At 36.7% G+C, this 144,179-nt stretch overlaps 1 protein-coding gene across 1 annotated transcript; it reads right to left on the reverse strand.

Annotated features, from left to right (window-relative positions):
- Positions 1 to 47,546: 47,546 nt before the first annotated feature.
- On the reverse strand, positions 47,547 to 112,903 carry MTX2 (metaxin 2). The gene is made up of 10 exons (XM_019460399.2): positions 112,690 to 112,903; positions 90,626 to 90,673; positions 89,586 to 89,632; positions 67,345 to 67,417; positions 62,550 to 62,626; positions 61,195 to 61,287; positions 60,649 to 60,687; positions 60,138 to 60,263; positions 58,960 to 59,036; positions 47,547 to 47,991 (listed from the first exon to the last, which is right to left on the reverse strand). The coding sequence occupies exons 1-10, from the start codon at positions 112,727 to 112,729 to the stop codon at positions 47,808 to 47,810; spliced, it is 804 nt and encodes a 267-aa protein (XP_019315944.1). The 5' UTR covers positions 112,730 to 112,903; the 3' UTR covers positions 47,547 to 47,807.
- Between the last annotated feature and the right edge of the window lie 31,276 nt (positions 112,904 to 144,179).

Genomic DNA, 144,179 nt, shown 5'->3' on the forward strand with positions numbered 1-144,179 from the left:
ACATCTTGGGTATCATGATTGCTTAAGGAAACAGAAGAACAAATGGTGACCATCTTGTAAGCTACTTCCCTGAGATTAGTCTAGGGCCGTATCTACTGACAATGTATTTTGATTAAACATCCAAATAAACTTTACCAGGGATGAGTCTTGGAATATGCTTTGTCTGAGCTTGCCCTCAAACACACCAATATCATAACGTAAGGGTTGTCCAAGGTGTTAACTCGCATACTTCCAACCAAGCAACTTAGACCTATTTTTAATAGATCTGCTTTTTAGCTAAACCCGTACCATGTCGATCAACAGCAACAGTACCAGTTCTGGAAAAGAAAAAAAAAATCAACTCAATACTGGTAGGCTTTCTCACTGTGATTATGGAAATCACTACTTATTAGCCCACAAAGCCCTACCATTCAACAGTAGTTTCCAGATAAAGCTACAAGACTGACTTACGCCTGCCGAAATCTAACCCTACTATCCCAGAAAGAAGACATAAAGGCCCAAAGTTATATTAGGCTGTAATTCAACTCTACAACCCTGGGGTCAGCTGGCACATGTGCTGGGTGTGGGGTTGAACAACCAGCCCTGCACTGGGGAAGCTCACGGCTAGAGGGAGAGGTGCTAGTAAGGCCAAGGGGAACTGCATGACTCGTGCAGAACCAGCACTGTTTGCTGCAGAAGATGCTAAGATGCTAAGGCCAGAGCTGGACCGGTTGGAGTTGACTCAGCTCCTCCATGTATTGTGGAGGATGAACGTGGGAAGTCTACTTAACCCATCTGTATCTCAGTTTCATGACTGATGTGTTTCCTTCCAGTACTCTGAGTGTGTAAGTGTGTGCAATCTGACACACACACACACACAAAGTTGAAATCTTATCTTCTGTGTATTTATATCTTATTTTATATACTTAAGAGTCTAACAGAAGTATTTTTCCATGCCAATATTATTTCTCATGACTGTATAAGAATATAACATACAGGGGCGCCTGGGTGGCTCAGTCAGTTAAGCATCCGACTTCGGCTCAGGTCATGATCACATGGTTCTTGAGTTCGAGCCCCACATTGGGCTCTGTGTTCCAGAGCCTAGAGCCGGCTTCAGATTCTGTGTCTCCCTCTCTCCCTGCCCCTTCCCAGCTTGTGCTCTGTCTCTCTGTCTCACTCTCAAAAATAAATAAAAGCTAAAAAAAAATTTTAAAGAATATAACATACAAATATGCATTAGCTTAGTAAGCAACTCCTTATTGTTGGACACCTGGAAATTGTTTCCATGTTCCACTATAATAAATTGTGATAATTATTTTTTCCTATCTTCCAAAAGAACTTAATAGTACTGGATTGAAATGTTCCATGAAAGATTTTAATAACTCAATAAAACTGTCTAAAGTCCAATAGTTTAGAAGGTAATTATGCCGTAACTACTCTATTCTTCCTTAGTCATGTTCTATTCCGTTTTTAATAATAATGCAAATTTTACAAATACCGTACAATAGAATCTAATTCAATAGTGAACAGCGAATGTTGATTTGACCTCCTGGTGTATTTCCAGACATTGATCTAGGTGCTGAGGATATAGCAGTGAACAAGAGAGACCAACCTCAGACAGTAATTACACTTGGGGTGAGCACACCATAACATATACACTTGCTTAATCACTATGTTGTACACCTGAAACTAATATCATATCGTGTGTCAACTATACCTTGGTTTAAAAAAAAAAAAAGACAACCTCAGTCTTTCATGGAGTTTACCTCCTAACAGGGAGGACAGAAAAACAAATGCACAAGTAAACATAAGGTACATCAGAAGCTGATAAGTGCTATTAAGGAAACCTTGAGAGGGAGATAGGTAGTATGTACAGGAAGTAGGCACTACCAGAAAGTACCCATGGAAGCACTGTTTGTTTGTTTTTTTTATAGAATAGCCAAAGAATAACTCACTAAAAGATGATATTTGAGCAGAGATTGAAGGAAAAGAGGTGAGAAAGTGGTCCAGGCTGAGTAAACAAGAAAGAGCTCGAAGGCCATTGGCTGGAACTAAGTGGATGAAGGGAAGATGTGACAGGAGATGTGTTTGAAGAGGCCACAGGGGCCAAATCATGTCTGGCCTAATAGGCCTTTGTAAAGACTTCGAGTTGAGTTGAGTTGAGACATGAGTTCCTAAAAGATCCTTCCATACACGTTCTGAAAGTATCCACTCCTTTCTAAGGAATGGTTCCCAAAATAACATTATTTGCTGTAAGTTCTAGTTGATGTATTTTTAGAGGCCTTTTTCCCATATCTGCCAATACATGTCCTTTTGGATTCATTCTTATCCTTATGGCTTCATGAGCTTAAGATCTTTATTCTTGAAAGCTTTGTTGTTTCGTCAAGAAGAGAGAAGTACAGACGTCCCCAACCCTCCTTACCTGCAACTTAGTTTTCCTGTTTCAGATACTCAGTCAACCAGCCTGGAAGAAAAAAATCCTCCTTCTGACAAAAGGTCAGAAGGTCAGTAGTAGCCTATCGCTGTCTCATGACTTCCCTCCACTTCATCTCATCACACAGGCATTTTATCATCTCGCATCAGCACGTGAAGAAGGGTGAGTAGAGCACAATAAGATATTTTGAGAGAGAGATACCACATTTGCATTTACAGTATATTGTTAGAACTGTTCTATTTTATTATTGCTGTTAATACCTTACTGTGCCTCATTTATAAATTAAATTTTATCATAAGTATGTATATATTAAAAAATAGCATATATAGAGTTTAGTACTATCCATGGTTTCAGGTATCCACTGAGAACGTCTTGGAAAGTATCTTCTGTGGATAAGGGGGAAGCACTTCTATATAAAGGCTAAAAACAAAAGCAAGTAAAAGTAAACATTTTTCTGACTACAAAATTGGTTTCCATAGAGATCAGAATTGGGACCATCTGATGTTTTAGAAGTGTTCTGCAAGAGAGCACAAGAGAAAGCTCCCAGAGTATAGACAGTACTAAGACAGCTCAAATGTGAAATGCTCCAAAACAAAACAAAATGAAGTGAAATGCTGATAGGAGCAAAATACTAAAAGGATCTCTCAAAAGTCTGTGATTTGCTATAAAATTGAAACATGAGTGTCAGTTTCTATGAAACTCCACGATCTGGGCTTTCAGTCTTGCCAAAGAGTTTAAGGGCTTTCTCTACAAACGCTGCCCCCTGCCATTACCTGCAAGCAAAGAGGTGAATAAATGTGGATGGTATCAGAAACCATATAACAAATATATGGTATAACAAATAAACACTATATCTTTCAATAAACATGTTCTGAACATACATTATATGCAAGGCATTATGCTTGCTATTGGATATGCAAAGCATCTGGTCTTACAGGGTAACAAACTGATGGAATGTGATGGATTCTCTCATAAATGCACCACACAACGCAATATGGAAAAAGAACACAAAGCCTAGATGGTTGGGGTCAAGTAAGGTAAAAGAAGTGGTGGGAGTTAGCTGGAGGTAGATGGGTTCAAAGGATTCGGTGTCCCAGAAAGAAAAAACTACAAGAGATAAAGCCCATGCGGATAAAGCTATGGGGATGTTGATGAAGCTATTCTTAGTGGCTGGAATATAGAGATGGAGAGATGGGGGTTGGAAGCGAAGAGGGGCAAGACGTAAATACTTGCTTGCTCTTACCCTCTTGGGAACAATGGTACATGCACAACTGGAAAAGTGTATACAATTCTGCCCCTCATATTCAATATCCACGCATGGCCAGAGGCTTGGATAAAAGGCAACTAAAATAATCATGTGGGTGAAACAGTTCTCATAGAAAGAAATACTAAAAAAGTTGACTCTGTCCAATAAAGGCTAAAAGGAAAAATGTACCAAAGTCTATGAAATTAAGATAAATAATGAGTAGGGTAACACGATGTGCTGGCTCATCAAATCCCAGAGATCAGATTCTAGATAAAATCTAGTCAACCAGGGCATTTCATACATAAATCCAGCTAAAGTCAATGTCTCCTAAACTTGTTGATCATAAGTATTACCTGAGGAGCTTGTTAGAAATACACACCCCAGGGGTGCCTGGGTGGCTCAGTTGGTGAAGCAGCCAACTCTTGGTTTCAGCTCAGGTCACAATCTCATGGTTTGTGGATTTGAGCCCCACGTCAGGCTCTGTGCTGGCAGTGTGGAGCCTGCTTGGGATTCTCAATCTCTGTCTCTGTCTCTCTGTCTCTGTCTCTCTCTCTCTCTCTCAAAATAAATAAATAAATAAGCATTTAAAAAAATACATATCCCAGACCTCATTCCAGTGATCACCACCCCACCTCACCCTCCTACCAACCTCCTGAAACAGAATCTCCAAAAGATGTGCCTTGAGATTTGTATTTTAACAAATGTCTTAGATGGTTCTTATGCTATAGCAAATTTGAGAAACTCTATTCTAAAAGTATAGGTTGGAAATTCCTAGGATCAATAACATTAATTGCAAAAATTCTCTCACCTGGCCAGTGGTTCATCTCAAATATAACAATTAGCACTACATCAGATAGCTTGGATCCCCTTGAGTGGTGGTACTGATGAAAAGTAAAGAAGGTTCTCAGTGATATGGGATATTCCATGATGATTGGGGCTATTTGTGGATAACTCAACTGACCTGAGATCTCACCAGCCTCACCAGCCTCTGGAGTCCAAGTAACAAAGTTTGACTGTATCACAAGGGCTTATGTAAAACTTTTGCCTCCTTCAAGATGTTCTTTGTGGTTTCCTCAAGTTCTGTCCCAGAAGCAAGTCCATTCAAAGTCTGCCTCTCAAGAATCATCATGGAAGCTAAAAATTCAGAGGCCATTCAAGGGAGGCTCTACCTGGAAGCTGTCCTCCTGTGTTCCCCTCCAGTCTCCCTCCAGATGCCCTTCTCTACAGCCCTGTTCCTTCAACCTTCATGACCATATATGGCTGAGGAAGCAATGGGGATTTGCACGGCATTTCCACTCTGGCTTTAACTTACCCAGCACTGTGCAGCTACAAGGCAATCTGCCTTAAAAGGCATGATAATCACCTGCTGTGGATTTTAACTTTCATGACTATCATTTAAAATTTTTTTTAACGTTTATTTATTTTTGAGACAGAGAGAGACAGAGCATGAACAGGGGAGGGGCAGAGAGAGAGGGAGACACAGAATCGGAAGCAGGCTCCAGGCTCTGAGCCATCAGCCCAGAGCCTGACACGGGGCTCGAACTCACGGACCGTGAGACCGTGACCTGAGCTGAAGTCGGACGCTTAACCGACTGAGCCACCCAGGCGCCCCAGTATCATTTTAAATAGTATCCCAAATTTTAAAAAAATTTACAATAGAAATTGTTTTGCCAAATTTCAGCTTGATAGCATTTGAAATACGAGTCCAAATCAATAAAATTATGGGACTTCTGCATCCTGTGAACCACTAGGAAAGGATAATGCTTATCTTGGATTTGCATAAGCCACCAGCAGGTGGAAGACATATGAAGCTTACTTAGTAAATATGGTGCGTGGGTGCTTCTTGAAAATTCTGGTAGGACCTCTTCTTGGGTAACGTAGAGGGCCAAGAGAAGTTTCTTCTGGGCAAAAATTTCTCACATGGTAAGCAAACACAACCGTTGTAAAAATTCTGTTTACAACTTAATCTAGTGTGCCAGCCAAGATCAGAATCAGCCTGCTACAGCCAAGTGACTTCTTAAAAGAATTACATGAATGTCATAGGGACTGGAATCCATCATCAAGCGAGGCACTCCTATGCATGACCTGTTATTTTTAAAACACGTATTGCCTTCATGTGACAATGTACATGCCTTTGATAATGGTAACTCTCCTGTTCAGATGCTTGCCCAGAAATGGGATGTGCTCACTCTGTCACTTTTGTTTCTCCATATAATTAAGGACTGGCCACTTGTGATGTGGACTTAGCTAGAAAAGGGGATAGTCGTCTAAAGATGTCAGCCTTAGTCATAGGCACCTATCAACCACTTTTCATTATTCAACATTTTGTATTACAAGACCCTTTTCAAAATAAATTATGAGCCAATATATTTGTTCATCTGGTATGTCTGTGGACCCCAGACATATATCAATGCTATTTTTTTATTTCCCCTTCAATTTACTGAATAATAGATCTTATGCTGAAATGTTTCTTTCAACTAAACTTGTCGTAGATCTAAAGATTCAGGATTGTAAGCTCATTACAATGGGAGTAACATAGGAGAACAATACCATTGCTGGTGGCCCCAGATACCCAGATGCAAGGGGAGGGCGGGGGGAATTCCTTATAACAAGTTTCAAATTGAATCTTTGTGTGAACAGATTCAATTCCTATGGAGACAGAATCAGACATCAAAATCCAATAAAAGGAACACCGGCATGCAACATCAGTAGTTGTGAAATGTGTAACAAAAGGCAAATATTGAACTTGGACTTGAGGAAGAAGACTTTGTTCCTACTGTGACCTGTTGGAAATGAAATGGAAACGCCCAGTCTCGTGTTGAGCTAGACAACAGAAAGTGGCCGTGTAATCCAGCTGAGAGTAACTCCCTATGGACTGGGGGTGAGAGAAAGGCAAGCATCCCAGGGGCGTTTTCATTCCCAGAATATTTTACATTATTATTTAATCATTCTAAAAGTTCTAACTGTGGAACAGGTGAGTTGTGCCAGGACCTCTGGACAGGGTTTACAGACGGTTGTCGGTAAAAACAAAATAAACAAATATTTTGGGCTTATTTTAGACATATTTCTGTGCTAAACTTCAGAGATATATAAATATGCATCTTTTAAGAATGGTCTCTTTCCAAAAAGCCCAACAACTAGGATTGCCAGATTTAGCAAATCAAAATCCTGGACACCTATTAAATTTGGATTTCAGAAAAATGATAAATAATTTTTTTTAGTATAAGTATATATACTTATATAGTATAAGGTCCCATGTACTACCTGGGCCATACTTATACTAAAAATATATTCATTCCAGTGAGGCATGAATTTCCAGTTTTAAATTTCCAATTTGTAAATCTCCAAATTTCCAAATTTAACTGGACACCCTACGTTTTACTGATACTCTACGAGCTCACTGTCACAAAAGGACACCACACTTGAGTCTGCAGGTAAGAAACCAAAATTTGCACTAATTTACCTCGTTCCATATTACCTGAACACCATGAGTACTTGGCAGAAAGCAGGAGATTTGATACAAAGGAAATCCTCACTGATAATCTTGTTCTTGCCTAAAGTAGAAGGACATTGCATACTATCATAATGCTTTTATTCTTGTTAAATTCCCTTAATACAACACAAAGCCATAACACTTTGCATTTTGTAGGAGCTGTGCGACACAGGAAGATCGCCATCTCTACGGGAGTCTACATGCATTGCCAACAAGACCACAGTGACAAGGGGCTAAGTACACACCTCAGTTATATTTAAATTAGAGAAAGAAGGGATTGTCAATGTGGCACTCATGCTTTGAGATGGGCAAACCTGGGGTGGGTTTATTTATTGTTCGGGGTTTGGTGTGTCTGTGTATATGTGTGTGTTTGAGGGTTTTCTCCTTACAATCAGAAAAGCACTGATTGCATTGATAGAAACAGATGACTTGTTAAAGTCAGCATTAAAAATTATAAAATTATAAATAGTTTGGACAATGTAGAACATGTATATCTCTTTTAATAAACATGTACCTATAAAAGGCATAGAACACCTCTGATTAAACATTTGTTTAAATTAGGAAGTTAATCGCTTCTCGGCCTTTTGGCTAAGATCAAGTGTAAATTAGGAAGTTAATTGTAGTAAAAATACCAAGGTGACTCAAAGATCAAAGATTACCATACATAATTCATTTCCAAATACAAAGGACGTCTTAGAGAATAAGAAAATTATTCAGCTGTCTCCTATATTCTTTGGTATTCTGTTGTTTTTTTAGTATATATAGAATCCCGTTACTTCCCATTACGCATCAGGAAATCAGACACTGATTTCAAAATAAAACTGAAATTGAACTTCTTTATTACACACATTAGTTTCCCTCTATTTATCTAGAAATCACTTTAGCATAAGAACATCACCTAGCAGGGACTGACTCACCATAGGTGCTCAGGAAGTTGTGTTAAATGAATGAGTCAATGATTCCAGAAAGATTTGTTTGGAAAATAGTTCAGATGGTACATACAATATTTAAAAGTGTCGAATGCCCTTTAGCATAGGTTTCGTTGAGTAAGATTTGAAATGAGTTTTTTGAAAACTCTGTATAGTTGGAGTCTAAGAAAACTGACGTCAAGCCCTAGTTTGCCTTTAGATTCTCTCCAAAATTGTGTACTGGTTTTTTCTGCATCCAGGGAAGATTCCATTTGTGTCTGTGGAAAAAGAACAGCAGATATTCCTGGATCTATTCACATCTTCAAGGAGACTGCCCAGAAGGCTTACCTACTATTCTCTACTTTGCCAGCTTTTGTCTCAAACACTATTCCAGCAAAGAGAAACACATTCTTTATTTGTTCTAACATTCTAACTCCAAATGAAATGAAATATAAATTTCAAGTTTCTGCACCAATGCAGTGATCAGAAAGCCAAAACTTTCCAAAACTAAAGCCAAAACTAAAGCTTTGATTCCTGGATATGTCAATCAGCAGACTACAGAGAAAGACCAGGATATGAAAATAAATCCTAGCCCTTCCTACTCACCTGCATTAGTGATACCTTAATAAAAGACAGGAGAGAAAGGAGACTACTATGCATTTCACATTTAACCAGCTCAGCACCTATAACATAAGTATTATGTGCTCGTTTTACAATTAGGGAAACTGACTTCCCAAGGTTACATGACTAAGAAGCAGAGGTGGTAAGATCTGAATCCAGGTCTGATTGATTCCAAAGGCTGTGCTTTTGCCAAGTATCATGATGCCCCCACTACCCCAAGGGCAGATGGCTCACGGCAGACCATCTCCGCTAGTAGCTAGTCAATTTGGTGCATATATGTGACTAAGACTGGATTGGCCGTGTCTTTTCCTATCTGAAAGGGCAATAGACAATTCTGTTCCTTTACAGGATGAAAAATGCCAAAGTTTGGCCAAATTAGCTGTCACTAAAAACTGCAATGGGACACATAAAATCAAATTAGTACCAAAAGAATAAGATACATCATTATTTGTTTCATTGTTATTTTTGGATTTCTGTTCTTTGGTTTTTTGTACTAGCTTGCTGAAACATCAAGGTTAATATCTCAGTCAGGTTCCAATTTCCCAAATGACCTTTATCTCAATTACCCATCCATGCAACACCTGCTTCTGAAAATCTGACCTTCAAAAAACATGCCCCTGAAGTGGAACTTAATCTACAGATCTGTACCTTCTGGGACAATAATTACCTTCCACATATCTTCCTCTCACTTCTGGGGTTAAGTAAGTTGATTACAGTTCATCTGACACAACAAACAAGTTAATAGAAGGGAACTTTCTCAGCCTGATAAAAAGAAGGTACGGAAAAAAAAAAACTGCAAATAATTTCAGGTAATGGTGAACATCTGAGATCCTAATATTGAGAATAAGATAATGATATTTGATCTCACCATTTTATTCAACAGAGTACTAGAAGTCGAAACCAGTACAATACGGCAAGAAAAAAGTAATAAGGGGCATACAGATAGAAAAGGAAGAAGTCAACTGTCTTTATTTGCAGATGTAACATGACCGTGTAAGTAAAAAACTCCTAACTAATCGACAAAAAGCTACTAGTATTTGTAAGTAAACTTAGCAAAGTTGTACGGTACAAGAGAAATACACAAAATTGAATGTCTATATATTAACAACAACGAATTCAAAAATGAAATTTAAAAGCAATAACGGTAACATTATCCAAAACGTGGAATACTTAGGGATAAAGTTAACAAAACATGAGTAAGAACTACACGCTAAAAACTGTAAAGTATTGCTGAGAAAAATTAAAGAAGACCTAAATAAATACTATGATAATTAGACGGAGGAAACAATATTGTTTAGGTGTAAATTCTCCCTTAATTTAAAGAAATCCCAGTAAAAATCACAGCAAGTTTGTGTGTATGGGTCAACATTGACAAATGGATTCTAAAATTTACATAGAAATTCAAAGGACCTACAATCACTTAAACTTTTTTGCTAAAGAAAAATAACATAGGAGGATGTACTCTGCCTGATTTCAAGACTTACTCCAAAGCTACAGTAATCACAACAGTGTGGTATTGGCATAAGAATAGACATATAGGTTAACGGAACAGAATAAAGCATTGAGAAACAGATACATATGTGGTCAACAGATTTATAATAAAAGTACCAAAGTAATTCAGTGTGGAAAAAAATGGTCTTCTCAACAGATGCTGCTACAACTGGATATCCATATGGGGAAAAAAATGGACTCTACCCCTCACACCACACACAGAAATAAATGTAAAAGCTAAGACTTTAGAAAATCTTTTGGGCTTGGGGTAGGGAAAGTTTTTTTGTTTTTTGGGTTTTTTTTTAAATGGGACACAGAAAGCACAAGTCTAGGAAGAAAATAATAATAAACTGTACTTCATCAAAACTTACAACTTTTGCTCTTCCAAAAATACTCTTTATAAAATTGAAAAAGCAAGCCACAGCCCGGGAAAATACATTAATAATATTGACAAAGGATTTATAGCCAGGATATTTTTTTTTAAATAAACTCTTAGAACTCAATTTACGTTGGGCAAAAGATTTAAACAGACCAAAGGCATATGACTGGCCAGTAAGCCTACAAAAGATGCCAACATCACTGTCATCAGGACAATGCAAAATAAAATCACAATGAGATACCACTACTCATGTAGTGAAATGGCTAAAATGTAACTAAGTGCCAATACCAAGTGACAGCAAAGATGTGGCACAACCAGAATTCTCAAATACTGCTGGTAGGAATGCCATATAGTACAACCACTTTGGAAAACATTTTGTAGTTACTTATAAAGTTAAATATATACTTACCATACTACTGAGCAATTCCACTCCTAGGGGTTTACCCAAATGAAAACACATGTCCTCACAAAAACTTATACATGATCATGATTATTCCCAAAAGCGTTTCTCAAAACAGCAAACACTTAACACAAATGTCTATCAAGAGGTGAATGGATAAACAAACTATACTCTAGCCATATATTTTTACAAAATGCATTTAAAAAATGAACTGCTCCATGCAACGACATGAATGAATCTCACATGAAATCTCAATTCATATTGGGGCGCCTAGGGTGTCTCAGGCAGGTAAGCGCCCAACTCTTGATTTTGGCTCAGGTCATGATCTCATGGTTCATGGATTTGAGCCTCATGTCGAGCTCTGTGCTGACAACGTGAAGATTGCTTGGGATTCTCTCTCTCCCCCTCTTCCTCTCTGCCTTTCCCCCACTCACATTCTCTCTCTCTCTCAAAATAAATAAACATTTAAAAAAAAGAACCTCAATTCATATTAAAGAAGTCAGACACAAAAGTACATGCATGTAATCCCATTTATATGACATTCTAGAATAGGAAAAATTAATCTATAGAGGTACAAAGCAAATTAGTGGTTGTCTGGGACCAGGAGTGGTGTAGGGAGTGAGGATTGACTACAAAGTGTCATGAAGGACTTGGGGGGATGACAGAAACGTTCTAGATGTTCATGTTGGTGGTAGTCACACAGAAATGTACATTTTTCTAAACCTAAATACTGTACACCTAACATTGACATTTACTATGTGTAAACTATACCTCAGTAAAGTTGATCTTAAAAACTAGATTGAAGGGCACCTGGGTGGCTCAGTCGGTTAAGCGACCAACTTCAGTTCAGGTCATGATCTCACTGTTGGTGAGTTTGAGCCCCGTGTCGGGCTTTGTGCTGACAACTCAGAGCCTGGACCCTACTTTGGATTCTGTCTCTCTCTCTCTCTCTCTCTCTCTCTCTCTTTCTCTCAAAAATAAATAAATATTTAAAAACATTTTTAAAAAACTAGATTGAGGGGCGCCTGGGTGGCTTGGTCGGTTAAGCGTCCGACTTCAGCTCAGGTCATGATCTCATGGTCTGTGAGTTCGAGCCCCACGTTGGGCTCTGTGCTGACAGCTCAGAGCCTGGAGCCTGCTTCGGATTCTGTGTCTCCCTCTCTCTCTGCTCCTCCCCTGTTCATGCTCTGTCTCTCTCTGTCTCAAAAATAAATAAACGTTAAAAAAAATTAAAAAAAAAACAAAACTAGATTAAGATATTATTTCTTACCTCTCAGATTAGTAAAAATCAAAGAGTTAGAAAACATACTTTGTTGATATAAAGGAAATAGAAACACATACATGGCTAGCAGCAATGCAAAATTAGATCATTCATAGGGAATTTGCCAGTAACGACCAAATGACCATATATCTGACTTCTAGGAATCAATTCCAAAGATATATTAACAAAAATATGGAAAAAAATATATACACAACTTTTCATTAAAGCACGGTTTGTTCTGCAATAGAAAATAGAATAGGAAAATACCTAAATACCTGGAGACTATGATATATTCAGGACAGAGATACAGGCCAGACTTCTCTGAATATGCCTTGTGTTTTATTTATATGTATGAATATGCTTATATTTTGTTTCCTACTTCCATTCACTGAAAATTCCTAAACTAATGATCAACCCAGTAGCCAGGAGTTTTTCAACTGTGTTCTCAAAATACCATTTCCCACTAAGAAAGAAAGAAAGAAAGAAAGAAAGAAAGAAAGAAAGAAAGAAAGAAGGAAAGAAAGAAGGAAAGAAAGAAAGAAGGAAAGAAAGAAAAAAGCCAGAGTTCTTAAGAGAGATAGCTAATCCTAGGCCCGGGAAAGGAAATGTATAAATGGATCACAATAAAAGCCAAACAAACATTGGATGCCACCAAATACTACCCCAGTCAAAAGGATTCAGAGTCAAATTTGAGACCCTCCCACTGGCCAAAGACGAGACCATCTGAGCATCAATAAAGCTGATAAATACACGGATTGGAAAAGCAAATCTTTAAAAGTCCATTTGTTCATAATGGTACTAACAAAAATACACTCATTGGTCATTGAAGAATGTTAGGGAACCAATTCATTCATTTGAAAACTGGTAAGTAAAGGGAAAGAAGATGCCATCAGCAAATCCAGACTGCAGGAAAGGCTGTAGGACAAATACCTAGTTTTTTCAACAACTAAATGCCAAGAAAAAATAAAGAGATGGAGATGTTCTCTACAGATTATACAAGATTAAGTGACTCAACAACCTGATAGCAATGTGTGTACCTTATTTAGATCTTTATTTGAACAAACATAATTTTTAAAATACATTTTATAAGCCAACCAAGGAACACGAACATTGACTACATATTAGATGATAGTAAGGTGTCACTGTCAATTTTGCTAAGTGTTATAATCGTGTTTAATAAGTTTTCAAGGGAGTCCTCATCATTTAAAAGATACCGTATGTTTAAAGGTGATACAGATCATCTAGGATCCGGCTCAGCACAATGACGTACAGAAACAATGGGAATGGATGTATAGACAAAAGAAAATGACCATGGGGTCATTACTCTTGAAGCTAGACAATGGGCAAAGGAGTTCATTATGTTATACTCTCTAGACTTTTGTATGTTTTTTTTTTCTTTTTTTTTTTAATTTTTTTTTTTTAACGTTTATTTTTGAGACAGAGAGAGACAGAGCATGAACAGGGGAGGGTCAGAGAGAGAGGGAGACACAGAATCTGAAACAGGCTTCAGGCTCTGAGCTGTCAGCACAGAGCCCGACGCGGGGCTCGAACTCACGGACCGCGAGATCGTGACCTGAGCCGAAGTCGGACGCTTAACCGACCGAGCCACCCAGGCGCCCCATGTATGTTTAAAATTTGTCAAAATAAAAAAGTTTTTTTTTAAGCACCAGTAAACAGTTGAAAGGAAAAGAGAAATCTAATCAGGGCATGTGAACTAAAAATACATGTCACAAAGAAGAGAGATCTGACTTGGTGAGTGTATAGAATTACATTATAAAAGTCAACTATGCAAAAATGTAACAGTCAGATAATATTGGAAAAGTCCTGATTGCTGAAACACAAATCCTATAATAAGGCCATGAATCCTTGGAGCAGCCAGAGCACTAGGAAACATGTACCCCACCTAGAGCAGGGGCAGAAATGGGGAACCTCAGCCTGGAGGGAATAGGTACCAAAAACTAATAGCAGAACAATGAGGATCTGAAACCAGGAACAAAGCAATGAAATGAAGATGGTGCCATAAATTCTAGAGACAGTTCACAGGAATAACCGATACTGAGAAGAGGAAGAAAGAGGAGCCAAAGAAGATTTGATTCGATTCAATAAATATTTCTCGAGCAGCTATGTGCCTGACACGGCTTCAAAGACCTGGCAGTCTAATTGGAGAGATTAATAATTAAAATAATTAACTATAGGGGCGCCTGGGTGGCTCAGTCGGTTAAGCGGCCGACTTCGGCTCAGGTCATGATCTCACGGTCCGTGAGTTCGAGCCCCGCATCGGGCTCTGTGCTGACGGCTCAGAGCCTGGAGCCCGTTTCAGATTCTGTGTCTCCCTCTCTCTCTGACCCTCCCCTGCTCATGCTCTGTCTCTCTCTGTCTCAAAAATAAATAAATGTTAAAAAAAATTTTTTTTAATAAAATAAAATAAATAACTATAATATATACACAACGTTTATGGCAGAAATGAGCGTGAACATTGTAAGAGAACATGGACTAAGGAGCAACTGAATAGATGGTGAGATTAACTGAGATGGTGGGAACACTGGAGGAAGAGCAGTTTAGAAAGGACTGGAGAATTTGAGGTGCTCATGGGACATCAGGGACAACAGGAGGTTAGATGGAGGTCACATCAGCATACAGGCAACGACTTCCAAAATAAATGATTAGTTAAGTTTGTTGGAACACAGCCAAAATTGCCATCTTTACACTTTGGTCCTACAAGTACCATATTTTCTTTTATCAGCATCTTCATCGAGTTTACATTTTTATGTCTTTAAACGTTTCCTGAATGCTAAGTAAAGAATATTCCAATTTAATGCTACCATAAAGACTCTGTGAAATCGTCTGGACCTAATGTCAAATTCCCTGATGCACTATTTAAGGGCATCATTTAAGATAGATTAAAGTAATTTATTTACAAATGCTCGCCTCACTGTGCTTACCAGGATAAATATAAAATGGTATAGTGATAATGGCTACCTTCGGTGAGAAAAAATGTTATCTCAGAGAGGGAAATGCAATAAATCTTTGTTTCAAGGGCTGCGTAATGAGAGAGCGAAGGGAGGTGCAGCTGTGCTGATGTAAGTAAATGGAGGTAACTTTTCCAAATGAAAACAAATCATATTTCTCTTTAGAAATCTTTGTACTCGATGTCTGTTTTGGAATTGATAGTTTTCTTGGAAACTCTGGGAAATAGAGAAACTGTCTCTAAGTTTCATTCATCAATTAGTCCAAACAGATACAAGAGAACAAGGACTTAGGAGTGCTTACAACATTTGCTATGTGTGGTTAAAGTGTCACACGCGGTTTTCAACATCAATTGGCATCGGGAACTCGGTAAACAAAATGTGTCATGTGGCATGACGTTCTTTCTATAGCAACCCAGACAACGCATCTATTTAATCACCATTGTTAGTCATTTTCTTGGGCTGAGCAAGAAATCCAATAATACCACATAAAAAAATGAAAGGTGACCATGAGATATCTTTGGACACTTGCATATTAACTTCTTCAATTTACTAGAAAACGTAACAAAAATCCTTCTGATGGGCCATTTTCATCTTCTACACACTCTAGATATCTTTATAGTGAGGAAACGGAAGTCCATAGTCTCAAAAATAACCCCGCCAACTTGAAAGATGAACGAAAGGTGACTAATGGTTGCAGATGGAGAGGTTTATTTAACTACCCCCTCACAGAGATAGGGACTGGAAGACTGCCTCCAGATCCCCATCCCATGGACCGCGCGTTTTTATTTTATCTAAGCAATGTGCATGATACAGTACATGACTAAACATAATCCAATTTGATTTGTGTTGCAGTGGCTCTCCAAAGAACAAATCTGTAAAATTACAACATGTGAAAGCTTAACACAGTGATATAAAATGGCAGTGGCACGGTTCATATCTTAAACTGACAGACTGATGGTGATTATTGCAAGGACAATGCCCTGCATATGTCAAACGATTTGCAAATAATTTATGTCACCTTCTCCCCCATTATTGTTTTTGCAGAGGACATAAACTGTGTCACCAATATTAAACTGTCTGCAAAAAGAGCCGAGCTCAGCTTTCTCCTCTCTGAGAACGCAGGGCCATCTGCACCCAGACAAACATGCATATGGCCATCATTTGTCCAACATCTTACACAGTGTGAAGGTTTTTTACTTGAAATGCCAACCTGTGTGGCAGATGATGTATGTGTTTCCCCAGCCCTGTGATTACCAGGCCCGCGCCGCTGTGCCGCGCTCTCACCTCATCAGTTCCACAAGCTGCGCTCCGAGGTGTGTGAGGCATTTGCGGCGATATGGCTTCTGACACGCGGGGAGGCGGGGCGCTCCGGCGTGAATATCTGCCTCCGGATTTTGTTGCAATCAGGGTCAAAGTCTGACCTGCAGAAATTAGTGCGGGGAGAGATTTAGGACGCCAAAACAGCGGTTTGAAAACTGGAATGAATATATTTTGATAAAGGGGAAAGCAGAGGGCGCTCCCGCTGTCCCCGGGTCCGCGGCGGTGCCAAAGGCCTTCGAAACGGCCTGTGTTTTGCCCCTCTGGAAGAGGATGTAGTGTGAGGTGTACTTGTTGTCATTAGCCATAAACAGAAAGGGTTACACCTACAAGCTGAAGGTGTAATTCGTTTTAGGGATTTGCCATTACTGTGGACCAGAAGCAGTGGGGGGGAATTGTCATCGGTGCAATGACATGATTCTGCAGATCTAAAATTTGAGGAACACTTCAGTAAGATTTTCTTTTATGTATATGTACGTCCACACATGTGCACACATGCACAGGGTAAAAGTGAGGTCCTAACACATAATTTCTAAACCTTTTTTTTTTTTTTTTTGCTTGCAAATGCTCTCCAGAATCCAGACATTTGATTCAAGGCAGAATACAGTATTTTTTTTTTTCTTACTATGATCCTCTGTTTTTATCAGGGAGGGTGAGGGAGCAACAGAGAAGAACTAAGAAGTGTAAAGATTGTCCCAAAGGGATCTGTTTAGACATCAAATAGTTTTTTTACCAAACCACACATTTTGATGAGTTAAGTGTAAATTCATCAGAAACATATGGATTTATTTTCCTATAAAATTCACATGGACATAAAATATCTCCCTGACCCCCCTCTTTCAATGGCGGGGGGGGGGGCACTAAACAAAGACATGTGATACTTAGTTCTTGTCCTCTATCATTTACCATATTTGGACATAAACAAAAAAACTGTCAAACATGGACTTTGAAAACTTGAGCAAAAGTACCTTTAAAAAGTACCATTTTTTTTAATAAAAAGAAATCATTCCTCAAATTTAATTTACAAATCAAATATCTATGTACTTACCAAAATGAAAAAACCCCACTTAGGACCAGTTATGCTTATGGGAGTAAGTGAAGTAGAAGCCATCGAGGCCATCTTCGTAGTGACTCAGTAGGATATGATTTTCAGAAAAATGAATACTCTCAATTGGAAATAACAGCCAGTTAACAGAATTTCCATCAATATTTGCCACTTTTGATTACCTGTAATTCTTTCAATTAATGACAAGAGGGAAGAAAATGGAAACATACATATGTTAATAATAAAATTATAGAAAAACAAGCAAGATGGATTTTGTGAATTTACATTTGGGAGTTTTTAAGATGTGGCCAGCAGCCCCCTAAGAACTTATTCTGACAAGTTTAATTTACATGTTTTAAAATGAGCATTGTCAAAGTTGGCAGAGCTAAATTACACCCAGTTTACCCCTCCTCCATCCCCCCCTCCCCCCCGGCTTTTTGTTCTCCTATATCCTACAAAATACCAAGGGCATGGATAGTAAAGTCTCTTTTATGTATGGAAGATTCTTCGGGTGATTTGTTCAATTAGAATTGTAGAAATCAACGTCTTTTTAAACTGCCCACTGGACATTTCCATTTGGATGTCCAGCTCCACACATCCCAAACTGGCTTCCAGACTGTCAGTGTGTCATGCGTGTACTTTTCTCTTTTTTTTTTTTTTTTTTTAACGTTTATTTATTTTTGAGACAGAGAGAGACAGCATGAACAGGGGAGGGGCAGAGAGAGAGGGAGACACAGAATCTGAAACAGGCTCCAGGCTCTGAGCTGTCGGCACAGAGCCCGATGCGGGGCTCGAACTCACAGACCGCGAGATCATGACCTGAGCCGAAGTCGGACGCTCAACCGACTGAGCCACCCAGGCGCCCCATGCGTGTACTTTTCTATCAACTATACTTCTTCTGCCATTGAGCCTCAAAATCTTTGCTACCACTTTTTCTTACACCCCATCTCATTAGCTATCAGCCCTGTAACCTTTTCCTTCCAAACTTTTCTCAGATCTGCCCCTCTATTTCCCTTTTCTTGGCAACCTTCCTAATCCAAGGACTCATTACCTCAACTTAAATGAATAAAATTTAAGTTTCATCCACAAAACACTTTCATGTGAATTAATTTGCTTGGTCTTCACACCAAGCCTGTGAGGTGGACAGAACAGGTATTAACATTTCCATTTCCGTTTTGTAGATGAGGAAGATAAAACTTGCAGAGGGTATAACTTGCCTGAGACCATTTACACGGTTACCAATTGGAGCCAGGAGTCCGAGGCAAGGTTTTTGACTCTAAGCCCAGAGCAGTTTCCATTACACCACACTGTCCAACGACGGCACGTTGCCTAAATGTCAAAACTGCTTAAGCATGCTCAGGGCCATTTGTCACCTAGTCCAAATTCATACTTGTAACTTCACCTTTCATGGTTATCCTGCAGAAACCTTTGATCCAACCACACTGATTTACCTACCATCCATGAATTGGCTGGGCACTTTTTACTCATACTGTGACCCTTTAATAAAAGTCTTCTCCCCTATTCAAAGTCTACCTTCCTACCTTTTAAAATGCAATTCAAGGCGTGCCTGGGTGGCTTAGTCAGCTGAGCATCCCACTTCGACTTCAGCTCGAGTCATGATCTTGCAGTTGATGAGTTGAGCCCCAGGTCTTCTGTCCCTCTCTCCCTGCCCCTTCCCTGCCCGTGCTCTCTCTCCCAAAAATAAATAAGCATCAATCAATCAATCAATCAATCAATCAAATACAATTCAGTCTGCCTTCTCCATGAAGCTTTCTACAACCATTCCATTAAATGTCAATAATTTTTCACATGCTCAAACTGTCATTTTTGGAATACTCCTTTATATATGACCTTCTGTCTCTTCTTAAATTCTTGCTTTTTTGCCATCTCATTTACCTTTGCACATATCTTTGCCTTATCTATCCCTATAGATTATAATTTGCTGGAGAGCATGGTCTGTGTCTGTCTTTGTATCTCCTTCAGAAGCTAACAAATGCAACATAAAAGACGTTCAGTAAATATTTGTATTAAACAAATATTTGAATTAAATATGAATTAAATATGAATTAATGAATTAATATGAATTAAATTCATTTTGATTGAGTCTTGTTAGATGGAATTTCCATTCTGGCTTTATAATAGGGTGCCATATCCAGGCATCTTGACTCCCCTCTCTTAGATACTTTCCATTTGACTTGATATATTTTTTAATTATAGTTACTTTAAATACTATATACATTACATTATTAATAATCACCAAATGAGGAGTTTAAAATAAAGTAACTTTTTTTCTTAGTCTCTTCTAGAAATCAAGTTTTCATGTGACACATTATTTTCTGATTAGTTTACACAGAGATGGTGTTCACTGACTCCTATTAGAAAACCACTTGAAATAACTTCTATAGCAGAAATGTCACTTATCAATACTATTAATTGTATAAATTGTAAAGCTTTGACAACATATCGAATGAAGTGGACATTTGCCTACACTTTATTCCTTTATGTATTATTAATCATCTTAAGTTAATTTCGACACAAGCATAAATATGATAAAGTTAAGCATTTCAATTTGCCATTAAGGATAACTTTCTTTTCCTATTGTTTGAAAATACAAATAACAAATTTTTTCAACGTTTTCTATATTATTGAAGTGTATCTTCTGTGAAGCCAATCATACGAATCCTGGCTTATCTGCACTTATTCGGTCCTTAGCAAACTTTCAACATCTTAATATCAACTATAAATGTAGAATAACATTTATTTTATATAGGGTTCTCTCATCTACCTTCCTGAACATATGGAGTATGTATACTAGCTGTTGTAACACTATTATGTGCTAGTTCTGTCAACTGTGTCATTTCTGGGTCTATTTCTACTGATTGATTTTTCTTCTCGTGTTACTTTGCATGCCTGGTAATTTTTTCTTGGATGTCAGACATTGTGAATTTCCCATTATTAGGTGCTACAGATTTTTATCCTTAAATGGTTTAAGGTTTTGCTCTGAAATAAAAGTAAGTTACTTGGAATTAATTAAATTCTTCTGAGGCTTGCTTTGAAGCTGTCTTACGAAGGTCCACACAGCCTTCAGTCTAGGTCTACTTTGGCCCTAATCCTCTTCTGAGCCAAAACCTTTCTAAAGACTCAATTAGATGTCACATGTATCAGGTGATTTTTCCATTCTTGTCTGGTTGGAACACAAACTATTTCCAACCCACCATGAGTCTTAAGGATCATTCTTCTTGCTCTTTTCCAGTAGTTCTTTCCTGAGTCTTGGTAGTTTTTTCGTATGCATGTGATGATCAACAGTCAAGACCAGAAGCAAAACTCTCTACAGACATGTAGAGCTCTCTATGCAGTTGTTCTCTCTCTGGTACTCTGCTTTGTGTATTCTGGCCACCTTGGCCTTCTTGAACTCTGAACTCTTGTCTTCTCAACCCAGGGAATCTAGTGGGCTTTGTTTGGGTTCCCCCTCAGTAAGCAGCCTAGATAGAAATGCTCACTAAGCAGAAGCTGGAGCAATGGGAGGGCTCACTTTGTTTCCCTCACGCAAAGATCACAGTCCTGAACTTACTACTGTTTTGTGTCTGAAAACCATTGTTTCCTATATTTTGTCTTGGTTTTTTTTTAAGCTGTTTAAGGCAGGAAAATAAATCCAGTGCCCATTACTCCTATCATGACTAAAAGTGAAGGTTCTTAGATAGCATTATGAAAGGTGAGGGTTAATCTAGGGTACAGAGTAAAAATGAGCTTTTTGGGGGGAATTTTCAAAAACAAAACAAAGAAAAAACCCAACAGAAATGGAAATTTACCCTTTCTAAAATAAACCCTTTAGCAACGATATTCAGTTCAGAACAGAAAAAGTAAAATGCACCAACTCTTTAGAGTAAAATCCTTGATTAATACATGTATGAGGAGGTAATGCAACATTTTAAAGGTGATGTACCTTTTGAAATCATTTTCATCTCTTAAAGGTCACAAAGAATATTGTATTGTTTCAGCGGCCAGAAATATTTTCTGATATACTATTAAAACATAAGGTATTTCTCCCTTTGTGTTATTTGGTAGAAAAATCAAAAAATAGCGTGACTGGCTATACAAATCTGTTCATAGTCACAGGGAAAAAAGAGAGAGAGAGAGCAAAGAAGAAAGAAGAAATAAACAGAAAAATTGGTCTGAGCAAGCTGGTACTTTTTTTTCCTTACATGCCCCACTTTGTATTGGTAAGACCAGATAATGAGTAGCACTTTTTCTTTGTAACAATTCATTAATCAGAGAAATGATCCTTGCTAGTGTTTAGATGTTTTACTTAATTTGGTACCTCTGGCCTGCTGCCCCACTAGTGCCAAAATTATTATTTCTCACCCAGCAGGTGATAAATAACAACTTCAGTCGTGATTAATACCATGAATCCTTCAACCTGACTAATGCAAAAAAACTTGAGACCTACAGAACAAGTGGGCGATAATTGTTGTGAGGACTGTTGGAGCTCTGCTCAGCCTGTGAGGAAAGAAATCCACAGGAAATGAAGCGTTTGCTAGCAGGCCAGCTGATCCTAAGAGGCTTCATTAAGCCCAACTCAGCGACATTCGCCATTTGAATACCAGTGCTCCATTTTCTCCCTCCCAACACTAAGTTTTAAGTATCTTCAGAGAAAAGAAACCACTAACTCATTTTTGCATGCATTTAAATATTTATTGAATGGAGGAATGAATGGATGAATGAATAATAAATGAGAAAACAGAATTTTTGCCCAAGTACTCGACATTGTGATATGGGTCATTTGAGAGCTACATATGGTTATCTCTTGTCATTTCTCTAATAATGCAATTGTGCACAAATGTAGTTTTGCTCAAACCCATAGCAAAATTAACATTCTCTGCTGCCAAAAAGAAAACTGTTAGCAATGGCCAGTAACTAAAGCCACATGGTGCCATCAACTTGATTATTGTCATTTAAGACTACATAGTAAGGTAGTGTACCAGTGGTTCTCAATTAGGCAAATGGTAAGGGGAATATATATTGTTTGAAAAGCTTCCCACAATATTCCGTGCTTCCTAATTGAGAAACTTTATTAAGTGGCACTATATAAGTCACAAGTCAATGGATTCATAATAGCGGTCAACCAGTTTAATATGGCCTACAGACATATTTGTTTGGCAGGCAAGTTGTTTTAACTTTTCTTATGTTATTTTAATGCTTTGGGTAGAGGGATGCATTCTCCAGTTTGGCACAGCCCCCACTATCCCCTATTGTCTTAATATCCAGTCTATCTCATTTTATTCATTACAAGCCTGGCTTCTGAATTGAAATTGTGATTCCTGGCTAAATGGAGAAGTATTAAATAACAAACAAGAAAAAAAAAAAAAACCTTAAAAAAGAAAAATCTGGGTTTGGGATATGTGGCTAAATATATCCAAAGATTTTCAAGATTCACAAGTTATATAAGCATCGATTTCTTCAGTTAAGAAATATTTTACTTCTGCCCTCATCATAAGAAGCAGGCTAAAGCCTGGCATGGTTATCAAAACCACTTGAAAAGTGTACAATGTTGTAAGTGATATGGAAACACAGAAGAAGAGGGGAGGGTAACCAAGTCTAGAACTCAGGGTAACTCGTAAGAATAGTCCTAACTAGAATCTGAAGTATGTGGAGACACAGGATGAAAGGAGAACCCTCTTCCCTCAATAATATCTCATAATTCTTAATAAAAAGTAAAGTATCTTAAATTGGAATCTAGAATACTGATCTATCACTGATTTTCTCTTAAAATTTAAAGAGGAAATTGAAAACCTAAACAAATTAATGACCAAAAATATAAATTGAACTGGTAGTCAAAACTCTACTCTCTACTCCTTCCCCAAATCCAGTAACTTTGAAGAATGGGAATCCCTATCTTATATAAGTTTCAGACAAGGAGAGAAAGTGTCACCCAATTCATCTCTTTAAGTCATCTTTATTGAAATATGGTATAATTTTCACAGAATAAAATATAGTTTGATGGGTTTTGCCAGAATTTGTTATACATCTTATAAACAACACCATAATCAAAACGTAGAACATTTCCATTACCCCAAAAAGTTCCCTCGTGCCCCTCTGTATTCAATTAACAAAATATATAAAATAAAAATTTTCAAAGCACTTTACCCCATGCAACCATTGATCTCTCATTACTATAAATTAAATTCGCCTACTCTAGAATTTCATATATATGTACATAGAGTATATACTTCCATTTCTGGCCTCTTACATTAATAAGGTTTTGAGATTCATCTAGGTTGTTGCAAGTAACAATAGTTCATCCCTTTTTATTACTGGGTAGTAGTCCACTGTTTGAACATACCATAACTTATCTATACATCTATAGATGGACTTTTGGATCTTTTTCAAAATTTAGGCTATTACCAATTAAATTGCAATGAACATTCAGGTACAAATCCTTATTTGGATATGGTTTCATTCCTCTAGGGCAAATACTTAGAAATGGACTTGCTCAGTCATATAGTAAATGCATGTTTAAGAAACTGCTAGTTAGAATGCCTGAGTGGCTCAGTCGGTTTAGCACTGACTTCGGCTCAGGTCATGATCTCACGGTTCGTGGGTTCAAGCTCCACGTTGGGCTCTGTGCTAACAGCTCAGAGCCTGGACTCTGCTTCGGATTCTGTGTTTCTCTCTCTCTGTCCCTCCCCTGCTCGCACTCTGTCTCTCAAAAATAAACAAACATTAAAAAAAATTTTTTAATTAAAAAAAAAAAAACAACTACTAGTTTTCCAAAGGGCTCACACCAATTTATATTTTCACTGGCAGTGTATTAGAATTCCAACTGTTACTACCCATCTTTGTCAACACTTGTTAATGTCAAACTTTTCAATTTTAGCTATTTTAATAAGTGCGTAATGGTATCTCATTGTGGTTAATTTACATTTATGTGATAACTGACATTAAGTTTGTTTTCACACATTTATTGGCTATATATATATGTATATATATATATATGATATATATATATACATATATATATGGGTGTATATATATATATATGATATATATATATACATATATATATGGGTGTATATATATATATATATATATATACATGGTATAATTTCTGTGTAAGTTTTTTGCTCAAGTTTTAACCTGGGTTGTCTTTTTACTGATTTCTAAGAGTTCTTTATGTGTTCTAGATAAAAGACGTTTATCAGATACATTATTGCAAATATTTTCTCCCATTCTGTGGCAACCCTTTGCATTTTTTAGTGTCTCCAGAAGAGCAGAGGCTTTTAATTTTGATGAAGTCCAACTTTTTAATATTTTCATTTTTTATAAGTGTTTGTGTCCTATCTACAAAATCTTTGCTTACCCCAAACTCATGAAGATTTTTCCCAGTATTTTCTTAAAAAAAAAATTTTTTTAATGTTTATTTATTTTTGAGAGACAGAGAGACAGAGTGTGAGTGGGGGAGGGGCTAGAGAGAGAAGGAGACACAGAATACGAAGCAGGTTCCAGACTCTGAACTGTCAGCACAGAGCCCAATGCAGGGCTCGAACCCATGAACTGTGAGATCATGACCTGAGCCAAAGTCAGATGCTTAACAAATTGAGCCACTGGGGCACCCCTCCTAGTATTTTCTTTTAGAAGTTTTAGAGTTTTAACTTTTACGTTTAGACCTACAATACATTTTGGGTTAATTTTTGTGTATGGTTGAGGAACTTGTTGTTGTTTTAATATGATATTGAGTTGCTCCAGAAACATCTGTCTAAAAGGCTATCCATTTCTCTTTTGGAATTATTTAGAGTTTTATAGATTATTCTCTATTCATTTCTGTTTTCTATGTCATTTTCACTGATTTTCTCTATTGTATGTCCATTTCATATTTTATTGATTTCCATTATTTATCATTTTCTTCATAGTACTTACTAAGGGTTAATTGCTCTTTTTCTACATTCTAAAGGTGGAAGCTAAGATCGTTGATCATAAACTTTTTCTCCTTTTCTAATATGAACATTTATTTTTTTTTTTAAGCTTATTTATTTATTTTGAGAGAGAGAGAGCATGAGCAGATTAGGGGCAGAGAGAGAGGGAGACACAGCATCTGAAGGAGGCTCCAGGCTCCCAGCTGTCAGCACAGAGCCCGACCCAGGAGGGCTCAAACCCAGGAAGCATGAGATCATGACCTGAGCTGAGGCTGAAGGCTTAACCGACTGAGCCACCCAGGCACCCCTGTGATTTTTGGTTTTGATTCTGGGTTATTTTGAAGTGTGTTGTTTCATTTCCAAACATCAGGGGTTATCCCTGACCTAAATTCACACATTAACTATTTGTTGAGTATCTACCATATGTTCAACAAGTAGGTACACTCTTGGAGATAAGGGGCAGTAAATTAGGCAGATCTTTATTCAGACAACTTACCTTGCACCGACCCTGAAGACTAAAGATTTTTACTAAATAAATGAAAATAAGCACTTTGGGGAATGTAAATATTAAATCTCATTGGAACTTAAGTCTCAAGAGTATTAGGCTAGTGATGCAATAAGAATATGATACCAAGAGAAAGACAACGTGGGTCTTCAAGAACTTGACGAATTGCTTCCTGTGCTGTCCAATGAGCAATTTAGCACCTCTAGATTCTCCGAGGGAACAGATAGATAACAGATGCCTAAAATGTTACTGCTTTTGGTTGGAAAAAAATTTTAACATCATGTAGTCAAATGACTGGCAATAAATGCTACTGTGAATCTACATTATATGAATGTGTTAAATTATTATTTACATAATTATGGCCTTATATCCAGTAATATATCATAGATTAAGTAATCTTCCAGTCTATTTAAAACATCAACTATTTATCATGATAAACAACTAGACAGTTAGGGAGTGATCTTTCCTCATTAGAAGCCTGGACATTTAAAAAATCATTAATAGACTTAATTTCATTATTAGCTTTGTCTTTTTACTGTGAGACTCCATGTATGGTTGTTAATGAGACTTGCTATTTGTTTTTCCTCACGGTGTTTGCTTCTTGGTTTTCAGTTTGTGTTTGTTGTACTAGTTCTAAACAATATTCCTTTGATGATACCTCGCTTATTCCAACAGAAAAAAATAAATAGGACCAGGAATTCAAACCAAATACATACAACAAAAACCTAAAAATACTAATATCCTTAATGTTTTATTCTTAATTCTCTCTGGTTTTATAGGCGTGAAACATTACACTGATGAAAGTATACTGAATTAAGCTCAGTAAGGCAACATCTCTGATTTAAAGAAAAAACAGCATAAAATTAAGAGTTTTATTTTATAGTTCTTTTACATATTATTATTTTTAAAAGAATTTTGTTAAGTTTAATTTGAAAACCTAGGCAGTGAAAAACAATAAGAAACTAATCCCCCAGAAACAACTTTGTGCCTATGAATGGTATTTCTTTAGAATATATTATTAAACCAAAATGAAATAATTACATGTTCAACATTAACAAAATATACATGTTATATGGGAGCAGAGAGTATGCTCTCCTCTCAAGAACACAATTTTAACTCAATAATCATTGAAAGTGCACATATTAAACACATATTGTGTGTAAAAACCACAACAATACTGAATAAATACCTAATAAACCAAACTTAGGACATTGATCTAACAGTCAGTATAATCACCTAAGTTCGTATTTCAGTAATTTGATATTTGGTAAAGTTTTCAAAATACTTAGTAAATAACAAAGTGTTTAGTTGTTTTTTTTTAAGGTATAGTCCTTGAGCATCTCACACTAATGGAAAAAAGTATGTCAGGAGGGAAAAACATCATTTCTCAAATTAAAATAATACTATTTCCTCCAACACAACCTCATCAGTAGGTAGGCAAGGATAAAATGAATGCTATATATCTTTAGTGTTTTAATGGGATATGAATGCTAGAGTGACATCACCACGATGATGACATAGGTTGTTCCTGATTTCACTCCCCCTCACAAGAACAATTGACCACTACTCAAGAACAAGACATCTTTTTGGACACTGGGCTGGCTCAGTGGTTAGAACATGCGACTCTTGATCTCAGTGTTGTGAGATCAAGCCCCATGTTGAGCATAGAGTTTACTTAAAAATTAAAAAAAGAGGGTGACTGGGTGGCTCAGTCAGTTAAGCATCTGACTCTTGATTTCTGCTCAAGTCATGATCTCATGGTTCGTGAGTTCAAGCCCTACATCGCTGCATCATGCTCTGTGTTGGGCATGGAGCCTGCTTGGGATTCTCTTTCTCTCTCTCTCTCTCTCATTCTCTCTCTTCTCCTCCCCTGCTTTCACAAGCATGCACATGTGTTCTCTCTCTAGGAAGGAAGGAAGGAAGGAAGGAAGGAAGGAAGGAAGGAAGGAAGGAAGGAAGGAAAGGAGAGAGGGAGGAAAGAAGGGAGGGAGGAGGAAGACAGAAGAAGGAAGAGAGAAGAAGGGAGGGAGGAAGAGAAGACACCATTGAGAGAATCCTAGAACATGGGGTGAGACTGAAGCACCCCAGCACTTCAGAGACCAAGAAAGACCACATTAGAAGGGTAAGAAAAGCTGTTACATGCTGACCACTTTGCCCCTCCCCAGGCCAGCATGGCACCACTCAGAGAGGTCTCCCCTGAGCCTCTGGTTCCTCCACTGGGAAAAGAGAACCAGCCTCCTCCCCTGCATTGTGGGTCGCTTTGTAGGAACCTCTACTCTGATCTTGCATCACAAGATTGCAGGGGAATCTGTGGGGCCCACTGGCACTGGGAACGTGACTATGACAGAGAAGAGGGGCTTGCCACAAGCAGCGCGCAGATGGTGGCGAACCGAGTGCACGTCTGCGGTGCCCAAGTAGTAATCCCAGCCAGTGGCTTTCCTCATCTGCAGAACCAAGTCAGGGCAGCACACTGACCAGGGAAACTCAATAAGGTGCAGATCTGCCTGATCCAGATCCTCAAACAAGGAGTTGTGCTGGCCCTAGAGCCCAGGCGCTCATGCCCAGGCAAGGTGCTGAATCACAGCCCCACTTGGGAGTGTCTGCCAGTCCCATCTGTCCAGAAGGGCTGGTGACAACCTCTGAAAGCTGTGCTGTCCCAGCAGCGCCCGCCCGAGCTGAGAGGCAGGGAGAGTTTGCAGAACAAAGCCGATAGTCCTGTTCGGTCAGGGAACTTGAGGTGTGGGTCGGCTGGAGTAAAGAGAACAAACAAAGAGCTTCACCAGCTTTAGAGCTATTTCTCCTACTGTGCCTGGGCAGGGAATCTAATTCATAGCCCTGCTCATTGCTGAATACAGCCTTCAGCTTCTCTGATCAGGAAACCTAACCAGAGCACCCAGGAAGCTGTGAAGCCCATTCAACAGCCCTAGGTACAGGGACACCTGAACAGGGAATGCTGCCCGGGGCTTCTCCTGTCTTTAGAGCAAAACTGGTGGCCTCACCTGACCAGAAAATGAAGTGCACCCTCTGGACTTAACTGGGTCCCCAAACAACAAGTTGTATAGGCCCTGGGTCCTGTCCTGTCGCCCTGCCAGGGCAGGAAGGCTAATTCACAACCCCGTCTATTACTATGGTACCCAGGCCCAAATATCTAGTAAGCCTAGATAACCCATGGAGCCCATCCTACAGCCTCACTTGGGTAAAGAACCAAGCCGGCAGACTATCCAAGTGTTCTCAGCCAGGGGCACACACCCCACCATCCCAGTCCTCAGAGCTCAAACAGTTGCCTCACCCAAAATAAATAATAGCAGGCCTCACCTGCCCAAGGACACTACCAGAAGACACATCTAGAAACCCAAAATGAGCTGGCTACCAACGCAAACTTTTAAAGTCTGAAAGAGAAGCCTGATTACCCAAATGTGCAGATTCCAATGTAAGGAATCAAGGATATGAAAAATCAGGTAAATATGACGCCATCAAAGAAAATTACTAAAGCTCCAATAACAACTCTAAAGAAATAGAGATCTATGAACTGTCAAAGAATTCAGACATCCTCTTAAAGAAGTTTAGTGAACTACAAGAAAACAGACAACTAAGTGGGATTAGGAATACAATACAGGAAGAAAACAGGAAGTGCAACAAAGATTTGGCAACCATTAAAAAAAGGAAAAAAACAAAAAACAAAAACAGACATCCTAGAGTTGAAACATACAATATCTGAAGAATTGAATAGAGTTACAGGTAGTTGACCATGCAGAAGAAAGAATCAGTGACCCGGAGGACAGGACATTGGAAAGTACCCAGAGGAGCACAGATCAAAAAGAATGATAAAAGAATGAAAGTCTATGGGAATTATGGGACTCAAAGAAAAGAAACAATATTTGCATTATGGAAATTCCAAAAAAAGAGAAGAGAAAGGGACAGAAACTATATTTAAAGAGAAAAGGCTGAAAACGTCCCAAACCTGGGGAGAGAAATCTAGATCCATGAGGCTCAAAGGACCCCAAAGAAGTTGAACCTGAATAGGGCCACACACAGACACATTAAACTGTCAAGACTCACGAAGAAAGAATTTTAATGGCAACAAAAGAGAGAAGTTACCTACAAGAGAACTCCCATAAGACTATTGGCGGGTTTCTCAACAGAAACTTTTTAAGCCAGGAGAAATATTGTTCAGCTCTAAAAATTGAGGAAAGCCTACCATATGTGACCACATGATTGGATCTTGAGGGCGTTATGCTAAGTGAAGTAAGTCAGACAGAGAAAGACAAACACTGTGTCACCTCACTTACATGTGGAATTAAAACAAAAACAAAAAAACCAAACTCATAGGAAAAAAAGTAGGGCTTGTGGTTACCTGAGGCAGAAGGTAAGAGGAGGGGCAATATGAAAAAAGTGGTCAAAAGGTACAAATCTCCCGTTATAAAATAAGTAAGTATTGGGGATATAATACATCCCATGAACAACATCATGACTATAGCCAAGACTGCTGTGTGATATACAGGAAAGTTGTGAGGAGTGTAGATCCTAAGAGTTCTCATCACAAGAACACTTTTTTCCATTTTCCTTTCTCTTCTTCAATACATACAAAAAGATGGATAGTAGCTGAACTTATTGTGGTAATCATTTCACAAATACATAAATCAAACCATCATGCTGTATGCCTTCAACTCCTATATGTCAATCATTGCTCAATAAAACTGGAAGGAAAAAAGATAAATAATGATGTGGTAAATCAAAGTTTTAGAACTTTAGAAAGGTTAACAATTATGAGTTAAACATGTATCTAGCATTCTAGCAACTACCTATATCAGTTAATTGGCACTAAGGTTCTTCATTCTAATTATAACTGATTTTAATAAAAATAACCCTAAAGCATTACAATATCCTAGAATACTTTCTGATTCATTCTGAGAAATTCAAATAATGCCAGATGCAATTTCATTGTTAACTACATTCTATTGCATTTTAATTATTTGAAAACTGATAATCCATGTAACAAGAAATGCTATAGCTTACTGTAATAACTAAAGTCACTGTAACGTTTCTGGACAAAATTTCAAATTACAATTTAATACAATAAATATGGCAATTCTTTTTTTTTTAATAAAATTTTTTTTAATGTTTATTTTTGAGAGACAGACAGAGACAGAGTATGAGCAGGGGAGGGGCAGAGAGACAGGGAGACACAGAACCCGAAGTAGGCTCCAGGCTCTGAGCTGTCAGCACAGAGCCCAATATGGGGTTCGAACTCGTGAACTGCAAGATCATGACCTGAGCCAAAGTTGGATGCTTAACTGACTGAGCCACCCAGGGGCCCCTAAATATGGCAACTGTAATCAGTGAATTCGTAAAATGGTATTGGGACAACAGCCTAGAAATTTGTATAAACAAGTAAATAAATATACAAAAAATAAAGCCAAGTCCTTAACTCTCTCATTTCTTGCCTTGAAATTTCTGAACAGACCAAAAGAAGCACACAGATCAGAAAGCCACATGAAAACAAATACACTTAAATTTTAATGTATTCATTTACACTTACATTTAATGTATTCATTTACATTTACATTTATGTATTTACTTACATTTACATTTACATTAATGTATTTATTTACATTTAAAACAATATGTTTAAAATGTTTAAATTTACTTCTGGAAAAAAATAAAGCCAAAAGCAAATGCCAAGCTGAGGACAAATACCCACAATACCTATGAGAACAATGCATTAATTTATCTATGACACAAAGATCATGCCATGTAAATCAATAAGAAACAATCCAAATGGCAAAAGACAAAACCAGAGGTTACAAATAACCAATAAAGATATGAAAATGTTTAACCTCACTTATAAAACTGAAGATACAAAATGCAAGAGTAATGAGATATTTTTTACTTAGATTGGCAGATATACATGTTTCACGGTGAAACAGTTTTATGGGAATCTAAATTGATATAACTTAGCTATGTGACCTTGAACAAATTTCTTAATCTCTCTATACCTCCTTAGTTTTCTCATCTTGAAAAAGGTGATGATATTCAATCATAGGTTTACTGTGAAGAATAAATTATTTAATATCTGTAAAGAGCTTAGAACAAGGCCTCATACACTATAAGCACTGTATGTCTTTATTAAATAAATATGTCTTAAAAATTCAGACTTTATTTTTAGAGTAGTTTTAGGTTCACAGCAAAGTTGAAGAGAAAGAACAGAGGCTTCCCTTATACTCCCGCCCTCACATGCATTATTATTGTCAACATCCCCCACCCAAGGAGTACATTTGTTATCACTGATGAACTCACATTTACAGACCTATCATAATCACTCAAAGTCCACAATTCACAGAACATTACAGTTCACTCTTGGTATCGTACATTCTGTGAGTCTGGACAAATGTAAATATGCTTTTTAAAAAGACAATTTGATAATATATAGTTTTAAAATGTATTAAAAACCTGTAAAACCTGTAAAAGAATTTTATTAAAAAAAAATTGCCATATTTATTGTATTAAATCGTAATTTGAAATTTTGTCCAGAACGTTACAGTGACTTTAGTTATTACAGTAAGCTATAGCATTTGTTACATGGATTATCAGTTTTCAATATGTATTAAGAAGCACATACTCTCTGACAGAAAATTTCTGCCATTTGAAATTTATCCTTCAGAAATATTTACATAAACATGTGAAGATATATGTTCAACAATGTTCATTATAATGTAACTTATACATACTGTAAACCATTAAAATCTGTTAGTAATGGCACATCTTCATATAATGAAACCTTATGGAACCACTGAACATGTGTCCACATCTCTTTTATTCTATAGCCTATATATATATATATATATATATATATATATATATATATATACACACACATATATATATGTGTGTGTGTGTTCTAAATATATATTCATAACAACAGTGAAAAGCAAGAAAAAGTGCTCCCAGAGGGTCAGAAATTCTGAAGAACTCCTGATTGGAAAAAAATAAAGCAGATGGCATTAGATCTACAAAGAAGTAAGTTTGAAAGAAACCAAAGTTCCAAATGATAGCAGAAGGTTATCACCAAAAAAATGAGATCTAAGGAAATTACATAGGTCAGTGGCATGTTATACAAAGTACAGGAAGGGATCCTCAGTATTCAAGTGATTAATTAGAAAAATGGATTTTAAGAAGCCAGGCTAATGAAGCTCTTCTCCAGATTTTTCTAAGAATACAAAGCAAGTGTTCAATAGCAGTATTTACTCTCAGATGATGTAGTGAGCACAGACCTGGGATCAGAGAGATAGTGAAGCACACAGGAACAACTAATCCCAAGAATGAGAAACAACACACTCACAAGACAAATCACCACCAAATTCTATTTAGAAGCCTATCGTGAAAAATGAGAACCAAGTAAGGTTATATTACTAGCATCTGCAAAGAAATGATCAGCGATTCTCAAATGCAAAGATTAGCAGACAACCAAGAATTGTCAAACATACAAAGAAAACCAACCTCATGAGAAAAAGACCCCAAATTCAAAAGAGAAGCCTTCATCCAAAAAGAGTGACTTATGCAACCAAAGATAAATTTAAAATAACAACCAACAATAAATTCTTAGAGACTCCAGAGAATACTGTTAAGTGTGAAACAAAGATAAATAAAAATCTTGGAAATTAAAACTACTCTTATTTGGATAGCAGCTTCTGCCAAGACAAGAGTAATAGGGACCAGATTTACCCTCCAGCCTGAAATACCTAAAACCAGACAAAACCTAAAATTCAGACAAAAACATGAAACGATGGTTTCAAGACACTGGATATCAGGCAACAGAGGACATCAATCCCTGAGAGATGAGAAACAAAGTGATTTCTACGCTTCCCCGCATTACTGTCTTGAGTTTCCAGGACAGGGCACAGGGAAGAGGAACCTGAGCGGGGCCTGGCAGACTCCCTAAATTGGAGAGGTAGAGGGGAGAGTCCAGGGAGACAAAGGTAGCTAGAGTTTGCAGGGTAGAATAGTAGAAGGAAAAGAGAACTCCAGAGATCCACAGAAGATCCCCTTTGAATATTTAGCAGGATACTGATCAGTACACATGTATGGGGAAATAATCTGGGGCCAAGGCCAGAAAAACACCTAAAAGGATTAGAGAGGGCAGTATGATTAGAGACATATAAGGGTAAGAATAGTGCCTATTCCCACCAGTGAGATTTTAAATTTTCATAATTCACAAAATGTTAGTGTATTTAGAAGGGTCTTGTCTGAGAAGAGAAAATAATTAGCCCTAGACTAAATATTGTTGCTCTCATGTCTGACAATTATTACAGACAAGACCTAAAAGGATCAAACCATTTCCAAGTAATTTAACTGAATCCCAAAACAAAGCTTGAGAATTGTCACAGGAATGCAAAATTTTCCAGGTCCCCAAAAGATAAAGTTCACAATATCTGGCATCAAATGAAAAGTTATCAGATATGCAAAGAAGTAGAAAGATAAAACCTGTTAATAAGGAGAAAAAAAAAACAGTCTATATGCAGAAAAACATAAAACTTTCATGAGGTAAACAAAAGAAAATCTAAATGAATGGAGAGATTTACCAAGTTTTGAGACAGGAAACTCAATATTTTTTTAAAATGTCAATTCCCATCTAATTAATCTGCAAGTAAAAAGATCTTTTATTCTTATTTAACATTAAGGTAGAGGTGCTGGTTACCATAATATGACAAGAAAAAGAAACAAAAGTGTAAAAGAACTAAAACTGCCTTTTTCTAGGAATTATATTATTTTATCCATAGAAAACCAAAAAAGATCCTTAGAAAGATCATTTGAATAACAAGGTTCAACAGAATTACAGGGTAGATTTCACATAAAAGTCAAGAACATTTCTTTATATCAACAATTTAAAATTTTAATTAAATATCATTTATAGTAACTAAAAATAGAAAAAGTGAGCAAACAGCAACAAAATCAACAAACAAGATTTCTCTGTGGAGAAAAACTTTATCAAAAGACATTAAAGAAACATATGGAAGCAAGACACATTTAAGAATATACTCAATTTTGTAAAGGTAGTGATTCTTCCCAAAATAATCCAGAGATTCAGTATAAATCCAATCAAAATCCTAGTTTTTGTTTTTGGTGAAATTTTAAAAGTTGATTCTAAAATTTGCAAGAAAGTACAAAGATCCAACATCAATTCCTGAAGACAAAGAATAAGATGGGATATTTGCTTTATCAGATGCCAAAACTTTATATAACTACAGTTATTATGAGCATTTATTTTTATTTTTTTTATTTAAAAATGTTTAATATTTATTTATTTTTGCAAGAGAGACAGAACACAAGTCGGGGAAGAGCAGAGAGAGAGGGAGACACAGAATCTGAAGCAGGCTCCAGGCTCCAAGCTTCCAGCACAGAGCCAGATACAGGGCACAAACCCAGGAACCGTTAGATCATGACCTGAGCCGAAGTCAGATGCTTAACCAACTGAGCCACACAGGCGCCCTGAGCATTTGATTTTGACGCAAAGTAGGATAGTCAACTTAATAGACCAATGTTATAGTATAGCCAAGAAACAATCCTATGTGCAATGGGATAGGTAATAGAATTGGGATTTTGGACCAGCCAGAAAAACTCAGGCCAGTCAAGAAGGTCAATACGCAGTCCTGGGAAAATTAATTATCCATTTTGAGAAAAGAATGAAATTAAATAGCTACCTCATACCATTAAAAAAAAAAAAGATATTCCTGGTACATTAAGAACTTCAATAGGAAAGGCAAAACTTGTATAAGAAAATATTGAGGAGTGGCTTTATAACCTCACAGTTCATGAATACAGTGGATTGATGTTCAACACCCGTGACACCATCCTTTTAGGGTGCTATGCTCTCCTGCAGAAGCCAGAAATTTAAAACTTACATTTTCCAGACGGGCTTTACAAGAAGGGCCCTGGATGTTACTTAGGTTCAACCAGATGCATTTGTGAAAAATTTGAAAAGCGAAAGTGACATGCAAGGTACAATTCATTCCATAAAGGTTTTTTCTGTAGCAGCATCAGCAGAGGCCCTGGTAATCTAGTCACTAGCTTTGTGAAGAGGCAGGGTGTGGACATCCACGTTGCCAATGCGTATTACAGCAGGCACTGCTGGACTCCTGATCCACGCTGCAGCATCCCGATCGTGGCAGCTTGTTGATCACAGCAGTGATAGAATGGCTGTGGAGCCCACGGTTTCCCGACTGTAAGGGGCAGAAGCTTCACTGGTGACCGAGTCCTATGGAATCATTCCTGAAAGTACAACCTAGATGTTGCTTTCAGCATTCTCAAAAATTCTGTAAGCCATTAACATCTTATAATGAATTCCTTCTTGTTTAAACTATCCAGAATAAGTTCCAGTGGGCTTTTGTTTAGTTTTGCTTCTTAATGTTTTAAAAGATTTGTTCATTAACAGGATCATCATATGCTGTCATCAAAATACCCAAGACCCAGGTGAGCAGAGTTTAGTCCTTTGTAGGACAATCCTTCAGGCCAATCAGTATGTGAAGAACTTGACTTTTTTTTTCTTAACTTTTATAAGTATGCGATGCAGTTGAAAATTGTATCTTTGTCAACATATCTGATGTCAGTTTCATTGTCTTCCTCCACAAATTTCAACTGTGCTTAGGAATTACACAAAGTGTCCTTTGCCTGTATTACTTTTGATATATGATTTTTTAAGGTCTCCCCTAAGTTGGTAAAGTAAGCAAAGCTTACAAAGGGAACACTAAAATACACAGAAATATTCTACTCAACATCACACAATGCACATTTAGTTTCCAGTTATGGGCTCTATGTAACATGGCGATCCGCTATAACCATATTGGTTCTCAAGACTGTGTCTACCTGATAGGTTAAAATGCAGAAAATAAACCAGCCACAAAGGCTTACGGGTCACCTCCCAAGGAAAACAATAAGGACTTCTTATTCTCATGAATGATGGGACACTAAAACTGATCCCTGAATTATACACAAGGATGGGAAAGGGTGTCCTTTTTTTATAAACAAGGCACAAAAAGCTCAACTCATAAAGGAAAAGACTGACCAACCTTTCAACTATATAAAACTTAAGAACTTCTGAACATTAGAATATACCATAAAGGGAGTGAAAAGACAAACCACAAACTAGGAGTACAAATATTTGTAGCACTCAGAACCAAGTAGGCATTAATATCTGTAATGCAAGCAGGACTCGTATAAATTACTAACAGCAAACAACCTAACAGAAAAACAGGCAAAGCCTACATGAGTAGTCATATCACAAAAAAAAAAAAAAGGAAAAAAAGCATTGGCAATAAATATATAAATATATACTTAGCTTATTGGGAATCTTGAAAATACAAATTATAACCACATTAGGAAAAAACTGTCTAATAATTCTTTGGCAAAGAGTTAGATAGGTATAAAGTGCAAACTGGCACAAACATTTATGAAAACAATTCAGAATTACCTAGTTAAGTTAAATATACACATACTTGACAACACAGCAATTATACTCTGGAAAAGCATATACCCTGTAAAAACTGTTGCACATTTATACCAGATATGTAAAGGATTGTTCATAAGCAACATTTTTTAGAACATCAAGACTCTGGACATAACCAAAATGTCCGGACAAGGGCACAGAGAAATCAAGTGTTACATTTCGGGATAAAAGAATACTATATAATTAACCACTGCTAAGCACAAGAAAATGGATATTCAAAAATGTAATACTGTGGGAGAGAAGGAAAACACAGAAGAATGCACATAGTATAATTCCATTTATAGAAAGATCAAAAGCAAAAAAATTAAATCATGGGAATGATTAATACAAAATTCAGGATAGTGGCAAACTCCAGTGGTAGGGTAAAGAGCTGGGATTGGGTGAAAATAGTGTCATACACAGGTCTTTAAGACATTAGTAAATGTCCTATTTTTTAACTTCGGTGTGAATACGATCCACATAACAACAATATATTAAGCCACTGAGATAAAAGAACGTGTTTGTATATCTTCAAAAGCAAACTTCTATGAACTTATGTACATCATATATTAAGTAAATAAAGCTTATAAAAATAATGGGATTATAGACTGCTCTCAGTTGGGAGCATCTGAAGCAAAGGAGTGGTTCATTGGTACATGGGAGTTTTTATTATTTTCTCTTTTATGTATGTTTAAAATTTTATATACTAAAACCTCTAAGAATTTACCACTTTTAATTCTAAATAAGCATTTCTTATCTCAAGATTAACAAGCAGCCTAGATTTCCAGATTTTCAGTTTTAGAATGTAGAAAGCTGAAAAACGCACTGCTCCCACCCTCAGAATAATGATGAACTGGCCGTCTACAAATTCACCCCAGTTCTCGACCGGCAGAAAGCTGAGACTGCACGGCCAACTAACCAGGTCTAAGGAGAGAAGACACACAAGCATTTGTTTACTTTAAACAGACACTACTGAAATATAAAAGATAAACAGACACTACTGGACAACGGTAAGAACTCAGCTAAAATTTCTAATAAACTGCTGAGTGTGGCCTGACAAAAGACTATTAAAATCCTGGGGCCACAGCAAAAGAGGAATTCACATTCACTGCCAGGCTCTTGTCCAAGGACCTCATAGGAAGTTTACAAAAAAAAAAAAAAAAAAAAAAAAATTGGAGACACAGTGAGAATCTAAGAAAGTAAGTGTCCCTTGTGGTCCCTTGGTGAGAACAGCAGTAGTTACAGGAAAGGCACAAAATTCTCACCTGGATCTTTCTCCCATATTTCTCACATGGAACAAAAGGTGTCAAACAAAAGCAATTATATTATCCATATACAAAAACAAACAAATACACAAAAACTTAGACTCTTACTTCACCCCATTAAAATTAACTTAATATGGATCACAGACTTAGATGATGTAAGAGCTAAAACAATAAAACTTCTAAAAGAAACCACAGAAGAAAATCTTTAGGACTTTGCATTATGTAAAGATTTCTTAGATATGCCAACAAAAGCATAATCCATAGACAAAAAGTGTGATAGACTAGACTTCATCACAATTAAAAATTTCTGCTCTTCTAAAGACACCACTGAGTAAATAAAAAGACAAGCACAGACTGGGAGTAAAGCAGTATATATTATTTGAACATGGGCTCTGCTTAAAGATATATATTGTACACTGTGTGTTATATGTAAGTGATGAATCACTAAATTCTACTCCTGAAACCATTATTACACTATATGTTAACTAACTTGGATTTAAATAAAATTAAAAAAACATTTTTTTTAAATACATATTGTAAACCCTGGGTGACCACTATAAAAAAATTAAGGTATAAATAATAATAGTGGCTCAGTGGGTTAAGCGTCCTACTTCAGCTCAGGTCACGATCTCGCGGTCCGTGAGTTCGAGCCCCGCATCGGGCTCTGGGCTGATGGCTCAGAGCCTGGAGCCTGCTTCCGATTCTGTGTCTCCCTCTCTCTCTGCCCCTCCCCCGTTCATGCTCTGTCTCTCTCTGTCTCAAAAATAAATAAAACGTTAAAAAAAAAATTTTTTTTTTTAAATAATAGTGGTAATAAGCCAACAGTAGAGATAAAATGGCCTCATTAAAAACAAACACAAAAAACAAAAAACCCAATCTGAAAGAAGAGTTAAAAGAAACATGGAACAAGTAGAACCAACAGAAAATACCTCGTAAGATGATATGTTTTAATCCACCTGTATCAATAATTACTTTAAATGTAAACACCCTAAACACAGCAATTACAAGACAGAAATTGTCAGGTAATGCAAGATTCAATTCTAAGCCATTTAAAAGAAAAACATTTTAATCTTTTTGAATGTTTATTTTTTGAGAGAGAGAACGCATGCAGGGGAGGGGCAGAGAGAGAGAGAGAGAGAGAGACAGAGGATCCAAAGCAGGCTCCACGCTGAGAGCAGAGGGCCTGATGTGGGGCTCGAACTCACAAACCATGAGACCATGACCTGAGCTGAAGCTGGGACACTAAACCAACTGACCCACCCAGGCTTCTTTATTTAAAAAGAAAAACATTTTAAATAAAAGGATATAAGTAGGCTAAAAGTAAAATGATAAAAACAAAGAGATCTTGCAAATATTAGTAACATGAAACATAGAGGAGCTGTATCAAATAACTAAAGTAACCAAAATAACTAAATATCAGACAAAAAACTTTAAAGCAAGAAACATTACTAGAGATAAGGAAAGACAGTACACATCAATAAAGGGATTAGTTTTCCAAGAAGAAATACTAACCTTAAATATCTATATATAACTAACAGAAGATCTTCAAAATGTATGAAAAAAATTTGATAGAAATGAAAGGAGAAAAAAAATAACACAAAATTCTACACTCTTCTCAGTAATGTAGAACAAGTAGGCAGAAAATCAATATAAGGATATAAAAGACCTTAATAATATTGTCAACCAACTAGACTCAAAACATATATAGAACAGTTGTCCAACAATAGCAAAGTATTCCTTTCAACTGCACATGAAACATTTACCAAGATCAACTATATCCTGGACCATAACACAAACTTTAACAAATTTAAAAGAAATGAAATATAAAGTATATTCTAGAAATATAACAGAATTAAACTACAAATCAATAATAGAATGATATCTGGAAAATCCTCAAATACTTTCAAATAAAAGAATACACTTATAAATAATCCATGGGTCAAAGAAGAAAGCATAAGGGAACTGGAAAATATTTCAAACTGAATGAAAATGAAAGCGCAATATCTCAGATTTCCGAGGCATTGCTTGGAGGAAAATGCTTAATATTAAAAGCTTATATTAGAAAAGAAACTTTCAAATCAGTCTAAGCTTCCACATTAAAACTATAAAATGTAGAGCAAGTAGGGGCACCTGGCTGGCTCAGTCAGTAGAGCATACCCAACACGACCCTATCTTGATCTTGAGGTCGTGAGTTCAAGTCCCACCTTGCATATAGAGATTACTTAAATAAACTTTAAAAAAATGTAGAGGAAGTAAAAGAAAGGAAATAATGAGAACAAAGAAGAAACTGAGAATGACAAAACTACACAGAAAATCAATGTAATCAAAAGCTGGATTTCAGAAAAAATAATCCATACAATTGATAAATCTCTAACCAGACTAAGAAAAAGAGAAAACAAAAAATACAAACATAAAGAAGGAAAGAAGGGATATTACTACAGATGCTACAGACATAATCATGGAATACCAAGAACTCAATGCCTATGGAGAAAAATACACAAATTCTTTGGAAAGGCACACACCAAAACTCTCTCAAGAGAAAACCAGTAACTTGAATAGTCCTAAATCTATTAAATAAATTAAAATTTTAAGTTTAAAATCTTCCAACAAAGAAACCTCCAGGCCTAGCCAGCTGCATTGATAAATTCTACCAAACACTCAAGGAAGAGATAATACCAAATGTAAACTCTTCTAAGAGGAAGGAATACTTCCTGATTCATTTAATGAGGCCAGCATTAACCTGATACCAAAACCAAAGGTATTACAAGATAACTGGAGACCAACATCTCTCAAGAATATGGACACAATAATCCTTAACAAAACCTAGGAAATCACATCCAACCATATTATGATCATATGGGATTTACCCCAGGAAACTAAAGCTGATTCAACATTTGAAAATCAATTAATGTAACTCTTCATTTCCACAGACTAAGGGGAAAAAAAGATATGATCATCTCAATGGGTACAGAAAAAGTCTTTGATAAAATACATCATTCATTCATAACTTAAACACACATACAAACTCTCTACAAACCAGAAACAGAAAGGAATTTTCTCAATCTGTTAAAGGGCATCTACAAAAACCTACAATCATACTTAATGGTGGACTAAATACTTTCCCCCTAAGATCATGAATAAAGCAAAGATGTCCATTCTCATTACTCCTGTTCAACACTGTAATGGAAATCCCAGTCAGTGCTATAGGCAAAACAAAACCAAAACAAAACAAGTAAAAGGCATGTGGATTAGAAAGAATTAAATAAAATCATTTCTATTCACAGAACACAGGATTGTCAAAGTCGAAAATCCAGAGAATCTACTATAGTTTACCACAAATTCAATTACTGTAATTTGATAAAAATGTAAAAACAAAAAAAAAAAAAAAACAAAACAAAAAAAAACCTGAAGATATAAATTCAACCCCAATTCTTAAAAACTTAAAAACAGATTAGGAAAATATTTATATCAGTCTAGATATAATCAATCTTTTTAATGTTTCCTTTTAAGACTCAAAATACATACATTAGCTCATAAGAGGCAACTGGTTATAATTAAAACAAGAAGTTCAAATAAGTTCAAAAAAGTTACTACATTAAGTGTTACTTTAGAATACAGTATCTTGAAATATCTCAATGTACAGCTACATTTTACCCATCCTCATCAAGGGACAATCATACACAACAGCAATAAAAACAACTACTCATTATCTGTTCTTCAAAAAAGTATCAAGATGTATTCAATGAACAGACTGACATTTTATAATTCACCTTTCCTAGACTTGGGCTCCTAATGAATTAGTTAATACAATGGCTACTTGTCCAGTAGTCAAGTCAGTTAAAAATAACAAGTTGGGACTTCTAAAGGGTTTAATACAAGATATATTAAATCCTTAATGTACATCATTCAGAAGTCATCAAATGACACTGTAAACTGCATCTATCTTGATTTAAACTTTCTCACAACTCATAATTTAAATTTTAATTTAAATAGAGGATCATGCTGCTTATTTTAAAGTTCAGTATATACATTAGGTATTTTGTCAGTAAAACAACACTTAACTTTTTTGGACAGCAAACCAGCTTTTCAATGATCATTTTTAGCTACTATAAACTGGCTTTGTGGACCCAAATTTAAAAGATAAAAGCAGACAACTAAATCACCATAATGGGATGGTCAAGGTTTCTACTTTCTAATGCATTATTTTGATGGTGATTAAGTCAACACTAGAGAAAAACAAGGCCCCCCAGAGTGATCCATAGATACAGTAAGTCTTAAGAAAGAGTAAATAACTCAACTTGGAATAAATAACCATTGTCTCCCAATGTTCCTCATTTTAAAATAAGAATATAGGCAGTAGTAAAGATTCCAAAAAAATAATGGAAGGGAAGTTTCTGGGCTCATTCTATGAAGCCAGCATTACCTTGATTTCCAAACCAAAGACCCCACTAAAAAGGAGAATTACAGGCCAATATCCCTGATGAACATGGATGCAAAAATTCTCAACAAGATAGTAGCAAATTGAATTCAACAGTATATTGTTAAGAATTATTCACCATGATCAAGTGGGATTCATTCCTGGGCTGCAGGGCTGGTTCAATATTCACAAGTCAATCAATGTGATACATCACATTAAGAAAGAGTAAAAACCATATGATTCTGTCAATAGATGCAGAAAAAGCAATTGACAAAACACAGCATCTTTTCTTAATAAAAACCCTCAAGAAAGTTGGGATAGAAGGAACATACCTTAATATCATAAAAGCCATATATATGAAAGGCCCACAGCTAATATCATCCTCAAAGGGGAAAAACTGAGAGCTTTCCCCCTGACATCAGTAACATGACAGAAATGCCCATTCTCACAACTGTTGTTTAACCTAGGGTTGGAAGTCCTAGCCTCAGCAATCAGACAACAAAATAAAAGGCAACCAAACTGGCAAGGAAGTCAAACTTTCACTTTTCACAGATGCCTTGATACTCTACATGGAAAACCTGAAAGACTCCACCAAAAACCGCTAGAACTGATACATGAATTCAGCAAAGTCGCAGGATATAAAATCAATGTACAAAAATCAGTTGCATTTCTATATACCAATAATGAAGCGACGGAAAGAGATGTCAAGGAATTGATCCCATTTACAACTGCATCAAGAACCATAAAATACCTAGGAATAAACCTAACCAAAGAGGTAAAAAATCTGTACACTGAAAACTACAGAAAGCTTATGAAAGAAATTGAAGACACAAAGAAATGGAAAAACATTCCATGCTCATAGATTGGAAGAATACTGTTAACATGTCAATACTACCCAAAGCAATTTACACATTCAATGCAATCCCAATCAACATAGCACCAGCATTCTTCTCAGAACTAGAACAGTCCTAAAATTTATATGGAACCACAAAAGACTCCGAATAGCCAAAGTAATGTTGAAAAAGAAAACCAAAGCTGGAGGCATCACAATCCCAGACTTCACCCTGTACTACAAAGCTGTAATCATCAAGACAGTATGGTACTGGCATAAAAACAGACACATGGATCTATGGAATAGAATAGAGAACCCAGAAATGGACCCACAAATGTATGGCCGGCTAATCTGCAGCAAAGCAGGAAAGAGTATCCAACGGAAAAAAAGACAGTCTCTTTAGCAAATGGTGCTGAGAGAACTGGACAGCAACATGCAGAAGAAGGAAACTGGACCATTTTCTTACACTATACACAAAAATAAATTGAAATGGATGGAAGGCCTAAATGTGTGACAGGAAACCATCAAAATACTAGAGGAGAAAACAGGCAACCTCTTGACCTCGGTCACAGCAACTTCCTATTTGATATGTCTCTGAAGGCAAGGGAAATAAAAGCAAAAATGAACTATTGAGACCTCATAAAGATAAAAAGCTTCTGCACAGCGAAGGAAACAATCAGCAAAACTAAAAGGCAACCAACGGAATGTGAGAAGATATTTGCAAATGACACATCAGATAAAGGGTTAGTATCCAAAATCTATAAAGAACTTACCAAACTCAACACCCAAAAAACAAATAATCCAGTAAAGAAATGGGCAGAAGACATGAATAGACACTTTTCCAAAGAAGATATCCAGATGGCTAACAGAAATATGAAAAGATGTTCAACATCACTCATCACCAGGGAAATACAAACCAAAACCACATTGAGATACCACCTCACACCAGTCAGAGTGGCTAAAACTAATACCTCAGGAAACAGATGTTGGCAAGGATGTGGCAAGAACCCATTGATGACCTGATCATCATCAATGACAACCTGGACAAGGCCTATCAGGCCCTGGAGGAGGCACTGTCCGAGGAAATCAAGAAGGCCCAAAGGACCAGCCACTCCTGAGAGGGACCGCCAGCTGTGTCCTCCCTGATGGGGACTCCGCTCACGTCAGCCAGCACCTCCTTCCCTCAGACTGCCATGTCTGGGGGACCCTGGCCTCCCCTATCCCCCTCCTATGGGAGCCAGGCCCATGTCCTAATAAAAACTGCTGGGTAACTGTGAAAAACAAAACAAAACAACAAACAAACCCTCTTGCACTGTTGGTGGGAATGCAAACTGGTACAGCCAGTCTGGAAAACAGTGTGGAGTTTCCTCAAAAAATTAAAAATAGAATTACCCCACAACCCAGCAATACCACTACTAGGAATTTATCCAAAGGATACAAGAGTGCTGATTCATAGGGGCACATGTACCCCAATGTTTATAGCAGCACTATCAACAATAGCCAAATTATGGAAAGAGCCCAAATGTCCATCAACTGATGAACGGATAAAGAAGATTATGTATATATAGACAGATAGATACACACACACACACACTAGAATACTACTCAGCAACGAAAAAGATTGAAATCTTGCCATTTGCAGCAACGGGGACAGAACTGGAAGGTATTATGCTAAGTGAAATAAGCCAGTCAGACCAAGATACTGTATGTTTTCACTCATATGTGGATCTTGAGAAACTTAACAGAAGACCATAGGGTAAGAGAAGGAAAAATAAGTTACAAACAGGGAGGCAAACCATAAGAGACTCAAAAATAGAGAACTGGGGGGGGGGGGGGGGGGGAGGGGGGAGAGGTTGGGAAAGTGGGGAAAATGGGAGATTGGCATTGAGGAGGGCACCTATTGGGATGAGCACTGGGTGTTGTATGTAAGTGATGAATCATGGGACTCTATTCCCAAAGCCAAGACTATACTGTATATACACTGTTAGCTAATGTGACAATAAATTATTAAAAAAAAAAAAAAGATAAAGATTAAACAACTTAAAGAAAAGAGTCTAGATGTATATACTGAAGTACAAATGGTTCTGGTTCAATTAAATGAATGTTATGGTAATATTAAAAGAAAAAAGCATTGGGGTGCCTGGGTGGCTCAGTTAAGTATCCAACCGACTCAGGTCATGATCTCTCGGTCTGTGAGTTCAAACCCCATATCCAACTCAGAGCCTGGAGCCTGCTTCAGATTCTGTGTTTCCTTCTCTCTCTGCCCCTCCCCCACTCGCACTCTGTCTCTTTCTCTCTCTCTCTCTCTCAAAAATAAATAACCATTAAAAATTTTTTTTTAATTAAAAAAAAATCACTAAGTACAAAACAAGTATACAAAAATATACACCAAAAAAAAAAGGTCATAAAAATTCTGCAAAAACACAGGTTAACTTGGGATTTTTTATTTTAAGAATATACATTACAAAACTAGTTCAGGAAGGCTATAAGTAGCATTATAGTCCAAAGAGAGTACCCAAAGTTTACGTGGGATTTAGACCAAGGAGAACCTAATATATCCCTTATATGGTATAAATCTATGATCTTGACAACAAAAAGAAGTGTAGCGTTCGCTAAAGGCCAAACCGATGCCAGACTGCCTGTGTTTGAATTCCAACTCTGCCACTTGCTTAAAACTCTATAACCTTGGGCAAGGCATTATTGCTTTCTTGGTCTCCATTCCCTCCTCTGTAAATTGAGGATAATATCCCTCATATTGTTTTTGTAAGGATTAAATGAAGTAAAAATGCCTGGTATTACATAGACAGAAAATACAAATGTACAATTATTCTAGATATTTTCAAGAATTAACATGATTTTCACATCTCTTTATAGCATCCCTGGTTTTATATAAACTATGAGAAAATTTGAAAGGGATAAAACATATAATCCTTAGTACTTACATATAAATTCCTGTTGATAGCTCAGTGAAAACTATACTCTCTTCCCCACAAGAGGAATAAAACATCATTAAAATAATCTTGTCTCAAAAACATAAGGTCCTTGAAACTATCCATTTATCAAATATAAATTATAGCTGCTCTGATGAGATGTTTAAAAATTCAAGGGATGCCTGGGTGGCTGAGTCGGTTAAGCGTCCACCTTTGGTTCTGGTCATGATCTCATAGTTCGAGAGTTCGAGCCCCACATTGGGTTCTGTGTTGACGGCTCAGAGCCTGGAGCCTGCTTCGGATTCTGTGTCTCCCTCTCTCTCTGCCCCTTCCCTGCTCATGCTTTGTCTCTCTTCCTCTCTTAAAAATCAACATTAAAAAATAAATAAATAAAAATAAATAAAACTTCAACTAGGTTTAGGTATGAAAAATGCTCTTAAACGGTAATCTGTTCCAGGATTTAATTGCCTTGCAATTATTTACATTTTCTGAGTGCATGTTTCTTAAGAACATTTTTCCCATGCCTAGGTTCACCATGTACCTATTAAAGTAATCTTAAAAGTATGGAGCATAAATTACTCGCCTTAGAAAAGACCGTTTATTCCATGTAAAAAAACTCAAGAGTGGCTTTCAGAAAGATCAAAAGGAAATAAATACACCAGCCATACAGTTCTTTGAGCTTTATTTTTATAGGCATACGTTTCAAGGAAAACAAAAATTTCAAGATATAGAGTACAACATAGCAAATGAAATCATTCAGAATTGCTTTAATTAACAGTATAAAGTACATGTATAGGATACATTATATAATTTACTCTGAGGTTTCAAAAAGCAGTATTTTTGGTTTTAAAATTCTGGTATCATTTACTAGGTCTTTCACATATTTCAAGTTAATTTTTTTTCCATCACTAAATTAAGACATATCTCTAAGATGATCTGATAGATGAGCTGCCTTTACCACGGTCTTCAAAATAGTGCTGTTCAATTCTTCTACAGAAAGCAAGGAGGTTGCTATAGTTTTTTACCTTCTCGCAAAGTTCATCATTGGTCAACTGTGTGGTTAGAATGGTATACAGATGGCCAAATACCAGTGCATCTAGTTCAGTAGGCCTAAAACAAAGATAGAAATGAGAGTAACATGAACAGCATTTAACTTGTATGGTAGAATATACACTACTTTTTAAAACATTCTATTCATCTATTTAAAAGAAAGTCACATGAGAAATAAATCCTACCTCAACTTGATAGAATTTATTTTGTTTTTACTTGGGAGTTTCTGTTGTAAGACATGAAAAAAACAACTTTTTAAGTCATGATTTGCTAGTTGTGTGACTTGCTTTTTAAAGTAGTAAGACATTAAAATAACCTTGGCACAATTGTTTATATTCATTTTACTCATTAATTTATCCTTTAAACAGGTCTCCAATGCACCAGGAACTGTGTGCTAGGTGCGAGAGCTACAAGAACACCACAGATATTCTAAGACATGGGACACAAAACATAAATTACCACAGCACAATTTAGTAAGTGCTGTAATAGATGTATAAACAAAATGGTATCGAAGCACAGGATTTCACTGTGGTGCGGGAACAAGTAACACCTGATTACCCAATCATGTATCAAAAACATGATTTAATTTTAACTTTACCACTTTTCAAGTCACTTAGCTTTCTGAAAGAGAAATAAACATGGCTTCAATAAAAAAATTTCCAGGGTTTTTTCCCCTTTAATTAAATATTAGTAACAAAAAATTGAAATTTATCTACCTCACTACTAATGGTCTATGAATGAGGCATCACCAAACTACATTATATTAAAATAATTGCCAGCACAATCTTACTAAAGGGAAAATATCATCATAATTAGGAGCTAATTATTGGTGTCAGTCCCACAGTGATAAAGCTTTTGAGAAAATATGTGTTAGCCTACCTAAATGTGAAAGTATGTTGCAGTGATCTAGTTTAGAATAGATTTTGGGGTCCATCAAATCTAAGTATGAATCCTAATTCTGCCACTTCCTTTCTAGCTATGTGGCCTTGATCACTAATGATGAATGACCTCATGCTGCTGCACGGCTTTAAATACCTCTTTATGCCACTAAGTCCCCACTATTTGTCTCCAATCCCAGTCCCTCTTCCAAATTCCTCAATCATACACACATACATACTACATAACATCTCCGCCTGAATGGTGAATAAGCATCTCAAACATGCTCATCTCATTTCCCAAACTAAAAGGCACCACTAGCCTCTCAGCCATCTGCACCAAAAATCTCAGGGTTACTATTGAGTCCTCTCTTTCTCTTGCCCTCATATCCATCAGCAAGTGTTGTAGACACAACCACCAAATATGTCCTGATTACTACTAATTCTCTCCCTCCGTTCTCATCTACTCTGAGCCACCATCATCTCTCAGCTAGACCACTGCAATAGCCTCCTAATGTTGGCTCTATTCATTGTCCACAGAGTAGCCAGTGATTTTTTGTTTCAAGTCACCACACCGTACCACTCCAAGCATAAAATATTCCAACGAATATCCATCCCACTTACAGTAATATGCCAAACTCATTACATGAAGCATGCAAAGCCTAGATGACCTGGCTGCTGCTTACCTCTTCAGCCTCATCTCCCACCACTGTCAACATACTACTAATAACAGCCTTGCTTCTTCCATCCAAATGTAACAAACTCAAGCCCATCTTACGGCCTTGACACAACTATTCCTACTGCCTCTAACACTCTTCCCTTGACTTCACATTGCCAGCTTCTTATTTTTCAGAATAAGGTTTAAATGTCACATCTTAAAGCCTCCCCTGAACACCCAAATTAAAGTGGACATGCAGTCACTTATTACCACGTGATCCATTTTAATTCTCCATGTGGCACTTAATACTATCTAACATTTGTTGTTAGGTGTCTGTCTCCCTCTACCAGGGAGATCTTCTCTACTTGTTTCCTGCTGTGTCCCCAATACTTAGAACAATGCCTGGTACAAAGTAGGTTCTTACTATGTTTTGAATGAATAAAAACGTGACGCATTTATATTACCACACTATAACTGTGTTCACGTGTTTCCCCTCATTTTACTCCAAGCTCTTTAAAGATAACACTGCATATATCTTTTATATCCCCAGTTCTTGGAAAAGGATCTCAGGAACTGAACCTGTATATGCTGGATGCAAATAGGGAGAAATGCATCCTGCCTAAGGTATGCAGGGTATTTAATTTTTCAATAGTGGTTATTCACATTCTTTCAAAGCCTTCCCTTTTTTGACACATTCATGAAGAATTATTAGTCAGGTGAGGGTAGCCAACGTGTCCTTGGACTTAATAGCACCATGATCCTATCATATAAATGAAGAATCAATAACAAAGGGATGCCTGAAAAGAACCAGAGATATAGAAGGTGGACAAATGTAGAGCTGAGGCACTCTGGGAGAATTAATATAAACACTAACTCTTCCATATCCCTAAACATATTTCTTAAAAGATGTATCTTATCTCACCAATCTTTCCTAATTCCTGTTTAGGATTAACGACTCTTTGCTTCTTGAATTAGATAATAAAAAAAGGTGAATTTATTTCCTGATGCAAATTCCAGTGGTATAGATGGGCATCCTTTATCAATAAATGAAGGCTCTTAAGGAGTTCAAGCATAAGTATATATTCAAACTAGAGTGGTCTAAAAGTACCCCTGAAGTGGTCAAAATGTTATTTGCTGCAAATAAACATCCACATAATTCAAAAGTTGCTGAATTATACAGGTAATGAGCATACAGAAATTGATCTTATGTTACATAAAGATAGGAACTCTTTGGCAAGTTACTTTAGAACATCTAACAGGAAGTAGAATACAATATACTATATCAACTGAAACATACATAACTTCTAATGCATATTTTTTGTAATCTTTACAAATTTCAGCCATTACTTAATTATATATATATATATGACATATAAATTACCAATTCCTACAATTCTTTCTTTTTAAAAAGTACACCTGTGATAGTAGTTACACAACTGTATACCATTACTAAACATCAGAGCTGTAAACATAAAACTGTCAATTTTACTATATATAAATACCATAACAAACCTAATTTTTAAAAAACTGTTTTAAGTTTATTTTTGAGAGAGAGAGAGAGAGAGAGAGAGGGAGGGAGCGTGCATGTGCGAGCAGGGGAGGGCAGGGTGGGGTGGACAGAGGATCTGAAGCAGATTCTGTGCTGACAAGCAGAGAGCCCGATGTAGGGCTTGAACTCACAAACCATAAGATCGTGACCTGAGCCAACGTAGGACACTTAACTGACTGAGCCATCCAGGCACCCCTAAACCTAATTATTAATTTTTTTAAGTGTATTTATTTTGAGAGAGAGAGAGAGAGAGAGAGTGCATGTGCATGCACAAGCAGGGAGGGGCAGAGAGAGAGGGAGAGACAGAATCTCAAGCAGGTTCTATGCTCTCAACCTAGAGCCCAATGCAGGGCTCGATCCCATGAACCAAGAGATCATGCATGACCTGAGACAAAATCAAGAGTCAGAGGCTTTACGGATTGAGCCACCCAGGTACCCCTAACCCTGATTAAAAAAAAAAAAAAAAAAAAGGCAATAAACTCAGAAAATATTTGCAATTCATATGCAAGCACAAAACACACACTTTGCCCAGTATTTCTACTGAATTAAGAGCCAAGATCCTGATGAACATCCAGTTTTAATAATTTTTCCTAAACCATATATAAAGAAAAACAACATTTCTACCCTTCTGTTAAGTAGTGGATTGTAATTTGAATACTGATGGCAACTCTCCTCCTAAGATTTTTAACATCTTTTATATATATTATTACATCTAGCTTTATAGACTTTTTATTAGAAAAACATTGAAAGGTCATAAATACATTTTTAAATTCCTTATCTTGCATTATCATTCTTCCCACATTTCTGTTGGTTATTACTATTCTTTTTCTTCCTATTTTTATTGAAAAATAATTAACATATATCATTGTATAAGTTTAAGATGTACAGCATGGTGGTTTGACTTACATATATTATGAAATGATTATCCTAAAAGGTTCAGCTACCATCCATCGGTTATCTAATATTCTTTCATTTGAATATCAAAATAAAAATACTGTAAAATGTGAATGTTTTCTTAATCTTTCCCATTTAAATTTCTCTGCACTCAACTTTTTTGCTTTATTATGACTGCATATTTCTTTCTTTCGGATACCTTTTATAGTCAGTTCAGTTAAAACACATTAATTTTGTCTCAGTTTTCAAGTAGTTTTTCTCTCCCTTACACTACTAACTTGCCATGTCTTCATGCTCTAGCAATAATCTACATATTCTTTCTTTATATACTAATCACTGATCTTTAAGACTGTCATTCAAGTTTGTAAATCAAGTCCCTTGCCAGCCTTTTTTATATCTAACCTTTGAAATTTTAAGCAATTCCTCCTTAATTTTCTCAGGTGGTGATTTTTAAAATTACTATCACTAAAGTATAATTGACACACAATGTTAGATTAGCTTCAGATGTACAACATATTGATTCAACAATTGTATACATTATACAATACTCACCACAATAACTACAGTCACCATACAACATTATTACAATATTACTGACTATATTCCCTATGCTGTACTTTGCATCTCCATGACTTGTTTATTCTATAACTAGAAGTTTGTACTTCTTAATTCCCTTTATCTATTTTGTGTATCTTTCCCATCCACCTCCCTTCTAGTAACTGCCAATTTGTTTCTGGGTTTAAGAGTCTGGTTTTTTTGTTTATTTGTTCTGTTTTTTGGGGTTTTTTTTTTCCAGATTCCAAATGTAAGTAAAATCATATGGTATTTGTCTTTGACTTAGCCTAATACCCTCTAGGTCCATCCATGTTGCTGCAAATGGCAAGACCTCATTCCTTATGATTAATATTCCATGTTATATGCATACATATTATATATAGTATATTTTAATTATATATTATGTATATATACATACATACATACACACTTTCTTTATTCATTCACCTATTGATAGATACTTGGGTTGCTTCCATAATTTGGGTTTTGTAAATAATGCTGCAATAATAAATAATAATAAATATGTATCAACAATATTTATTATCAACAATTATTATCAACAATAATAAATATGTACCTTTCCAAATCAGTGTTTTATTTTTTGTGTATGTGTGTAAATACCCAGTAGTAATATTACTGTATATTTCTATTTTCAATATTTTGAGGAAATTCCATACTGTTTCCCACAGTGGCTACACCAATTTACTTTCTCACCAACAGTGCACAAGGGTTCCCTTTTCTCCATCCTCACCAACACTTTTTTATTTCTTGTCTTTTTGATAATAGCCATTCTGACTGGTGAGGTGATATCTCATTGTGGTTTGGATTTGCATTTCCCTTATGATTAAGTAATGTTGAGCATCTTTTCATGGGTCTGTTGGTCATCTGTATGTCTTTTGGAAAAATATCTATTCAGGTCCTCTGCCTATTTTAATCAGACTGGTTTTTTGATGTTGAGTTGTAGAAGTTCTTTACGTATTTTTGATATTAACCCCTTATCGAATATATCATTTGCAAATATCTTCTCCCATTCATTTTGGTTTTGTTGATGGTTTCACTGTGCAAAAACTTTTTATTTTGGGGTAGTACCAAGTTTATTTTTTGCTTTTGTTTCCCTTGCCTGAGGAGACATATCCATAAATATGCTGCTAACGGTGATGTCTAAAGGATTACTGCCTAATTTTCTTTTAGTTTTATGGTTTCAGGCCTCACACTTAGGTCTTTAGTACATTTTGAGTTTATTTTTATGTATGGTGTGAGAAAGTGGTCTAGTTTCATTCTTTTGCATGTGGCTGTCCAGTTGGCACAACACCATTTATTAAAAAGACTATCTTTTCTTCCTTTGTCATGTTGGATATTTTTACCTCCTTTGTCATAGATTAATTGACCATACATGCATGGGTTTATTTCTGGGCTCTCTATCCTGTTCTATTGATCTATGTGTCTGATTTGGTGGCAGTACCATACTGTTTCGATTACTATAGCTTAGTAGTATATCTTGAAATCTGGGATTATGACGCTTCCACAGCTCTGTTCTTCTTTCTCAAGATTGCTTTGGATGTTTGAGGTTTTTTTGTGGTTCCATACGTATTTTAGGATTATTTGTTATAGTTGTATGAAAAGTGTTATTTGTGTTTTGATAGGGATTGCATTAAATCTGTAGATTGCTTTGGGTAATATGGACATTTTAACAATATTAATTCTTCAAAACCATGAGCAGACTATATCTTTCCACTTGTTTATATCATGTTAAATTCTTTTCATCAGTGTCTTATAGCTTTCAGGGTATAGGTCTTCTACCTCCCTGGTTAAATTTATTCCTAGGTATTTTTATTCTTTTTGGTGTAACTGTAAATGAGATTATTTTCTTAATTTCTCTTTCTGTTACTTTGTAACTAGTAAATAGAAACACAATAGATTTCTACAGATTAATTTTGTATCCTGCAACTTTACGGAATTCATTTGTCAGTTCTCATAGCTTCTTGGTAGAGTCTTTAGGATTTCCTATATATATTATCATGTCAAATGCAAACAGTGACAGTTTTACTTCTTTCTTAACAATCCGGATGTCTTTTATTTATTTTTCTTATCTGATTGCTGTGACTAGGATTTCCAGTACTATACTGAATAAAAGTGGTAAGAGTGGATATCCTTGTCTTGTTCCTGATCATAAAGGAAAAGCTTTTATTTTTTCACAACTGATGTTATCTGGGTTTTAATATATGGCCTTTATTATGTTGAGGTATGTTTCCTCTATTCCCACTTTGTTGAGAGTTTTTATCATGAAGAGATGTCATACTTTGTCAAATGCTTTTTCTGGATCAACTGAGATGACAATCATATGGTTTTTATCCTTTCTCTTATTAATGTGATTTAGCACACTGATTGATTTGAGAATACTGAACCACCCCTGCAACCGTGGAATAAATCCCACTTGATCTTGGTGAATGATCCTTTTAATGTACTATTGAATTCAGTTTGCTAATATTTTGTTGAGGATTTTTTGCATCTATGCTCATCAGAGATACTAACCTGGTTTTCTTTTTTTCCCTTTCTTTCTTTCTTTCTTTCTCTCTCTCTCTCTCTCTCTCTCTCTCTCTTTCTGATAGTATCTTTGCCTGGTTGTGGTATCAGGCAAAGATACAGATCAGAAAATCAGATCAGAAAAGATACAGATCAGAAAATCTATAATGCTGGCCTTATAGAATGAATTTATAAGTTTTCTTTCCTCTTCTATTTTTTTGAATAGCTTGAGAAGAATAGGTATCAACTCTTCTTTAATGTCTGGTAGAATTCACCTGTGAAACCATCTGGTCCTGGACTTTTGTTTGTTGGGAGTTCTTTCATTACTGATTAAATTATCAATTGGTAATTTCTTTATTGAATAAACCTCAATAAAATCCAATTCCCCTCTGAAATCTTTCATCTTAAGATTCCTATGTGTAATTTTTGCAGCATTTCTTCAATATCCTTTCCCATCAGTATACGAAAGTTTATTTTCAAGTTTTACCATTTAATAGTTAATAACAACACTCTTTCTTTTTCAAATATAACTCTTCTTCCAATTTCTCAATTTAAGCTAGTTTTTTTTTTTTTTTTTTTTACATTTTATTTATTTTTGAGAGACAGACAGAGCACAAGTGGGGAAGGGGCAGAGAGAGAAAGACACAGAATCCAAAGCAGGCTCCAGGCTCCGAGCTGTTAGCACAGAGCCCGACGCGGGGCTCGAACTCACAAACTGCGAGATCATGACCCTGAGCTGAAGTCGGACGCTTAGCTGAGCCACCCAGGTGCCCCTCAATTTAAGCTAGTTTTAAAAAACACTTACTGAGCCTCTGCTACCAACTAGGTTTTGTTTAGAAAATACACAGACCTGCAAGGAGCTCATAAATGCTTTACAACAGTGTAATTCATTCATCCTGACTATACTTAGGGGGAAAAAGGTAACATAAAAATAACCCTTTAAGAAAAGTTTACTTTTTCATTCCAAGTCCATGCTCACATGAAAAAGAATAAATGACCCAGTAGTCTGTCAGTATGTGTCTTAAAAGAGATCACATCAGCAAGATAGTTTATATATAACAAGAAAATACAGATTTTGTTTAACTGCATTTCAGAAATATGATTTAAAGATTTAAATGCTACCAACACTATATACTATTAAGAATAAAGAGGCCACCTGATGTTAATAACTATCTTGCATTATTTCTAATTTCTTTCAATTTCACCTTCCTTTTTTCTTTCCACCATTTATCTTCTTTGTCCTCTTTTCCCAATTCCTATTCCTGCTGCAGGATTTCCCTCATCTCCCTTTCCCCTTCTCTCATCAAGTACAACTACTGAGTTTCTTTCATGAGTTCTCTCAACATCCCCAGAAGGTAAGCTAGGAGAAAATTTTAATCTAATTTTAGAGGGTAAGGGGACGATACACGGGGAAATAAAGTAACTTGCTGAAGTCTGGTATATACTAAAGCCAAGAAGAGAGTTCAGGCCACTGGCCTGGAATCCAATACTACCTTATCTAGTAGTATCTTAAGTATCTTAAGCTAGTGCTCTATTCACTAAGGTAAGGTATCTCACAAAGTAATGATTCCTGATACATAAAAGAGAAAAATTCTGTCATATCAAAGTGAAAATACAAGTTACATTTTCCTAATTCCAGTTCAGCATTAGACAATGGGGTAAAACTAAAGTTAAAAATAAAATGTATTCATTTTTCAATCATTAGGGGAAAATGTTTATTTAAGTCTCATACAAGGGAAAACTATTTCAGAAACCTACATCTTAATATTAAACGGTTCCTCCATAGCAACCGTTGGTTTTCTGCCTGTTCTAAACTTTGAATTTTTCATTACAAGCTTAAATATAATCGTACCATTATATGAAAAAAAAAATTCTTTCTATTGCCACTAAATTACATGCTAAATGATAGCTGGTTATGAAATCCCTGACACTGAGTCAAATGAGAAAAATAAGATATATTCTCTTGGCCTCTCATGAAGATAGCATGTATAAAAAAACTAACTCCTAACACATAACAATGCACTTCAAACAATAAAACACACCTCTTCTGAGTGTTTCAACCCCTAAGAATTCCTATATCAGCAAGACAAGGAACTACTTGATACTAACATGTGGATACATTTCTTTTGTGTTAGAGACACACAGAGATCTGTTGATCTCTGAGGCACATACAGAATCTACATTGCAAACATTACTAACATTGCTGTAGAAGCTTTACCTACCAGGATTTCACGGTATGAATTCTTTGACCTCTGTGCTTCAGAGATCAACAGACTCCAAATTTCAATTATAGGTAGTATACTTTAATATAACAAATATTTTTTCTTTTTTTGAAATTTTTTAAAGTTTATTTATTTTGAGAGACAGACAGAGCATGAGTGGGGGAGGGCAGAGAGGGGAGAGAGAGACAAAATCTCAAGCAGGCTCTGCGCAGTCAGCGCACAGAGCCCGAAGTGGGGCTCAAACCCATGAAATTGTGAGATCATGACCTGAGACTAAATCAATAGTCAGACACTTTACCAATTGAGCCACCTAGGCATCCCTTCCTTAATATAACAAATATTTCTAAGCTATCACCACAGTTGTGTTTGTTACAAATATTAATATCTATACCAAAAGATGTTTGACGTGGCTACAGAAGATGAATGCCTAGAAAGATATAATAAACAATAGCAAATAAACCTTTTTAAAATTACCAATCTAAAAAGCAAAAATTTGTATTACAGAGCCAAGAAAAGTCTAGAATTTCTATGTAAAACAGGGCGATTAAAATGCTAATTTAGGCCCATCTTAAATTGTATCACAGGATGATTTTGCCATATTAAAATTGTAACATTTTTTTAAAAAGTTTTTTAATGTTTATTTTTGAGAGAGAGAGCCCGAGCGAGCAAGCATGAGCAGGGGAGGGGCAGACAGAGGGAGACACAGAATGCGAAGCAGGCTCCAAGCTCTGAGCTCTCAGCACAGAGCCCGACAGGGGGCTCGAACTCACAAACTGGGAGATCATGACCTGAGCGGAAGTCAAACACTTAACCAACTGAGCCACCCAGGTGCCCCAAATTTTAACATTTTTTTAAAAAAAGGAAAATTCATTCTTTGCCTTGATACTCTTTTCCAGATTACAAAATAATTGTCTCAAACATGAATTATTCAATTTACATATACATACATACATATTTAACCTACATCCTTCATACTCATTTCTGTGCTTTACAAGTATTTTCATTAACTTTTAAAATTAAAGCACAACTTACAGACCTATTTTTTTTTATTTTTATTTAAGTTTATTTCTTTATTTTGAGATAGAGAGAACCTGTGGGGAACAGGCACAGAAAGGGGGACAGAGGATCTGAAGTGGGTTCCATGCTGACAGCAGAGAGCCTGATGTGGGGCTCGAACCTACAAACTGCAAGATCATCACCTGAGCCGAAGTCGGACACTTAACCAACTGAGCCACCCAGGCACCCCTATTTTCATTAACTTTTAAAAGATAAGTTCATAATAGTGTTTGTCCATCCAACAATGTTTTTAATTGTTTATTTTTATTCAGTCTTCTACTCCCCAGGGTATCACCCTACATAAAAAAGTATAGCTACACTTCATGTTTTAACAGTACTTTGCAAATGCAGAATTTTATTAAGATTATGTAGTTCCAAACACAGCATCTGGAACTACCCGTAGTAGCACCTCTATCTGACTGTCTAACCAGTCAGACAATAATGACTGGTTTACATGTCTGCCCTGAAGACAAATTTTTAATGGCAAGGGCTACATTTTAGAAATTTGAGTCTCCCAGAGCCTAGAGCTGTGTCTGATAGCCAAGAAGTGCTAAGTAAATGTCTAATGAGGGCAAAAATGAATTTAAATATACCAAAATCTTTTCACAAATACTGATAAAACAATCCCTCTACGATAGAATAAGTTTGTAACCTAACAATATAGAAAAGAAACTCAAAAAAGATAAACTTTCTTACTGCTTATTGAAGAAATATGGTTGTGTTCCCAGTCTTTGAGAAAGTGCTTGACAGCACTGGTCTACATCTTCTAAGACCTAACAAAGGCAACGGACCACAAAGAAAAATATTTAAATTAGCAAAACAATAAAATGTGTCTAACACTTAGTCTGCACCACAGTTTATAACAAAAATATAAATGTAGGTAACTTTTTATAATATATTTAAATCGGACTACAGAACACATACAGAACATAAGCCATCTTTTTTTTCATAAGCGATACTTTCTATATAACAAACAGGAAGATGATGTGAGAACAGCTTTCCTTTAAACACAAGTACACTTACGTTACTTGTAAGGATTACTATCAAGAAAGTTTTTATCTCAAAACTCCACACCCTACAAAAATGTTTTCCTGAATCCATATATTCAAATGATCTTACATATATTAAAAAGCTTGTTTCATAAAGATGACACTACTGACCTAACCATGAGTAAAAGCATCTGAGTGGTCTTCGTGCTAGTGGAGATGGATTTATGTCATTTACTCAATCCCTATTCATTTACCCAATCCCCCTGGTGGCCAATGGCACACATCGGTAAACTGGCTGCTAGGACTACGCGTAGCCTTGGAAAAGAGACATTAGTTTAATGACTGAATTAGTTCAATCTCATGACCTTGACCAGATACGTATTTTTTTAATTTTGCTACTTCAGTAAATTTAAGATTAAAAAAAAAAAAAAAAAAACAACAGATATATTAAGCACTGTATTTAACAGGGTTTGGTTTTTTTTTTTTTTTTTTTTTTTAAGCCCTGATGTTGCAGATCTACATTTACGGACATAAAAGATGTCCACGATGTACTGGTGAATGGGAAAAAAAAAAAAATCAGATTATAGAGTGACAGGTATTACATGATCCCATTTAAAGAAAGTGTTATTAAGAGATATCCAGAAGAATGTTCTCCAAATAGCAGTGGCAATTTCTAGGTGGTAGGATTTCAAGCAATCTCTATTTCCTTTTTGAATTTTTCTGTGTTACGTAATTTGTTTATAAAACAAATAAAAACCACTTCAAGTCAGAAAAAAATAAGAGCAAAAATTTTCTTAATTTTTTTAAATTAAAAAAACTATTAATATAAAAAATGAATTTCTTAATGCATTAAAGTTGAGGCTTTTGTCAACAGTCTGAACTCACCTGGTCCAGAGTCTTGTTACCCCATCCAATAGCTTTCATCTTACGTTTGACTTCCCACTGTTTCTGGTAGGCCAAAATATGATTCAGGGGCCAAGGGTAAGGAGATCCATATCTAGCATGAGTGATCTAGAACAAAAGGATTTTGTTATCAACACGATTCTTTCTAAAAACAAAGCCTGTTTTTACAAACAGAATACTCAGGAAAACATATTTTCAGAACACAAACACAGCAATCTGAAAAAAATACACAGCTTGCAAGCTAAAAAATTAAAATTGTAAGCCATTCCCTTTAAAAATATATAAACTTTTATGTACTTTGCAACCAGTTATATCAAACGATGACACATAGCTTCCCTAAAATGTATGTGCAAGCAAAATTAAAGTAAGTGAAAAACTATATCACTAATGGTATAAACCACAATGTTTCATTTATGAGCAGGGACTTAAGATTCTGAGCAAAAGTGTTTTCTCATTAAATTTTAATTAAGATAAATGCTGCAGAACCACTCACCTCCCCTACTGTAGCTTCATCACACCACTGAAGATACAACTAGGAACAAAAGAACAGTCACTAGAACTTTAGAACACCAAAGAGAAAATGGATAAAGAAAATTATTTTCTGCCATGGTGATTTTTTATGAGCCAACCCTATAAATGTCACACGTAAGACAGTTGCCCTCCTTTGGCTAATGTTGCCATACAGAATTATTAAATTTAACTGATGGTAGTACTGCATAAAAGTATTTCTTATTCATATAGTAGTGTATCTCTAAATATCATCAAAGTATTTTACAGATATGAATGAAGTAAACATCCCAAGCCCAAAGTCAAATAACGAATGGGCAAGAATCACTCCTTTTTACAAATAGAAAAACTAGATCTGAAATGCCAGGCAACTTGTTCAAACATAATAACCAAATAATTCCAGGAACCATCCTAGTCCGAGAATTGACAGACTATATTCCTATTTCTCAATAATTTTAAAATAACCTATAAGAAAGATTATCTTTTGTAAGAGGAAAAGCTTATTTTCAAGGCCTATTATCTTCTATTATACCTCTGCAGTCAACAGCATATTGTTGACTAATTCCATGTAGGCTTTCATTTCTGCTTTTTGGACTTCATCCAGCCCATCACTAAGAGAATGGCCCTAAAGGGAATTTAAAAAAATTTAAAAGAGCATCGTATTAAATAGAGAATAACTTTCAGTTATCTTACTACTAAATAATATAAATGTTTTTACATCAATGGTTTTATGACAAATGTCCAATAAACTTCTAGAATATCTCCTAAAATTTTATATGAAAAATCATTAATTATCTGCTATCACTACAAAATATTAGTAAGTAGTATTTCTATGCTATCATAAAAGTGTATCTTTCAATGGACAAAATTAAATTTCCAATTATTTCACAAAAGAAGAAAACAAGAATGATCAGTAAACCTTTTTTCTAAGAGACTAACCTTATTAGTAATAAAATAAATGCTAGAAGATTGACATGTGTTACTTATAAAGTGGTCAAAGTTGAAAAAAATGTTAGTAAACGTATAGGGAAACAGACATTAATTTTTAAATTCTAATATACTATAATAATGAAAAAATGCATAAAATAGTATATCCTTTAGTTCAATACAACCATCTGTGGTGAGATTTTAAAAATGCACACCCCCTTTAACATCACAGGATCACTCTTCGGAATTTATCCTAAAGATAATCTGACAAGTTTACAAAGGTGTGTATAGAAAATATTTACCTGAACACTCAGTAAGAGCCAAAACCTGACTACAACTTAATGTGCCCATCAATAAAGACTTAAGTGAATAAGTTATAATACATCCATATAAAAGAATACTATACAAGAATTTAAAAGGATGATGTATTTCTGTAGTCATTAACATGGAAGAATTTCCAAACATATTGATGATTTTAAAAGGCAGGTTGCAAAATAGCACATAATAGTAAGATCTATATTTTTCTATATATGCAAAGAAAAAGTCTGGAAAGATGTTCCCCAAAATGTTAGTGGGGGGTTGTCCTTTATAAGTATTAAAACGTAAGCTGAATAATTCAAATGTATATATTAATATTCAACTTCCAAATATACCCTATATTTCCTTCTCAAAGGTTAACTCAACATTTTATAACAACCTAAGTTTTCATTTATGACCAAAATTCTCATAAGTGTAAGTTAGAAACTTATCTACCATTTTGTAAAGATCAAATTACATCTTTTGCCATTGATTTACATTACGGGGGAAAAAAACTTCCACTTTAGAAATATTTCTCCACTAGTTTATATTGGCATTTTATGAAACTAGGTTAAAATCAATGTAAATGTTAAGACATGCTAAAGAATGATGAATGACTTAAGAGTAACTGTGATCAAATATATTTAATATCTTTTTTATTACCTTTGCTTTAACGAATTGGACTATTGGACCAAGTTCTGATACTACTTGATTTCCTACATGAATAAAAGGTACTTTACCTGTTGAGGAAAAAGAAATGTATGAAAATACTTTCAGTAAATTAACATAAAAATGGAATGTTTTATTAATATACTGCTCTTGTAATCCTATAACTTTTGAAAATTATAAATGTGTATGTTAAATTCTATAAACTATTTTTTTAAGTTTATTTACGTTGAGAGAGAGACAGAGACAGAGACAGAGAGAGAGAGAGAGAGAGAGAGAGAGAGAGAGAGAATGAGCAGGGGAGGATTAGAAAGAGGGGGAGAGAGAAGATCCCAAGCAGGCCCTGAGCTATCAGCATGAAGTCCAATGTAGGGCTAAAACTCTCGAACCCTGAGATCATAACCTAAGCCAAAATCAAGAGTTGGACACTTAAATGACTGAGCCACCCAGGCACCCCAAATTCTATAAACAATTACTAATTTTAAAAGAAAAAAAGGAGATTCATTTCTAGAATTCTCACTTGCATATAGTAACCGACCACAATATTCCCTTTTCAGAACTAACACTGACAAGTCACTCTATAGCAGTAAACACTTAATTATTCAATTTACATGAATAGGCAGGACGTTGGTCCACAACCACTGATAGATTTGTAAGAAATGTAGTGGATCTTTCTCTTCAGAGTCCAATGAATCAATCTATTTTTAAACTACATTTAAGAAGACAACTTCTTGGGGCGCCTGGGTGGCTCAGTCAGTTGAGCACCGACTTCGGCTCAGGTCACGATCTCGCGGTCTGTGAGTTCGAGCCCCGCATCGGGCCCCTGTGCTGACAGCTCAGAGCCCGGAGCCTGTTTCGGATTCTGTGTCTCCCTCTCTCTGACCCTCCCCCATTCATGCTCTGTCTCTCTCTGTCTCAAAAATAAATAAAAAAAGAAGACAACTTCTTTTTACATCTACTTTTAAACCTCAGACACGTAAGTTCAATATCTTAAGCACGTAACGGTACATTAATAAATGTCTTTGACTCAAAAAAAATCAGGAATTAAGAGAATTAACAATCTTTGAAGGTATGCTAGTTTATGAATTCTAATACAAAGTATGTTCCCAGACATATTTGGGGGAAAAAAATAAAAGTATGCTTATAAAAACTGGCTTCTCTCTATAAATGTCACATTAAAAAACTAATATTTCATTTTTATAAAAACTAATAGTTGACAAAATTATCAGAGATGATAATAGTCTCCAAACAGCAATGAAGTTCACCCCAAAAGCTAGAGGATGAAATCTGCTGTCAGACCTAATTCAGAGTTCACACTAACAGCAGGCTTCTTCATGGTCCTTTTCAACAGATTGACTCCTCTCGGCCTCATGCAGACCTAGGGTAAAGGATGAGGTGCACAGCACCAACAAAAGCTTCACCTACATCCATAAAATAACGTGCATTATAAGGGAAACGCAGTCCCTCGGGGAAACAACTCTATTGATGTATTTAGAAGACATTTCCATGATACCAGTATAAAAACACTGCATTCCACATACCTTTCTTCTAATCTTGCAAAGGTGAGAAGAATTTATTTGGGTAAATAAGTACTGGGTAAATAAGTAAAATTAGTAAATAAGTAAAAACTAAGTTAAAAATAAGTACTGGTAAATTTATTGGGTCAGTAAGTAAAAAAGTATTGGGTCATAGTGTTTTTTAGCTTGAGATAAAATCTTTGTTAAGTACTATAATGCTAGAAATAGCACAGGTCGTCTGAGATAAAATGATCTAAGAATGAAAACTATGTGTGGATAAATGCCTAGACTAAAGCTATTTTTAGGGCATAGCATTTTGAAAGCAAAGTGTATTTCTCATTTTCAATAACGAGTTTGGTTTGTATTTTATTTCTTTTCTTAAAAATACTTTGAGTATTGGGCACTGGGGTGGCTCAGTTAAGCATCTGACTTCGGCTCAGGGCATGATCTCTGGTTCGCAAGTTCTAGCCCCCCATGGGGCTCTCTGCTCTTTGCTCTCAGCACGGAACCCACGTCAGATCCTCTGTCCCCCTCTCTCTGCCCCTTGCCCATGCATGCTCTCTCTCTCAAAAATAAATTAAAAAAAAATATTTTTTCAGTATTGTAGATTATGAAGCAGGAAAGCAGAGTACTCATACATCTCTAAATATAAAGATATATATAAAAATCAAGGCAACAAATTAGAAGTAAATAATGTTTTTTGTCACTAGCCTGACTTAAAGTGGAGCCAATGTTGGGGTGCCTGGGTGGCTCAGACAGTTAAGCATCTGACTCCTGATTTCAGCTCAGGTCATGATCTCAAGGTTCATGAGTTTGAGCCCTGCCTTGGGCTCTGTAGTAACAGCACAGTCTGCTTAGGATTCTCTCTCCTCCTCCTCCTCTCTCTCTCTCTCTCTCTCTCTCTGCCCCTCCCACATTCATACGCACTCTCTCTCTCTCTCAAAATAAATAAACAAACTTAAAAAAAAAGTGGAGCCATTGTTACATCCTTATTATTGCAAGTATCAGGCAAAAGCACAGTGAGACATTTATTCGCTGGCACCAAAGACCATTAAAAAAAAAAAATCTGAGGGCCCTATTTCTTATTTTATGCAAAATAATCATTTTTTCAACTTTTGTTTTTAAGGGCTCCTGGCTGGCTCAGTTGGTAGAGCATGCAACTCTTGATCGCAGAGTCGTGAGTTCAAGCCCCACAATTGGGCAAGGGGCCTACTTAAAATAAAGATTTTTTTTTAAAAAGTGCTTTTAAAAAAGAATTTTTGTCTTTAAAGGAAGCAAGAAGTAAGCAAGCAAGTTTGTAGGTTCAGAAAATATTAGAAACAAAAAGAACCCCGGATACCATCTAATGCAATCACCACATATTACAGATGAAGTCACTGACACTCAAAAAAGAGAAGGGAAATTTCCCAAGGAAACTGTTAATAAGTGACAAGGTCACAGAAGGATTAGAGTAAAAATTTTGTAGCTCTTAGCCAAGCAGTCTTCTGATTACTCCATGATGCTCTCTGCTTTAAAAATCTACTAGAACAAGATCATTCCAACAAATAAAACATCCCTTGATCACCCCAAATCATATGATGAAAGAGTAATACTAGTCATATGATACAATTTAAATAAATGCCTTAAGAGAAAGTGCCATTTTCATCTACTTATGGGAGACTCCTCCCTATGAATGTATATATGTATATACGTATGGTTTGTAGCCTCTATAGTATTTATTTGTCTTTCATAATATCACCTAGGTGATACTTAGTACAGTCATTTTAGGAAACAGGTGGATGAACCACATGGCTTTTCCTCATTTGCCAAGGATAGTAACTTTAGTATTAGATTATTAACATTTTTGTATGCATAGCTACACTCTTTTTGTATGACTACATAAAGGAAAAAATGGACAGAACCCAATATAATTCATTTCACCAGAATTCAGAAAGTTTATAAAATTTCTATACAAAAATAATAGAAAATGAGTTAATTAATGGGCTTCAAGAATCTAAAACATGTCTATGTTTACAAATCTAGAAATTCTTTTATGGAGATGTTTTAAAATGTATATTCATAAATCTATAAATGTAGACTATTAATGTAGAATTTTCAGTGTGTATGGAGGCTGTCTTCACAGCTTTTGATAATTATTACCACCTTTAAGAATCGAAGATGAAAAGAAAAAAATGCTTTATACAAGTCATTTCTAAGTTATTTTCACAGTGAGGAGACAGATAAATGTCTCCCTAAAAGCAATGTAACTCACTTATCCCAACAATTTATACTCAGTGGATTTACCCATAAAGGAGTGATTCTGTGTTATTACTGTAGCAGCAAAACCATAATTATAATCCATACCAATTTTAGTTAATATTTATCAGCTTTGTGGCACTATATTTTTATATTAAAAATTATCTGAACCAGGGGCACCTGGGTCGCTCGGTTGGTTGGACGACCAACTTCGGTTCAGGTCATGATCTTGCAGTTCATAGGTTCAAGCCCCATATCCGGCTCCGTGCTGACAGCTCAGAGCTCAAAGCCTGGAGCCTGCTTCAGATTCTGTGTCTACCTCTCTCTCTGCCCCTCCCCTTCTCACGCTCTGTCTCTCTCTCTCTCTCTCAAGAATAAATAAATGTTAAAAAAAATTAAAAAATTAAAAAACTGAAAATTACAATTAAAAAGAAATTTATCTGAACCATATTTATTTAAAATTGTACCCTAATCTACTAATACATGACACACAGAAAAGGCAACACTGATTATAAAAAATAGCAGAAAGGCTAAAATCTTAATAAAAAGTATTTTAAAACCTGTTGAAATAAAAATAAAAAAGAAATAATTAGAAACCAAAAGCTTTCAGAGATGACCTTAAGGTCTTTGACAAATTAATTATTCCACACTCTCTTCTTCCCTCTGAATAATAAGAGGACATAGTTTAGAGAAGTGTGTTTAATAATGAATGGATTCATTAATATTAAAATTTGTTTTCTGAAGTGGAAACAGCACTATGTAAATAAGATTGGGGATATCTGAGATTATGTATTTTCTTAATATTTCTTAATATTTACTGTGACTTTCCACTAACTATCTATGACCGCAGAGTTGAAATGAATAGCCATGTCCACCCAAAGATTATCAAGTTTACAATTGTTACTTCATAAAACCATGGGAAAAGTCTTCAAAGGGTAAACAAAACAAAAAAATCTAGGTACAAACTGAACTATCACTACAATTTCACCAATACAGAATATTAACAGAAAATTAAAAAAAAAAAAAAAAAAAAAACTTACCAGATGGAGACATATATTCTGCATTTGCCCTACAAACCACTTTGACAGGCAGGTTACACATTTGCAAAAAGGCCTGCAAGTCAATACAAGTATAATTAGCCTAGTGAAAGTAGATATGTATTTGAACAAAACTTTTTATTTATTTTCTAAACTTAAGCAAAAGCTCATAGAGTAACACTTCACTGGAAAAAAATGAATCAATTTAAAGTAAAATACTTGTCCGAACAAAATCAAATGTCATTTCAGTGCTAAAAAAAATCAAGGACTTAGACACCAGTAAATGTATGTATGACAGAGCGTTTATACACACTTTAAAAAATGTAAATTATCCACACTTATTTTATTCCATTAGGTTATATAAGTCAGCAATACTATATATTGGTTTAACCTTCTTTAATAGATGACTATAAAGTCCAAATTTTACAAGGTATTGCTTAATTCCACTATTCTTTACAGGATCTTCATCTTTGTCTTAGAGGAAAATTCTCAAAATGTTATTTTTGTTACTTCCAAGTTCTCTCTTATATACTCAGTGTTCTAATGTGTAGCTTTATGCTTACCAATTCACTTTTTAAAGACATAAGTTGTTGGTTTTCACTTTGTTTATAGTAACAAAAATTTCACAAGCAACTTAAATGTCTAACAATAAAGAACAGGTAAATTATTTACGGTGAATCCAAATCATGTAATGTTATGCAATGACCTTTTAAAAATCATGAATTGTATCTTCACACGAGGCTGCATGAAATAAGTTTATTTCCCAGTCTTCCTTACAGCTGGATGTGACCAATGTCTAAATTCTGACCAATGGGACTTAAAGTTCTGGGCAACGGCTGGGAAGTTTCTTCAAAAATAATGGATATGACCTCTCCTCTTTTTTTCCTTCCTGCTCACTGGAATATGAAAAGGATGTCTACAGCCACAGCTGTCAAACCCAACCATGAAGCAGAAGCTGAGAGAAGATGGCAGAGCAACAAGGGGAAAGATGCCTAGTTCCTTGGTAATCACCGAAGCTAGATTACCTGTGTTCATAAGAAACAGAAATAAACTTCTATCTTTTCAAGTCTCTACTATTTTGGGTCTTCTGTAACTCCTAGCCAAACCTAATTCTAACTAATGCACCAACAATTACTGTGTCTAGCTTTAAACCCCACCTCAACCAACCAAAAGCTGATTCTGTGTAAGTGCACACTGTCATCTAAATACCATAACCTGTGCTTCCAATTTATAATAGTGAACTACTTGACTGACCCACAGGTATAGACTAGGATCAAAATTATGTGGAAGGCTTATTAAAACACAAATTGTTCAGAACGGAAGAATTAGAGACAGTAAGTATCAACAGCTCTTTCAACAAGAATGGATGAGAAGGAAAGGAAGAAGGGGATTAGAAGGGTCTTCCTTCTATTAATATGTAGTGGTACTCGATGAGGGAGAAAGGTTGAGCTTGAAAAAAAAAAGACAGCAAAAACACACTGAAATGATAAGAAACAGGGAGAACAACAGGCATACAAGATCCATGAGAAGGTAAAAAGGGATGTAAGAGCACAGGTAGAGGGATCTGGTTATTTGTCAGAAAACAGGACAGTTTGCTACTCCAATGCAAGGGGTGGTCAGTGTCAGTGGTAACTGCAAGATGGTGAGCAAGAAGGACAAGAAAATGCGAATGCTCACATCCTGTGAAATGGGAGAAGAAATCATCTGCTGAGAATGAAGGCATAAGGGGATTGAGGCCTTCAAAGAAGAACAAAAAGAATCTGAAACATTATCTTAACATTATCTTCTCAAATGTTTGGATAATATTCCCCTGTTAACAATTACAATACTCTAAAAATAGTAAATATGGTACATTTTGCTAAACTAAATGTATAGTGGTAACTGTACTAATCTTTATTCCAAAAAGCTATATTTCACCAAAAAAATTAAGCAAAATGGTAATGTTCTGCAATCAAAGCCATGTTTCCAGTCCTGTGAATTTTTAACTTTTTTACTTTTTTTTTTTTTTTAATGTTTGTTTATTTTTGAGACAGAGAGAGACAGAGCATGAACAGGGGAGGGTCAGAGATAGAGGGAGACACAAAATCTGAAACAGGCTCCGGGCTCCGAGCTGTCAGCACAGAGCCCGACGCAGGGCTCGAACTCACGGACCGCGAGATCATGACCTGAGCCGAGGTCGGACGCTCAACCGACTGAGCCACCCAGGCGCCCCTACTTTTTTACTTGAAAAAAAGGCCAGCAATTTAGCAATGCTCAATTCACCACAGACCTCAATTGATGACATAATTCTAGTTAGCCAAAGATTAATTTTACAACATTTACTATAATTAACCTTCATCCTTCATTCAAAAGAAATTTTATAAATTAACTGGCAGTTTATAAGGAAGTCTGATGTCACAAACAGAACATTTTATCCAAATATTAAAAATGCAAACCAGAACATTACCATAACTGTCTTTGAGAATATAAAAACTTTAAATCCAAACCAAGCTTTGATCCAAACAATATTTCTCCTTTATCTTGTAGGATGGAAGAAAATTTCTGAGAGGTCCCAAAATAGAATTTTCAATTTTCGCTTTCACTTTCAATCTCCTTCTTAGGTTGGAATGATACACCAACCTAAAACACATTTTATTTTCAATTCTGAAATTGCAGTCTGCATATTTTTATTCCCATGTGAATCCAAAGAAAAATGTAGTTTTAATTATAATAAGGAAATTAGGGTGACTCAGCTAACTCCTATTCCTCCGCTGGACACTTTATTCCAAACTAATTCAAGTGATTAATAATATAAAATAATCTGCACCAATGGGCGCCTGGGTGGCTTGGTCAGTTGGGCGTCTGACTTCGGCTCAGGTCATGATCTCACGGTCTGTGAGTTCGAGCCCTGCGTCGGGCTCTGTGCTGACAGCTCAGAGCCTGGAGCCTGTTTCAGATTCTGTGTCTCCCTCTCTCTCTGCCCCTCCCCTGTTCATGCTCTGTCTCTCTCTGTCTCAAAAATAAATAAACGTTAAAAAAAAAATTTTTTTTAAATAATCTGCACCAAAAACTTAGCACATACTATCAGAATAATGTTCAATAACTGTGCTGTCCAATATGGTAGCCACCAGTCACCTGTGGCTATTTAACTTAAATTTAAATTAATTAAAATTCAATAAAATTTTTAATTCAGTTCCCCAGTCACACTAGCCACATTTCAAGTGCCCTATAGCCACATGTGGCTAATGGCTACCATATTTATTAGTATGAACATTTACATCATTGCAGGAAGTTCTATTAGACAATACAGATCTACAGCAATGGTAATCAGTGCACAGAAGACATCTTAGCAAGACAGGCTAACATCATCTGAAAGTGATCAGGCTAAATATTATAAAAACAATCTGCACAATATGAGAGTGCTCATAGACTCTGCAATTGATCAATCAACTTTTGATGACAGTGACGCATTAAGCACCACAATATTTTCAATTAAAAAAAAAAACTAAACTAAATAGGGTTTATTCTGAGCAACTCCAACTGATAAAATGATGAGATAAATTTATTAACATGTGAAAACTAAGAATTTAAGAATGAATAAATTAAAACTACAGCCAACAAATATATTTTCTTTGAATGGTAAGGAATTTTTTTTTAATTTTTTTTTAATGTTTATTATTAGTGAGAGAGAGACACAGAGCATGAGCAGGGGAGGGATATAGAGAGGGGGGGAGAACAGAATCTGAAGTAGGCTCCAGGCTCTGAGCTGTCAGCACAGAGCCTGACGCAGGGCTCAAACTCACAAACTGCGAGATCATGACCTGAGCCGAAGTCAGTCGCCTAACCAACAGAGCCACCCAGGCGCCCCGAATGGTAAGGGATTTTTTTAACACACACACACATACACACACAGAACCCAGTACCTGACTTCTAAACTCTGAAATTTAATAAGCTTGATGTAGTTTCAACATATTAAATAAATTAAATTCATAACATCAAAAAAATTCATTGAAGCAATGTTGATACATTTTATTTCCTAAAAAATATAAAAAGTAATACCAAATCATGGATAACTAAACATAAAGAACTGAAGTTACACATTTATCTCTGTAATCCTCCAAAAATCTACCAAAATAACAGTGAAGAAATAGAAAACTGATAAACCCAGAAAGACACAAAGAAGGGGAGAGGAGACCAAAGCAGACCAGGAATATCTGCCCATTTTTGTCAGATGGAAAGCGGACTTAGGGCAGAGGAAGCTGAAACCCAAGAGCATGCAGAGGAAAAAAATCAATGTGTCCACATCACAGAAACTAGGCAGATTCCACAACTGGAGGCACCACGTACCACAGAGGGTGGAGGTGAGGTAAAGGACTAAAAATAAGAGTGGCTGAAAGTGTGTATGAGTATCACACAACTAGTCCACCCCCAACCTGGTAGGAGACAGAGGTCCATTCTCTGAAGAAACCCAACCAGACAGACTCCTGACTCAAGGCTCAAGCAGCACAGCAGGGCGGAACTGGGTGGGTTGGGGCTGTTACATGGAAAAGAGGAACATGAAGGCAGAGTGTACACACCGACCAAAGAGACCCACAGCACCCCCTCTCCCCTCTCAGCTCTCTCACGCTGGTAACGAATTGAAGTACCTCCAAGATAAGAGAGGTAACTATAGAAAAGCCCTACAAATGCTGATATGATAGTAGGGGTGGGAGAGGTTGGGAGAGCCGCCAACAAAAATGGCAGCTCACTGTGCAATCAGTCTACAGTGAAGTCCACACGTCAAAAAGTCCCTCATCTCCCCATCAGCTTTTTAGTCTCTCACTCTTAAATATAAATTGTTAGGACAGATCAATAGATACTTGAGGAAAGCCTCGAACATAAAATACAGAGCCAAAAGAAGCCACAAAAAAGGAACTGACAGGAAACAAAAAATACAGAGAAGACAACTTCAAAGAAAAATTATAATGGTTAATATTTATTTAGCACTTACTAGGTACCAGGTACTTGCATAAGAGCTTTGTCCGAGCGGTAGGTACAACAAATATGCCTCTTTTAATATGGGAACACACAAACATATAAAGAGGTTAAGGGATCTGAATAAGCATACGGAAAGGAAGAAAGGAAAGGAAGGAGGAAAGGAGGGAGAGAAGAAGGGAGAGAAAGAAAGGAAAGGAAAGGGGAAAAAAGGAAAAAGAAAAGTGAACTGAGCAGATAAATGACGATGACATTCAGTGTCTCAAAGAGCAACTCTGAAAGCTCGATGGTAATACAAGGCTTCAAAAAATCTTGTCAGCCTAAAATTCTACATGCGGCCAAGGTATTAATGAAATGTGAAGACAGAATAAAAACAGTACCACATAAGCAATGTCTTTACATTTTTATTGCCCACGTATCCTTTCTCAGGAAGCCAATGAAGAATGTGCTGTACAATAAAAATAATAAACCAAGGAAAAAAAAAAAGAATACAGGATCCAGAGAATATGGGGATCCAACATAAAAGCAAAAAGAATTCCCTAGATGATGATGAATAGCAGTCATAAGAAAACAGCCCTGCAGCCAACAGAGGAAGGAACTGTTCCAATTAAAGCAGAAGGAACAGGAGTTTCCAAGGTAGTATTTCTGAGAGAAAAGACAAAAAGGATCTGATGTATTTGGCCACTGTGAGGGGGAGTAGTATAGATCAGTCAGAGTTTAAGAGAGAAAACTACTCAAATGAATTAAATAAAACAATTATTAACCCAAGGGGAGGAAAATCATAGAGAAAGAGTATGTTCATAGTACACTGAGCCACTCAATTGAGATCAACACTTATATTCTAATTATAATGTAAACACTGAATATTAATTTAATCCAAAAAGTGAAAACACTATTGGGAAGATGGAGGAGAAGGAGGTGAGTTGTAAGAGGGGAATTTCAAAATTTTTAAATGAAGTAGTAACATAAGCATCTTACTTAAAAATACAGAAGTAAATACCTGGCAAAATAATACAGCTAAAAGAAATGAAAGTAGTTATCTCTGGATATCCAGATTTGGGATAGGAAAAGGATAGGACAGTGGACTGTTTTTATTTGTGACAAGCCTCTCATATATTACTTACTGGTGGGAGTGTAAATTAATCCAACCACCTTGAAAATGTTTGGTCATTTCTACTAAGCACATGACTACCCTATCAGCCAACAATTCCATTCCCAGAAATATATCAAAAAGAAACAAGGCATATAGCCACTAACATACACATATACAAAAATGCTCTTAAGCAGCTTGATCCTAAGAATCAAATACGGGGAGCAGCTCAAACGTCTATTAATATTAGTAGCAAACTTGAATCTAAAATTCCTAACTCCAGAGTTGCTGAGTGGCTCAATCAGTTCAGTGTTACACATCTGACTTCAGCTCAGCTCTTGGTCTCATGGTTCACGAGTTAGAGCTCTGCATCGGACTGTTTGCTATCAGCACAGAGCCTGCTTAGGATCCTCTGTCCCCCTCTCTCTGCCCCACCCCCTCTCTCAAAACTAAACATTAAAAATAAATAAATAAAATACAATTCCTAACTCTAAGCTAAAAAGGGTATACAATGTCACCAATTGCTATTATGAGAAAGGAAAAAATATACGAGGATTATATATTTTTCTTAACTCTGAATTCTTTACAAAGAGCATTCACTGAGAACTTTTAAATCAGAGAAATTCCAGAAACAGTCCCAGAAGATGATACCTACAATACTCCATAAAGATTCTAAATTCTATGTCTTCAATTATTACCTCTGAATCATATCTTCTGGGAACCATGGCTCAGATCTTTTTGCAAAAACTGGTCTTGAAGAATAAAATTTATTTGCATATAAGTGAAAGTGAAGCCAAAAGTATAGAGAACAAAAAAAATCTGTTATCAGTCAAGTAGACCATTACAAATACCTTAAATCCTAGATTCAAAAGTTGTTATTGTTAATAATAATGCCATTGCTTTGATTAGATTATAAGCCTAACAGTTTAAATGTTGGGAAAACCTTTTCAAATGTTGTACATAACAGAGTATCAGGAATACAGACAGGGATCCCATTACAGTAATCTTTCAGTAACATGGTGACAAGCTTCTGATTCTTCTCACTTCTCATTTCAGATTCCTCTGTCTTCTAAAACTAGCGTTTACTCTTGTAATTCCCAGTTATATGCCAGATAATGATTATCAGCTCAATAAATAAATGAACAAACATGAAAATCTCAACAATACATCAAATCACAAAATGAAGACTAAAGAAGTCTAAAACTCAGTAAATCTTCTAGTTTTCCTCCTATGTGAATTTTTTTGATGTAGCAACAGAAACTCCTGATAATAAAAACATTTTTTAAAAGTATGCTTAGTCATAACATAAAATTTATATTTAACCACTAGCTGGAATATGAATCAATGCAGTTTTCTTGAAGGGTAGCTTAGCAACATCTATGAAAATCCTAAATGTACATATCCTCTGACCCCACAATTGTATTGTTAGAAATCTATCATATGGACATATATGCCTAAAATCATGTAAGATATATGTTAGGATATTCATGCCTAATCCCTATTTATAGTATAATTATACTATATTTATAATATTTATACTTATAATAATAGCCTAATACCCACCAATAAGAGACTGATTCAGTAAACTGCGGTGAATCCATCAATGGAATATTTGTAGTCTTCAAAAAAGAATGGTGCCCCAAAACCTATAAAAAACCTGTAAAACTCAGGGCAACGGAGTGGCTCAGTCAGTTAAGCATCTGACTTTGGCTGGGGTTTGATCTCATAGTGGGCTCAAGCGCCATGTCAGGTTCTGTGCTGACAGCTCAGAGCATGGAGCCTGCTTCAGATTCTGTGTCCCTCTCTCTCTGCTCCTCCCCCGACTCCTGCACACTCTCACTCGCGCTCTCTCTCTCAAAAATAAACATTAAAAATTTTTTAAAAAGAACTTCTCAAACTCAACACCCAAAAAAAAACAAATAAACCAGTGAAGAAATGAATAGATATTTTTCTAAAGAAGACATCCAGACAGCTGACAAACACATGAGAAGATGCTCAACATCACTCATCATCAGGGAAGTACCAATCAAAACCATGATGAGATACCACTTCACACCTGTCAGAATGGCTAAAATTAACACAGGAAACAACAGATGTTTGGAAGGATACAGAGAAAAGGGAACCCTCTTACACTGTTGGTGGGAATGCAAACTGGTGCAGCCATTCTGGAAAACAGTGTGGGAGTTCCTCAAAAAGGAACATTACTCAGCCATCAAAAAGAATGAAATCTTGCCATTTGCAACAATGTGGATGGAGCTAGACTGCATTATGCTACGCAAAATAAGTCAGAGAAAGGCAAATACCATATGATTTTACTCATATGTGCAATTTAAGAAACAAAGCAAATGAACATACAGAAAGGGAAAAACAAAAAGAAAGGAAAGCAAACCATCAGATACTCTTATGGAGAACAAACTGAGGATTGATGGAGGGAGGTGGGTGGGGGGTGGGCTATCATAACAAGAAGGACACTTGTTATGATGAGCACTGAATGTTATAAGTAAGTGATGAATCATTAAATTCTACTCCTGAAACTAATATTACACTATATGTTACCTGACTAGAATTTAAATAAAAATTTGAGGAAAAAAAAAGAATAGAGTTGCTCCTCAACCCAACTTCTTATACTACACTCCAAAAGACATTTCTCATCTGGAATCTTCTGTATGGCTACTGAATGACATGAGACAACATATACCAAATGCAAAATTGCTTTCTGTGTTATTTTTCTTCTAAGGGGCCAGGGTAAAACATTAAAACACAGCTCAATAAGGCCTACAAAAGGCTAATTTATTTGGTCCAATGCATAGCTTCCTGTGAACTAACTTGATAGAAAGACACAATTCTAAATATCTAGAAGAATGAGTGGAAAACATTTATGCATTCATCCCCATATTCAATACATATTTACTGAGCAGCTACTATATATCACAACTGTTCTAGGCACTGAGAACAGAACAGGGACCTTAAAGTCTCGGCCTTCACTGAGTTTACATTCTAATGGAGAGAGATGATATGCAAAAAAAAATGAAAATATGTATGGTGATTCCTGCTACTTAGAAATACAAAGCAGTATGAAGGTATTGCTATTATAAGTAGAGTGGTCAGATGAGGGCTCACCAATAAAGTAACATTTGGGCATAAACCTGAAGAAAGTTAGGGAGCCAGCCATGTTCAAAGGCACTAAAACAGTCTTATGCTTCTACTGGTGTGTCTGAGGGACAAGACCAGTCCGACAATGCAGATTAAGGAAGTGAGTGGTAACAGGGAACATCAGAGACAACCAGGAGATCATGTAGGACTTACAGATACTTGTAAGGATTCTGACTTTTACTTTGCATGAGAAGAACAATTACAAGAAGGTGCTCAGCTGAAAACTGCTGGAATCTAACGTTTTAAAAGATTATAAGCAGTTATACAGAGATTAGATTGTAGACAGTAGAAGCATAGAAGCAGAAGCACTAGTTAGAAGGATTCTGGGGGCGCCTGGGTGGCTCAGTCGGTTGGGCATCCGACTTCGGCTCAGGTCATGATCTCACGGTTCATGGGTTCAAGCCCCGCATTGGTGCCCCTGCCCAGGTCATACTCTGTCTCTCTCTCTCAAAATAAATAAATAAATAAATAAATAAATAAACAAACAAACAAACAAACAAACAAACATTAAAAAAAAGAAGAAGGATTCCGCAGTAATCTAGGCAAGAAATGGTGGTGGCCTGGATTAAGACAGGAGTGCTAGGGGGGACAAGAAGTCGGATTCTGGCTACATTTTTAAACTAGGGCCAAAAGGGTTTGGTGACAACTGGATGTGGATATGGGAAAAAGAGGACTCCAAAGATGGCCCAAACTTTCTGACATAAACAACTACAACAATGGAAATGCCATTTACCAAAATAGGAAAAAGTGCAGGATGAGAAGGTCTTGGTGGGAGAAGGGAGACTTAGGAGTCTTTAGATGGACTGCTCTAACATCACTTCCTTGTCAAACTTTCCTGACAGGCAATGACTAGGAAACAACTCTATTCTCTTTTCAAAGACCTGGTCACGAAGGCAGTTATATGCTTTGAAACCAGATAAGCAGATTCTCCTGAAATGTTGAGAAGCCCAACCTCAAAGGCCACCCACGCCCTTTTCTTTTGTGGACAGAGGTGACAGAAGTACCTACAAATCAGTATAATCTTTGTCAACACTTTCCTGCAAGGATGGTAATACTGAGGTGTTAAGAAACGGGTAGAGCTATAGTTATTTATGCAGAATAAAAACACAACCAGGGATAGTTTTTACCTTTGATCTCTTCTGTTCCCTGCATCTATAGCCCACCAAGTTTAAAAAGTGAAAAGTCAATACCCAAAGTATAAAAAGAACGGACACAAGTCAACACCAAAAACTCCAAATAATCGGATTAAAAAGTGAGCAGAGGACCTGAATAGAAATCCTTCCAAAGAAGACATACAGATGACCAACAGACACATGAAAAGATGCTCAACGTCAGAGAAATGTATATCAAAACCACAATGAGATTTATCACCTTTACACCTGTCAGAATGGTTACTATCAAAAAGACAAGAAATAAAAAGCACTGGTAGGGATGTGGAGAAAAAGGAACCCTCATGCACTATTGGTAGGAATGAAAATTGGTGCAACCACTATGAAAAACAGCATAGAGATTCCGATCCAGTCATTCCATTACTGAATATTTACCCAAAGAAGGCAAAAACACGAACTCAGAAGATATAGGTATACCTATGTTCACTGCAGCATTATTTATAGTAGCCAAGATATGAAAGCAACCCAAGTATCTGTCGATGGATGAAGAAGATGTAGTGTTTGTATACACACACACACCATGGAATATTACTCAGCCATAAAAAGGAATGAGATCACTTACATGTGGACTCTAAAACACAAAACAAATGAACAAACAAAAAACCAAAGATTCCCACAAATACAGAGAACAAATTGACAGTTGGCAGACGGGAGGAGAGGAGGGGGATGGGTGAAGGAGAGTGGGAGATACAGGCTTGCAGTTATGGGATGAAAAAGTCACAGGGACAAAAGGTATAACACAGCATTATATGGTGCTGTACCTTATGGAGAATTACGAGCCTTCGGGAGATTTAAATTAAGTACACAGGTCGTATAATTAATATAAGGTAAGCAGAATAATATTAATGAGAAAATCCAACAAAACAAAACATTTCAAAAATTATGCATACCTAGTTTAACTCTTTGTTCCCAAAGAAATATACTAAAAATATCTCAGAAAGGATCTGGAAGGGCAAACTTAATGAAATTAAATTTGAAGCTGAAAAAAATCATCAATTTCTTTTACAGAAATAAATATGATGCTATCTGACAGGAGAAGGAAAACAGAATCTGCAATATTAAGAAACCTGAAATATCAAACATCTTTTAATTGCATTAGGTTAACAACAACAAAAAACAAACAAAACAAAAGGGCAAATAAAAATATTCAGTTCATAAAACTATGAGAAGGGAAACACAGCTAGCCAACAACAGGCCTGCCCTGGCTACTACATTTGCACAGGGAGGACGCTGCCTCATTGACATTCTGTCCTACCATCATTTAGAGGAAGGTGACTTTCTGTTGCTGACTCATACACCATACCAATGACTGGGTGACCATTAGCACATTCCCACTCCTTAATTGTCACTGGTTAAGTGCCTAGCATAACCTAATGGATCCTAACAGAGTACAGACTTAAGAAGCATACTGTTTGAGAAGACTAGAATGCCTTTTGAAAAATGAAAATCCTCTGCATCAATTTTAAGAATCAGTATAGACAGAACAGTAAGACTTAACAAAGCAGATGCCTCCCAGCGAGCCATCTCTGGGCAGGATCTGACTGTTAGAGAAAGGTCCTTTACCTGATAAGCTTTCTTCTTCTTTTTTTTTTTTTTTTAATTTTTTTATGCTTATTTATATTTGAGAGAGACAGTATACGAGACGGGGAGGGGCAGAGAGAGAGACAGAGACAAGAATGTGAAGCAGGCTCCAGGCTCTGAGCTGTTAGCACAGAGCCTGAAATGGGGCTCAAACTCACAAGCCGTGGGATCATGACCTGAGCCGAAGTCGGACGCTCAACAGACTGAGCCACCCAGGCACCCCAAAAAGTACTTTTTTAAAAAATAAGATGAAGAGTAAATATATGATTTCTGGTTTATAGTACATACCTTATATAAAATCTTTTAAACAAGGCAAAAACAACTGAATAAAGATGTTTTGATATTGACATAAACACTTACTTTATGAATAATTTTTCAAAGTCCACACATTGACAAAACTGATAAATTATTGATAACAGGCCTCCCCTCCAGACTGTAAGCTCTATTAGCACACACTGACCATGTCTGTCTTGTTCACTGCTTTATCCTCAGCATACTATAGGTTCTCATGTAACACTTGCTCGAGGAATAAGCCATAGATATGCACAATAAATACAAACATACCTAAGTTTGTAGAAAACTAGTAAACTACAACAAAGACTAGCATTTTGTTATTTTATGGAACCAAAGATTACTGCATTAAAAAGTTAGATGTAACTCCTGTTAAATTCAGAGTTATTTTTTAAAATCAATAAAATGACAAATATCAGTAAGCAGATATTGTTTTAGAAAAATAGTTACAGGAATTTAACTTAAAAAACATTATCAGAAACCACAATTCAATGAGCAGAAAAAGCTTTTAAATAGAGCAAATCTGGTACCAAAACCATAAAAAGCTAATGAAAGCACGTATGAAGACAGATCACAACAGAGAACAGATCTTCCCTAATACAACTCTCACCTGAAAACTACTTTTGGAATATTTGACTCAACTTTAGATACATCAACACCTGACAGCTGTAGGAAAAAAATCAAGTTCAGAAGGAAAGCAACAAATAAAGATAACCAGAATAGGGAAAGATATAAGCTCTCCCTGTTAGAATTAAATATAAATAAAAGTTGTAAGGTCAATATTAAGCATAAGGAGCGATAAACTAGTCAAAAGGCACAGAAAGAATAATTCTTACAACCCAAGAACCTAAAGCAACACCAGTTGCATATCTGGCACTCAATGAACAACTTGGGAATAAAGAAAGGAAACTTTTTTTTTTTTTTGAGCTCCTATAACGAGTATTTTAAAGTTTTATATTTTACAGATAAAGATTCCCAACTGAGAAAAATAACAACAACAAAAGCCCACCAAATTTTAAATTCTTAGGATAAGCTAAACAGTAGATGTCAGGGATCTAAAATGTATTCATTTTGATAAACTAACCGTAACTCCATATTGGATCATTTACCAATAAACAGCACCAACTATTTTCTTTCCACTTCACTATTCCAAAAACAAAATGAACATCTACTTGTCTTACAAGTTAAACACACAAGAATACTCTTTGCGTTTAAGCAATAAAATCAACATTGCTTGCTCATAAAAATATAAAAATAAGGGCGTCTGGGTGGCTCAGTTGGTTAAGCATCCGACTTCGATTCAGGTCATATTCTCACGGTTCGTGGGTTGAAGCACCACATCGGGCTCTGTGCTGACAGCTCAGAGCCTGGAGCCTGCTTCAGATTCTGTGTCTCCCACTTTCTCTGCCCCTCCCCTGCTCGCACTCTGTCTCTGTCTCTCAAAAATGAATGTTAAAAAAATTGTTTTAAATAATATAAAATTTTAAGGAATTGTTCTTAAGTTTTTAAAAGATCAGGTGCTTTATACTGATTAATATTGTGGAACTTAAGGGATTATAAACATAGCTTCTAAATGTATATAGGTCACATTAACAAAGTTACCAAATTCTAGATAGGGAAAAGCAATTTTCAGTCTAACCATGTAAAGCTATCCTTAGACAGCAGACCTCCGGTTTTCTTTCTTAGGACAAAGCTTCTATTCATTTCATAATTAAATTTGAAATATTTCACGTAAGAATTCCCTACGGACTATTCGAAAGCATGCAATACCATTTTCAGGGCACAAAATGAAAATGGTTCTGATTTTTAATTCATATCTTGTTTTACCAGGACACAAAAGAAAATCTGTGACAACAACCAAAGAATTATTTTCCCCCTTACTGAAGAGGCATGTTTTAAAATTAAAAACCATGAACAAATCTACCTACAAAATAATTCATTTTTTATATCAAACAGCTGCAGACCCTGTAATTGAAATAATGTATCTAAGGTTACAAATGAAAAGTGTTAGGTATCATTCTTGAAGTGACAGATTAAGTTCCTAATCCAGTTAAAGTAATAGCCATATTTGTAGTTTAACATAAATTAAGACCTTAATTATATTTGTGACTATTTTAAACAAAATAACAAATTTCTTTGTACCTGAGAATGTAATTTATAGCAAAGCCAGGTTCATTTTCCAAACCAATCTATTTCACACTGCAGAAGTACTCTGGTATAATGGTATAATGTAATTCTTGTTGTAGAATGTTGAAAGAGTAGATACACTAAGAGCACAGAAGAGGTTTGAAGATAAATGAAGATGCTATTCATTCAAGGGTAATTTCATCTTAGAACTATATGAAAGATGTTTTGTTCACACAGGCTAGTCTATGGCCTCAAATTTAAGTGTATTTTCAGCTCAAATATAATGCTGCTAGATCGATTATGCTGATACTGTGTATCTAATAATGAAGAATTCTAGCCTTTTTCTATTTAAAAATAGACTGCCATTTTTTCATCTTACTGCTAGGTCTTCATTGTTCTGCTTAATAGCAACAAATTTTAAAATCCACTTGCTATTTACTTTTTAACCAGAAAAGTATATGGTTGACATTCTAACTTGCAATCTCTCCTGACTGCAGGAAAGCGCATTTTTGCTAAGTTAAAGAGATACTTAGGTTAGCAAACCATTACCCTACAAAACCATTTTATTTCACTAATTACTAAAACTGACAACTCTAAAAGCCACCTAACTGTATTCTGAATATACTTCATTCTCCCAAATCCTGTAAGACTAATTTAAATGTTTTATGTATGCCATACCATTCATATGCTGAGAAATTAATACTGAAAATGTTTTTAATTTGCTAAATTCTGTTTGTAATTTCAGTTCAATTTTAATCACCTCAATTTAAATTATCTTTTCTGAAGATCGCATTTTATATACTTAAATCCTTAAAAGCATAAATCACCAAAATACTTTAATACTCCTGGTCTATAAAGGTGATATGACATTCAATCTGAAGAATTTAAATTCAGTGATATCAAGGAAGCATCCTGTAGCCTCCATTTTTCTCATTTTAGAATACTGAAAAGGATTTCACAAGTCCCCTTATGTGACAAACGTTCCCTAAATTCCCTCTATCTCTAAGCTTTCCTTCCCCCCCTTCTAATCTTGAAAGAAAATACAGAAGCCTCATTTTGCAGCAGATGATTCAAGTGGGAGAGATAAACAAACGTCCAAAAACTTTAAGATGCATCTATTTAAAGAATGTTTTTCATAAAAGTGTCCTCTTAATTCTCTATTAAAATATATCCACTGGTGTCATCTTTGTCAGGTTTGAACTGACACCTAAAAATTGCATACAACCATAGCCAACTTGTTTAAGGGAAAAAATCTATCCAACCAAACTGAAAATTCAAAATCATTTCCTCTACAGCTGTCAAGGTACGCTGTCCACGGTAGCCATCTGAATGCCATGACATGTTTACAGTGGCTCTATTTTCATAATCACTGTTATTTCTCCAGTAGATCAATGGACTCGCGGTCCAAAGGAGAGAGAGCTACTCCTTTCTCCTGCTCTTCCCAATCACTACATGAGGATATTATCATTTAACTGCTAATTAATATGCCCACCTAAAAGGCATCATTTGCTAAAAGGAAAAGGCAAGGGTCAGCTAACAATTTATCAGCAGATCTGACATGTTAGTGTTCGTGGCCCAGAATTAACAGGGCCTATAAAAATGTCGACTTTTTAAAATGATACAACATATTCAACAGAAAGAAAACAGGTGGGGTTTTTGGTTTTTTTTTTCTGTTGTCTTACCTTTCATTTTTAGGGACAGAGTATTTATCCACAAAAAAGTAGGGGAAAACTAGAAAATTAAGTAGAATAGTGATATTTCCCTTAACCGGGCTTAAATGTCATTCTTACAGGAAGTGAGTATACAAACTAAGTGAAGTAAAAAAACAGCATTCTCTTTTATGCAGCGTTCTAATAATGATCATCAGTTTGAGACACTCCAAACATAAATTCAAACTTTTACAATAAGAGTAAGCCATACAAAAAAGGAAAACAGGTTTCTTTTTAAATTGGATTCATATATAATAAACAAAATCCCTTCTAAAACTTACTAGAAAGTAACATTTTATTATATGCATTCACAAAATACGTATTTATAAATCTTTGTAGTCAAAACAGGCTCTAATTCAACATTCAACATCATCTTGTATTTCTACTGCTATTTCTATTGCTTTCACTGCCTTCAAAAGAACTTCTCGTTTATTATGACCTGAGTGAGCTTCACAATAACTCATAATATAGGTAAGACTGCGTTTATCACATTTCAGGGATCCAAAAGCTGACAGACATTTATTTTTCACATCTTAATGTAATCTATAAATTGCAAGATACGGCTTGCTAAGAAATGTCAGAAGTGATTCTTGAATTAAATGTCCACTTATTTTTGGATAAAAATTCAAAGACCTGCATCACTGGACTGGACTGCTATGCTACAAAGTGTTATGAGCATGGATTCTTAACTCCAGACTCCCTGGGTTGGCACTCCCACCCTGCTAAGTACCACCTATGTAAGTTTGAGCCACGGGCTTTAACTTCTTAATTTGTACAATGGCAATAATAATACTACCTACCTCCTAGAGTTGCTGTGAAAATTATCTCTGATACCTGAGGTACATTTAACAAGACCTGGCACATGGAGTAAGTGCTGTGGAAACTTTAGCTTCGGTTATTATGGTTGTTCTCATTAACATTGCCTGCAGGATGCGGATTACAATAGCACTACCTCATTTAGTTGTTGTAAGGACTGAATGAGTTAGTAAGAATTAAGTGCTCTCAGCATAGTGACGAGCACGTGGCAGGTACTCAGCCAATGTTGTTGCTGTCGGTTACCTCCACAATTTGTGGGCTCTGTGACCTTGGGCAAAAAAGCTTTCCTTCGTTTCAGTTTCCACATCTTTAAAAATGAGGTTCATAAGAGTACCTTCCACTAGGGTTATGGGAAGGACTGAATGAGATACTTCCCATAAAAGCTCTCAGTAGAATGCCTTCATCAATAAAAGTATTCAATACTTTTAAAACAAATCTTATTCGGTATTGTTTTAAAAATACATTGTTTGAATTAAAGTATTCAGTATTAATAATTTGGACACATAGGGGCGCCTGGGTGGCGCAGTCGGTTAAGCGTCCGACTTCAGCCAGGTCACGATCTCGCGGTCTGTGAGTTCGAGCCCCGCGTCAGGCTCTGGGCTGATGGCTCGGAGCCTGGAGCCTGTTTCCAATTCTGTGTGTCTCCCTCTCTCTCTGCCCCTCCCCCGTTCATGCTCTGTCTCTCTCTGTCCCAAAAATAAATAAAAAACGTTGAAAAAAAAAATAATTAAAAAAAAAAAATAATTTGGACACAAATTCCTATGTGTCAAAAAAAATCCTTAAGCCTAACATTGATTTTAATTACTCGGGTGTGGTTGGACATCATAAAGCCTGCAAACTTGCATTCCTCCTGCTGACATGGATTATATACACTCCTGTCAATGAACAGGAGAGAAAGAAATAATAACCAACATTAGCTGCGTATTTACATTACGCCAAGTACTTTTCGAAGTGTTTTTTCTATATATTAACACATTCAGTCCTCATGACCTCCAACAGAAGAGCTTCTATTGTAACTCCCTTTTACAGATGAGGAAACTTGAAACAAAAAGTAATGTTTAAGGTATGCTGTATTTGGAAGAGACCAACTGCTCATTTCACTTGTACATAGCATATTCCAAATCAGACCTAAACTTCTTGAAGAAAATAAGACGTTTTTTATAGAAAACTTGCAGGGGAGTTCATATGTATTTGCTTACTGTATTTCTAGACATGTGCTGTTCCATACAAAAGCCATCGGCTACATGTGTCTACTGAGCACTTGAAATGTGGTTAGCACAAATTGGGATGTGCTGTAGGTGTAAAATAGACATCAAATCTTGAACTGAATATAAACAAAAGTAAAACATCAGGGGAGCTTGGGTGGCTCAGTAAGTTAAGCATCCAACTTTGGCCCAGGTCATGATCTCCTGGTTCATGATTTCGAGCCCTGCATTGGGCTCTGTCCTGACGGCTCAGAGCCTGGAGCCTGCTTCAGATTCAGATTCCCTCTCTCTGCCCCTTCCCCATTCACATTCTGTCTCTCTCTCTCTCTCTCTCTCTCTCTCAAAAATAAACAAACATTAAAAAAAATTCAAAAAACAAGAAAAACCTCCCATTAACAAATTTTGTACTGATTACATGTGAAAATGATAATATTTTGATACACTGGGTTAAATAAAACATTATTAAAGTTACTTTCATCTGTTTCTTTTTATCTTTTTTATTTTTTTATTTTTATTTTTTATTTTTTTTTAATTTTTTTTTTTTTAACATTTATTTATTTTTGAGACAGAGAGAGACAGAGCATGAACGGGGAAGGGGCAGAGAGAGAGAGGGAGACACAGAATCGGAAGCAGGCTCCAGGCTCCGAGCCATCAGCCCAGAGCCCGACGCGGGGCTCGAACTCACGGAGCGTGAGATCGTGACCTGAGCTGAAGTCGGACACTTAACCGACTGAGCCACCCAGGCGCCCCTCTTTTTATCTTTTTTAATGGGACTATTACAAAATTTTAAACCACGTATGTGGCCGACTTTACATACATTATACATCTGTCAGACAGTGGTTTAGGTTTAGGAAGTGAGACAATAGTAACAGAATTATTATCAAAGTTCTTTTCCCAAACACACACACATAGATTGATGTATATATAGATATACATACATATATACTGCTACACACACACACACACACACACACACACACACTGCTCATGAGTACCAGAGGAACATGCTACACTAATATGTCACTATACTCAACATACAAGATTGTTATATGACGAGGCAAACACTTCAGGTAACACCAAAATTTGTGAATGAGGGGGGAAAAAAGCAAATCTAAGAGGAAATACCAGCCATGGGAAAAAAATTTATTTTCTTTTAAACTGAAATCATAAGGGTTCCTTTAATCAAAAAAGATCTGACCACTTAGTTCCAAGAATATAATAAATGCCAAGTCTATGTGGTAGGTAAAATTTAAATTTCCTGATGGCTTAACTGGCAGACTATTAAAATATCTGATGCTTTATATCTGGTATCTTCTAGAAATATCCAGTTTATGGATACCTGTCACATTGTTTTCATCAATTTTACACATTTAACTGATTCCTCTAAACGGACACTGGTCCATATATAGAAGAAAATTACTCCATAAAGTTTACATCAGATATCTGGAAAAGTCACATTTATAGTCATGGCTACTATCAGCTGTCAAGTCAAAGAATATTGGAGAAAACCAAGAATTTTTAATATATGCTGGTTAATTTATCATCTAAGTGACATATGTAGGATAACAAAAAAATTGAAATGCTTAAGCAAAATTCTGCATTTTTAAAAGGTTCTTTTTTTCTGGCTTTATATTTAATTGCAACTATGATTTAAAAAGCCACGGTTAAAGTAAATTAATAGGAACCATAAAAACAGAGTTACTAAATAAAGTACACACTAAGATTTCTTTTTTTCTTCCCTTCCCCAGATTATTTAAAACATTTTTTTTTTAATGGTAATATACTGGTATCTTGGTTTGCACTGAAAACTAGTTAATTCCAGGGTTTCTCAACACTGACACTATTTTCATTTGGGGCTGGGTATTTCTTTGTCGTGAAGGGACTGTCCTGAGCATTGTAAGATGTTTAACAGCATCCCTGGCATTTACCTAACAGATGCCAATCGCATCATCCCCAACAGTTAGGACAACCAGAAATGTCTAAACACTGACAAATGTGTTTTGTGGAGTAGAAATTTCTTTCAGTTGAGAACCCCTGGTCTATTCCTACTCAAAATACCTTCTTATTTGGTAAAAATTACTTCAATAATTTTAGGGGCTCTTCACAGGGGATCTCCAGATAGCCTCAGCAAGATCAGTAAACCCCTGCAACCACGTGCAGAATAGTCTAGGTATGTTTCCATTTGTGTATGCGCTCTGGCATGTCTTCTGAGACATGTTTTACAGTTTTCATCAGGTCCTGAAAGAGTTATCCCAAAAATGGCAATGAAAAAAAAGGGTTAAGAATTAGTGCTTCAACTAAAAGATTCACTGTGTCTTGAAGCTATTTTTTCAAAGAGAAACATTGAAAATACTATTTTATACACAGCTAATAATGTGCTTGTGCTATCAGTTATCAGGCACCACACTTACAAACCTTTCATTCAACAAACACTTACTGAGTATATCCTGTATGCTAGGCACTATGTTACTTATTAAGTATCTGAAAGCTAAACTTAAGTTCTCCCTCACCAAAAAAAGAAAAAACAAGATTAACAGCAGCATAAAGTCCGTATTTATTGCATACAATCACCGAGAATTTCTGCTTCTCTAAAGTGAACATAAGAAAAAAATACACTAGTTATAAAACTAGTATCTAAAGATAAAATAAAGGTAAATAAATACAATAAATGTAATTTACTTTTTTGGTAAAAAGATTTAAAGTAAATCTAAAAGAAAGAAACTTAAAGATACTCATAGATCCTCATATGAATAAATTATTGTCCAAATATATTTCTTTCCATGTTTTCCTTCTTCCCCCGTCTTAACACAAAAATGTACTGAATGGCATGCTACCAGTCAGTCAATAAACCCAGAGAATACCAAGTTGAATAAGAAAATGTGAGATGACCAAGTGCCTAATATCATGCCTAGAACACAGCAAAAGCTCACAGGCCCTTCTCTTCCCCTTCTTTCTGTCCTCCAGAAGCTCACAGTCCCATCCCCAAAAATGTCACACGTCTTAAGGTTTCTCTTTTATCTTGTAGGTGTTCCACAATAAAATCCTCTTTGTGATTCAAACTATGTAAGCTAACTAAATAAATAATAGCTAACTGTAAAACGCCTGAATAATTTTAATTCTATAAATCTACATAAACATTTCTCTCTTTTCTTTTTTTTAGTGAATTGTGGGATATTCATACAGTGGGATAACATACATCAATAAAAATGAATAAATTAGAGGTACATCTATCAATATGAACAAATATAAAAAACAATGTCAAGTACCAAAAAAAAGAATCAAACAACATATAGAGTTTGTTTAAATTTACATGAAGTAAAAAAATGATCTATAAGACTAGTTAGGTTTGTTCCCTTTTTATGTATGCGTAAGTTATCGATAGTCTAATCATATGATAAGCAAATTCAGTACAATGAAAGAGAAGGGAGACGGAAACAGAATCACTGAGGGTTATACCGGGCCCTTTAGCAATATCTGTAAGAATTTTTTTTTCTTAAGTTTTTATTTTAATTCCAGTTAATTAATATACATTGTTATATTAGTTTTTAAAGCAAATAATCCCCACATATCCCCTTCTTCCTATAGTACAGTGTAAAGTTTACAGGACCACTAGCCTTTTTTGGATTCCACAACTGTGATCTACAATGTAAAGAGCCACTGCAGTCAATAAGTGGTCTGGGGGTAACAGATACCAGTACAATCATAAATACAAAAGGAACAGCCAGAGAAGAGTATGTCTACTTTAAGATTGCCAAAAGGATTTAGGCTAGAATGAGCACAATGAAAGAAAGATGCTTAAAAACATGTGGTAAATAAATCTTTACAAGTAAGTTATTAAATTGTATCCATAAATGAACTTGTCACCACAAATAATTAACACCATCATATCTAGTCAAAAGCTAAACTACGAAGAGAATACATCTAGCATAGAAGTGATTTTTATAAAAAGAATGAAGACTTTTCTTTTATATACTGATAACAATTAACTGAAAATATTACATAATAAAATTGCAGTTCACAGATGAGATGTTATATTGATAACAGTAAATCACACAGAAAAATTGTACACATACGACATCAGAGACTTCCTGGTGAGGAAAAAACACTTGCAACTCAAAGTGAAAAAACATTACATTATTTACATATTTACCTGCACAGCAAGAGAAGCTGCATTGTCAGAAAGCAAAATTTGCTCCCCTGTGGAAATACAACGAAAGGTCCGAGTCAAAAGTGAGATTGCTAAACAAGTATAATACACTTATAAATGTTTTGATTTTAAAACACTATTCCTATTTTGAAAAATAAAAGGTACAGCCTTTCATCAAAGTAATTACAAAGTTCTCTATCAATGCTATTGTGCAATCATAATTTTGATTAAATTATCACAATATGTACACAATGATAAAACAAGACTATTTCCTCCAAAACTATTTGACCATTTATCGTATTTCATCAACAATATTTAATTAAAATCACTCACTTAAAAACAAATTCATTTTTCAAGTTTTCAAGAAATATTATTCTTCTTTTCATTAAGCAAAACAGTATGTTCTCAAACCCCTCTAGTTAAAAGTAAAAGCATTCAAAACCATATAAAACCAGCTTGCAGTTAATATTGCACAGAGTGTCTAGGTCTGTCACACAAAAGAAAGATGACAAGTTTGCAGCAATAAAAATTCCATGCTTAGAAGACTAGGGCTGCTGCCTATTAGTCTTCATTACTTTGCAGTCTTCTGACAACTGCAGCAGGCTGCCGAGCCCCAAATGGGGTCCATAATGTGATCTGATGATATATGAAGAGCTGCTAAAGGGAGCCTGAACCATCCTAGCCTATACATTTTAACAGTTCCTTTTTACTGAGAGCCCACTTTACCACAGGACTTCAAAAATCTGCTGTGTCAGCTATTGGTGCAGTAAATCTGCCAACTGCTCCTGCAACCACATCATTTTACACTGCCTACAGCAGCCAATATAATGAGTCAATAATAAACTAAGAACCTTATAGGCCATGAATAGTTGGTTTACACTGGCAGATACAAGTTTAGGCAAACTCTCCAATACAAATTATATGAGAGAATCCCTTCTTTATGTTTTATGTTCTCTCAGAGGTAAATGACATTATCGACGGGTTTTTTTGGTAATAAGTACATTTTTATACATAACCATTTTTAATCGTGAACAAGTGCCTACCTTTCAGTTGCTGATATAAGGTAGCATTTTCGGGCCAAGGCTCTGCAGCTGTGGAAACGAGGCAGTGATAATCAGGTACATAAGGCAAACACATATCAATAACCAAATTAATAAGCACAAACATTTGCCTAGAGCATTTAACTGAAAGTCGACTGCCAAGGTTACCTTCTATATATGGCAATAATCACACCACCTTAGATGGTATGGTATCCTGTGTAAGTAGGTTAGATAATTTCTTTTACGTGCATGTTTGGTTTCTTATTTGGTGGCAGGTTGTATTGTTGTTGCTTTTGTTGTTGTTGTTTTAATGGAGAAGAAGTGGAAGACATCTTGCCCAATCAAAAGTGAAAATTTATTTATGTATTTTAATATGAAATGTATTGTCAAATTGGTTTCCATACAACACCCAGTGTTCATCCCAACAGGTGCCCTCCTCAATGCCCGTCACCCACTTTCCCCTCCCTCCCACCCCCCATCAACCCTCAATTTAGTCTCAGTTCTCAAGAGTCTCTTATGGTTTGCCTCCCTCCCTCTTTTTTTTTCCCCCTTCCCCTCCCCCATGGCCTCCTGTTAAGTTTCTCAGGATCCACATAAGAGTGAAAACGTACGGTATCTGTCTTTCTCTGTATGACTTATTTCACTTAGCATAACACTCTCCAGTTCCATCCACGCTGCTACAAAAGGCCAGATTTCATTCTTTCTCATTGCCACGTAATATTCCATTGTGTATATAAACCACAATTTCTTTATCCATTCATCAGTTGATGGACATCTAGGCTCTTTCCATAATTTGGCTATTGTTGAGAGTGCTGCTATAAACATTGGGGTACAAGTGCCCCTATGCATCAGCACTCCTGTATCCCTTGGGTAAATTCCTAGCAGTGCTATTGCTGGGTCATAGGGTAGATCTTTTTTTAATTTTTTGAGGAACCTCCACACTGTTTTCCAGAGCGGCTGCACCAGTTTGCATTCCCACCAACAGTGCAAGAGGGTTCCTGTTTCTCCACATCCTCTCCAGCATCTATAGTCTCCTGATTTGTTCATTTCAGCCACCAAAAGTTAAAATTTAAAAACTAAAAACAGCCTATATGCTATTACTTTAGCCTCCAAAAAGCAGACATCCCAAAATGTTACTTATAAGATACTGAATTTGATTCACTATCGAAAAAAAGTGAAACAATATTTATAATATTTTACTGTAAACTTTTAAGAAAGTAAAGTTTTAAACAGACATCACTGTATGAAAGAATCAAATATATCTCTTTCAGGCTATGCATCTTTCCTTATAAGCTGGTGGTATTTAAACCTACAGAAGAATCTTACTGTATTCTAGAACATTCCATTGCCTTGAACCCACCACCACCACTCCATAAAAATAAAGTGGTGTAACATGATGAAGCAGTACCTACACTGTGAAATGAAGCTACTAGTAAAACTAATGTTAGGCCTGAGTCCAGGCTTGACTATAATTCTTAACCTCTCCTTAAGATGCACTAAACAGTCCAGGGAGTGGGGGTGGAGGGAGGAACGCTTTAATTTGTTTTTATTCATACTTCAGAATGAAAAGAAAAACACAGTATCATTATAAATTATAAATGCTACTTTTGGTTTGGTTTGGGCTATACAAAATCAAACTCATATTTAGGAATAATACCATGAAATCATCAAGCAAACAATGGACCATACATAGTTTTGTATGCTGTTGCTCATAATATTATATATATATGTAAAAGCTACTGAATTTCAACTCACATACCAAAAAGCAGTAAAAATTACATATTTATTGTATGTTACTGTAAAACTTTTAACAAAGTAAAATTTCAATAAGAGTCCAATTAACCTGTGTAACAGTGTTTTTAAAATAAAAGTCAGGGAAACAAAAACAAGCTGACATCAGCGAATTACTAAAAAATAACCTTTTAAGATAAATTGTATGGTCAGCACACCTACACCGTTTACATCTATATGAGAAACAATACAATGAGGTTCATTCGTTATAAGATCCTACATCATTGAAGATTCAATTATTTAAAAAAAGATTCAATTATATGCATCTTAATCTTATTAAAGCAATAAAGCAGAAAATAAAATCTACAAAAATTTCAAAGATGCCGAAACTAAGTTTCTTGAGGGCACAGATATGTCCCATTTATATGTTACTCTGACCATGTTTTGCATACAGTAATTGTGGAAAGAAAGAAAGAAAGAAAGAAAGAAAGAAAGAAAGAAAGACAGACAGACATCTGATTAAACCTACCATTCTATTCCCTAAACATTCAGGCTAACCAAAGCTTTACTGAACTTAACATTATCAACTAGGCTAAAGTAATGGAGTGTTCTAATTAAATAGTCTGGTTTACTTTAATTTATGGTTAACTGGGTTTTACATGTACTAAACAAAGATTACTTTTCAAAACAATGGAATAACATACACTTAGCGCTAAGCATATACTCAAAATAATTTAAGTATTCTGTGACTACTCAGAAGCTACTTAACTACACTGCAAAACTGCAGAGTTCTCATATGAACAGCAATTTACGTGTTCAGTAGTTCCAGGTAACAGTTAATTTATTATCACCACCATGAATTCTCCAGTTCTAATACAACAGACATTTGTGAAAGTAATCTTGAGACATAACACCTGACTACAAATAAAAATAAAGAAGTTGCCTACAAATACTAAAATCTCTGTTATAAATAAGGAACTAAAGATGCAAACTGGGGTGAAGGGGTGAAAACTGGATGTTTTTCCTTGATCCATGATACAAAATACATTCCAACTCAGAAACTACTGTTGAAAATAAACTCTAAAAAGTAACTCTGCCAAAACATCTGATGTTATCTTCACAAATAGAAGCTTTCATTTAAAAAGAGAAGGCAAGTAGATTGCCTGTGTGTGTGTGTGTGTGTGTGTGTGTGTGTGTGTGTGTGTTTAGCAGCCTGGCATTCTACTATATCTGTGGACGAGGAGGCAAGAAATGGTAGAGTATGCAAGAAATGATCAACTGCCTATCTCACCCTTGAGCAACTCAAAGTATACAAACATCACTGATTTAAGTGCATTTTCCACTGGAACCAGCTCAAATAATTACATTTTAAACATGACATGGGAGAAGAAATACCTAGAGTGTTATTCAATAGAGTGCCAAAAGTGAAAATTCTAAGTGTGGCATGGCAATGGATCTACAAACCAACCATGCAGGTATCTTTCTAGGAAATGAGCTCTATTAACTGCCTTCATAAGTAAATCCATGAATCACGAACATTATTATGACACATAACAAATATGAATGTTATGAATGGCTGTTCATATGGATGGCTGTTCCTTGGTTTGGGCAATATTAATTGAGGTTTTCTTTACTGAGAATGCCTATTATTGAAAGACAAAGCCCAAAAATGCAACGGCTTTCCCTATACATCTTTCCCAAGGCTAGACAAGTCAATATCCACCCCTTGCTCCTAACCACATGTAAATGAGAGGGAAATTAAGAATTTAAAATTATGGTGCTGACAACAGACCTTAAAAATCTGTAGCATTTAAAAAAAAAACATCTTAATAATAAAACATTTTCATCTCTTACTGGTTTTACTTCCATCGACCTAAAATGTTTTAGACCATAGACTAATTCAATAGTGAGTAAAATGTCACGACTCACCTAAGCTATGTTCAATTTCTACCACCAAAAGTACTCCCTGGTGTGAATTCATTGCCTTTTTAAACTTACTTTTGGGAAAGGCTAGCCTTGGAATAAATACAGAAGGTAAAACTCAAAGCTTCTGAAAAAGAGTTTGGTAGGAAATGGGGACTGAGAGAGAATGCTGTCCAATGCTATCAAGGTGCAAGACACTGGTATTATTTGTGCCTTAAAAGTAAACTTTATACTTAACACACATCAATGGTTGATGTGGCTCTTGGAATAAAGATCAGAATCCTCAACCTGGCCTTACATATCACCGTCTCTACCTCTCTGGCCTTCTGCCTTCTGGCCTCATCATAACTCCACTCTGACAACTCTACACTCCAGCTACACTGGCCTTCAGACAGCTTCTGACTGCACCATGTTCCTTCCTGACCCAAAGATTCATTTGTGCTGTTTCCTCTGCTCTGGCACTATCTTTCACTCCTAGTATGGCTCAGCTCACACATGCTGAGATCTCGGGCCAGCTTCCTGGATGTGCTACCTGAGCAACTGCACATGGCTTGCACTTAGAACAACTCCACGCTTGATTTTAAGTCTATTACACGCTGCTATTACAGTCTTGGTATTGTTTTGAACAAGGAGCCTCATGTTACCATTTTGCACTGGACCCTACACATTATGTTGCCAGTCCTATCCTCAGGGATGTCTTCACTGACCTCCCCAAATAGTGCAAATACTCTCTTTACAAGCTTGAATAGTACACACAGTCCTTTGTACCACTTATCAAAGATAACATTTTTACACTGATATGAGGACTACCTGGTTGATTATCTCCCTTACTAGAACATAAACACCATGAATCCAGTGTTCATTTCTGGTCTTTGCTCATTACTTCATCCCTGGAACTGAGCACCTAATAGGCAATCAGTAAATGTTGGCTGAATAAATGTTTTTATTATTACCACTATCAGCGCTGTTATTATTCTGTATTGTTTGGGTTAAGAATGCAGCAGACAAGATAAAGAAATTACAAAACATGGCCAAAAAGAAAAAACTTTACCAAGTAAATTTAATACTACAATCAATAACCCAAATACAAAACTATCAAGCAGCTGCCTAAATAACTGGCAGAATCTACTTCTATAAACTTACCTGTGCACTGACCCTGAACCTGGAAATTTGTTTCTTTGTTTCAAATCAAATATATAGTTCCCATTTGATATTCCTGTTGTAGCATTCCTAAGACAAACAAAAGGCCTTCAGTTATCTGACCAGTCATCTCAGTAGTCCCCTTTCCACATCCTACAACTCTAACCCAGGCATTACCACTTTTTAAAATCTAACCCCAATCGATAAAATATTTGAGGTCCAAATATTTCAAGTCCAAACAGATTTAGGAATCATATGGTTGGTATTCCTAAGCTAACAAATCACGCACATTAAAAAGCGTACATTAAAAAAGAAAACAGAATTAAAAAATAAATTCAAGTCCAAGCTCCAATACTTTCTTCCTATACTTGAAAGGATTGTCTTACATAACACAGGGTGTATACACCCCACTCCACTTTGGAAAACACTGCTCTAATTAAATAACTACTTATTTGACATTTTAGCAGGGAACCCAGTTGCTCATATACACTTGAACAAAGAAGAGTCCTCTATTCTAGTGAAATCATCTTTTTTTGACTATGAGAAAAGGTTGGAAAGAACACACACAAATTAACTGGGGGAGTGGGGGGTGGGGGTGGTAACAAGACCCTCATACCCCACCAGAATACTTAATGCTATATACTTCATGCTTTCTCACCTTTGTGACTTTGTTCAACTTATTCCCCTCTGGACAGAATACTCCTTTCACCACAAATACCCAAATCCTACACCTTTTTCAACACCAAGTTTAAATGCCACCTACCTCAAAAAGGCTTTTGCACTGAACAAATCTAATTTCTTTTATCTATATTGTCCATAACAGTTTGTACTTGTTTTATATCATATATTACTTTCAACTCTATTCTATCATTATGTCAATACCTTATCTTTCTAAGCAGTAAGTTCCTAGAATACAAAAAAAATCCCATGGTCCTAAGATTATTTATTAAAGACTTGGCTTCTCAATTGCTCCAAACTGAATGTGGCCAAAATATGAGATACAAATTAAGCTGAATTTAATTTTTTTGTCTGAGTGTCATTAAAGCTAATATCTTTATTACAACAGTTTCAAAGTAAAACTACCCACCTTTCAGAAATTCTTTCACAATAAGAAACTACTATATCATTTTCATAACAGCAATGACTTACTCTAAGGTACTTAGTGGCCGACATTAATTATCTAAAATCAGAATGACTTCTTATTCCCTAGCAAAAGACCCATGAAAGTTTTTTTATCATTTTTATAAAGAAAAAACATATTCCTATTCTATAAAGAAAAAAATCTAGAAATAAAGCAAATATGAGAGCACCTCATAACTAAGTTTCTATCCGATTAACATTATTAAAAGTCTTTTACCTACTTAGCCTTTTACCTACTCTCAAATTCTGCAGAGGCAAAACTGCCATGATTATTTTATATTTAGTGCCTCTTTTACCAGAAGCAAAGGAGATGCCTCTTCAAGTTTCAGTCTTCAGTGGAATGGTAAGCTTTTTTATCAAAATGAGTGTTTTTTAATTTTTCAAAGAAATTTTCTCCATTCTTTAAGTATTTATGTTGGAAGAGAACAAAGTTTAAAAGAAAAAAAAGAGGATACATACTCTTGGGACTTTTGAAAGCCGTAAGATAAAATAAACGAAAGCATATGTAGTGTTAGAAATGTACACAGGGTAAACCAATACCCATAGCCCCCCCAAAATACATATTTGCTTCTCATTTAATTACGTTTAAAGCATCTACTATTTTTAAGCTTTATCAACCAACACAACATAACAACAAAAAAATCAATATTCTTTACTACTAGTCCATTATAACTTTTAGAGAAATGACTACTGGTCCATAACTTCACATATAGCTATCCCTATGTCTCTTACAGATGCTATATTTTACCTGCAGGTAAATTATTCTCCCAAGTATCAACCTGGGTCACTCCAGGGGCGATGTTCTATCTATGCCATTCAATACAGACTATTCCACGGTATGGAAATGCTATGACCTAATAAACATCTCGATGATCTCATCTAAGAGGGCAGGAGAGGGGCCATGGAAAGAAGTGCCCTCTGTTGTTTTTTAAGTTCTGCATTCTTAATGCATAACATGACTCTTCTGGCATATGAATGTAGGTGAAGACATAATTTGTAGAATAATAGGCACTAATATTACATGCTGCTTCAGTACTGTCATATTTCCAATCCATCAAATTGATTAATGCTATAATAACTCTACACAACCCTATCATTTGTGCACTAATGAAGTCAAACCCAGTATATCCTTAGGCAACTAAATTCCAAAAGCTCCTTCCTGTATGTCATCTCTTCAGCTTCCTACGACTATTCAGACAGTGTTATACAAAAGGAGTAAGAAACATGTGTACCCTATCTCTAAATTTGGATGGCCTTCTGCCAAAGGTATGAATGCAAATACTGAGATAACAAAACACTCAAAAAGCATTTGGCAGCTCATAAACATGGACAAGTTACTGCAAGACACACAGAGAAAGAAGGAAGTAAGTTTACTAGTTTGACATAAATATTATGCTGATGATCTCCATGATATCACCACAGACATCTATCAAGTTTCAGGCAGTTATGATATAAAGCCTTCATTTAAAATACATTTTTAAGGGGCGCCTGGGTGGCTCAGTCGGTTGAGCGTCCGACTTCGGCTCAGGTCATGATCTCACGGTTTGTGAGTTCAAGCCATGTGTCGGGCTCTGTGCTGACAGCTCAGAGCCTGGAGCCTGTTTCAGGTTCTGTGTCTCCTTCTCTTTCTGCCCCTCCCCAACTTGTGCTCTGTCTCTCTATGTCTCTCAAAAAAATAAAATAAAAATGTAAAAAAAAAAATAAAAAAATAAAATACATTTTTAAGATGTTTAAAGTATGATGCCATGGGACTTTATCAAAACTAGAATTTTAAGAGCTACGTGTTAGATTTAACAGTAATTTAACCTGCAGACTATAGTACAGTTCAAAGACAACACTACATCCCAGAAAATACTGATCATGAAAGTATTAAATATCAATGTCGCCAAGCTACTGTTTCATAGGGGATGTTTAATGACACTACACAGGATGTTTAAGCAGGAAGTGACCCTCCCCATAAAAGGAGTTTAAAACCATTGTCCCATCGCCTCAAAAGTCAGAGATTGATGTTCATGTCAGAAAATGGCTCATGTTAGAGAACAAAGAAGTACAGTGCCATGGTGTCATTTCCACAAACCTGAAAAGACTGGCAGGTAAGCATTCTGTAACACAGTAGTAAGGCTACTGTCTTAGTCCCTGTGGGCTACTGTAACAAAATACCACAGACTGGTGACTTCTAAACAACAGAAATTTCTCACGATTCCGGAGGCTGGAAGTCCAAGATCGGGATGCCAGCATAGTCAGGCTCTGGTGAAGGCCTTCTTCTGAGACTCTAACTGCTGAAGTCTTGCTGTGTCCTTACATGGTGTAAGGGACTGAGGAGCATTCTGGGATCTCTTTTACAGGGGCAATTAAAATGACCCAAAGTGAGGGCATATGGATGAATGATACAGGAGAATTACTATCCAAGGCAAATGGGTTCTAATAACCTGCCATTCAGAAAGCAGAGGACAGAAAGCAAAACAGATTGAAAATTCAAGAAAACTCGTAGTCAGTTCTGGTCAAACACTACCTAAAACTTCTATCTAGGTAGGTAATGACAATGATGATGGTGGTGGTAACAGCTAAGATTCCAAGACACATAAAGCTGATATCCAGAATAAAGAATTTTTACAACTCAGTAATAAAAAAAAATAAAAAAAAAATACCCACAATTTTTTTGATGGGCATAGGATCTGAAGAGACTTTTCTCCAAAGGAGATATATGAATAAACAACAACCACACGAAAACATACTTAATATCATTAGTCATTAGAGAAATCCAAGTCAAAACCACAATAATGAGATACCACTTCACAGGCACAGAATGGCTATAATCAACAAGATTCGGGGCGGGGGGGGGGGGGGGAGGGGTGCGGAATAAGAAGACAAAATAAAAAATGTTTAAAAGATGTAGAGAATTTGGAACTCTCACATACTGCTGGTGGGAATATAAAAAGTTTGGCAGTTTCTCAAAATGTTAAACACAGAATTACCATATGACTCAGCAATTCTACTCCTAGGTATGCACCCAGAAGAAATGAAAAAAACATATATCCACATGAAGACTTGTACATGAATGTTCCCACCAGCCTTATTCTCAATGTCAAAAAAGTGTAAACAACCCAAATGACCATCAACTGATGAATGAACAAAATACGGCATACCCATACAAAAGAATAGCGTTTGGCAATGAAAAGGAACCATATGTTGATACATGCTACAAAAGGGATGAACTTCAAAAGAATTATGCCCAGTGAAAGAAGCCAGTCACTGAAGAAAACAAACTATTACTCCATTTATCTGAAATGTTCAGAATAGGCAAATCTACAGAGATAGGGAGTGGATTAATGGTTGATTCAGGCTGGGAATAGGAAGCGACTGTAAATGAGGAAGGGATTTCTTTTGGGAGTGATGGAAATGGTCCACAATTAGATTGTGGTAATAATCACAATTCTGTAAATAAACTTTAAAAAAAATCACTGAAGGGCAGCTGGGTGGCTCACTCGTTTAAGCGTCTGACTCTTGATTTTGGCTCAGGTCATGGTCTCACAGTTTGTGAGTTCGAGCCCCACATCAGGCTCTGTGCTGGCAGTGCAGAGCCTACTTGGGTTGGGATTCTTTCTCTCCCTCTCTGCCCCTCTCCTGCTCGCACTTTCTCTCTCAAAATAAATAAATAAACATTTAAAAAAATCACTGAATTGTACACTTCAAAGGGTATGTAAACTATACTTCAATAAAGTTGAGGCAAACGAAATTTTAAGACTCTTACTGTGTCTATTGTGCACTTAAGTGCTTGGCATGTTAACTATCTCACAACTTTATTAAGTAGACTATTATTATTATCCCTAATTTACAAAACTGAGACACAAGCACAGGTAATTTGCCCAAAGTCACAGTGTGAATAAGTGTTAAGAGCCAGGGTCTGACCCCAGGTAGTCTGGTTCCAGTCAGTGAACACACAGCTGTATTAGCTAACAACTTACACAGCCAAAAATAAACATTCTTGGGTGATAATTAAATATTAGAATTAAAGCAACTATAATCATCCTACAACAGTGGTTCTCAACCCTTAGTATGTAAGAATCATCTGTGGAACTTCATAAAATTATGTATTTCCACCAAACCCTAAACTCTGAAATTCTGATACCATATAGAGATGAGGACCAAGAATCCAAACATGCCACAAGCACTCCCAGTAACTCTGATGCAGATGATCTGTAAATACCACAAAAAAAAAAAAAAAAAGACCGTCCCTTAGACACAGAATGCACCTGATTTAAGATTAACTTCTTTTCACCTCTTTCATTCATTTGCCTCAGAATGTGGTAGTGAGGCTATATGTAGATTAACTTTATTCAAGATTTCTGTCCATCTTATTCTACTTATTTGCGCATTTGGCTTAAAGTCACGTTTTAAAACATGCCTTAGTTAGCATGTTGCAATTTTACAGTGTTCCAGAGTAAGCCTTTAAGATTAATGAACTGAAGCATCACTTATTTTGGAACCAAAGTGGTTAAATGATAGTTTTTCCATTAGATGCAATCAATAGGAAAGTAAAATTAAGTTCATCATTATGAGACTTGAACATGAACCATCTAAATCTATCTATGTGAAACTGGAGATCAATTTCAAAATGGCATTCAAAAATCAATTTCATAAAACTAACAAACTTCTGAAGGTTAACAAGGGTCAAGAAGACTAATGCACAGCATCAACAAGCCAATAACTGAAGCTAAAGTGAATACAAGTTAAATATAAAACCTTCCATTCTTTCTTAGTAAGTACACGTGTCATCTTCTCAAATGGTCATGTTTAGACTTTGTCACATTATAAAAACAATCAGCCATTTGTCATTAATTTCCAATAAAAAGCAGGTCAACTACATGTGATCATGAATAGATATGAACCTTATAATTGGGCTGCAAGATTTGAATTCTCTTTTAAAAAATGGTCATCTTGGGGGCACCTGGGTGGCTCAGTCGGTTAAGCATCCAACACTTGGTCTCAGCTCAGGTCATGTTCTCACAGTTGGTGAGATCAAACCCCACATCAGGCTCTGCGCTGTCAGTGCAGATTCTCTCCCTCTCTCCTTCTGCCCCTCTCTCCCACTAACGCTCTCTCTAAAATTAAAAAAAAAAAAAAAAGGAAGGAAGGAAGAAAGAAATTATCCGTTTCAATCGATGTGTTCTGCATAAGCATGTAAGTTCATCAAAGGTAAGAACTGTTCTGCTCTTCTATGTAACCCAGCACCCAGCAGAGGACCCAGCACAAATTAAGTACTCAACCTAACAAATATATTCTATAGGAAATCAAGCAGGTCTTTTGCTATCTAAAGCCTGAAAAATATCTGACAGCAAAAAGTTGCTATAACTCTGGAAATAAAATCATCAAACAAAATTAACATCTCAACAAAAATGTGTACTAAATTCAACAGTAAAAACTCATAAACTCATTTTCTCTCCCAAATCGTTTAATGGTTCTAACCGAGGTATACAACCCAATCATCTATGGAGGTTTTGAAAATATCCTTGCCCTAGAGCTGTCCTTAACCTTCACACGTAACAGGCCTTTGGTGAGAAAAAAGGGAATGTGTGTGCAAGTGCATGGATGAGGTCTGAGAGATGCCATGCAATGCAAGCGTGGCTTTAGAGAGCTCCACAGATAATTGTGATGTGCAATAACACCCTACCACCTTTACACACCATTCTACCCACACCCACATCCCATCCACCCCCACCTCATTTTAGAACCTCTATTAGTTCATGAATGGGACTAGTCAGTTCCCAGATTTAATTAAACTCAGCTGATCCTTCTGCACCAGTATTATTACCACCTTGTTTACCGCGGCACATTATATTTCTTAAAGACAGCCACAACAGTATATCCTGTTCTAGAAGCTCTTCTAGAACCTCACCAACACCCCACCTACCCCATCCTCCTATCAAGAGGTGAAAGCTAAATCTCCTCCCCTTGAATCTGGGCAGACTTGTAACTCTGTTGTGACTGACAGAATATGGTAGAAGTGATGCTTCAAGACTTCCAAGGCAGAGTCATAAAAGGTGATATATCTTCTCCTTTGGTGGCTTGAACATACGCCTTTGGAGAACTGAGTTAAATGTCTGACCTCTCTATGGCCTCCAGGCTCTGAGGAAGTCCAGGCCACATAGAGAGGCCATGTATAAATATTCCAGAAGACAATCACAGCTGAGTTCCTAATCGGCAATTCTTCGACATGTAAGTGAAGACGTTTCTAGATGTTCTAGCCTCCAGCTATCAGATCATCCCTAGCCTTTGTGTCTTTCCAGCTGAGTATCCACACACTGTGAGGTAGAAACAAGAAATCTCTCCAGTGGCCTATCTGAATTATTGACCCACAGAATCCATGAACATAATAAAATGGCTGTTTTACATCCCTAAGCTGTGGTGTGGTTTGTATACTACAATAATAACTGAACAGTTACAGTTTTAATAGTTATATTAGTCACAGATCTATCATTAAAGACAGAATTAAATATTAATCCATCTGAAGCCTCAGAATTCCCTCTGTTCATCTAAATCAGACTCCTGACCATGTCACATTTACAAACCCCACTTTACTGCTTCAGGCATGGATTTTGGTATTTTCACCTTCCCTCTAGTCAGTTCCATTTTATTAATCCATTACTTTGAAACTTTACCTTCCTGAAATCTCACTCTCCAGCTTCCTGACCACATTACTGCTCCCTGACCTCCAGAATTTGGAACCCAGTAACTACAATGGCATACCTCCATCAGAAACTCTGGTCTGTTGGCAGTTACTACATTATTCAGGAAATGAGGAAAAAAAGAATCCAAGAGAAAAATGATTTAAGTATGCTAGCTAAACTCAAAGCTTACCATAATCTTTTCATAAAATGCAGACCAGTAAAGCCATTTACCTATGATACAAAGATAATCCAAAACAGTAAATAATGAAACATACTTTATATTTGTTTTTAAACTGTACCCCATGACTTCTAAGACATTATCTCCCTTTCTAAATATTTAAGACTAAAATGATTTTACCTTCTCCAAATAGCCACCACATGATAGTGTGGGAAAATCAGTACAAGTATATATGACAAGAAGGAGAAATCTGTTTGAGAAGAAAATATATCAAGAATAATTCACAATCTCAAAAAAAAAAAAAAAAAGAATAATTCACAATCTCAACTAAAAAAAATAAATAGAAACTACTACATAAATACCTAACATTATATAACCAATTCTCATCCACTAGCCAAAGTACGTCATCAAATTGATGAATAGTAAAAATTACAATGATAACAATGCCTAATGAAAAAAAGAAAGTAGCTTTTATTTTTACATTCTTATTGACATAAAAACTTTTTTTAATTGATAAAACAAGAAAATCAGAAACTTCTCATTCACGAAGCCAAAACATTCTGCTATAACGTAAAGGCTAACAATCAAAAGAAAAGGAGGTCAAAAGGCCAGATCATTAAAGCATCAGCTGCCAATACTAACTTACAGAAATAAATGCTGGAGTAATGATGGCCCTCTTCAGGCCTAACAAATGATACAATTTATTTGTATGAAGTTCTAGTCAGTGTTCTAGTTTGAACAGGTAACGAAATACGACGTGTGTGAGGCAATTCCATTTCAGTATCTAAGGATACCGTATCCCCTGGGATAAATATACCAAACAAACTTTTTTGAAAACCCAAATGCAGACTAAGTCATAAAGAAACTTCTTTGGTTTATAAAAGTTCTTAAAGATAAAAATATATAATCAGCACAAAAACACAGCTAAGTGTGTAAGCACAACGAAATGCTTTTTACGGTTTCCATTTTGCTAACGCAGTTACAGTTAATGGGAATTGCCATGACAAAATGATTGTTTTTATGAAAATAACCCTCTTTATCACTAACCAATCAAATTTCATTTTTATTACTGATGTAGAAAAGTTCAAAACCATGATTCATTTATAGAGCGTACAAAAATAAGAAAAGTGTTCAAGAATAGAGTAAGGATCATTTACAAAGCCATAAAAAATTAAAACATGCATTTCTCTTACTGGCAAGGCAAATATTTCTACACATAAATGTCTGTAGCTGAATTTGCTGAATATTATTACTTCTGTCTTTGAACAAAAAATGAGAAGCCTGAATTTAATATCTCGTCTCCATTTGGTATCTTCAGTCCATCTGATAACTGCTTACCAAGAAATTTAAAAAATGTTTGAAAAATGTTAAAAAGTTTGATTTTTTTTTCACTTTTCACTCATATATGGAAGACTTGAGCTAACATTAATTAATAACTCAAAAGTCATCACAGAAATAAGATGAAATCTTTATGGGGTACCCATCACCAAAAACAACTAAAAATCATGTAATTTCAGAGCACGGAATGTTAATAAAGCATACAAGAAAATTAAAACTCACATTATAATTAACTGTGGACTACTTCAAGGTCAGAAACTTTCAAGTTATCTTAACATCATATCAAACTTTTCTAAAAGACAACAAAAAACAAAACACTGCCTCTGAGAATTTGGTTTCCAACCTATTCATGAATATAAGTATGATAAAATAAAATAGGCCACACGGCTGTCAATAAATTGTCCTTTGCCTCTAATCTGAAGTATAACCTATTTTGTCTTTGCTTTGCTTCTCCATCTGCCCCTTCAATATCATCTTCAAATACTCCAGGGTGATAAGGACTACAGTGTGAGACTATTCATGTGGCTGATATGAATGAAAGAAGATTCTCTGAAATGTGATGGCCAGTTGAAAACGTCTCAATAATTCCTAGGTGCATTCCTCAGTACTGGAGAATCCTCAGAATACTAAGTGAAAATAACTAAAAAAAAATCTTTATTTTCGAGAACAAAAGAATTGAACACAGTGTATATTTTCAATTATCTGCTACAACTTCATCATTAGATAATAAGGCATGCAGGTATTAAGAGCTTTGACTATCATTTTCTTCATTCTCAATAAACCTTGTGAGCAACAGCAACACATCGATTTTACTCTTTTTTTTTTTTAATTTTTTTTTAACGTTTATTTATTTTTGAGACAGAGAGAGACAGAGCATGAACGGGGGAGGGGCAGAGAGAGAGGGAGACACAGAATCGGAAGCAGGCTCCAGGCTCTGAGCCATCAGCCCAGAGCCCGACGCGGGGCTCGACCTCACTGACCGCGAGATCATGACCTGAGCTGAAGTTGGACGCTTAACCGACTGAGCCACCCAGGCACCCCTCGATTTTACTTTTAAACTACGTTTTCCACTTTGAGCTTCTAGTACCCTTCTGAACTGCTGTCAAAGTCCACATTTCCTAGTACTTACATGGAAGAGGGATGAAATAGACAATACTTTGTTGCTGATATAAAAACAAAATGTTGTAGGGCACCTGGGTGGCTCGCTAGGTTAAACATCCAAATCTTGATTTTGGCACAGGTCACAATCTCACAGTTGGTGAGATGGAGCCCTGCACTGGGAGCTGTGCAGATACCATGGAGGCTGCTTGGGATTCTCTGTCCCCCGACCTCTCTCTCTCTCTCGCTCTCTGCTCCTCCCCCACTCATGTTCATTCTCTCTTTCAAAATAAATAGTTTTAAAAAATGTAAACATGCCTGTCTTGATAATACTTTGAAGATGCTTAGAAATGGATTCCATGGAACCCATAAAACTACTTTCCCAGATCATACTATAAATTAATGCTACTGCTAGAATGAAGTTATTAATAAACTTAAATAATTAAGCACCCACATGTCCACAAAGATAAATGAAATATTGAAAGTCTTCTTTTTTTTATCCCTTATATAGTTTACTGAGCTTCTAAATAAAGAACAGAACAGATATTATACTGATTTCAAAAGATTAATAATTACAGTATGATGAAATTAACTGATATGCTTAAAATATAGAAAGGCATTGGTGAAGTAATAAGGTCATTCAGAAAGATGGTATAGGCTTACTAAAAATAAAGATACTTTGGACAACATGCTGTCCAAAATGGCAATAGGATAACATTACCAATGGAACATCCTCAGAGGCTCTCGGGCAATGAAAGTAGTAACAACAATTATCATGTACTGAACATTACTATGTACCACCCTATACTAAGTGCTTAATATATATTATAAAACATATTATCCCCTTTTACAAATAAGGAAACTGTGGCCTGGGACAGTCTGCCCAAAATCACAGAACGAGAGGGACAGCTGAGCTTAGAACTCATTTCTGTCTTACTCCAATGGCCCAGTTCCTAACCTTTATATTCTACTACCCAACAGAGCTTCAATTTCCTCATCTATAAAACAAGAATAATATCTATCAGACAGGATCAGAAGTGCCTAGGAGGCTCAGTCAGTTAAGTGTACAATTTCAGGGCAGGTCATGAGTCTCCCGGTTTTTGAGTTTGAGCCCGGCATCAGGCTCTCTGCTATCCATTGCAGAGCCTACTTAGGATCTTCTACGTCCCTCTCTCTCTCTCTCAAAAATAAAATAAACATTAAAAAAAAATTTTTTAAACAGGATCAAATTGTTAATATTAGCAATTATGTATATCAAGCATCTAGAACAGTGGCTCAAAAAAGGATGCTTACAGTGTGTCAGATACAAGGTTAAGCATTATTATTTTCTCATCATCTTTAAAATTTTCTTAATTAAAATTAAAATTGAAACCATCTTGCAAACAAAAAACCTGAGACTTAAAAAGGCAAGTAATTTACCCAAGGTCACATTTAGTGAGTAGCCAGGTCTGACTTACTCCAAAGTCCACCACAAGTGTAAAAACAAGGTGAAAGAAGTGACTGACTGATGAAGCATCTGGTTGGTTCAGTCCGTGGAGCGTGTGACTCTTGATCTTGGGGTCTTAAATTTGAGCTCCACTTTAGGAGTAGAGATTACTTAAAAATGAAATCTTAAAAAAAAAAAAAAAAAAAAAAAAAGAAGTGATTGACACTGTGGGAGATTTCTGCTGCTTAGGGCTCAGCACCTCTCTCCTTTTGTGTGTATGATGGGTCTGCGGAGCCCTAAAGCCTGGAGCCACTCCTAGTACAGGGATAAGCAAGAGTCCGGTCTGTCCATCACAGTACTCCATCCTCTTTGGCTCCAAATGGGCTCACACAACCCAAATGGGGATACTCAGCCCTCCCCTATGATGTATTGGAAAAATCTTGCCATAAAACAAACAAACAAAACAACAACAACAAAAAGCAAATAATTATTGAAAATACACAGTTCCAAAAGATTTTGAAAATGATTCAATATCCAGGACTATTTTTATCCCTCTTCCAAGGTTCTAAATCTAGCATATCATCACCTAGAGATCCAAGCTATAATTCAAAAATTAAAAATTAAAAAAAATTAAAATTCAAAATTATAATTTACCCTTCCTTTCCATATTATTAAGTAATAAGAACAATTCAAAACCCTCTTCCACTTTAGGAAATTTATCCAAAGAAACTACTCAGGAGATACACAAATATGTCTATGAAAGCACTATTGACATCACAGAAAAATCATATATACCAGTGATGGCTTTAGGATACATCAACTTGACTAGACTGAACCACATTTGCCAGAATTCTCTTTCTACTGATTAGGATAAGCTGCAAGGGACATTTTCTAGCAGACCCTGGGAAAACAAAAGAGAAGAGCCATTTTGTAGCATATAAACTCCTTCTCTGTTAGCCATGTGCTGCTGTGAAGGGATTTTGCAGATATAAATAAAATCCCTAATCAGTTAACTTTACATTAATCAAAAGGGGGATCGGGATGCCTGGGTGGCTCAGTCGGTTAAGCATCCGACTTCAGCTCAGGTCATTATCTCGCGGTCTGTGGGTTCCAGCCCGCAGTGCTAACAGCCCAGAGCCTGGAGCCTGCTTTGGATTCTGTGTCTCTTTCTGCCCCACCCCCCACCCATGCTTGTATCTCTCTATCTCTAAAAAATGAATAAATTTTAAAAAAAAAATTTTTTTTTTAAAAAAAGGGAGGGATCATCTTGGGGTGTGCCTGATTTAATCGGCTGAAGTCTTTAAAGAGAGGGCCTATGAGCCCACACACTGCAAGCAGCACCTGCTGCACGTACCCTTTCTTCCTCCTGGATCTCCCATTCCTGGCTACCTGCCTTGTGAACACAGTCCTTGGTTGGCCTACCCCCACCACAGCATAAGCCAATTCCACGTATGTGTCCATGCATGTGTGTGTAGACATACAGATATAAAGCCAGAGCTAGAGCCAAAGGTAGAGCTAGAGATCAAAATCCTACAGCTTCTGCTTCTCTGGTTGAACTAATACAACACCCTAAACACCCACCAAAATAAGACTGGATAAGTTATGATTTCTTCATTATAATGAAATGCTATGCAACCACAGAAAACGATGATCAATAATTCAATTTGCAGACATGGAAACAAATCTCAATGATATATGGCAAAACAGGTTCCAAAAAAATATGTACATTCGATAATTTGTTTCATTTGTTTTTTAATTTAGGGGCAGAGAAGAAGATAGCTCTGCTCACCAAAGTTTTAATGATGAGGGTGAAACTTTAAAGTCTTAACCTGGTGTTACGATTTTAGGTGATTTTTACTTTATTCTTCATATTATTTCATTGTCTACAAGGCCAGGTATCATAATTATTATCAGACAAAAAGGAAAAAAAGCCAAACAGTTCTCATTTGACAAGAAAAAACATAAGACAGATTTATAAGTTAAAATGTGCCCAGAGTCTTAAGGGACAAACGAGTTACAAAAGCAAAGTGGGCATTTCAAGCAGAGGACAACATGTGCCAAAGATGAACTCTAAAACAGTTTAGAAAGGTGAGAATTTAAGAGTGACAAGAGATGAGGCTTACTTATTACAGGTCTTATACACTTCACTCCACCTGCGAACAATACGGAACTAATGAAGATGTTAAAACAAGAGTCGCATTTGCATTTTAAGAAAATAATGGGGGGCGCCTGGGTGGCTCAGTCGGTTAAGCGTCCGACTTCAGCTCAGGTCATGATCTCACAGTCCGTGAGTTCGAGCCCCGCGTCGGGCTCTGTGCTGACAGCTCAGAGCCTGGAGCCTGTTTCAGATTCTGTGTCTCCCTCTCTCTCTCTGCTCCTCCCCTGTTCATGCTCTGTCTCTCTCTGTCTCAAAAATAAATAAACGTTAAAAAAAAAAAAATTTAAAAAAAAAAAAAGAAAATAATGGTAAGGCGCCAGGGTGGCTCAGTCATTTATGCGTCCCACTTCTGCTCAGGTCATGATCTCTCACAGTCCGTGAGTTCGAGCCCCGCGTCGGGCTCTGGGCTGACAGCTCAGAACCTGGAGCCTGCTTCAGATTCTGTGTCTCCCTCTCTCTCTGTCCCTCCCCCCCACCAAAACTAAATAAACATTCAAAAAAAATTTTTTTAATAATAAGGCTCTCAAGAATATCACAGATAGATGCAAGATGCCTTTCAATGTTTCTGAAAGAAATGTCAGTGTGTTGGCTCACATCCACTGAAAGGAAGAAGAATAAGCACACTGTTAATAAAGCTCTCAGGTGCAAAAACAGATTCACAACTATTTATTCTATTTATAATAGAACTATATAGATATGTACCTCTAATCTCCTGAGATTGATCTCTTCCGAGAAAACCATATTATTGCCAGAAATAGAAAACTCTGAATAGTTGTTGGATTGGAGTCACACTTAAAAGTCACTTAACAAGGCAAACATAGGGTTTCATATAAATTGTTTATTTTGGCCACCCTTATTTCACTGCTTGTCCAGATACAATCTTTTAAATTTTTTTAATTATATTGTTTAAACCACACAAGTAAAATATTCTCATTATAACAATTCAAACAATTCAGAAATGTAGCTCCTCCCCCCTCCACCAACTCCCTACACTTATTACTCCAAAATTACAAGTTAAAATTAGTTGAATATTCTATTTTTCTGTGCTTACATAAACATATACATGTTTATATAGGATTTATTTAACAACAATGGGGTTCATACAATATATATATTATACTATAACTTGTTTTTATTTAAGATAATCATAAATTTCAAGCCAATATATTTAACAGATGTATCTCTTGATCTCTAGTATTTGTAATAATGTGGGCATACCGTAATTTGGCATATATTTAGTACATTTCTGGTTTTTTGCTATTAAAATTAATGCTATAATGCATATTGCTTTAAACAATAGTCCTTATATTTTTATCAAATAAATTCCCTGAAAAGTTTCTGGATCAAAGGATGATATTTTAATAAACACTGCTATATTAAGTTCCCAAAAAGTAGTAATAATTTATAGACTCACCAATAGTTTGAAGGTAGATGTTTTCCCCATGCCTTTGTCAGTACTAGAAATTATCATACTCATTTTTGTGCATCTGACTAGCTGGAAAACTATCTACTTTCATTGACGGAGAGCATTTATTCATATGTTCATTGTCCATCTGCATTTCCTGTTTGTGAACTGCCTGTTCCTATCCTTTACCCTGGATTCTGCTGATATTTTCATTAATCTGTAGAAACGTATGTCTTTTATCATATAAAGCTTTTTAAATTTTTCTACAATCAAATCTGCCAATTTTCTCTCCCAAGGATTCTGGATCCTGTGTGTCCTTAGGCTTCCTCTGCTACCCAAGATTATTGAAAATTACCACCTATATTTTCTAATTATTTTATTACAATTTGGTTCTTGTTCTTATTTTACATTTAAATCTTTAATTCATTTGGAATTTATTCTTGTGGTGTTATGACTTAGGAACTGGCCCAACACCATTTATTGAATTTTCCATCTTTAAATGCCTCCTTCTAGGGTAATAGAGCATTACAAACAGCTAAGATGACAGACAGATTACAATTCCTAGAAATTCTTAAATTTTACTGACACAAAAGTCCAAACTCATTAAGTTTACTAAAAGACATTTATCATTTTTTTTCTTTAGAAGAAATCACACATTGGAATACATGCATACAGTATACCATTATCAGCATACAATATGAAATGGTTGATTTTTTTTAACATTGCAGAAATGGAAATTAAATCAGTGATCTAACTTTTTTTTTTTAACATAAGCGGTAAAAAGAGAAATAATCATTGTTTGAAATCTTAAGATTATTCACTGACTCGGGTCACAAATTCTACTAAGCACCAACTAACAGGTGTTCAGGATACAATGGGGGACAAAACAAATAGATCCCTATTTTCATGAAGCTTTTAATCTAGTGAGGGCTTCCCTCTCTGCCAGAAAACAATGTATTTAAGTGAAAAAGAAAAAAAGAAACGTATGTTCACACAAATGCAATGCAATGAAAACCACTTTACAAATTTTAGGACACATTCAGTACTTTCCATTTCCAAGACACGACTTCATTTTAAATGTACCTATTTATCCTGGTAACTGTCTCTTTACTCATGTTGAAAATACTTCTGGGAAGTTAAGATTAACTCCATTTAAAGATTATCCCATCAATACATACCTACAATACCTGTGTCTAGTCTCCTCACTTCCTCAACAATATTTAATTTCTTCCACTACAGTAAGAACCTCGAAAACAGAAAACATAAATCTATTTTATTTACATCAGCTACATTCAGTCCATCAAATCAAAGGTGTTTCTAAAAAATATATGTAGATTGACTTTTCGACGAATCCTGCAGACCTAGCAGATGGCAATATCGTGGTGCTGGGAGAGAAAGCAAGATCTTCGGTAGCCCCTCAACAACATTAGGTAACAAGGGCAACTCATTAGTGACAATCACTTTAAACTTCAGGTCCAACGACGGAGGCCAACCTCACTCTCAGACTGAATGAAGCCTTACAAGACCTGGCCCCTGTAGCCACGCCCCCTCATGCCAACCCACGACATCCTTCACGCACCCCAACCCCTCTTGACCTAACCGGAGGGGAACCAAAGTACGCCCACGAGAAGGAAGGCGGTATTCCCGCCCCTGCTAGGTGACCTTGGCCAAGTGTCCCCCCTCAGTTTTCTCATCTGTGAAACGAGGCTGGTACTCCGTGCCCGCCTCTATCCCCAGGCCTGGGTTCTGCATCTAATGCCGCAAGGTTGAGGCAAAGCTGCAGCCCTAACCCGCACGCTGCTCCCGGCGACTGCCCTGCGCCGCCCCCGCCTCCACCCGCAGCCCAGGGCCACGCGCGCTACCTGCGATCTGCGAGACGAAGGCTTCCGCCACTAGAGACATGTCGGCTGGGCGGTCCTGCGCCCGCAGTTCCTGGTCCCCACGGCCCTCGGCGTCCTCTCCTACAACCCCGGCGTCTCCTAGCTGCTACCAGTCCCGACCCGGCTGAGGCTCAGACTCGCGCAGCCCACCCTGGCGGCGGCGGAGGCGGCGAGGACCCCAAGGTTACCGCCAGGCCCGACCAGGAACTTCCGGCGCAGCTGACAGTGGCGCGAGAGCGCTTCCGCCGGCGCCACTCCGCCCCCCTCCCCCCGCGCGCCTGGTTTGCTAATGCAAATCTCCCCGCCGCAGCCAAGCGCTCCATGGACCTGGGTGCGTGGTTGCCGACCGCGGAAAAGGGGAATCCGGAAAAGGGGATCCCGGATGTTTTCAGTATCCTTTCTGTAAACGAGAATTTTGTAAGCAAGTAAAGTTTTTAAGCACGCCATACCAGGCACTTTAAAAAAGGTATTAACAGCATTCTGTTTCATGTCAGCTCAACAACCCAGTAAGCCGGTATTGTGATAGCCATTTTAAGGGTAAGGAAACAGTTTAAACTGCCTGCTCAGGGAGTATGCCACGTTAACTTTCCTCTGTTCCACTATACTGCTAGGTTGATAAGTCCATGGACAGACATTAGTGTTTATTCTTTTATTCAAACATGCTTGCTAGAGAGGAGGCTAGACTAACACCTAAGCTGAGAGACAGTTTGTCCATCAACTTTATTACCCGAAATGAAGCTCATCTTGCAGACTAAGATACTCTAGTTTCACACACTTCTTTTTGGAGGTGGGTTAGAGGGGCAGAAAGAGGAGGAGACATTAAATCCATAAGTGACTTTCTATACAGTTTATACAAAGCTATACAATTAAGGAAAAATCAGAATATGTTACAGATTTAGAGGCATAAAGTATTACAAGTGAAACTGACTTCAGAAATCATCTGGTAAGCCAAAGCCCCCTTTCACTGATGAGAAACTCATAACAGATCACCACAAACTAAATGGCTTAAAACAATTTTATTCTCTCCCAATTTTAGAGGCTAGATGTCCAAAGTCAGCGTGTACAGAGGGCCATGCTTTCTCTCAATACTCCAGGAAAAATCCTTTCCTACCTCATTGTAGCTTCTAGGGGGTGCCAGCAATCTTTGATCTTCCTTGGCTTATAGACACATCACTCAAATCTCTGCCTTCATCACATGGCAGAGTATGTTCATGTCCAAATTTCCCTCTTCTTATAAGTCCACCAGTCCTTGGATTAGGGTCTACCCTAATCCAGTATAGCCTCATATTAACTTCTGCAAAGACTCTATTTCCAAATAAGCTCACATTCACAGGTGCCAGGCGGTAGAAACTTGAACATACTGGGTTTTTTCTTCTTTTGGGGAGTGGGGGGGCGGGGGAGGGGACACAATTCTACCCACTGCACTAAATAATAAGTATTTTAAGGATAAGTCATCAATTTGCATCACCTCTGAAACTAGGAAACTTGTTAAACTAAGTTTAAACATACCCAAAAACGTAAATGAACATAAACCCAGCCATGTTTGAAGACACAGTATCTTCTCATTGGCCGAGACTCAGAGTTGACGAGGGGCTGAAATCACAGGTTTTTCTGGTTTGTGCTACGGGAGATAACATTGATAGTAAAGACTATACTATGCCCATGGGTGTAATGACCAGGAGAAATTAACTGTTCCAGGTAGTGGGTGTCCATTGAAAGAAAAACTTTCAATTCCTGTCTGTTTCTCTGCACAGTGAAGTAGTTTAACTTGTAAAAGTGAAGACCTGTCACCTATTCAAGTTCTATTACCACATTTTGTTTGTCCCTTTTTAAAAGCAGGAATAAAAATTTTGGCTACTTTTTTTTGTTAATGTTTTATTTATTTTTTGAGAGAGGGTGAATGCAGGAAGGGGCAGAGAGAGAAGGGGACAGAGTATCTGAAGCGGGCTCTGCATTGACAGGCTGACGGCGGCAAGCCAGATGTGGGACTCCAACTCATAAACCATGAGATCATGACCTGAGCCAAAGTCAGACGCTCAACCGACTGAGCCACCCAGATGCCCCTTTTGACTACTTTTTGACACATGCAGATTTCTTTAAGATTTCTCCATGACATAGAGATTGTGTGGAAGCCTGAACCAAAGTCCTTAGTATTGGACCAGGGAATCAAAAATCCAACAAGTCCCAAAGGCAAAGGTGAGCCCCAAAATGGAAGGAGAATGGCAAGAGCCAGAGACTGGACATACATGCAAAAGAGCAAGATTAAAGGTAAAGGAGAATGCACCCACAAAATTTCTTTAGGTGTCTATGGCTTGATGCATAGATGAACTGGACTGGCTCAAAGATACTGAGTTGAGACTGACACGAATCCTGTTCTAGCAAGCTTTTGAGAAAGAAACATGGATCTGCTGGGGGCACTGTCTATATTCAACCCTTTCATCATTGTAGTCGGGGAAACAGACTCATCAGCGCCATATGGATTCACTTTTTCTCCCTGACTGATGGTTCTTTTGCTTCCCACACAAGCTAATTTAGACTGGAAAGAATCTATAATGTGGGAGGTCTTTATTACTAAAAATTAGATCCAATAAAATGCAGATGTCCTGACAGTATCCACAAACAAGCTGTCTTTGAATAAATAACCAACTGGAGAAAATGTATTTATGCATCTGTATCAGAACAACTGGCAGATTTAAAACTGAGGATCTGTTTAAGATCACAATTAAGGAAAATACAAGAAAACAAGCCACTGGAATTTTTAAGGATGAGATGATAAAACAAAAGTGCTAGGGAATCCATATGTTACTAAAAGGATAATCACACAATTATTTAACATAAAATATTAATGCATGCTATTAACATTGTTTGCCCTAATAAAATCACTTTTCTTGCAAAACTGTTCCATCATGAGAATATTTTCCTGTCTCTAATCTAGATTTTACATTACTGTATTAAATAGGAAATATACAGCTGTCATGATGAATATATACTTTATTAACATTAAAATACTAAGGCATTTTATCTGCATTTCATTTTTCTCTGACAGAATGTTAATATTTTAAATGTAAATATCTTCTTTCTTGACAAATGGCTGCAAGATAAAATTTTGGCTGAGATTCCTTCAAGATTATACTACTTATTTGACAATGATGTAATAAATTCATGCCTTTTATTCAAATTAGACCATCCTCCCACCCTCACCAACAGAAATAATCGTGGATAATTCTATCAATCCAAATAAAGTGTAAATGCAATTAAAAACACTAAGGTAACCATGTTGTGCCCCAGAACGTTTTTGTTCATCTGTTAACAGTTTTTTCTTCCTTAAAAATAATAGAGAGGCACCTTGTGGCTCAGTTGGTTAAGCATCAACTTCAGCTCAGGTCATAATTTCGCCATTCGTGAGCTTGAACCCCATGTCCGTCTCTGCTCTGACAGGGGATGATCCTCTGTCTTCATCTTTCTCTGCCCTTCCCCCATGCTCACTTGCACTCCCTCTCTCAAAAATAAATAAATGTTAAAAAATTAAAAATAACAGAACTGTAGACAACTACAAGCAATCTAATATATCAGGTTTGCAAAGATATTTTTTAAAGGGTACAGAAATGTGTCAGCCATTCGTCCTTACATCTCTCAACTCTTCTTTCATCCATTTTGTTTAATTCCTAAGAAACCACGATCCATCCAGAACTAAGTTCTTACCATTTTCTCACTTTCTGATCCCACCCTCTTGTATTTTAGGCTAGCACACCCTCAAATGAACTACAGGCACATTGACTACAACGCTACACTTTGGGAAATAACTACATTATTGATTATAGTGGGCCTAGATACTTCAAATATTAACCAGTTTTCCATAGAAATTAAAATGATAGATTTCTGCCTAATTTGGCAGAATATGTGTGTTGTCTCATTTTCATAGCTTTATGTTTTTATTGGGATCTGAGTCTTTCAACCGTATCTAGTGGTGCTTTTCACTGGCAGTTGATGTCTTATCTACCATTGTAGGAACTGAATTAGTTAGGACTCTCCTGGTTGCAAGTTATAAAGACACAATTAAGCCTAGCTAAGCAAGTTTAAGTCATAGCGGTAGAAAGTACACCAGAGTAATTCACAAAACTGAATGAAGCGCTCTAGGGACCAAGGTATCAGCTCTGTGTCTCTCCTTGCACTTCTCATATCTGTTCAGTGTTACTCTCTTTAGCCGAAGGCACACCTTCTCTCAGCTGGCAGGAAAAACAGTTGCCCAGATAGCGCCAATCTCACATCTTCTTACGTTGGCAGCCCCAACTTCCATAAATTAATAATCCCGGGGAAGAATTACAATCGCTTGGATGTTGTCACCTCTGAACGAAATACTTTGTCCAAGCGGATGGGTTCCACGATAGACCAAGCAAAGGAGGAATAGAATCTGTTACAAAGGAAAATGATGGAAAAGACACCAGGCAACCAATGCCATATACCACAGGCCACAAAGAAGAATCAAGCGTGCCATAGTGAGGCTACCACTTGTTTTAAAACTACAAAGGTCACTGAAGCTCTTTAATGTTTTTCATTTCCATAAAGGGGGTCATAAAATGTCATGAAGCCTTGACTACAGCCCCTAGAGTTGGGAAGGGGAGAGAAATTCGGATGACTATGTTAACTAAGAGGAAAAGCTGAGGATGTCTTCAACAGAATTTTTACGTTTATTATTTACGTAGATACTATATTATTATATATATTATGGAAGTAGTTACTTTCACATAAATGTAGTGAGCGAACAACCTTAAATCACTGTAGCAGTAAACTTGCAGGTTTTTTTTTTTTAATTTATTTATTTTTGAGAGAGAGAGAGAGAGAGAGAGAAAGAACAAGTTGGGGAGGGGCAGAGAGAGAGGGAGAAAGAGAGAAGCAGACTCTGCATTGCCAACCCTGAGCCCAGTGCAGGGCTCACAACCTGAGCCAAAGTTGGACGCTTAACCCACTGAGCCACCCCGGTGCCCCAACTTGCAGGTTTTCAAAACAAAAAAGAAAAACCACTGTACACAATGGTCTCATCCCATTGTGTATATATTGTCCTTCCAGAGCTGGCTAACAAGGACATATACTTTCTGAAGCTGTAAATAATATGTGTGAACATAACAACATGGAGAATATGAATGATGCTATGTTAAGTAAAAAAAGCAGAATTTAAAAACTACTTTATGGGGCGCCTGGGTGGCTCAGTCAGGTAAGCATCTCACTCTTGATTTCACCTCAGGTCATGATCTCACAGCTTTATGAGTTCCAGCCCCGCGTCTGGCTCTGTGCTGACAGCTCAGAGACAGGAGCCTGCTTCAGATTCTGTGTCTCCCTCTCTCTCTCTCTCTCTGCCCCTCCCTCCACTCATGCTCTCTCTCTCTCTCTCTCTCTCTCTCTCTCTCTCTCTCTCAAAAATAAATAAACGTTGGGGCGCCTGGGTGGCTCAGTCGGTTAAGCGTCTGACTTCAGCTCAGGTCACGATCTCACAGTCCATGAGTTCGAGCCCCGCGTCGGGCTCTGGGCCGATGGCTCAGAGCCTGGAGCCTGCTTCTGATTCTGTGTCTCCCTCTCTCTCTGCCCCTCCCCGTTCATGCTCTGTCTCTTTCTGTCTCAAAAATAAATAAACGTTAAAAAAAAGAAATAATAAAAAATAAATAAATAAATAAATAAATAAATAAATAAATAAATAAACGTTAAAAATTTTTTATAAAAAAATATGGAGATCAAAAAGTCTGGAAAGCACTAATCCAAATTAAGTAAGTTTCTTTATTATAGGACTTCTTAGAACTACAAACATGCTCCTAAGAATTATGAGCTTCCATAATACAGAACGGTATGCAGATTTCTACACTTTTTTTTTTCCAACTAACCAAAATTCCCTTAACCAATCTCTCCAAAAAAATTTCTCAAGATGAGATGCACCTCGGAACACACTTTGGCATTTTGGAGCACTCTGTACACCCGTTTCTTTCGCCTCCTCTCTGCCCTCCAAGTCAAACACAGAATCTAGGAATTTTATTTCTATTTTACAGGAAACAGATCTTTCTAACTTTGGAAGATTGCCAAAGAGTACTGCTAGTGTTGTCACTAACATGCTACTGAACAGCATACTGAAAGCCACTCTAAAGCAGGCTCCTAGAGCTGGAGACAGTGGAGTGCTGAGGAGGAGAGCGGCTCTGTTGAGGGCAGGGGAGAGAACAAGGAGCCATTTGAGTCAAGAGGCCCAGGAGTTTCTGGAAACTCACAAGGAATCTGGCAGCACAGTTCCCAAGAGGTCTGACCCAGGAGAATCAGAAAAACTCTGTGGTTCTCAGAGGCAAATCCCCAACCCTGGGAGTCTAGAAGCTGCAGGCTCTTTCCAGAAGGGAGAAGTTCCTGCCAAGGCCCTTCCAGACTAAGCCTGTAGGTGAGTAACAACATGGCAGGCGGGGTGGGGACAAGGCTGAATGGGATTCTATGTCTCAAACAGAAAACATCCTGAACATTCCAAACATTCCAAATGAACTTTTTAATTGAAAAATTTCAATGAAGTCACTCCTCAAGAAATATTTTGTCAGCACAGGAGAAAATGACTTCTCAATAAAACTTTGGAAGAAATTATAATGACAGTGAGAGATAGATAGCAAAGAGTTGGATGGATTTATCATAAATCTGTTCATTGAGATGTTGCATTCATTTAAACAGAAGTCATATTGTGTGCAAAAAAAAATCTTTTGCATGTTTTTTAAAATTTTATTTTTTATTTTTTTTATTTACATCCAAATTAGTTAGCATATAGTGCAACAATGATTTCAGGAGTAGATACCTTAGTGCCCTTCCCCATTTATCCCATCCCCCCTTCCACAACCCCTCCCGTAACCCTCTGTTTGTTCTCCATATCTATGAGTCTCTTCTGTTTTGTCCCCCTCCCTGTTTTTATATTATTTTTTTCCTTCCCTTACATTCATCTGTTTTGTCTCTTAAAGTCCTCATATGAGTGAAGTCATATGATTTTTGTCTTTCTCTGACTGACTAATTTCACTTAGCATAATACCCTCCAGTTCCATCCACATAGTTGCAAATGGCAAGATTTCATTCTTTTTGATTGCCGATTACTACTCCATTGTATATATATATATATATATATATGTATATATATATGTATATACACGTATGTATACATATATACGTATATATATGTATACACGTATGTATACATATATATACACGTATATATATGTATATATATACGTGTATATATATGTATATATATATATATATATGTATATATATATATACCACATCTTCTTTATCCATTCATCCACCGATGGACATTTGGGCTCTTTCCATACTTTGGCTATTGTTGATAGTGCTGCTATAAATATGGGGGTGCATGTGTCCCTTCGAAACAGTATACCTGTATCCCTTGGATAAATGCCTAGTAGTGCAATTGCTGGGTCATAGGGTAGTTCTATTTTTAGTTTTTTGAGGAACCTCCATACGGTTTTCCAGAGTGGCTGCACCAGCTTGCATTCCCACCAATAATACAAAAGAGATCCTCTTTCTCCGCATCCTCACCAACATCTGTTGTTGCCTGAGTTGTTAATGTTAGCCATTCTGACAGGTGTGAGGTGGTATCTCATTGTGGTTTTGATTTTTGTTTCCCTGATGAGGAGTGATGTTGAGCATTTTTTCATGTGTCAGTTGGCCATCTGGATGTCTTCTTTGGAGAAGTGTCTATTCATGTCTTTTGCTCATTTCTTCACTGGATTATTTGTTTTTTGGGTATTGAGTTTGATAAGTTCTTTATAGATTTTGGATACTAACCCTTTATCTGATATGTCACTTGCAAATATCTTCTCCCATTCCATCAGTTGCCTTTTAGTTTTGCTGATGGTTTCCTTTGCTGTGCAGAAGCTTTTTATTTTGATGAGGTCCCAATAGTTCATTTTTGATTGTGTTTCCCTTGCCTCTGGAGACGTGTTGAGTAAGAAGTTGCTGCAGGCAAGATCAAAGAGGTTTTTGCCTGCTTTCTCCTCGAGGATTTTGATGGCTTCCTGTCTCACATTTAGGTGTTTCATCCATTTTGAGTTTATTTTTGCGTATGGTGTAAGAAAGTGGTCCAGGTTCATTCTTCTGCATGTCGCTGTCCGGTTTTCCCAGCACTGCTTGCTGAAGAGACTGTCTTTATTCCATTGCATATCCTTTCCTGCTTTGTCAAAGATTAGTTGACCATACGTTTATGGGTCCATTTCTGGGTTCTCTATTCTGTTCCATTGATCTGAGTGTCTGTTCTTGTGCCAGTACCATGCCGTCTTGATGATTACAGCTTTGTAGTATAGCTTGAAGTCTGGGATTGTGATGCCTCCTGCTTTGGTTTTCTTTTTCAAGATTGCTTTGGCTATTTGGGGTCTTTTCTGGTTCCATACAAATTTTAGGATTATTTGTTCTAGCTCTGTGAAGAATGCTGGTGTTATTTTGATAGGGATTGCATTGAACGTGTAGATTGCTTTGGGTCGTATCGACTTTTGCATGATATTTTGTAGTAAAGAAGATGACAATTGATTACCTAATACTAATGCATATATACATGTATGTATATATATATATATGTGTATATATATATATGTATCTATATATACACATATATATAAATACAGTCAGCTTTATCAGTGCTTGCCTCATGGAACTTCACCCAGTTTCAGATCCTAAATTTGCTCCAGTTCTGACCAAGTCTGAACCAAGCCTGGTAGCATATTGGAAGCCCCATTCCTATCATACATAGGGTCTGGAATTAGTCTTGGTATTCTAAGTCTGGTATCCAGGGCACCTATAGTTCATACTCTGACCTACATCTTCCCTGCTTCCTGTTTTCTTCGTGCATGCCTAATTCTTCTGCATTACAGGACTTCTTTCCCAATTTATTTGGTAATCCATTTTTCTCCTAGATATATCTGTCCTAAACTCAAGCCCTTTTTTTAAAAATGTTTTTAATTTATTTTTGAGAGACAGAGCATGAACAGGGGGGAAACAGAGGCAGAAGGGGAGAGAGGATCCAAAGCGGGCTCTTCACTGACAGCAGCAAGCCCCATGAGGGGCTTAAACCGTGAGATCATGACCTGAGCTGAAGTGGGATGCTCAATCGACTGAGCCACCCAGGTGCCCCTAACCTCAAGCCCTTTTGACTGGGGTCTTGACAGTCACCCTAGTCCTTGTCAACAGCTAACCTCGACACCCTCCCACACCATCATTACCCTTACATTCTACCTGACTGCTGGGGTCTTGCTTCCAACTGGACAGAAATCTCACAGCCACTCTTTTCTCACCATTTGACTTAAATTATCACCACTTCATGGAGATCCCTGCCCACAAGGCCTCATCCCAAATATCTGACATTTTTAAAATATAGGCACTAATCAATTGGGATGAAAGTTCATACCAGTTCCCTGGACATCATGATTTGTAATACTGACAACTCCCAACCATCAATCAGTCTTAGCCCTGCTTATGCCGAAACAGCTCCCCTCTCCCAGAAATCTGCCCAGAATGAGGCCCCAAAATACTTTTTAAAAATTTAACAGCTTGTTCTTTTCTTATGTTCTTAATTTCTTCTATGAAGTAGATAGTTGTAAAAATCAGACATTTTGAATATCTAACCAATTTTCCCATTAATTGAATTTCTTGGGGTCTAATCATGCCATATGATATATTTGCTGACCTTCACTCATAGTAGATTATTTCCTTGTGTAGCCTATAATTTTAATCTGTGAAGCTTTCTGTGGAAATTATTGCAACTATGACTAAAGGCATATCCCTCCAGAAAGGTTTTTCCTTTGCTTCTACCAAGCACTCCAGAAGTAATGCCAGCGTAGCCTAGACCTCATTATTTTTTGGTTGATTTCTCCGTGTGGGAGAGCCTCTACAGATAGTGTAAATTCAAGTGACAAATCGGTATGAGGACCTATGGTTACAAATTTAAAGTGGATATGACTTTAGTCCACCCAAAATACAGGTGTAAAGCATCCAGCTCCTGCTTGCCTCCTTGTGTTGGTTGATTTTTGCTAGCTTGCCCTTCCTCTGAAGGCACAACCTTTTGGGGCCTTAGCATTGTGGGGATGTCTAACTTAACACTGGCCCAAGGCCTCTTGTTTTCTTGCATGGGAAATAAACCCAAGGCTCTAGGTTAACAAGACCAATAAACTCTCCAGGGTAATCATAGCATCATCTTCCGCCACCCTGTTTTGGTTCTCAACTCAGTCTTCACTTTGGTGTATGGGGATGTTTTATTTTACCCTGATTTCCAAGTGTTTTATACTGAGAGATGTTTTCACGTTGTTTAATCCACAATTTTTCTGGAAATAGAAGTGTCAGTGGTGCCTTTTTTTACAATGAAAAATTCAACTGGTTACTCTATCAGTATAATTATATATCATTATATATAATGATATAAATGACTTATATAAACAAAAACTACTTTCAAGAAAAACAAGAGAAGGCCTTACAATGATGTATTTGAGAGAATATCTCACTGTCATTTATATATTTGTTATAAATCAGAAAGCCTAGAAAATAATTTCTGCTCTGTGAAATAACAAAATAGCATTCATTTCCTGTTATCTTTTTGCATGTTCTTTGCATATCCACTGCCACTCTGGGTTAGGCCATTATCTCATGCCAGGATTTATGAAATAGACTCTTAATTAATTTCCACATTTCCAGTCTGTCTCAGCTCCAAATCATGCCACAGATAACCACCAATTAATCTTCCTAAAAATGCTGCTTTTGCAGTAACATTCTTTTTATATATCTCTGATACTTCTCTATTCAGACATTTACCCGCTATACCTCTGTGCCCTTTTTATTCTTGCTTTTGTTCGTAATTTTTCTCTCATCTAGAAGGCCTTTCTTCCTTTTCTCTGTCTTTCTGACTCCTGCCCCACTCTTAATGTTCTGTATAAATCTTCCATCCTGGAAAGTTCTCTTACCTACCCCCCTGGAAGCAATCTTGCCCTCCCTAGTACCCAATTAAGTGAGTAGCATCTGAAATATTCACTTAGCATTTATCATATGGAACAGAGAATCCTCAATTTTCAAACAAGTGTGTTCCAAAAGTATCTTTGTAAATTGGCTGCTTAAAATACTAAGTACAATTTCCCTCAGAAGTTAGATTGTAAATACTGGTTCGATTCTGAAGCTAGCTCTCAGAATTCTATTCAGCCCCTGAGGAAGCTGAACCAAAGTACTAAATAGTAACAATTCAAGAATTTGTGAGTCAAACTTTACACTATCTAGAAAAAGCAAAAGAATGAATATTAATGTATTCCCCCCTTTGATAAAGCAATAATTTCCACTATTAGGCCAGTTTCTACTCAATTTAACAAATATTTTATTGGACAATTGCTAAGTGCCAGGTACAGTAGAAATACAGCAATCAAGACAGACACATCCCTTGGCCTCATAACAGTCTCTTATCCCTACCCCTTCATGTATCCAATCTTCCCCCATCTCAACGTGCCCTTCTTCCAGGGCCCAAAGTTTCTGACCCAGCAACTGGGCTGTTGCCATTCACCAGTGTGGGAATTACCAGAGAAAAGATGGCCTTGGTTTTGCTTGCTTTGGAGTTTTTTTGGTGGCTCGCTTTTTATGATAGAAGTGGCAATGAATGTGGTTTCTACTATTGTTATATTTTGTTTGGAGAGAGATGGTGTTTTTAATAACATGGAAGACATTTTATTTTCTTTTTTAATTAATTAATTAATGTGAGAGAAGATTATGTATTCTATTGGAACTTAAAGTCTGGCATGCTGTGGGACATCATATAGAGATCTACAGAGTGATAAAGAAAGGAAATCCGGTCTTAGAGCTTATGGGGATAAGAAGTGACGTGGACTAGAGATAGAGGTTTAGATTCATCAGTGATTCATTCTCATCATAAGTATGAGTTAGATCATTGTTTTGTAAGTATAGGCTGCTTGAAGGTTTATTTTTTAAAATGCTAAATTGGCTGTGTGATCTTGTATTTTATTTTGTTTTTTTTTTCCCCCGAGGGCATTCTACAACAGCAGCTAGTCTGCTCCCCTAGGGCTAGAACCTTTCCAGTCTAGCTTTATGCCTCATAAAGACTCTCATACTGTACTATATGGATGCAGTAAATATTTGCCGATTGTTCCACTGTGTCAATGTTAGATTCTGAGACACATCAATAATTTCCCTAGGGTTAATAAAAGTAATTGTAAACAGTTGGATAGTCTGATGTACCACAGGCTGGCTAAATATAGCAATAATAGCTACCACATTTGCTAAAATAACAGCTAAGCTGCCATACACAATTTGGGATTAAAGACTCATTAAATAATAATGCAATTCTTTCCAGCCAAACTATTCTGCTTATTCTTCCAAGACAGGCATTGAATATTTCTGTTCCCATGTTTGTGATGACTCCATTTATCCTACCCGGAAAGATTTTATCACTTTTTCCCATAGGTCCACCCTCTTCTACCTTGTTAACCTTTCTCAAGTCCTGTCCAAAAAGGTCTTCCTGAACACTCCGGCCCTGGGTTATCTTACCACCCAGTACACATCAACCTGTTTCCTTAATTTTATCTATGTAGCCTATTTCCCAGCCAGATTGAAGAGGAGTCTTTTAAACTTTTCGGTATCCCCCTTTGCCTAGCCCAATATGGTGAAATAATAGGCATGATAATAACTCGTTGTTGATGATGATTGAAGGATAGTCACCAAATAAGTCATAGGATCATAGAATATTAGAATTTGAAGGAAACTTTGGCAATTCCATGATGCCGGCTTAACATCTAACAGGCATTGTGCATTTGTCCTCAAATTGACTACATAGGCTAATTGGAGGTTCCCAACTAGGATTCCCCAGACAACTGCTAAAATGAGATCTTCTGATGGGGAAGCAGGTCCAAAAACAACCCAGGCTAGCCCAATGTTCTTATTTTGGAAATAAGGAAACATAGTTCCAGGAAGCCAAAATTATTTTTCCAAGGTTGCACAACTGGCTAGTGATTTAATCTAGTTTATCTAGATAAACCTAGTTTACTGATCCCTGAAGGTTTTTGCATAATGCCAAACTATTTGGAGACCGGTACCTTAGCTATATTACCTGTATAAAGGACATACATACTTGACAACTTTCCCTTTCTGCTTTCAATAATGATATTTTGAGTTCAAAATCTATTGAATAATTGAACTAGACAGTGACTGGATAAAAATAGTCTTTTGAGTTAACCAAAATAACTTTAAACTTAAAAATGTTCTTTATGGTTATTACCACTGAAACTGAACTCCAAATGGAGTAAAGTAGGAGAAAACTTCCAGAAGGAAACTGCTGCCACTATTTTATCCTTGCTACCAATTCCCATAGGTCAAGGATATTATGAATCACTAAATCCTCCAAAATAACTTCTATAATGTAAATATGGCTTCTTTGGTGTTGTGAAATTACCACGCTTCATTTTGTTTTGAACATCCTAAATAGACTTCAACCAATAGTCTTGAAATATAGGAAGCTCTAAAAATGGAGTAGGCTATAATATAGTCAATACCTCAAAAACAGAGTTTATTAAGTAAACAAGCATATTTAGCTTCCATTGCATCCTCTCAAAAGTCTGTAATGGGAATAATCCATGCGAAAATTTAAGAAACTATTCATTTCATATCTATGCTTATTAAAAATCTGGAGTATCCCTTTTGAACATATGCAAAAATCCTCAACAAAATATTAGCAAACTGAATTCAACAGTACATTAAAAGGATCATGAGGAATAAAAATCATACGATCATTTCATTAGATGGAGAAATATTTGATAAAATATTTGACAAAATATTTGCCAAAAAATATTTGACAATATACAACATCCGTTATAATAAGAACTCTCGGCAACATGGGTATGGGTGGAGCGTACTTCAACATATTAAAGGGCATATATGACAAGCCCACAGCTAATACCACATTCAGTGGTAAAAAACAGGAAGGTTTTTCTCTAAGATAAGGAACAAAATAAGGATGTGCAGTCTTGCCACTTTTATTCAACATAGTGTTGGAAGTCCCAGACAGAACAGTTAAGCAGGAAAAAGAAATAAAAGACATCCAAATCAGTTGGGGCACCTGGATGGCTCAGTCAGTTAACGTCTGACTTCAGCTCATGTCATGATTTCGCAGTTGGTGAGTTTGAGCCCCTCATCCGGGTGCGCTCGTGCCCTGCTTCCAGTGAGCTCTGCTTCAGACTCTGTGCTGTTAGCATGTGATTCTCTCTTTCCCCCTCTCTCTCCCCGTCTCTCTCCCTCTCTCTCTCCCTCTCTCTCTGCCCCTCATGGGATTCTCTCTCTATCTCTCTGGTCCTCGCTCACTCTCATCCTCTGTATCTCAAAAGTTAATTAATTAATAAAATAAAATGTCCTCCATGTAATTAAAAAAAAAAAAAAGACACCCAAATTGGAAAGGAAGAAGTAAAACTCACACTATCTGCAGACATGATTTGATACATAGAAAACCTTAAAGACTCTACCAAAAACTATTAGAATAAACAAATTCATTAAAGTTGCTGAGATCAATACACAAAAATCTGTTATGTTTCTATACAGTAACAACAAACCATTAGAAAGAGAAATTAAGAAAACAATCCCATTTACAATTACAACAAAGGAATACGAAAGAAAGAAAGAAAGAAAGAAAGAAAGAAAGAATAAAACACCTAGAAATAAATTTAACCAAGGAGGTAAAAGACTTGTAGACTGAAAATTATAAGACATCAATTAAAGAAATTGAAGAATAGGGGCGCCTGGGTGGCGCAGTCGGTTAAGCGTCCGACTTCAGCCAGGTCACGATCTCGCGGTCCGTGAGTTCGAGCCCCGCGTCAGGCTCCGGGCTGATGGCTCGGAGCCTGGAGCCTGTTTCCGATTCTGTGTCTCCCTCTCTCTCTGCCCCTCCCCGTTCATGCTCTGTCTCTCTCTGTCCCAAAAATAAATAAAAAACGTTGAGAAAAAAAAAAATTAAAAAAAAAAAAAAAAAAAAAAATTGAAGAAGACACAAACAAATGGGAAGATAGTTCTTGCTCATGGATTGGAAGAATTAATATTGTTACCCAAAGCAATCTACAGAGTCAATACAATCCCTATCAAAATTCCAATCACCCTTCTCACAGAAATAGAACAAAGAATCCCAAAATTTGTATAAAGCCGTAAAAGATACCGCACAGCTAAAGCAATCTTGAGAAACAAGAACAAAGCTGGAGGCATCTCACTCCCTGATTTCAAACGATATTACAAAGCTGTAGTGTAGTGATTAAAACAGAATGGTATTGGCATAAAAATAGACACATAAATCAGTGGAATAGAAAAGAGAGCCCAGAAATAAATCCATAAATATATGGTCAATTAACTTATGACAAAGAAGCCAAAAATATACAATGGGGAAAAGACTATCTCTTCAATAAATTGTGTTGGGAAAACTGGGCATGTGCAAATGAATAAAACTGGACCACTATCTTACATCATACACAAAAATTGACTCCAAATGGATTAAACACTTGAGTTAAAGGTCTGAAACTATAAAACTCCTAGGAGAAAACTTAAACAGTAAGCTCCTTGACATTGATCTTAAAGATGATTTTTGAGATTTGATTCCAAAGGCAAGGGCAACAAAAGCAAAAGTAAACAAATGGAACTACATTAAACTAAAAACCTGCACAACAAAGAAAACAATCAACAAATTAAAAGACATCCTACTAACTGGAAGAAGATATTTGCAAATCATGTATCTGATAAGGGGTTAAAATCCAAAATATATAGAGAACTTACACAACTCAATAACAATTAAAAAAGAGATCTGATTAAAAAATGGGCAGAAGATCTGGATAGACATTTTTTTCAAGGAAGATATACAGATGCCCAACAAATACATGAAAAGATGCTCAATATCACCAATCATCAGGGAAATGCAAGTCAAAACCACAATGAGATATTACCTCACACCAGTCAGAATGGCTATTATCAAAAAGACAAGAAATAACTAGTGTTAATGAAGATGTGGAGAAAAGGGAACCCACATCATTGGTGGGAATGTGAATTGGTGCAGCCACAGTGGAAAACAGTATGGAGGTTCCTCAAAGAAATAAAAACAGAACTGTCATATTATCCAGCAGTTCCACTTCTGGGTATTTATCCAAAGAAAACAAAAACACTAATATGAAAAGATATATGCATCCTTACACTCATTGCAGCATTCTTTACAATAGCCAAGATATAGAAACAACCTAAGTGTCCACTGATGGATGAATGGATACAGAAGATATGGTATATATATATACAATGAAATACTACTCACACTTAAAAAAAAGCACAAAGAAATCTTGCCATTTGCAACAATATGGATGGACCTTCAGGGTATTATACTAAGTGAAATAAGTTGGATAGAGAAAGCCAAATACCATACAATTTCACTTATGTGTGGAAAACAAAAACAAACAAACAAAAAACAAGCAAACAAAAAAGAATGAACAACAACAACAAAAAACCAAGCTCACAGATCCAGTGGTGGGTGCCAGAGGGAAGTTGAGTTGGGGAGTGGACAAAATGGGTGAACGGGGTCAAGAGGTGTAGACTTCCAGTTGTAAAATAAATAAGTCATGGGATGTAATGTACAGCATTGTGACTATAGCTAATAACAGTTATTGCATATTTGAAAGTTGTTAAGAGAGTAAATGTTGGAAGTTCGCATCATAAGAAAAAGAATTTGTAATTATGTATGGTGATGGATAGAGACTAGACTTATTATGATCATTTCACTGTTATACAAATGCCAAATCATTATCATATACACCCAAAACTAATGTTGTAAGTCAATTATACTTCAGAAAAAAAAAGAATTTTCTACTTCAGTAAGAAAGAAGTAGCATTTAAAAGAAGAATTCGTTTTCTTGCTCTTTCCCTTCCCCCATCTTTTAAACTGACAATAAAAAAAATAAATATAAATTTTACTTTTCAGACGATTTATTCAGTCTTGCTATTGTTATATCTCCAGGGACTAGATTTACATTTTGAAAAAATACCATGATGTACAAATGTGCATACTATACTCAGCCAACATATCATAAGATACTATATAATAACATCTGGGAATATTAAACTTTGCCTTTACTGGCAACCCAATTGGCATCTTTAATTTATAGTGCAGATGTTTTATACTGATGTGTTTTGGAAATATTTGAAGTATTCTCAAGACAGTATTCTGAGGTTTCTGCAGTGGTCCACTTTAGTCTTTTGAAGTTCTCTATACAATAGGATACATACATAGATTTTCCAAAACATGCTTTGGTGGGAATAAAAAAAAAGAAAAGTTCAAGTTGGCATTATCCAAAGCTTCCCTGAGTAGTCTGTCCCCAATTCCTTTTTGGCACTGTCGTTTTGACAGTCAATGAGCTTTATGATACCCATCTGATAAAACCGTTCCTGTTTCCAGACTGCTTTGTGAAATCTAAATCATTTTAATGCCTTATATTTATGAAACACTTATATTTCTAAAGGACGGATGTGAAATTTTAATTTCACCTCTGAGCACATCATATTTTGGTTGTGCATTAACCAAAGGGTGATGCCCCACGATAGCAATTATTGTCTCTGTGTGTGAGGAGATGGCTGCTGAATCCGATGTGTGATGAGGAGCCCTTCCACGGTGTTGCCACTGAACAGAGTTCTTTCATTCAGGTCCTCAATCATCTCTCCTAGAGCTTGCTCCTATTCACACAACCAGCTTCTCAACTTGAGCACAGTCTGGCTTTTATTTAATAGGAGCTGACTTTAACCATCTGTTGCCAGTGCTTGCCAGTGGTCCACCACTGTGCCACATGCTTAAAACGTGGACCTTGGAACTTCTTACAGCAGAGTTTACATCTTCCCTATGTCAGTGTAATGTAATTAGCACGTAGAAAGCACATAGACTTTGAAGACACATATGCGTGGGTATAGTTCCTAGGTCCATTATTTACTAGCTCTGTGACTTTGGGTAAGAATGCTTTGGGGCTCCCAGTTTTCCTTCTTCTATGATAGAGACAACAATACTTTCATGACTAGGCTGCAGTGAGGATGGAATTAAAGGAGGTGAATAGAACACTTTCCACAGTGTCAGATTCGTATTAGCATATGCAATTGACATTCTCTGAACTGACTTGGATTAGCAGTATTAAAACGCACACTGCTTCAATTCCTTTTTTCGTGTGTTAAAAAATACATAACACAAAATTTACCACTTTAACCATTTGTAAAAATTTTAATGTTTATTTTTGAGGGGGGAGGGGCAGAGGGAGAGGGAGACAAAATCTGAAGCAGGCTGCAGGCTCTCAGCTGTCAGCACAGAGCCCAACTCAGGGGGCTCGAACTCACAGACTGTGAGATCATGCCCTGAGCCGAAGTTGGATGCTTAACTGACTGAGCCACCCAGGTGCCCCCATTTTAACCATTTTTAAATACAGTTCAGTGGCATGAAGTACATTCACCACTCCTGTCTGTCTCCCCAACCACCATACTAGTTTCTGTTTCTATGACTTGACTACTCCAGGTATCTCATATAGGTGGACTTATTATAATATGCATCCTTTTTCTTCAATTCTTATGAATTAGCCACTATTTGGAACTTTGTTATTGATTACCTTGTCTTGGCATTAAATTATTAAGTTAACACTGCCATACACGCATTGCATTCAAGATATTAGGGTCTAACATAATGCACCTGTGTATATATGTATCTTAACTATCCTTTTAATGAGAGATTAGACTAGATGATGATGATGATGATGTATCCTTCCACTGTTATCTCCCCAGCCTTCCTTTTGCCCTCTGGAAAATTCATTTCATTGTTAGCAACTTCCTGTCATCCTTCAGTCTCTTCACAAAATCTGACTCATCTCTTGCCTATGGAGAACTTGGGAACTTTCTGTGCCCCAGCCACCCTGCTATAGCCCTGTGGAATAGAGGCTGCTCATTTTCCATCTCTTATATTCAATGAGCCTGGAGACTGTATTGGCATTCTCCTAATATTTCTGTTTTGAAAAGCATTACTTTTGGGGCACCTGGGTGGCTCGGTTGCTTAAGCATCGGACTCTTGATTTCTGCTCAGGTCATGATCATGGTTCATGAAAGCAAGCCCCATATCAGGCTCTGCGCTGAGCATGGAGCCTGCTTAAGATTTCTCTCTCTCTCTCTCTCTCTCTCTCTCTCTCTCTCTCTCACCCTCTGCCCCTCCCCTGCTTGTGCTCTGTCTCTCTATAAAATAAAAATAAAAAAGCATTAGTCTTTGATCTTTATGCAAAAACACTTCCTCATTTGGGTCTCCTGTAAACTGAGATAAGTAACAAGGTTTGCTGAGAAATTTGATGTAGAGTAGGAGAAAAAAAAAAAGAGATGTCAGTGATGATGCCAAGATTTTAGGACTTTAGAAGGATGGAGTTGCTATTCACTAAGGTAGAGAGGACTGAGAAAGCATTTGGAGGCAGAAAGGAGTATCTGGAGCTATGCTTGGACATGTTCAGTTTGAGATGCTCAGCTGCTCATTAGATACCAATGGAAGATGGCAAATAGACAATCTAAGTGAGATTCAAGGGAGAAGTTCTGGGAACCTGAAGTTCATCAGTCTATAAATGGTACATAAAGTCAGAAATTTGCATGAGATCATGTAGGGAATGAGTGTAGACAGAAAGGATGAGAGAGAGGTCCAAGGATTGGATACTCCAACATTTCCAGGTCAGCAAGTCACCAAATGAAACTGAAAAGGAAAAACCAGAAAAGTCAGACGAAAAGCAAACTAGTGTGGTACCCTAGAAGACAGAAGATGTTTCAAGGAACAGGACCATTAACTGTCAAATGTTGCCAATGGGCCAAAGGAACTGAGGACTGAGAAATGAATACTTACTTGGAAGTGTGAAAGCTATTGGTGACCTTAGAAAAAGAGCAGTTTGAATGCAGTAGTGAGGGTGAAAACCTGCCTAAAGTGGGTCCAACAGGGAATCAGGCAAAGGCATTGAAGATGGCTGCCATAAACAACTAATTCAAGGAGTTTTGCAGGAAAGGTACAGGGACGTTAAGTGTGTAGCTGGACAGGGAGAGAGGGCTGAGAGGCTTTCTAAGATGGGAGAAATAACAGCATGATTGTATACTAATGTGAATGACATAGTAGAGAGTAGAAGGGAGGATCATGATGCAAAAGAGAAGGGGACAATTGCCAGAGTGACATCCCTGAGTTGAGACGGCATGACCCGGTGTGCAGTGAAAGGACTGGCCGTTTCTAGAAGCATGGCAGTTCATCCATAGCAACATGAGAGAGGATGGTGTATACAGGCATAGATAGGGGCAGATGAGTAGACATGATGGTAAGAGCTTGTGGAATTCTCTTCTGATTCCTACAAGTGTCTCAGTGAAGCAAAATCATCAGCTGAGAGCGAGGGAGGGCAAGTATGAGGGAGACGTTTGAGGAGGGAGGAGAAGGTGCAAAGTAGTCTAGTCATTTAGAGCAGCGTTCCTCAAAAAGGCTAGTCTAGGGGCGCCTGGGTGGCTCAGTCGGTTAAGCGGTCAACTTCGGCTCAGGTCATGATCTCGCAGTCCGTGAGTTTGAGCCCCGCGTCGGGCTCTGTGCTGACAGCCCAGAGCCTGGAGCCTGTTTCAGATTCTATGTCTCCCTCTCTCTGACTCTCCCCCGTTCATGCTCTGTCTCTCTCTGTCTCAAAAATAAATAAAACATTAAAAAAAAAAAAGGCTAGTCTACAGACCAGTGCTTTTTCACAAATTCTTTGTTATCTGTCCATGAAAAGGTTAAGTACAGGAATTAAGGGTAAGCATTTAGAAGCTTTTAGCAATTTAATGAAATAATTTTATGACTGCTAAATTTAATGATAAAAATTTGGGACTTGCATTTTGTATGTCTCTGTTTTATTTCATTTTTCTTGTAACTCATTTAAGTTGTATTTTCCAAAAGTATTATTCCAAAATGGATTTAAAAATATAAGAAGTTGACCCTTCACGCAGATAGTTTGAGAAACACTTGGTTTCCACTTAGTGGGGGAGACTGGATGAAGCAAGTATAGCATAACTGCTGGGAAGCATTAAGCACCTGATGTTAGAAATCATGAATTTAAAACACACAGTTAACATAGTTGTTGTTGTCTAGTCTTATTCAACCTCACAGGTAACTTTTTATTGGTTGGAGAATTGTGTTTAAGCAGGCTTTGTTTTTGCCAAGTAAAGTAAAATAAAGAGAGAAGGGACACAAGAGTTGAGGTATAAGCAAGGAATTGATGACAAAGAGTGACTATATACTTTGCCAAAACTCAACAAATGTGAACTTTAGATTTTTGCCTTTCTTTGTGTGTAAATTTTACATCAAAGGAGGAAAACTGTAAACAAAGATTGAACTAAATGATACGCATGCTGAAAACTGTAGGGAGAAAGTCAAGATGTCTGTAATTTACTTTGAAATCACTTTTTAAATTGCTGGATAGAGGCACCTAGGTGGCTCAGTTGGTTGAGCATCCAACTCTTGATTTCAGCTCAAGCCATAATCCCAGGGTGGTGGGATCAAGACCCACATCCGGCTTTGCGGTGAGCCTGGAGCTTGCTTAAGACTTTCTCTCTCTGTCCCCCCGCCCCCAACCTCTCTGCCTTACTCTCTCAGCGCCTGGGTGGCTCAGTCAATTAAGTGTCTGACTCTTTTTTAAAAAAATTTTTTAATGTTTATTTATTTTGAGAGAGAGCGCACGCGAGAGAGACAGAGCTTGAACCGAGTAGGGGCAGAGAGGGAGAGGGACACGAATCTGAAGCAGGCTACAGGCTCTGAGCTGTCAGCACGGAGCCCAACGGGGGCTCAAATTCACAACCTGTGAGTTCATGACCTGAGCCGAATTTGGACGCCCAACTGACTGAGCCACCCAGGCGCCCTTAGTGTCCAACTCTTAATTTCAGCTCAGGTCATAATCTCACAGTTCAAGAGTTTGAAACCTGCTTCGGGCTCTGGGATGACAGCGCAGAGCCTGCTTGGGGTTTTCTCTCTCTCCCTCTCTCTCTGCCCCTCCCCTATTTGCAATCTCCCTCTCCCTCTTTCAAAAAAAATTTAAAAATAAAAGATTCTCTCTCCCTCTGCCCCTCTCCCCCACTCACATGCTCGCTCTCTCTCTTTCTCCTGTCTCTCAAATTAAAATTAATTAATTAGTTGCTGGATGGATAGAGTAATGGTTAAACAGATAAATATATGATAAAACTGGATGCTAGAATTTAAGTGATGGAGACATGGGTAGGCACTATAAAATTCCTTCCATTTTGCTCTTTGTTTAAAATTTTTCATAGTAAATGTTGAAAAAAATATTGCCTTGAATATTTTTATGATCATTCATTTTATGTCCCCAGCCAGATAATTAGCTCCTAGAAAAGAAAAAAGGTTATTTCCAGAAGGTTAGCTACTCCATGCTTCTTTTCTTCACAGATGAGGAAACGGAGTCCTAAAGATGATGAGTGACTTCGTCAAGATCAGATGGCAAGTTAGGGGCATATGTGACTCCTACAAAGTTTTCTTCCCAATACATAAGAGGCAACTGTAGTCCATAACTCACCCCTACGGGATCCATGGAGGAGCCTCTGGAATGCCCATAAACTCCAAAAGCTAAATGTTGAATTTTGAGTGTATGTTCAAATGTGCACTTTCTAAGAAGAAAATTAATAGCTTCCAAAATATCTTTAGTTTGTGACTCAAGAAAGATTACTATCTCTTTAAAAGGGTAAATTTGGGGGCGCCTGGTGGCTCAGTCCATTAAGCGTCCAATTCTTGATTTAGGCTCGAGTCATGATCTCACAGTTTGTGAGATGGAACCCCGCCTTGGGCTCGGCACTCACAGCATGGAGCCTGCATGGGATTCTCTCTCCCTCTCTCTCCCACTCTCCCTACTCATGCTTTCCTTCTCTCTCTCAAAATAAATAAATAAACATTAAAAAAATAAATAAAAGGGCAAATTTTATTTTCATCTGCATTCCTTGAAAGTACTGAACACAGTTTTAAGACATTCAAGAAATATATTTTTTTACATTTTTTAAAATTTAAATCCAAGTTAGTTAACCTACAGTGTAATAATGATTTCAGGAATACAATTTAGTGACTCATTACTTACATATAACACCCAGTGCTCATCCCAACAAGTGCCCTCCTTAATGCCCATCACCCATTTAGCCCATCCCCCCACCCACAGCCCCTCATCAACCCTCAGTTTGTTCTCTGTATTTAAGAGTATTTTATGGTTTGTCTCCCTCTCTGTTTTTATATTATTTTTGCTTCCTTTCCCCTATGTTCATCTGTTTTGTTTCTTAAATTCCACATACGAGTGAAATCATATGATATTTGTCTTTCTCTAATTAACTTATTTCGCTTGGCATAATACACTCTAGTTCCAGCCACATTGTTGCAAATGGCAAGATTTCGTTCTTTTTGATTGCCAAGTAATACTCCATTGCGTACATATGCCACATCTTCTTTATCCATTTATCAGTTGACGGACATCTGGGCTCTTTCCAAACTTTGGCTATTGTTGATAGGGCTACTAAAAAGATTGGGGTGCATGTACCCCTTTGAATCAGCATTTTTTTTTAGCCTTTGGATAAATACCTAGTAGTGTAATTGCAATTTTTTGAGGAACCTCCATACTGTTTTCCAGAGTGGCTGCAACAATTTGCATGCCCACCAGGAGTGCAAAAGTGTTCCTCTTTCTCTGAATCCTCGCCAACATCTGTTATTGCCTGAGTTGTTAATTTTAGCCATTCTGACAGGTGTGAGGGGTATCTCACTGTGGTTTTGATTTGTATTTCCCCGATGATGAGTGATGTTGAGCATCTTTTTGTGTGCCTGTTAGCCATCTGGATGTCTTCTTTCGAAAAGTGTCTTTTCATATATTTTGCCCATTTCTTCACTGGATTATTTGTTTTTGGGTGTTGAGTTTGATAAGTTCTTTATAGATTTTGTATCCTACCCCTTTATCTTATGGGTCATTTGCAAATATCTTCTCCCATTTCGTTGGTTGCCTTTTAGTTTTGCTGATTATTTCCTTCACTGTTCAGAAGCTTTTTATCTTGATGAGGTCCCAAAGGTTCATTTTCGCTTTTGTTTCCCTTCCCTCTAGAGACATGTCAAGTAAGAAGTTGCTGCAGCCAAGGTCAAAGAGGTTGTTGCCTGTTTTGTTCTCTGGGATTTTGATGGCTTCCTGTCTTACATTTAGGTCTTTCATCCATTTTGAGTTTATTTTTTTATATGGTGTAAGAAAATGGTCCAGGTTCATTCTAAATGGCTGTTTTGTTTTGTTTTGTTTTGTTTTGTTTTTTTGAGAGACAAAGAGAGACAGAGTGAGGGAACATGAGCAGGTGAGGGGCAGAGAGAGGAGACAGTGGATCTGAAGCAGGTCCTGCACTGACAGCAGAGAGCCCAACATGGGGCTCGAACTCATGAAGTGTGAGATCATGACCTGAGTCGAAGTCGGATGCTTAACCAACAGACACCCAGGCGCCCCAAGAAATACTTTTGAACTGATAGTGTTTTACTACTGATAATCAGTGTTAAACTGATAATATTTTAAACTGGTTGGTGATAATGGTATTTAAGAAGGCTTTTTGTAATTCCAAGATTGTAAAGCTATTTATCATTTAAGACACTCAAATGCTTTATAGTTTTTAATCATTGTTGAGCTTACACCTTCGTGACTCTCATAAGCCTGACTGAGGTCTGATTAAAGATTTCTTTTTTTTCATTTCTTTGACATTTACATATTACTGTATTGTTTACCAAAATCCATCCAAGACTTTCAATTCTTACTCTCTAGGAAAATACTGTATTATATAATATAATATATTCAAGTTTGGACTATACGTTATTTTGCCTTTGTATATGGGGTAAGAAGTTGACTTTGAGCATAGAGTCAAGCTTGTGTGTTTTCCCCTGGTCCTCTGCTCTCCCATTAGAGGAAAGCCATCTTCCTGAGCATTAGCTTTTTTACCTATAAATTCAGTAGTTCCTAAAGTGTGTCACAATGTGGTGTTGGTATTAAGTGAATTATTATTTTTAAATAGTTTAAAGAATATGAAACAACAAAGTATATAATATTATATTTGGTCAAGGGAAATATATATTTACATACATATGTTCTATATATAGATTATATACTTCAAGAGATCCAAGATTCTGTAAATTATTGAAGAAATGAATGATTTGGCCACAGCTTCTTCTAACAATTGGGGGAAAATATTCTTCATTTCATATAAGCATCTTTCCAGAGTGACTCTCCCATCTACCTGTGCCTGCATTTGCCATCCCTCTATTTTTCTTATTTGTCAACCCAGTCAGTGTCTACCTAGGTCTTCTAAAGGCCACATTTGTTAAGTAAATATTATAAGAACACCTAAACACTGACTGCAACAGGTTTCTCCTGAATCTCCCAAGGATAAACTGAATAGATAGGTTGGCATGGCTAACACAGGACTGTCCGTAAATCTGCCTGGGCTGTCAAAAGGAAGAGAAGAAGAATTGTGCAGGAAGTAAAACAGTCAATGAGACAAATTAAAGGAAATAAAGAATTCTGGTGTGGATTGAACAGACAAGCTCAAGAACAAAATGATAAAGACCTTTAATCACGTCAGAAAGTCTATAAAAGTATGTAAGTACAAGGACCAGAAAATGTTAATAATAAACCTTATCCTATTACATAAAGAGATAAAAGAACTGCCAAAACTTCAGAAAGGTCATCTCTATCATATATGAGACAATCAGGGGAATTTTAGTAATAACTGAATATTTAACAATGTTAAGGAATTCTTGGGGATTTTTTTTTGATGTGATAATATTATTGTGGTTATTTTTTTTTTTTAGTCCTTATAGAAATACATACTGAAATATTTACAGATGAAAAGATATGATATTTGGTTTTGTTCCAAAATAATTCAATGGGGAGGTATAAACAAAACAAGATTGTACATGAATTGATCGTTGCTGAAGCTTATTGCTGAATACATGGAGGCTCGCTTCTCTCTACCCTTGTGTACGTTCAAAACTTTCCATTTAAAAAATGTTTTAAGATTGTGAAAGAATATCATTTGCACACAGGAAAAGTTTCACAGATACTGCTCTTTCTCATGATTGACAATTAAGCCCTACTATTGCAAAAAACCCTCCCTTTGCAGACACTTGTTCCTCTGGAGACCCTCAATGGCATTATATTAATGCAAAGATCCCCCTGGGCTGAAGAGTGGCTCCAACCAACTTAAGAATGGAATGAAATCATGATAGAGATGCCTATGTACAATGTGTGCCCGTAAACTGTAGTACATGTTTTAGTGTTAGTGTGTACTCACTGAATGACTACCTTTTTTAACTAGCCAGTTTTTAAATTATTAAAATAAAACCATGTTCAGGGTTAAAAAGTCCAAATAGTACAGAAGACAGAAAAAGGCAAAAAGTAAAATTCTTTCTCTCAACATTCAGTCTCAGTAGATAGAAGCACCTAATCAACACTTAGAGTGTCGTTCCAGAAACATTCAATGCGTAATTGCACATGTGGTTGTATGGTTGTATGGGAATACAAAAAATATTAAAATAAGCACAAAAATTATTGGGCTTTTGGCTAATTTTATTATAAACAATTATTAGTGAACATATAATGCATCTTTATTTTGCAGCAATATTTATATATCCACAAAGTTGTCTATTCATAGAACTTCATCTTAGCTCTCTTGTCTCATATGATTTCCCATATCATTCTAATATAATTATTTAGATTTTTATTGATCATTTGAAAATGTAGCTGAACTTTTTACCTTAATTTAAAAGAAAATGGGTTAACATGAAAACAAATTAATGGCTTATTTATTGTTTCTTTTTAAAAATTTTTTTAGGGGCGCCTGGGTGGCTCAGTCGGTTAAGCGGCCGACTTCGGCTCAGGTCATGATCTCGCGGTCCGTGAGTTCGAGCCCCGCGTCGGGCCCTGTGCTGACAGCTCAGAGCCTGGAGCCTGTTTCAGATTCTGTGTCTCCCTCTCTCTGACCCTCCCCCGTTCATGCTCTGTCTCTCTCTCTCTCAAAAATAAATAAACGTTAAAAAAATTTTTTTTTTTTTTTTTTTTTTTGAGAGAGAGAGAGACAGAGTGCAAGCAGGGGAGGGGCAGAGAAAGAAAGGGAGACACAGAATCGGAAGCAGGTTCCAGGCTCTGAGCTGTCAGCACAAACCTCAACACAGGGCTCGAACTCACAAAATGTCAGATGTTGACTGGAGCTGAAGTCAGATGCTTAACTGACTGCATTACCCAGGCGCCCCTATTGTCTCTTTCAACCTTTCAAATTGAAAATGTTTAGATGGATTTTCCTTTGGGGCTATTACAATGCTCTCATCAATGAAGTAATATAAAACTTTAGTGCATGAAAAGACAAGAACAAGATTGGTATCTTTATTTAATCTTATGTCATCTGTCTGAATTAGGAGTAAAAATGGTTATGTTATAGGTATATGCAACACTTTTTTCAAGATACATTAAATTGTAAGAGCAGCTTTTTTTATATTACCTCTCTGTAATGTTTAGCCTTTTTTTAAGTTGTAAGGTTTGCAGCAATAAAAAACATTATTTAAAAGACTTTAATGCACTCATTTTCCACACAACTATGTAATTACTGCACTTAAGATGATTCTCAATTGAACATTAACTACAAGTTCTTTTTTTTTTTTTCCTGTTAATTCTTTTTTCTTTTTATTGCTTTTTTAAAGTTTATTTTTTTAGTAATCTGTACACCCAACGTGGGGCTCAAACTCGTGATCCGGAAATCAAGAGTCCAATGCTCTTCCTTCCAGGTGCCCTTCCTGTTACTTCTTTTACAATATTCCAAGATTCAGCTTAGGCTTCAGTTAGCCAAAAACAATCTTATTTTTCAATATGGCCCCATTAATGTGAGCTCATTTTGTGTTCTTCCAATGGTTACTGATTTTTCAAACTACTGAAAAAGAAAAGACGACTCTTACTTTGGTTACATGCAGTGCTATTCATGGGCACATGACCCGTGCAGGCACACAGATCCCAGGGTCAAAAGAGCCCCAGTCTTGGTTTAATGCTCTATCACTGTGTTGAAATTCATAATAATTAATCCTTGAACTTGGCTTACATAAGCAAAGTCCAAAGGGACAAAGAAGCAGGGCGTGAGCAGATAATGCAGAATGTGCACAATGTATGTGTATCTGATGTTTCTTGCCACCCCACTTTCATATAGCATTCCTGATGCTGCGTGAATACAGAACTCCAATGGATCCAGCATGGGACTCAAAGCAAGCACAAGGCAAGCATTTTATTGAAGCTGTTGGCTTCTGCAGAGTGTTAGGAGAATGTGCACGTATCAAGAAATGAAAGAAGGGCACCTGGGTGGCTTAGTCGGTTAAGCGTCCGACTCGTGTTGAGGTCATGATCTCATGGTTCGTGGGTTTGAGCCCCGCATTGAGCTCTGTGCTGACAGCTCAGAGCCTGGAGCCTGCTTCAATTCTGTGTCTTGCTCTCTCTCTCTCTCTGTCCCTCCCCGGCTCACACTCTGTCTCTCTCTCTCAATAATAAATAAACATTGGGAAAAAAAGTGAAAGAAAAAAACAGGTGAGTCAGTTTTTTGCAACATATCCAGGGTGGTAGTAAGAACAAAAACATATACACATGCAAGTACAAGCTACAAAACACAAATTGTACAATTTTGGTTATCCTGCATACAAGTTAAATGTTCTCATATAATTTGGGGGCACTTGGGTGGCTCAGCCAGTTAAGCATCCGACTCTTGATTTCAGGTCATGTCATGATCTCACGGTTCCTGAGTTCGAGCCCCACTTTGGGCTCTGCACTGACAGCACAGAGCATGCTTGGGATTCTCTCTCTCCCTCTCTCTCTCTGCCCCTCCCCCGCTCGTCTTTTCTCTCTCTCTCTCTCTCTCTCAAAATAAATAAATAAGAATTTAAAAATTGAAGAAAAAAACCAAATGTTCCCAAATAATTCAATAAATATATCTGAACAAATATAAAACTGGAATTCCAAAATAGAAAGATGAATGGTAAAAAAAAAAAAAAAAAAAAAAAAAAAAGCCAGTAATTTAAAATGTTAAGTCTTCTTTACTCAGAGCAGCATGAAGTAAATAAAAGAACACCATGACAAGTCAACAGAGATACTGTGGGAGAAGGGGGAAAACTTTATATTTTAGTATCTTTAATGACACTTTTTCCCCTGACTTTTGAACAAGGGGTCCCCCATTTTCATTTAGCACCAGGGCTCACAAGTTCTGAAACCAGCCCTGGTTAAGGGTTCTCTGCCTGAAGGGGAATTCTCCTGCAGGAAGCATCTGTCTTCCATTCTGAAGTCATTAGTTCACTCTGGCAGCTCGGGTCTGGCTGGAGAAAGAACATCTTTATTTTGGCAAATGGGCGACACTCACAAACAAGTAGCAAAAGGAATAATCATGTGTCCTGAAATCTAGTATGGTAAAGTGCTTAGGCTCTTACGGATTAGGTTTGCTTTCCTTTGTTGCCGTTTACAGCTGTGAATTTTTCACACCGAAGAGCAGTTGTCAAAATAAATGTTTTTCCTTCGCCACTTCCTTACAAATGCTCAAGACTTTCAGTGCCGTCTTGCTGTGAATTTTCTTTTCTCTTACAGCTACTAGAAATGACCCAAGGCTAACCCAAAACTGTGTTGTTAATTTTTGTTATGTGCTTTTCTGTCATTGTCTCTGATGAATCATCTTCAGAATATTTCAACAAATATTTATTAAGACCTAGCCTTGTGAGAGGCACTGAGCTAGGCACTTGGGAGACCAAGTGAAATAGAAAGGGTCTCTGGCCTCAAGGGATTTAGATGGACGAACCCTCCAGAGGAAACAAGTAAGGCCAAAATGTGCTGGTGCGTGATCTGGTGGCTCATAGGGCAAGTCTTTTGTTTCCCACACAAACTAGTGAACTTTACCTCTGGTGGTACATAAATCACTCCCTCATGACAAGCTAAGCACATTAAGTTAACTTAGAGCACCACTGGATAAAAATATTCATGTTGCCAGAAATGGCAAGAAGGGGTAAAATGAGCTCATTTGGGAGGGAAAATGCTCCTTTGAAAAAAGCTGCTATCCTTATGAGTTAAAGTTTCAGTGTCTCTGATTTGAAAATCGAAGCACAGAAATGCTGCTTTGGAGAATCTGACCTAAATGAAACTCACTAAGTCCCAAATCCGCGATTCAGAGTAACTCCACTGACAATGGTCAAAATCATTCCTCAATTTGTGATAGGTGCTGTCACACTTCCAGAGTCCATTTATCCATAGGTCCCTGAGATCTTTTTTTTTTTTTTCAGCATTCACTCAGTCTTCTTCATTCTCAACACCTACAATGGGAATAATAACTGGTGATGTGCTTTTAATACCAGGCTCTTGAGAGTTGGCTTGTGGTTCTGTTACAGACATGTTCCTGAACATGATTTAACATATATTTAAAGTTAGTTATTTAATGCTAGAAGGCAGAAATTCTTTGGAACTTGTTTTCATGAAATTCTTGTGGATCTGTTTACTCCTAACAGTCCCCAGTTGCCTCATACTTGTCTATTCCCCAACATCTATTCTTTCCTTCTTTTTGGCAATACTATTCCTGATCTGTAGCTGAGCCCGTGGTCACCTGGCATAAAGACATTTCCCAGCTTCTTTAGCAACTAGTAATGGCCATATGATGAAATTTTATCTAATGTGATATAAACAAGAATATGTATATAGCATCCTTCTTTCTTGTTGGCTGGAATGCAAATGTGACAGCTAGGGGCTTAGCATCCACTTTGGACCAGGAGATAGAACGCTAAAGACAGACAGTAAAACAGAAAGACAGGAGGAACATATATGCCTGATGACTTCAGGAACTGCTTATTTCTAGACTTTCACATGAAGAGATAAAGCTGTAACTTGTTAAAGCCACTATTATTTTGGGTTTCTGTTAACTTGCTGCTGGATCTAATCCTAACTGATACATTTTCGTAGAGATGTCTGTTTCATCTGTCTTAGATGAACTCAGTCTGAATATTTATACTTTTTTTTTTCTACCTTGAAAATTACTGCTCCTTCTGCTAAAGTTTCCTTAAGGAAAGTTATGCTCTTCACAGCTCCAGTTAATTCTAGTTTTAAAAAGGGTTTAAACAGCATAGCAGCTGCAGATATGAACGCAATGGCTACAAATACCAGTTATTGGCTTTCTGCCAATATGTATTCTAATTCTGCTAAAGAATTCCACCTATTTTATATTCTAATTCTGTCTAAAGCATTCAGCTCTAAGCCCACCTCTCGTCTGCTTTCTGATCCTATCCATCCCACCTGCTTCCACAATTTGACACTTAGTTAGCAAAAAAAAAAATTTTTTTAAGGGGCACCTGGATGGGCTTAGTCCGTTAAGCATCTGACTCTTGATTTCAGCTCAGG

Source organism: Panthera pardus, unplaced genomic scaffold (genome assembly GCF_024362965.1).
Source record: "Panthera pardus isolate Hobbes unplaced genomic scaffold, ASM2436296v1 HiC_scaffold_10, whole genome shotgun sequence".
Lineage (NCBI taxonomy): Eukaryota > Metazoa > Chordata > Mammalia > Carnivora > Felidae > Panthera > Panthera pardus.

Coding starts and splice junctions, on each gene's coding strand:
- MTX2 (XM_019460399.2), bottom strand. CDS start 112,729: ATGTCTCTAGTGGCGGAAGCCTTCGTCTCGCAGATCGCAG. Junction 67,418..89,585: donor CAGCTTCTCTTGCTGTGCAG/GTAAATATGTAA, acceptor ATTGACTTGCAG/GCCTTTTTGCAAATGTGTAA. Junction 59,037..60,137: donor GTAACAAGACTCTGGACCAG/GTGAGTTCAGAC, acceptor TGCCTTTGTTAG/GTCTTAGAAGATGTAGACCA.